Below are 118,277 nucleotides of genomic sequence, written 5' to 3'. Positions count from 1 at the left end.
TTACGGGGGGTAGGATGAAGCTGGTTTCCACAAAAAGTATCTACTCCTTTAGGATTATAGATCCATGTGTACACGTTTATATATGCATGTGGGACTATAGATCCATGCATGCACATTTATATACGCATGTGGAATTACAGATCCATACATACACGTTTATATATGCATGTATATATTCTTATATGCACTCGTACACACATGAGTACAGTCAATAGGAAGCAGTTTCTGAAACGGCCCATTTTTACTGCTCCTCCACGTTGCATTTCTTAACCCTCACCTTAATTGGCCCGTTCACAAAATTGGTTTTATTCCACGTGTCAGTTTGTGCGAAGGACAAGGCAGGATTGCCCACGCCTGTCGGAAGCCTTCGGGGGGGTGGGAGAGGTGCCGTTGTGGTGGTGCTCTTTGATGTCCTACCCACTGAGTCTGCCCGAAACGCGAGGGGCGGGTGGGCAGGTAACCTGGTGTTCACCCTGCTCTGTGCTTGGCCTCGCTGCTGCTATTGCTGGTCAGGTCAGCGGGGAATTTTTGGAGAATGAGGAGCTGGACAAAGTCCACAGAACTGGAAGGTCGTCTTCACAGGCAAGGTGAAGGTCCCAATAAACGAGGGGAAGAGAGGGGATGCGCTCAGGTTTGTGGAGAACACCACGTTGAGGGAAGCAGACGAGCTTGAGGACAGGGTCACCATTTACAGGGAGATGGACCTTGGGAAAGGACAAATGCAAGATCCTACACCTGGAAGGAGCCAAGGTGGTGCCCACTGATGCGCTTGGCAGTGTCTGGCTGCAGAGCGGCTCTGCAGTCAGCCCTCGAGGAGAGGAAGCTAAGCCTGGCTTAATGCAGCGAGGAGGGCTGCTGTACCAGGCTGTGCTAGCAGAACCGTAGCCGGTGGGTAAGGGAAGTGACCCTTCCCTTCTCTCGGCACTTGTTAGATCACATCTGGAATGTTATCACCTGGTTTCCACCACCACCCCCCACACACAAGAAAGGTGTTGATAACGTAGAGGGGACACAATAGAGGGCTACCAAGATGGCCAGGGGCTGGGAACACGTGGCCAAAGAGGAGAGATGGAGGGAGATGGGTTTCGTCACCCTTTCAGGTACTGGAGAAGATGGAGCCAGGCTCTTACGGAGGTGGGTGCTGGGAGAAGGGGACACCACTAGAATAAACGGAAAGAGGAGGTTCTGGCTGGGTAGATAAAAAATTCTTCCTGGGGACAGCTGGGCACTGGGCCAGGTCTCAGAGAGGTGGTGGGATCTCCCTCTTTGGAGATTTTCAAGAATCGGCTGGACAAAGCACTGTACAACATGGTCTGAATTTGGTATTTACCCTGCTGTGAGCAGGAGGTTGGACTGAAGACCTCCTGAGGTCCATCCCAGCCCGAATGACCCTGTGCTTTGTCTCCTGCTGCCAAATTTGGTTTTCCCATGAGAAGGTTTATCAAAGCTTGCTCTTACCTATTTTGTCATTCCCCATATCTAACCTAACAATTCCTTGAAGTACTTCTCCCAGCAGCACCCCTTGGCTTTGCTCTGCCGGGGGAGCCGGCGCAGCCACTGGGCTGCTGGGCTCAGAAAGCCCTGTCCCACCTCTGCCCAAAGCAGGTTGCTCAAGGCCATGTCTGCTCTCATTTTGGGTATCTCCAAGGATGGAGACTCCTCAACCTCACTGGGTAACCTGCTCCTGTGGTGAACCACCCTTGCAGTAAAAAAGCGTTTTCTTATGCTTAAGTGGACTTTCTCTTCTTTTTTACTTCAATTTGTGCCTCTCATCCTGCCCCTGGGCTGAGAAGAGTCCGGCTCCGTCTTCTGTACTCCCCCATCAGGTATCTGCACACATGGATGGGATCTCCCTGAGCCTTCTCCTCCAGGCTGAGCAGTCCCAGCTCCCAGCCTCTCCTCATCTGTCAGATGCTCCAAGCCCTTAACCATCTTGGAGGCATCTCTCTGCCTCTCAGTTACAAGGTGGGCGATGAGAACGTGTCAGGTTGTTGTGTATGTGCTTGGAGAAACAGCTGATGCTGTAGAGATCGGCTGAGGTGGGACTCGTCTTTCTCAGGGCAATCAGCATCTGCTTTAGCCCTTGCAATCATCTACTGAGTTTTAGGGTCTGGTAACGGGGAGGGAAAAAAAATCCCCCCAAATGACTCAGCCTGTCCCATCCCCTCCCCTCTGCACCCTTGTCTTCAAAGGGGACTTCTTCCTATTGACGTGCCTCTGATAGTTACAGCATTGACTTCCAAAAGCGTATTTTAAAACCCAAAGCTTTTTGCAAACAGGTTTACTTGCAGGCTTTAGAGGAATACACATCAAATAGAGTTTAAATATAATTTTTTTTATTTCTTGTGGTTTTTCTTTATATTAGATTTTTTTTCAGTCAAAAGACAGCATTACAACCTAACAACCAAACCCAGGTTACATACACACAGGCACACTACATAACGTATTCCAGGCAGTCGTGTCCTTCAGTCTGTTGACGCACGGCAAATGTTTAAACAATGTCCTACGAGAAGTAGACACCCTTTCTCTACTAACCTTGCTTACACTGATTTAACAAGTAACACAGAAAAAGGACGTATTTCGTTAGCTTCGCATTTCAGACGAGGTTTCAGTCCTACAGCATAGGTGATGTAGAAAAACGTGGGGCTTTTTTTTTTTCCTCTTCTCAAAATCCCGGTGTGGAAATTGTCCCACTGTTGTAAGGCATTCAGCAGAGTACGGCTGACAGAGAACTGCTGCGTGGGCATCTGCTTGATGGCGTGGGTCCTCTGCAACACCTCAACAAGGTCAACCGCGGGGCTGCTCTGCCCCGGGGCGGTGGCGGGCGCAGGGCTGGCGGCCGGGGACGATAACATTCTCCAAAGCATTTTAGGGAAGGCTTAAGGCAACCTTTTCTGACCCAATAGCACTTTCTTCTCCTTTCTCTTGAAAGGAAAGGACGGCTATTGAACACACCATCTGTCCTGGCGAAGCGCTGGTGCTCGTTCTGCCGTTACTGCTCGCTCTCCACACATAAACTGGTGGGGAACTGGGGTTGAGGCTGAGCTTTTCAAAGCTGCCTAAGAGATTTAGCATCCAAAATGCTAAATGCTTTTTAGCTGAAAAAAAAAGCGCTAAATGCTTTTTAGGGCATTAACTCTATCAGGCTTCTCTGAAAATCCCAGCATCTACTTTTAAAACAACATAGAAACACGGAAATATCGAAAACTGACTCCCCAGTCATCTCTTGCATAGGACTTTTAACTATAGTTCACTGATTTATTCAAGTTCTGCAGTTGTGTTAAAAAAGATGACAAACCATGAAAAAGGGTGAAAGGCACGTGTAGTCAGTCCAGCATGGAGATGGATAATGCGCGTGGGTGAGTTTTACAAGCAGAATACCTAGGGTTGATACATACAAATAAAATATTGCAGTGCTCACTGGCTCTGTATGGATATATTTATGATACAAGAGAAAATATTACTATTTTACTGTTATGCCTTGTGCTGTTTCCTCATCCCTAGATTTCCTGAAGCATAATTGTGTCGATACAAAGCTGAGGATAAGATTTCGGTGAGACTTGAGCGCAGCTGCTCCGGCTTCCCTGACGTGGATACGCAAGGTGAACGTGAAAGAGTGGAGAAACTTTGGGCTCCCCCGTGCAACCCATTTTTAAGCTACACTTACAATTTACTGTGCTGATTTCCCCCTCCATTGGCAAGGAATAAAATCTTCCCCCCCACCCGGGTGATAGAATACGATCAGAGTGGAAAGTAGAGGGATTTCCGTGGTTAGCTGTAACAGAGCCAAAGCTTCACGGTAGTGTTTTCATGCCCCGGGGCATGCGGTAGCATCCCTCTAACAGAGCTTTGCACTTGCTCTGGGTACGGGGCTGGAAAAGCACCCCCTAACCGGCCCAGGAGGCATTAGCTCACCCGTGTGTCACCTCTCTGTAAAAAAGAATTTTACAGCCATCTTTGTTATTAAATGGAGCTGCTCATCTTTGTCACCCCCGTCCTTTCAAGACTCGTGGGTTTAGTTAACGACACAGATCTCTTTTAAGAAGCAAAAAGGAAGGCTGTTTGATGATGCATCGACGAACGCCATGAAACGGGAGGCTGTGAGGAGACCTCCTGCCCAAGCTGTGCCTGGTTGTCCAGAGCCTGTGGCTGACAAGTGCTCCCACCTGGCATCCTGGAGTCGAGCGGAGGAGAAGGCGGCATCTCCGACGGGTTGGAGGACACCTCTTGCCGAAAGAGGAACTTGCCAACCATGCAGAGCCTCTCCCACCACTTCATCCAGCTTCTGCAGCCATGTTCATGCGACCCGTCATGTTAACGGGATGAGGACGGAGCCCTTGAGCACGCCGGGAAATTATTCATGACTTTGACATCGTATTGAGCAGATCTGAGAGAAATGAGTGGAGATGGAAATCTCCACCTTGAAGAAGACAAGCCCTGAGGCGATCAACCCCATTTAAGGCCCTGTAATGTCCCCGGCTGGTCTGACAGCGGGAGTCCCTGGGGATGGAGAGGCTGCGAGGGTGTCTGTCCTCGGGCTCTGGTCCCTGCAAGCAGCTGTGCTGAGGAGGTCACCAGACACAGTCCTGTGGTGGAGAAGGACTTGTGGGGAAGCTCTGAGGACTAGGGGGGGATGCTGGGGTGCTGGAGCGTCCCGCCCACCAGCAGCAGCTATTTCTGAGTGCAGACAGCAAAGAAGGTGCAGCAAACTGGAGGCACATCTGTGCCACCTGTGGAAATGGTGGCTGTTGACAATTCCCGGTGGCTAGAGAGTCACCGTGGCACCAGCTGGACATGGGTGGCCTCTTGTTTTAAACCCGGACACTCAGGGAAGACTTGGGGACTGCCATCACCCCATCCCCAGCACAGGGGAGTGAGGCTCGACGCTGCCTTCTCTCAAATGCTGAGAACAATTTTTCTTGACTTGAGATGTCCTACCGTTTTTTACTGGCTGTTTTCTAATTATTATATGTTTTAATCTTTGGGGACTCCCTTGTCTTTCAAAAAAATTCACCTGAAATTTAATTTCCACTTTATGCAGGGCACTGGAACTGATATTTATCCTCCACAGGAGCGATTGCAAAGCTGTGTGATTCAAAGTCTAGAACCTCACCGGAGTATTTTTTAATCTTTTTTTTTGTTCTGACTGGTATGACAAGACATCTAGTGGGTTTTTTTCTCCCCAGTGGGGCTGGATGAAAGAGGAAAAGGTATCAGTAAGATGTAAATGTAAAATTACCTATTGATTAGAAACATGCCTAAAGGAAGAGTGAAGATTCCCACAGCGGTGATCCTTGGGATGAGCCATGCGTTTACGTTATCCATGATGAAAAAGAAACGCTGACTCCCATGGAAAGGGTCATTTTCCTTCCAGATCAAGCTTTTACAGCAGGGTTTTTTGGAAAGCGCATTTCTGAGTGCAGATTTCAGAGCATCGGGTGACCGGACTTTTGCCTCACCTCCCCTGGCAGCTCCCCCCAGCCTTGCAGTGCAGGCGAGAGCCAAAATTCGGTGAAAGGACTTTGTTGTGGCTGCCGTGGCTGCCGGCGACGTGTCCTGCGTGTGCCATGTCCGCGAGCCTGCCTGTGCACGGCGCGGCAAGCAGAGCCACGCGGGGAGCTGCCCTGGGAGGTGGGTCGCACCGGGGTACGCGGGTTTAGAGGTGTCCTGGCGTGATCTGGCTTTCATCTCGAGAGGTGGCACTTCTCCAGGAGGGCTGCCTCTCCCGGTCTTGTCCTGATGGCTGGGGGAGCCTCGCCACTCGCTTCGGGGAGTTCATCCATCGCACTGCTGTGGAGACGGGCTGCCCTGCCCCGTACCGAAAGAAGGCAACTGAGATGCAAATCTCTCGTGCCTTGCTCGGAGAAGATCCCCTACACCACAGGGACTTGAGTTGTGGAAAGTATCTTTCCACCATAGGCGTCTGCTGCCTCCACAGCTCCAGACAGTGCTGCCAGCCTGCCCGCAGTGTCCCGATGCCCCCAAGCCTGCCCGTCCCTGCCTGCTCCTTGCTGCAATACCAGCGCGGGGCTGGGAAGCTGCTGCCGGGGCGAGAGCCAGCTCACCCATCCGAGCCCCAGCAGCCATGGCTGCGGCACTGCCACGCTGCCCAGGCAAAGCTGGCATTTACTGGACAGAGATTTTCCCAGGTCTCTCCACCCGGGAATTTTTCCCTTTTTTTTATGCTTTCCTTGCAAGAAATACAAAAATTTCCTCCCACAAATCTGCCTGTCACCTGCATCAGCATTTCTCCACGTGATTGCTCCGATGGCTTCCTAATCCCAGGGACGCGGTGGGAGCCAGGCCAGCTGCAGCTGACACAGAAAGCACAGTTCCACTTCACTTCCCAAATCCTCAGGGGCTCATTGCTTAAAATCCATGCCTGGTTGCTCACAAACAAGCCCAAGGAGGGACCAGCCCCATTCTAGCAGCTGTAAGGTGAATTTCTGGGACCTGGGTAAACGAAGAGGGGCTGCTGCTCAGGGGTGGTTTCACCAGAAGTGGCCACAGCCCCTGTTCCGTGCAGGCGTATGTCAGAACATCAAACCCTGCAGCTCTTCCAGTGCGCAGCAGCCTCTCACCAATATGCGCTGCCAAAAGCTTCAGCCACATCCCTGCAGCATCCTTCAGGACCGCGCAACCAAAGGCCTCACAGACAGAAACAAACGCCACATCTGAACAGAGGAGCCCAGAAAAAACACATTTTTAAAGACCCCAGCATATTTGTTTATCCCTGAGTCCATGCTGTAGTTTCCCCCTACACAAGCAAAGAAAAGAAAGCAAGACTCATCCTAGCCGTTCAAGCAGGACACCGGCCCCAGGGCCTCCCTGCCAGCCAGCGCCGTGTTTGCTTCACCTTCCCATCGGGAGCATCGCACAGCTAGTCACAAATTGAAAATACTGGGTGCAAAAAAAAACCCCAACAAACCCCTAAAAAACTAAAACCTGCACCCCGAAACAACCTACCGAACACCCACGCCATGTTGTGAAATATCTACACATGCACACATGTGCACACACAGGAAAAGTTCTCAGTTTTTAAGCACCTTTCTTTTAAGATTCGAGGAGACTTGTAACCTCAGTGTAAAGGGGGGTTCTTGCTCTGGCAACACTGGGCAGGAGATTTGGTATCAGGCCAGGTCTTGTGCTCACCGTTGGGCAGGAGAGGAGCATTGCAGGGCTTCTGCAAAGCGCAGCTGGAACACACCTTTGCCGCAGCATAGGAAGGGTTGGTCACACCAGTGGATCGACAGTCGCTTTGCAGGGGGTTAAAAGGTGATTATTAGATGCTAACACACGAGCAAGTGTGCAAACAACAGAGGGGGGGATCGCAGGAGCCCGTATATGCTGTGGTAAGCGCGCTCTGTTGACCTGCAGGATGCTAGAACTCTCGATTAACCTCTTCATGAAAACATTATTAATAATTTATTAATCCTTTATAAACATACTCTTGATATAAAGTGTGATAATAGTTCTGCTTCATGTCCTGTGCTGGCTGGGCACAGCGTGATGAAAGATCTCAGACTGGCACGGAAAGAAGAAAGGAAAAGAAAACAGTTTGCATTTGCTTCCGAAAACCAGGACGGAATAACAGCATCAGCCGTTTGAAATGGGTGCTGGGAGCCAGCGGTGGGCAGCCACGACTGCGCTGAGCCCCCCAGGAGCACAGCCAAGGGCTTCTGCCTCGTGACGGATGAGCAGGACACAGAGGAGGCTTTTGATGAGGGGTTTCTCCTACTGGGGTACCGTTTGCAACCAGACTGGTGGGGACGGGAAGGCCTGGTAGGTGAGACGTGGCAGGATCCGCCCCGGGGACGCCGTTCCCAGCCAGCCTTGCTGCCCTCCAGCCCGTTCTCCCCTGGGAGCTGCAGAGGGGGTGACGGTGTCGCAGCCAGCCTCTGATTTCAGGAGCGCTCCAGAGGGACTGGCGGCATCTCGGACGCGCAGGAGAATTTGCAAGGAGAACGGGCTGGGAGGCAGGACATTGCTTGGCTTGTCCACTTCTTGATGTATATTTGGGCTAGAGAGAAAATGCTTCCTCTAACGCTGTTGCCCGGTGGCCACAGAGCACCTCCTCCAGCGACACGGGAAAGAGCAGCACGGGGAAGGCAGCACCTCATCGGACATCCACTGGACACCCGAGAGCTCGGGCTTGTCTTCGCAAGCACCTGCGCCAGCGGCCCCACAAATGCCATGCTCTCGGTTCACACCAGGCATCACTTCAGGGGGAAAAGAAAGGCATTTAATGTGAAGCCCAGGAAGCCGAAGGATGTAAACGTTCCGCTCGAGTCAAGGAGCTGTCAGTCTCTCCACCGAGAAGACACCAGAGATGAAACAGGGCGGTCTCCGGCGTGGTCTTAGGTTCGGCGGCAAGGGACGGTGATTGCGGCGAGGCCCAAGGAGCGGTGGGCGATGCTGAGGGCTGGGCGGGTAACGCCGGGTTCCCCAGCCCGCTCTTTCTCTGCTGATAAAGCACCGGCTGCGAAAAATCAGCTCCGGTGCTGCCGCGCTTACCAGAAAGGCTGAAAAAGCAGCGGACCAAACCGGTGTGGCGGGTGCAGAATATGGCCCGGCGTCTCCGCCGGCACAGCAGCCAGCACCGCGCTCACCCCGGCGGGCACCGGCTGCTGCAGCCGGAGGAGCAGGAGGCGTCACACCACTCGTGTGATAAGGGCGCCGGGTCTCGGGGGAACTTGAAACAAGAAACTGGCCTGGAAGAATTGAAGGGGAAAGGCTGAAAAGAGATATTTGAAATCGGTTTTTCGTTCTTTCTATGCTTTTGGGAACTCCGTGTCATTGGAGCAAAAGATAAACGCTGCAGGTGAGCATCGTCAGCCAGCTCCCCTGCGGTCCAGGCTCCCAGGCACAGAGCTGGGGGCTGGTACTCGTTAGAGAGTTCATTTTGTTTTTAATCTCATTTAAAAAATTAATAAATATCAGCTGTCTGAGGTTGGGCTTATCACAATTCCTTCAACCCAGGTCCCAAGCTGATATTAAGCGATGTAACATGGTGAATGGAAGAAACTCTAGTGATATCAGCATTTTTGGGGGGATGGGGTGCGGGTATTTCTTGTCTCAGAGGGTGGGAATCCAAGCGGTGAGCTGGCCACGAGCAGAACACGATGGCCAGACCTTCCCCGGAGCACAGGGTGCAAAACCAGTCCCTAAAGGGAAGGAGCTGGGGGGGGATCAGCAAATTTCTGCTGGGTTTGCAGCCATCTCAGCTGGTGCTGGAGCTGGAGAAGCGTCTGGACCATGTCCTTCAAAAAGCAGAACGAGTCCATCATGGGGAGGGGAGGGATTTGCATTAAAAACCAGCATTGCCCGGGACAGAATTTGGGGGAAAGGATGCAATTTTTAGTGGGGGAAGGCAGCGTTCCCGTTACGGCTCCACTTTAGCAACCCTCTCGCCTGGCCCTGCTGCCCAGGCCTGCCCCATCCTGTCCCTTTGCAGCCACTCCCAGGTCCATCTTTGCCGTTACTTCAGCCTCTTCCCTCTGGCCTCCTCTTCGGCATCTCTTCACCACCAGCTTCAACGTGCTTTTGCCAACGCAGGGAAGCTGCGCAGGTCCCTGCCTCTGCTCCCCTCCCAGGGGTTAACGCCGGGCAGCCGACATTCCTTGACTTAAAACGGTGCCTCTTCCAAGTATATGGGTATATAGAGGCATACATACACACACGTATATATGTATATATGTATGCACATAGGTGCAGCTTGGGCAGATGAGTGGCTCTAGGAGGAGGGGGCCCGGACGAGGCAGCCAGCAGCTCGGCGGGGTTTAGCCACTGTGTGGGACATGGTGATGCGACCGCAGCCCCGGGCTGGACACCCCCTCCCGGCACGGCCAAGGGCTCCGGCGAGGCGCTGGGACAGTGCTTTGTTTCCTGAGATTGCTTTTAAGGTCGTCTTTTAAAAAACGCCAGGAGGCACCACGAGCCGCCCGACTGACCCTGCCACGAAGGTTTCCACCAGCTCTTCCCCACGACAAGCCCTTTCGGCATCAGCAGCGGGGGTTTTGTCTTATCACGGTAAAAATGTAATTAAGAAATCAAGGCGGGAGGGGGGTATTTGCTGGTCTTGGGGGGAGGAAGCATTATTTAGTGTCATCGATGAGATTTTCCTAAAAATCCCAAATCTTGTTGCTTTGTTGCTCTTTTCACTTCCGCTTGGTGTCTCTGCTTGTGACATCCCAGTCTGGCTATATGTAAAGTCATGACATCATGAAGAAAGGCACTGATGTCACAGGCTCGTCAGGACAAACAGGCTTTGCCGTGGTTTTCGGAAACGGGTGATTTCACCGGGAATACCGATTTCCCGTGTGAAGGCTGGCGTGGCTGCGAGGGTGCAGGGGGGTGGCACGGCCCTCCATGCCAGCAGCTCCGGGGGCTGCTGGCCCGGCTGGCATTGGGGGCGAAGGGCGAGGGGAGCAGCGGAGGGTGGGGGGAGGAAGACGAGGAGCGGGGGGCCAGGCGTGCAGGTGTGTGGGGGGTTGTGGAGTGAAACCGCAGCCCGGCGTCACCGGTGTTTGTCGGGGCCGGCGCTCCCCGGGGCGGCTGGTGTCGGGGCGGGGGGTGAAGTCTCCCTCCGCCGGGGGAGGCGGCGGGGGGAGCGGCGGCGCGGGCGTCCCGGCGAGGTCAGTAGTTGCAGTGGCGCTGGCAGGGCTGGTGGACGAAGGTCCCAGCGTGCTGCTTGGCCCGGTGCAGCGGGCGCTGGCGGGCCCGGTTCTGCCGCTGCAGCGCTTTCTGGCTGAGCCGGTGCTTCTCCGCCAGCTGCTTGGCCCGCTGCACCCGCCGCGCCTGCCCGACCTTCTCCAAGATGGCGGCCTTCACTGAGAGGGACCTGCTGTGATGCGGCACGTGCCGCTCCAGCCGGGGCTCCGGCACCTCCCTGCAGAGAAAGGGGCCGTCAGCGGCCTCTGGCACCCGGCCCTCACCCACCCCGGCAAGAAGGGACTGGGGTCTCCAACCCTGCCTCAGGCCGTGCCCCCAGGATGGACCCGGCCCCTCCCGCCCCAGCAGCCTGCCGAGGGCTGGGGAGGCTCCAGCACAGGCGGGCTCTAGGACGTCCGGATAAGTCCAGACACCTCCAGGAACGGGGCCATGCCCACAGTCCCCCACAGTGGCTAAGTCCCTTGAGCCCAGTGGAGGGAGGCCAAGTCCTGCCCCATTTCCATCCCACTTGTGACCCATTTGGTCTCCTGGCCTGTTCCCAACTCCCTTCAGCCCCCTTCCTGCACCCTCCAGCGTTGAGGTTCCTCTGAAGCTCTTGAGATCAAGCTGTGGCCCTCAGGGAGACTTTGCAAAGAGAGAAGTCCTGGAGGAACGGTGTCCCCTAGCCCGGGTGGAGGTTCACCCCGAATTCCTGTGCCGCGGGTAAATAACCACGCTGCGGCGTGGGGCAGGCGCTTCCTCCTCCCCTGCCCTGGTGCGGGGATCCCAGGGGAGATGCTGGAAGGCTGGGACTGGGGGCCAGCAGGGGCCCTGCGGCACAGTGGGAGCCGGGGCTCGGCCGGCAGCAGCAGGGCTGAGCGTGCGCATGGTCAGGGCTCTGCCGGTGCCGCAGGGCAGCGGAGGGCAGGCACGGGGAGAGGGCAGCGCTCCCCGGGGGCTGCAGCGAGGCTGTGGCCTGGGGGAGGAGGTGGGGGGGACTCCAGCCCACAGCTGCGGGGGAGGAGAGGGCGGTGGGGCCATTTGGGACATTTCTGTTTAACCTTCCCCCACCGCTGAGCCGGACTTTGGGGCAGGGACAAACGTCTGCATCCATGGCTGGTGGCATCCCACTCCCCTGCGGCTGTGGGACACCCCTGTGCTGGGCTAGTACGGAGCCAGGAGAGGGACTGGGGGGGCTGCAGCACCCTCCTGCCTGGGGGAGCTGGGGGTCTTGGGGGGACCACTGTGCCCAAAGGCCACCTTGTCGCATTGGGCTTGCTTTGCTTGTGCCATACCTGTGCAAAACCCGATGTTTAAGCCCAGCCTGGCAACCCCCCCCTGGACGGGCAGCAGGGTGACAGGTGGCACTGGCATGGGTGGCCGCGCCAGGAGACTCTGCTCGGGGCAGGGGAGGGGGACACAGCTCTCCTGCCACAGCCGAGGCAAGCTCACGGTCCTGCACCCGTGGCCGTCTCAACACGGAGTTGAGATCCCCTTAGCAGAGTATTTCAGGCCACAGAGCTGCCATCCTTGCACAGCACCAGCTGAGGTGGGACGTGGGGACACTGAGCTCCCACGCTGTCCATGGGCAGCGTGGGCAAAATACTCCCAGGTGTACGCGGTGATTTGGGATGCCGGGACTGACCATCCACCCTGGTCCCCCAGTGGGTGCTGGGGCCGGCAGCCCCAGGTGAGCACTCCCAAGCCACACTCACCCGGCAGCATCGTCCTCGGGGCCCTCCCCATCCACCTCGAGGGTGCTGGTGACGTAGACAGACATGCTGGGGTGCTCGATGAGCAGGTCCTCCATGGGGCTGCTCCCCACGCCGCCGGGGCTGGGCCCCTCTGCAGTAAAACAGGGGGGAGGGGTGACAAACCAACTCTCGTCCATCAAGCAGGGACCGGCCGGAGCCGGGGAAGCGGCCGGCAGCGGCAGCGGGCTGGGGGGTGCCGGGCGGGATCGCACCAAGCGCCCGGTACCGCCAGCACCCACTCGCCGGGCTGCGCCGGGGCGGGCACGGCTGCCTGGGGGTTGCGGGGGTGCAGAGCCATGCGGGGCGCAGCGGGGGGACACACACATACCATGTACAGTGGGGAGGGGAGGGGGAGAGAAAGGAGCATCGTTAGTGCAAGAGACACTCCACCACCATCACCACTGCTAGAGATGGGCACGGCATCACCAGGACCTCGTGGGGAGGGACCGTGCCCCGCAGTGCCCCGCGCCGCACCCCAACCAGCACCCTCCGCACCAGGGCGGCTGCAAGCAATGGAAATGGTTCTGGTTAGGCAGTTTAACCAAAAAGTGGGGGAAAACAGCAGGGTTTACCACAGCAATTTTTTTTTCCTTCTCAAAACGAAGGAAGAAATTCAGCCGGCAAGAAACGCTGCTTTTGCCTGTTCTTACGGCACCTGAGCCGTGCCGTGCCAGCCCGGAGGAACGCCGGCCCGCCTGTGCTTGCAAACACCGCCCGGCAGTTTGCAAACATTGAAACCAAGCACACACACAGGAAAAAAACAGTTCACACCTTTTTTCTGGAAGAAGCCAGGGGAATAAAATCTTCAGCAAATGTTTTCGCTGCGCCTTCAGCTTCAGTCCATTAGAGGCCGAGTTTTGGGTGGTTGAGCCAGGAGCTGCCGCCCCACCCCTCCGACAGCCCAGCCTTCCTCGCCTTCCCTTCCTCACCTCCGCCTGGCAAAACCACTTGGGCTGGTGCTTTTTCTGCCTGTGCTCGGAATTACTGGTTATGTTATGGGAAGGGAGCCTGCGCCTAATGTTGGGCTCATCGGGATACCCAGACCCGTTCCCCAGCCTCATCAGGGGGATTTGAGGGAACTGGTCTCAGGGGGATGCGGTGCAGTATCTACATGGACACGGGTGACCCTGTGGCTGGGTGAGGACGCGGGAGAAATCAGAGGTGAACGTGTGGAGAAATACAGCGCATGAAGCATGGGGCCGGCGTTCGCCACCCGGCATGTCCCCGGCTCCTCCCGCAGACAATGCCCCAGCCTGGGGCTTAGGGCAGGCCACAATTAGCCTTGTGAACACGAAAGCATCTTTCTTCAGGTCAGTGGATATCGAGCTATTAATAGTTGTTGACATGCCGGGCTGGAGATTATTTGTCAGCCTGGAGACAGCCATCGAGCCCGACTGGAGCGTTCCCGGTCCGGCAGCGCTCCCGCAACAGGGGGGCTGTGGGTGCGGGGAGCAGGGGACCCAGCGTGGCCGAACCCTGCCCCAGCCGTCCATGGCTCCCTGTCTCCATCCTTTGCCAAGGTGGGTTTTAATGTCACAAGGAATATTTCGGGGTCCCCAAATCCCTGGGTGACTTGCAGCTGTATCACTAAGCACCAGGACACGTTCTTTGCTGCCTCCCTGGGTGCTGAGCAGAGCCAGGCTGGGCGATGGGGCGAGAGGGGCATCTGAAACGCTCCTGGGAAATCTGCTTAATTCGTATGCATTTGACAACACATGGGTCAAAGACCTGGCTGAGAGGGAACGAATTCGGAGGCTGCTTAGGCTGCCCCGCTGCTGGGAGGGAGCCAGGCTGTGAGATGCTTGCCGGCCGCCGTGGCTCGAAGGTGAAGGATGGGGGCTGGAGCCAGCGGGTTTAGTGTTTAAAGTGCTTTGCATAACTCCAGCCTCAGAAATAGGCTGAAATAAATCGGTCCCTCACTGGCTGGGGAATGCTACGGGAAAAGGCAGCAGCGGTGCCGGTGGGGATCAGCAGTGGGGTGGCGGGTCCCAGGCAGACACACTGCTGAGAGCCAGCTCTGCACTGAGAGCCTGGCTGCTTGATTGGAAAAAAAAAAATGGGAGCCTTTTGTACCGAAGTCATCCCTGGGTCCCTGCTGAGCTGGCGGCAGTCTCGGACCCAGGGGATCAGGGCACAGCCCAGCATTTCTCCGTCTGCGGAAACTCCTGGCTCCTTCTGGCATGCTTTGGGCATGCTGCAGCCATTGCCAGCTGGCCCTGACACGTGGCAGCTGCATGCCCATTGCTCCGGGGACCTCCTTGCAACCGGCCCCCTCCCGTGTCACTGCTGTGACCCTCCTGGGACAGTCACCAGAGAGCCCAGAGGACAGGGAATCCTCCATGGCTGCCCATGCCCACACCACCCATCCACCTCCACCAGCTCTCCACAGTCCTCCCACCAGGCACGGGGCTGGCCCTGTCCCCCATCCCAGGTTTGTCCCCTCTCCAGCACACTGCATGGGAGAAAAACCCTAACGAACGACTCGCATCACAAAAACGAGCTCTGCTCAGTGCACGGGGGACAGGCAGGGAGCATCTGCTCAGAGAACAGATGCCTGCAAGAGGGAGGATGAAACCCTCCTCTTGAACCTGCAGGATACATTTGTGATCCCCTGGGCTGGGGCACCACAACTAACCAGAGGCTGCAAAAGCAGACCATGACCACTAAGGAGCTCCTGCACAGGCAGGCTTGTTTGTCTAAGCTCGCTGCTCGATTTGCAAGCAAAAGGTCATAAAATTATCATTGCAATTGGTTGAGTCATCAACCCTACAATAGCAACGCCAAGGTCTTTATGGAGCTGGAGAAGCTCTCGGCACACAAGGAATTTGACCCGCCTGGTTGGTGTCAAACGGGGCTCCGGATGGCTGTCACCATCCCTGGGAACAGGGAACTCTCGAGGGGTGGGTACATACAGGGACCTTGCACCAAACATCCCTCCTCTGCGTGCTGTTGGCATGGGCACTGGGAATGATTTGGGAAGATAAGCCCTTTGGAGTTGAGATTTGCTCCCCCGATGGACTCAAATGACCCAAACATGGCCAGATCGCTGGCAACACGTCCCCAGCCGGGACAGGCAGGCACCGCCACTGCCTGCCCCCCACCAGCGCCCAGGGACTGGGGTTTCCCCCAGGGGAACAGGCTCCTGGTTTGCTTTCGGCAGGGGCATTGTGGGCGCAGCCGAGCCCAGCTGCCCCGGGCAAAGTGCTGCCCGTAGCACAGCTTAGCTGAGACCACCGCACAGCCACAGCTCGCAGGCAGGCAGCCCACGTGGGCTGGCGTCCCCCGCCAAGCCCCTGGCAGGATCACACCAAAACCCTGGGTGACCTCCCTGGGCTGGTGCTGTGCCAGGGTCCCATCCTGGCGCGGAGGCACCCGGAGGCTCCAGGGCAGCAGCAGCCCCGGCCAGCTCCCACGCTGCTCCCACGCTGGTGGAAAGTCGGGAACCACCATTGGGAGAGGAAAGGGAAAAAGGAGGAGGAGGTCGGGGGCTGCTGCGGTGACCACAGGGCTGGGCGCCACAGGCAGGGAGGGGGGACCAGGAGAGGAGGGATGAAGGGCAGAGCTGACCACGCATGGTGGAAGCTCATCTGCTGTCATCTCAAGGGGTTTGCCCAGCTCCAGAGAGACAAAGTGCAGCAGAGGCTGTGGGAAACCAGTCTCCCCTGTTTTTCTCACCTGCAAGATCAATTATGAGCCAGCCATCCTCCTCCTCCTCCTCCTCGACAAAGGGTTTCGGCTCCTCCAGGCCTTCTGGCATGTTGCTGTCGCTGAAGAAGAGGTTGGTGAGACGCTGAAACATGGTGGGGAGTGGTCCAGCGGGATGGGTGGTGGGTTAGAGCTACTGCTGAGCACCAGCTTCCAGGAGCGGAGATGGGAGCAATGGGCAGGGAGGGGAAAAAACCAGCACTTGAGGTCTCGGTGGTGGTGGAAATGCTTTGCTGCTAGCGAAATCGTAGCTGAGTTAAATGGTGTGTAGTGCAATTCTGAGGTTCTTCACTTGGCTTCAGTGCAAAGGCCTGCAAAAGGCAAAGAAAAAGGAATAATGCATTTGGACTGGTTGGCAGCGTGGCCCTCCTGCATCCTGGGGGCTCAGATGGGCCGGAGGGGTGGTGAAAAGATGGCTCTGTGCACTGATCTGTGCTGTGGGCTGTCCCAGCTGCTGGCATCTCCAAGGGCATCACGCACCATGTCTGAAAGCAGCAGTGAAGAGCTGGGTGCCCACAGCCTGCACCGAGCCCCACATCATGTCCCCTTCCTCACGGGCGGTGTGTCCCGGGGGACCCATCCGCCAGAGCTGGCAGGGGCAGAGCCGAACACTGAGCCAAAGTCAGGCCACTGAGCGTGGCCGGTGGCACTAAGCTTTGCTGGAAGGGCAGGGCAAAGGGTGTGATGCTGCTGTCCTATCTGAGGACCGATGGCACCAGCCACCCCTAAAACCCACCACCAACCCACTGACAGCGTGGCCACCCTCCCCTCCTCAGGCTGAGTCCCAGGAAGCCCTTGCTCAAGCCCTGCCTGTGACGATACCTGCCCGAGGTTGCTTTAATTTTGAAAGTCGTTACTGTTCTTGTCGCTGTGAGTGTGTGCATCCGCAGGGATGCTCTTCTGATGCAGTTGGGTTCCACTGCCACCCTCCAGCCCCAAAAGATGACACTGTCACATGTGTCATCGCTGCTCCTTTACAAGGACTTTACAAGGACCTTACAAGGAGCCACGGGACAAAGCGCTTGGCTATGGGTTGTGTCTCGGCCCCGCGCGCACAGGCATCGGCGTGCAGGAGCGAGCGGCAGCGAGGTGCCACCCCCCTCGCAGCGGGGCAGGGCGAGGACAGCGTTATCCCAGCCCTGGGTGAGTCTCTGCTCCATCTGCGCTCATCACTGTTTTACCCCTGGGGAAACACATTCCCCATAGCTCAGGGCGAGGTTAGGACTCACTAATTTTATTAATGACTGCAAAGCTCTCAGAGAGGCGCAGAGAGATGGCAGCCACAAGGTGCAGAGTGATATTTGTGCGGAGAAAATGCTTTTTGGTCCAGAGACATGAAAGGGCATTAAAATGCCATCAAGAGCTAAGATGCAGGGAGAGGGGACAGCTGTGTGCTGCCTTGCTTGGCACATTGCCGTGGGTGCATTTAGAGGGCAAACCCCCAGTTCATGGCTCTGTCAACCAAGGTGGCATAGAGCCCGCAAGTGGTCCTGGACCTTGATGAAGCCCCATCTGCTCTGGGCAACATGGAATGGGAAGGGAAGCACGACGTGTCTGAGCCTTGGTCCATACACATGCCAGTTCTCCACCAGCTCAAGTTCTAGCTCGGACCACCCGCTAACGAAGTGGCCTCTCCAGCCTCAACGCTGCTGGGAGGGGCGGCTGGCCTGGGCGCTTGCTGTGGTTCTGGGGCTCAGGCACGCTTGTGTTTATCCATTGCAGGATCGCTGTGGTTTTTGCCTTCTCTTAGGTGCCTCGGGAGGTACAAAGTCTGCTCCACGAGGCAGAAAATGAAAAATCAAGGGGAGCCTTTCCCCATGGGTGGGATCCCCTGGGCTTCGGGGGCTCATCCTGCATCTCCGCCGCCCCGGGATGCAGAAGGGAATGCTGGAGCATGAAGCAGTCCCACAACACCCAGCTCTCCCTCCTTGGCACGGCCGGGGCAGCAGCGTGACGCTACTTGTCCCCTTGAGCAGGTCTCAAGTCCCAGGTGACTTTAATTGCCCCAGAGGTGCAGGGCAGACCATGCGGCTACAACCCGGTGCGCAGGGGTCCAGCCCTCCACAGCGCCGCGCGCTTCCCACTGCCTCCGGGACGGCAGCCCCCCACCGCCATGGTTCACCCCTTCCCCTTGCACCCTGCGCCCAGATCCATCCGGGGGGAGCGGCTGCAGCTGAACGAGCTGGGTCCCGGCTGGACGGCGCGTTCAAAACGGACTTGGCGGAGACTCAAGTAGCCTCTCGCCATGATGAATCGGAGGTCGGCGAGGATTCCCCGCTCTGTGTCCTAAGAGGGTTCCTGGCTTCCCCTGGAAGCACCGAGCCGAGGATTTTGGGGCACCGAGACGTGACAGAGTCGTTTCCTCCGACTGCAGTGAGAGCTGCAGGCTCAGCTAAGACAGCTCTCACCTCCCAGCCCCCATCACCGCCACAACCATAGCAAAGCCACGGCCCTTCTGTTATCCTCCAGCGCGCCCACGATTAAATTATCCAGACACCCCCCTTTCCTGGAACATTAGAGCATAATAATACAAGTTAGGGAAACAACATGAAGAGGGGCTGATATCCAGCTGGGCAATGAATGGAAACTGGCCCAGCGGGCTCTCTCGTGTGCTCCGTGCTGAGCACGGTGGGGCTTTCCCTCCCGTGGGACCCACACGCGCATCCGTCCTCCCCCGGGCCAGGCCAGCAAAGGGCACCCAGGACAGCCCTGAAGGCTGCGGTACACAGCCATGGCTTCGTCACACGCCATTTCTCCCTGCCTGCAATCTGAAATCTGGCAGCTGCCTGGAGCACTTGCCTATTTACTAAATATCTTTTAATGTTATAGTAATATTATTAATATTATTTATTTAATAAATTTACTAAATATCTAATTGCGGCAGAAACCCCGTTGCTCCCAGGCACCTGCTGGTGATGTCTCAGGGCTTCCCACTGGTTGCTCTTCCCCAGGTCCCCAGGCAGGAGGGAGAGGGGCAGGAAGCACCCAGCAGCCCATGGCAGGCATGGGGGGCTCTGATCCCCCTCTGATCCTGGCCCAGTGCAAGGCCAGGAGCGGGTTCTTGTGCTTTTTGAGCTGAGGCAGCTCCGCCTGCAGCATTCCCAGTCCGGCAGAAGTGCTGAGCCAAGGCTGACCCCAGCGTCGCCGAGCAGCTTCTCAGGGTGACACAGCAGGGCTGGGGGGGGCTGGGGACAGCAGGGCCCCCTGTGCTGCACCCCGAGCCTGCCTCGCTGGGGAGGGCCCTGGACATGCTCTTTGTGCAGATTGCAGTCCTTTTGCTTCCCCCTAGGCGTGCACGCCACACATCAGCAGAGAGCCGGGGACAAGAGCTGGCACACAGGGCACAGGAGGAGGCCGGTGGCCCCAGCCCAAGGGGAAGGTCACCCAGTAAAGCACCCAAGCAGCTACTGCAGGCCAAGGTCTGAGCCAGGCAGAGGTTCTCCCCATTGCCTCAGCAAAGCCAGCCTAGAACGCACTTGCTGCTGGTCTGCGGGCTGGCCCTGCCGAGGCTCTTGCCCGGATGGCAGCGGAGCGCTCCCCTCCGCTCTGCAGGCTTGGCTTGGAGAGCCCCCAGCAAGGAGTTCATCCTCCAGCGAGTTCAAAGCCAAATGATAAATTACACAGTCAAAACAGAGAACAGAAAACCCTCTCATTTTTATTTTGTTAAAACTTGACAGCAGCTTTCGCTGGACAGTAGCAAAGCCAGTCTCCCCCTCCGCGCCCCCCAGGAGCAGCACTCCTTCCCCTGGCACCCGCCTGCTTACAGACTAGTCCCCAAAAAATGACAGGGTGCATCAATGGGAAAGTCAGGAGCTGAAGTGCCTGGACTCCACAGGTGCCCTCCCTAACCCAAAGATAACTTTTCTTTCCTGAAGACACAAGACACAGCAGATACCATTAATTTCAATTGCCCCCTCTCCCAAATCATTTTCCTTAACTCTATAATTAAAGGCCCTGGGATAACCACACTCCCATCACGCACAGCCAACCCCGTGATAACGGGCTGTCAGGGGCTGTCCTGCTCCAGAGCAAACCCACGGCACACCAGGAATGTGTGCAAGGGGCAAGGGGGGCTCGCAGGCAGGGCAAGGGGGCTAGCTGGCAGCAATAGCTCCGGGGGCAGCAGGAAAGAGTTAAAAGCCCCCCTAAGAGCAAAAGTTGAGATGGATCATTTTAAAGGATCATTCCCCAGAGAATTTAAATAAGTCACCAGCTACCCTGCTCTCCGTGCCAGGGAGCGTGGGGTGCCCCTGAACCACCCGCTGGTGCGAGCGGGTCCATGCTGTACCGTGGTGCATGGGTGGGCTACGCGGGCAGGGCAGAGCTTGCAGGATCAGCCCCTTGGATAAAGCAAGCCTGCCTCGCCCCACAAGCTCCCGCTGCCTGGGGACACCACAATCCGAAACAGGACCTTGGGGAGGTCGGTTCTCTGGTAAAACCTGCGAGAGCAGCCACAGGTTGGTGGCAGCGCGGAGGGAGCCGGCAACGCCAGGGTGCTGCGCCGTGCCATGATCCTCGCACGGCTGCCCGGGGCTGCTTGGCCAGGCTCTGCCTTGGCTGCCTGTCCTGGCCGGCGCAGGAGCTGGGCGGAGGGACAGACAGCGCGGTCAGACGGGCCTCGTGGGAAGAGAGCAAAGGCTTCCCGAGAGCGGAGCAGCCCTGCCAGGGCCGGCCCCGGCAGCGCTCAGGGGAGCTCCTGCCAGCACAGCTGGCAAAGCCTTCGGGATCAAACCTGCGGGGTGGAGGCAGGAGCTAGATCCTGGCAAGCACGGACCAAAATGAGCTTTAATCCTCACCCTCGCTTTATCCTGTCTGCTCTGAAATCCTCAGCAGCACTGTGTTAAAGAGGCAGGATCAGGCTCTTTATCTCCAAGATGCACCCTCAGCCAGTTTGTGGGTGACACCAAGCTGAGGGGTGCAGCTGATTCGCCAGAGGGACGGGATGCCACCCAGAGGGACGGGATGCCACCCAGAGGGACCTTGGCAGGCTGGAGGAGTGGGCCCATGTGAACCTCGTGAAGTTCAACCCGGCCAAGTGCAGGGTCCTGCACCTGGGTTGGGACAATCCCCAGTACCAGGGGGATGGATGGGTCGAGAGCAGCCCTGCGGAGAAGGACTTGGGGACACTGGTGGGTGACAAAGTGGATGTGAGCCGGCAATGCGCGCTCGCAGCCCAGAAAGCCAGCCGTATCCTGGGCAGCATCGCAGGCAGCGTGGCCAGCAGGTCGAGGGAGGGGATTCTCCCGCTCTGCTCCACCCTCGTGAGACCCCCTGGAGCACTGCGTCCAGCTCTGGAGCCCTCAGCACCAGACAGACATGGACCTGCTGGAGCGGGTCCGGAGGAGGAAACGGTCCAAGGGCTGGAACACCTCTGCTATGGAGAGAGGCTGAGAGAGCTGGGGTTGTTCAGCCTGGAGAAGAGAAGGCTCCACGGGACCTTCTTGTGGTCTTTCACTATGGAGAGGGGGCTTATAAGAAAGAGAGAGAGACTTTTTACCAGGACCTGTAGTGGCAGGAGAAGAGGCAACGGCTTTAAATGAAAGAGGGTGGGGTTAGACTGGACATAAGGAAGAAATGTTTTACGATGAGGGTGCTGAGGCAGTGGACCAGGTTACCCAGAGAAGCTGTGGAAGCCCCATCATTGGGAGTGTTCGAGGTCAGGTTGGACGGGGCTTTGAGCAACGTGTTCTAGTGAAAGATGTCGCTGCCCACAGCAGGGGGGGTGGACTAGATGGTCTTTGAAGGTCCCTTCCAACCCAAACCATTCTGTGAGTGTATGATTTCCCATACACCCTAGAAGGGAGCAGCTCCTGGCCAATGTGATCAGCGCATCATCCTTGAGTCACTCCAGACCCTCCTCGCCACCGAGAACATCATCTCCTCAGTGTCACCATCATGGAGGGTTGGGGGTGACTCTCTTGGCCCTTCACATGACAAAAGGCTCCTTGGCTGGCTGCTACCAACAGCACCCAGATGGTGAGATGGCCACACTCCACCTCAGTCCCTGCAGTTTCCACCAAGCCCTTCTCTGGCTGGGACCACCCACAGCCATCGGCAGATCAAGCTCCAAAGTTTCTCCAGGTTTTTGGACAGCCTCCGCTTTCCCTGCAGCAAACGTTTGCCCCATTTACACCGGGGGAACTGGGGCTGGCAACCTCACAGGAACTGCAGCATGGGAGGGACCCGAATGTGTCCCTGCGAGGGGATTTAAGTCACTGCTGCCCAAGCAGTGCCTTGTCACCAGGCAGGGACCACAGAAGCAGTTTGGACCAGGAGGTGGCTTTTCTGCCCCTCCGGTGGCCGGGGCTGGTCAGAGCTCTGGTGCCTTCTTTCAGCCCACCCGTACCTGCCAGACGTCCCGCACCCGTGGAGGGGGCATGGCCAGCGCTGGGGCACAGGAGACTGCTGCCACCCTTCCCAGGCTTCCACAAGCCCCCTTACTCAGCATGTCAACCCCATCCCAGGCTACTGCCAGCACAAGGGGACAGCCCACGGGTCACACTCACCTGGGGACAGATGAGTTTCTTAATGACTGAAGTTTATCAGAATCCTTCCAGAAAGTCCTTTTAAAACTAGCCAGAGCGTATTAAATATTAAAAGTTAAAGTAGGATTAAGGAAACCATAATGCATCGAGTTATTTTTTTCCCCCCTTCAGAAACCTCGACACAATAATTAGTTTTCTGAGTCACCGTCACTGCAAATAACGTTGAGAGCTAAGAATAGCCAAAAGGATCGGCAGCAAAGCCCTGGGATGCGCCAGGAGCTTGCCGGGGTGGGAGCCGCAGCTTCGCAGGGCTGGCAGCTCCCAAAAGTCACAGGCTGCACGAACAACAGCAGCTCCGCTTGGAAATGGCAACAGGCTCCCTGAAACTTTCCATAAATACTGGGCGGCAGGAGCGATGCTGCTGACAAGTGGCAGAAGCGGTCCTTCCTCGGCAGAGCTAAGAATACCCCGCGCAGTCATCACGGCAGGCGTTGGAGGTATAAATCAGGTGCCTTCCTCCAACCCACTTGGGAAATGTTATTTTCAACTCATTTTACCTAAATTAGACAAGTGTTTCACAGGCTGCTCTCGCCGTGCTGTTATGTACCAAAATCCTAAATCTAGCACAGAAACACAAAGTGAAAGAGAAAGGGGTTCAGCAGTTGGGCAGCTCGGGGGGGCCCTGCTCATCACCCCCAAAATGACCAGTGAAGCATCCCTGCACTGTCCTCTATCCCTCCCCATCGAGGCAGGGACCAGAGCTGGCAGGGGCTTGCCCGGGACAGTTTGACAGGGCTGGATTAACGCATGTGGTCACTCAACAACTGCACTACAGCTCCTGATGACCCCTTTGCTTCGCCAGCAGCCTTGTTTATGGGGTTCCCCCGGGGAGCGCTGGCTGCACTGGCAGAGCTGGACCCCGAGGCTGCCGCCGGCACGGACAGACGGACTCCAGCAAACCAGAGGCTGATTCACATCCAGAGCCTCTTCCACTGCAGAGCAGGGACGTGGAGGGGGGGAAGGCAGAGAGTACTTAGAAAAATTCCCAAAAAACCTCTTTGTCATGAGACTCTTATTATTAATGGCAGACCAAGCCAGCACCTGGAAGCGCTTTCCTCAGCCAGCCCAGGAGCTCAGCACGGACTGGGGTCCCCACATGCTCCTCCAGATCCCACCTGAAGGAGGGGGACTTGGGGTCGCAGAAAGGAGGGTGTTTTTCCTGGAGCTGGTGTCTCCATCCGCACCGGCTCTCTTGTGTAACTGCTGCAGGAAAGGTCCTTGCCCCAAGGACAAACACGACCTTCTGCTATTTGATGTCATCGCACAGAGTCCTGGAAAATCTGTCAGTGGCCGGCAGGATCTGAGCAAGCAGGAAATTTTCAGATTTGCCATGAGCTGTCCTATGAAATTTTGGAAGTTTCCTCTCTGGGATGCACTAGGTGAAACACCTCTGGAGTGTGCGCATCAAGAGGGGAGCGTTACATCCCCCGTAAATCGCAGAAGGCTGAATGCTAACTGGCATGTTGGACTTTAGATACCGCAGGAGCCCCGAGCCCCCCACCAGCTCCGTCCTGAGCCCTCCCGGGGCCATGTGTGCGCAGGGGTGAGACTTGCCTGCGCAGGGCTCGCTGGGCAATTAGCACTAAAAAGCTCTTAGATAAGAGTTCACATCTCAGGTTTTTCCAGTCTTGCTACGAGCAGGTGGTATCGGTTTATTCTCGAGGGGAAAAAACTTCCATTATGTTTTTCCTTTTGTGTTCAGCCAGATAAGCACCAATTTGATGCAATGGGTTCCTAATGGTGACAGTGAGCTACAGCAAAAAGCTTTTGTCTTTTTTTGGCAGGGGGGAAATATAAGAGGAGAGGAAAGATTTATTTTAGAGCAAAAAAAAATGTTCTTGGCACTTTGTAGACTAAGCCCGGTGGGAAAGAAGGTACAGCACAGTCCTGTACCAGAGCCCAGCACCTGTTTCTGGGATGGTTTCCTACCCCAGCAAAGCCTCGGACAAATTAGCGACGGCACTTGGCACCCACCCAGCTCAGCCCTCGCTGGTGCCGCTGTCAGCGGCGGGTGTTGCTGGTCCCAAGGGCGGCACTTTAAGCCAGTAGCTTGGGACCTCAGGGTGCCAGTGCCTTTGCTCAGGCTCTCTAAGCAGGGCTGTAGCTCCCCTGCACACACAAGACATAAATGTATAGATAGATCTATAAAATTACAAAAGCAATAAGGCCCTTTTTAACGTTTCTACAGTTACACTCCACAGAGTCCAAGTTTTTCAGCTGCTGAGCCCCTCAGATAGGAGCAGGTTTAGTGCTTGGGGCCTCCCAGGCTCAGCCGAGCTGCTGAGGTCCCGAGGCGAGAAGCATGGAATCCATAAGAAAGTTGACCTTTTAGGACTTATGACATTTCTGAGCTGTCCCAAAGCAGGTGCACTTAAAGCAGTAATAACGAAAGTAGCCACTACCTGTGGTACCCGACGTACTCGTGGGCTCAGCATCCTAGCACATGATGCTGCCGCACCGGTGGCACCGCGGGATGCCACGGCATGCACCTCAGCCTGGCGCTGCCAGCATCCTTCACCCGCTACGCGTGGCCCCACGGCTCCTCCTGGGCATCACGGTTACACTCCATACAAATATCTAAGCATACGCCCAAATCTCATTAAAACCTCTGGGATTTACAAAGTAAATGGAGGTCTAAAGATGGAGGTATTCAAAAGCATCAAGTATTTGCTGGAAAGCAGTTAGTTAAACAGAAAATATAGATGTAGCTATTTCTACATGACATATTTCCACATGACATATTTCCACATGACATATTTACATTCCCTTTTCAAAAAGCCACGTTTTTCACCCAGACAGCCTCTCATAAAAACTGGGAGACGCGTCCACGTTTGCAACTTGCCTGGGGAAAGCCACAGAGACTCGCGGGGCGATAGCGGCCGAACAGCTGCAGGGACACGGGAGGGACGCCCACGCGTCTCTGCCCACGCGTTACCACTATCGTTAACCCCCACGTACCACCAAAAACCTCCCCGGGCATCGCAGCCCGGATGCCGGGTCACGGCAGGACAGCGCGCCCGGAACGCGGCGGGGGGGGGCAGCCTTATGACGTCTCAATGTCATATGCAAATGAGGCATACGTCACTCTAGCGGAGCCAATGGGAGCGGAGACCAACCTCGAATCTTAATCCGGTGATGAAGAAACAAACAACAGGCGCGGGGGGGGGGGAGCACCCCCTTCGGGCCCCCCCCGCCGCCGGCCCCCCCCGCCCCCCCCACGGGAGGACACCGGGCGGTGAGAGCCCGCTCAGCCCCAGCCCCGCCCGCCGCCCCCCGCCGCCCCGACCCCCGCGGGTCCCGGGAGACTCACCTCGCCCGTAAGGCCGGCGCGAAGGGGAGCGGCGGGGAGGCGCTGAGGTAGTGCCGGTGCCGGTGCCGGTGCCGGTGCCGATCGCGCGGTTCTGCCGAGCGCCCGCCGCTCCCCCGCACAAATCGGGACCTTCCGACAGCTGATCGTGACGTCACAAAGCGGCCCGCCCGCCGACGGGTAAGCGGCCAATAGGAGGCGGCGCCGGGAGGGCGGGGTCGGTGGGAAGGGAGGGCACCGCCCACGTGAGCGCGGGGTCCCGAGTGGGGGTGCTCCGCGGTGGGGACGGCGGGTCCCGGGGGAGCTCAGCCCGCGCCGCCGCCCCGCTGCCCCGCTCAGCCCCGGAGCCGCGGCACCGGGCACCGGGCACGCAGGGGCGGGCGGCCGAGCGGCTCGGTGTGGGGGGGTCCGCCCGGTGTGACCCGGCGGGGACACCAGTGCCCGAGGCCGGGTCAGCCCGGGCTCCCTCCTTGCCCCGAGGCCCCACGCGGGGAAGGGCCGGGCTGCGGCAGAGGGAGGGCGGCGGGAGGCTGGGGAGCCCCGGGGAGCTGGGGCAAAGGCGAGCTGCGGAGCCGGGGCGCAACGGGAGCGGAGGGAGGGAGGAGAGGCATGGAAAAGAAAAGAAGAGCTGAAGCGGTGGGGCCGCTCCCGGGGCTCCCAGCGCCCCGAGGAAGGGGGGAGGCAGGAAGGGTGCGGGGGGGAGATGCGCTGGACCGCCAGCCAGAGGAAAGGGATGGGCAGCGGGTGGGGAGGGAGAGGGGCCTGAGGCTCCCCGGGGAGCGGCCCCCGGCCTCAGCCGGACACCCGTTTCCTTCTCCCCGTGGCGCTGACAAGGCCTCATTCAAAGAGAAACTTTGATGGGACACAAATAAGGGGGTTGAAGGTAAGTGAGCGGCTGAATGCCCCCGGCCATGGCACCCAGCCTTTCCCCCACCTTCAAAACAAGCCGGGGCTCAGAGGGACGGCTGGTACCTGCAGGCTGTAACCGGGAACATCCCGTGAGTGTTGCAGCCCCCAAGATGCTCGGCAGCACCAGGTTCGCCTTCGTCCTCAGCACGGGCTGACCATGGGACCAAGGTTTGGTTTGACATCATGCCAAGCTTGTCACACGGCAGGAAATTGTCCGTATAAAGATAGAACATTTATTAAAACCGTCATTAGTAGAGCAGTTTAAGTGTCTGAGTCATGCATGGTACAGTTAGGACTCATCTGGCATCACAGGTGAGAATTCTCCATCGCAAATTCACAAGAGGCAGAATTTAATTGAGTCTTATTCAACCCGCAGTCACAAATTAAATAACATTTAGTCTTCTGTAATTGAAGGATCTTGCAGAAGGGTGTAAACCATCTCAGGAGGAGAGCTGCCATCTGGCAGAGCTCTTACCCTGCTTTGCAGGGAGGGGAGCAGAAGCCCGTGATGCTTGAAACATTTCTAAGCAGAAAATCCACTCATTTGGGACGTCCCATGCAGGGCATTTCCAGCTGGCAACAGCAGTTTCAATTAATGCCACAAAGCTGGAGATGCTCAGCACCGCTGGGCATAGCGGTGGAGGCATCTGCAGGAGATACCCGAAATTATGGCATAACTCAAGCCTGACCCCCGATCTGCTCCCTGCTTGAAGACAACAGTTCACGCTGCCGGTGGGGTTTCATTTTGCTGCTTTTATTAGTACTTGTTTCGCACAGAGTGATTACAACGTGGCTCTTACGGGCTGCAGCAGAGGTGCAGAAATTAACCTTTAATCCCACTGCCATACAGGAGTGGATATAAATAAATGCATCAGAACAAGGGTTAGGGTTAAACTTATCCCAGGGTAAATTGTCCCATTTGCACTGGCATGTCCCCAGAAGGGCTGATTTAATGGGATGACCCTCTCTCCCCGTTGGGATGGGAAATGTTTCGATCTCTGCTGCTCTTTCACTGCGAAGAAAGGGAGGCAGCCCCCCTCCTAGGGCAGTTATAGCCACAGTGGTTTATTGCTGGGGAGAAGCTGCTGCAAACGCGATAAAGCAGAGGAGTGAGCTTTGCACCAGCCTGGAGCAGTCACCAGAGGTTCCTGGTAGCTGCTGGGCCTGGCCCTGGGAGCTGCGGCTGGTGGGCTCAAGCGATGGTTGACAGCCGTGCCAACGCGGCAGCGGGAAATGGTGACTTTAATCTTGCCAGCGCAGGGAACAGCGGTCAGGAAGCTGTGGTCGCCCAGCCCTTGCGTGCCTACGAGCCTGTGGTGACCGAGCTGCCACCTGAGCTGGGGGTCCACGTCATTCTGCCTTCTGGCGGTGCTACAGGGCTAGCAGGGAGAGCCTGCGGGTGTTGGAGCGGCCCTCTCTGCAGTCCCCGGGACAGCAGTGTCTGGTGACACCGAATAAGGGAAAGAAAACCAGAGTGACTTCTCTGTGGCATCCTGGGTGGGATGCAGGGACACCCACCTAGCAAAGGGGATGACCTGACTTGGGCTCCAGGCCGGCTCTGGCCATCAGGTCGCTGAGTGTATTGGGTTTGCGTGGCAACATTTTGGTAGCGGGGGGGCTACAGCGGCTTCTGTGAGAAACTGCTAGAAGCTTCCCCCATGTCCAACAGAGCCAACGCCAGCCGGCTCCAAGACGGACCTGCCGCTGGCCAAGGCCGAGCCCATCAGCGACGGTGGTAGCGCCTCGGGGATAACATATTTAAGAAGGGGGAAAAGTTGCTGCGCAACAGCAACTGTAGCCGGAGGGAGGAGTGAGAATGTGTGAGAGAAACTATGGAGACACCAAGGTCGGTGGAGAAGGAGGGGGAGGAGGTGCTCCAGGCGCTGGAGCAGAGATTCCCCTGCAGCCCCTGGTGAAGTCCACGGTGAGGCAGCTGTGCCCCTGCAGCCTGTGGAGGTCCACGGTGGAGCAGATATCCACCTGCAGCCCATGGAGGTCCACGGTGGAGCAGATATCCACCTGCAGCCCATGGAGGTCCACGGTGGAGCAGATATCCACCTGCAGCCCATGGGGGTCCACGGTGGAGCAGATATCCACCTGCAGCCCATGGAGGTCCACGGTGGAGCAGATATCCACCTGCAGCCTGTGGAGGACCCCACGCCGGAGCTGGGGGATGCCCAAAGGAGGTCGTGACCCCGTGGGAAGCCCGTGCTGGGGCAGGCTCCTGGCAGGACCTGTGGCCCCGTGGAGAGAGGAGCCCAGGCTGGAGCAGGTTTGCTGGCAGGACTTGTGACCCCGCGGGGGACCCACGCTGGAGCAGTCCGTTCCTGAAGGACTGCACCCCGTGGAAGGGACCCACGCTGGAGCAGTTGGTGAAGAACTGCAGCCCATGGGAAGGACTCACGCTGGAGAAGTTCGTGGAGCACTGTCTCCCGCGGGAGGGACCCCACGCTGGAGCAGGGGAAGAGTGTGAGGAGTCCTCCCCCTGAGGAGGAAGGAGCAGCAGAGACAACGCGTGATGAACTGACCACAACCCCCATTCCCCATCCCCTGGCACCGCCGGGGGGAAGGTAGAGAATTCGGGAGTGAAGTTAAGGCCGGGAAGAAGGGAGGGGTGGAGGGAAGGTGTTTTAAGATTTGGGTTTATTTCTCATTATCCTACTCTGATTTGATTGGTAATAAATCAAATTAATTTTTCCCCAAGCCAAGTCTGTTTTGCCCATGATGGTAATCGCTGAGTGATCTCCCTGTCCTTATCTTGACCCACGAGCCTTTCGTTATATTTTCTCTCCCCTGTCCAGCTGAGGAGGGGAGGGATAGAGCGGCTTTGGTGGGCACCTGGCACCCAGGCAGGGTCAACCCGCCACGCTGAGGAAAGTCACGCTGCAAGGAGTTGACCTGCAAGTCTCGAGATGGCTGTGCCTGGAGAGGAGGAGCAGGCAGCTGACTGCACATCACCTGCCCGCGGGTAATGGAGTTAGCCGTAGCCTCGGTACGTCACAGCATGAGTCTGCACCCGCAGGTGCCCTGGGCTCTGCTGCTCAGGTGCGTAACCAGCGGCACTCTGTCTATTTGGATGACTGTTGAAAATAGGATGGTGATCACGTTGGCTTCTGCTTCACCCAAGAGGTTTTGGGAAGCAGCGCTGATAGCTCCTGGCAAGGTGCAGGGCCGGCATGCAACGCACGTGCTTCGTTTCACCCTACAAATGGCATGCAAATCAGTCAGGGCTTTCATCATTTACCTGTCCTTTATTAAAAAAAAAAAGGATGCTGGGTCCAGCTACCCAAAACTTCTAAAAAAAAATAAGAGATCAAGAAATAATAGTATGACTGGATCTTCGCAAGAACATGTCTCCAGCATTTGGGGTGGACTGAGCAAGGGTGTCCCTCCAGCCCCAGCTGTCTGCTCCAGTTTCCCTGCAGGTCCCTGGGGTCACCTCACTGCATCCCGAGCAGATGCTGGTCCTGGCATCCCTGGCATGAGTTTTTCCCCAAGCCCGGGGAGCACTGCCCCAGTCATTGCTCCTGGTGATGCGAGGGTCACACAGGTAACTGCTGAGCACCATGAAGAAGCATTCCACAGCCGTGGCCCTGTATGTCCTGGGGGTGTGGGTCAACAGCAGGCTGAAGTCCTCGCAGCTCCCAGGTGCCTGCAGGCCATAATCCGTTTGAGCCATGCGGCTTGCTGCCATTTTGTGAGTTGTGTGCTCGTCAGTTGGGGCTGGGAAGAGCAGCTAATGAAGAGGTACGTGTGCAGTGTACAGAGACAGCCCTTAAACACACACTCTGCGAGAAACAACAGAGAACAGGAAAACAAAATGAGCAGTAGCTGCTCTTTCTCCTTCCCCAGAGGGACAGCCTGTCCTGGCCACCCCCATTCCACTGCCAGCCCTCGGGGCACCCGGGATGCGCCCAGAAACCCTGACACCCATCCAGCCCCAGCGAGGCGGGCTGGGAGATGCCACCAATAACCCACATCTCTGGTGTCCGGGTGTCTGCCATGCTTCAGCTCCTCAGGCTGCTGTTTTCATGCTGCCTGTCCCTTGGGATGGATTTGCCTGGGAGCTCCTGCATGAAGTTGGTTTTCTGTGTCCTAGATCAAGAAAAGGCAACATAAGCTGTTTTACATCACTAAAAATCCTCATTGCTCTCCTTGTGAGCAGCTCTGGCTCCTTGAGCGGTGGCACCGGGGACAGGAGGTGTGCCTGTGGATGTCAGCTCTGCCTCTACTCACTCTTTTCAAAATCCACTTAAAATGGGCAAAACCACCAGGCCCTGAGAAGTCTGAGTAGAGTCTTGCTGGGGGTTAGTGGCCAGAGGAAGATCCATCGGTAACGGGCCCAGCACGGTCTCTCCCACTGCCCTGCTTCCCCAGAGATACCCAAGACCTGGCTGCCCGAGGTGGGCTCCGTCCCAGGTCCGCAGGGCTCCACAGCAGTGTCTCCTCCCTTCTCCTCTCCGCTGGCATTGAAGGGCCGCTGGCAGGGAAACCCAGCTGTGCTTGGCCAGACGCGCACACACGAAGGGAGTCCTGCAGGAGCCAGGACTGTGTGAACATGGTGTGGCTCAGATGCTCGTTAAATTGGAGTGGTTACGACCTTTGGTCACTTGCTGCCTGGTGGCTGGGACCCCACTGCTCCCAGCATGGGGCTTTGCAGCCTCATCCTGCCCTTGCTCCGCTGCTGGCATCAGCTCCCAGCCCCCGGTGGGTGTGGAGATCTCTGCCCACCCGCCCAGCCCACGCTGGAGAAGAGCTGTGAGGCTCTTCAGGCTCTGCGAGGAGCCAGGCACTCAGGGAACCTGTGATTATTTCAAGGCTGGGGACAGGTCCTCCCTTGGGGACACCTCGTATGCCCGTGGGACAGGGACGGCGATGTGCTCTGCAGTGGGCAGGAGCTGCTCTGTGCTGCAAGAGACGCCAGCCTGAGCGAGGTGCAGAGGGCATGGATGCGGATCATGCCTACGGGGCAACCACAGCCCTCCAGCCCCAAGAAACCTCCTTGTGCCACCAATAGATACCCACAGCCCGCATGGCACCCAAGGGTGCGGGGGAGAGATGGGGGTCTGGCTTTGCCAGCCTTTCCCAGCTGCTCTGCCCAAGGAGTGGGCAGCAGGCAGGCTTCACACCGCACTTTCGTCCTGGAGGAACTGCCCACCACCTGAGATGGGGATGGTCCATCACATGAGGAGCTGCAGCCCCAGGCCTGGGATTTGCCAGAGGCTCTGAGCGTGGCTTTCCAGCAGTGAAAGAGCATGGAGGAGTTTACCTAGAGCAAATAACCGTGAGAGCACTCTGAAAATGACCATAGCCAGGAGATGACCTCACTTGAAAGAAATCTGGGTGTTATATTTACACTTCTCTGACAAAAAGACCCGTTTCCCGAAGATGAACATGGTAGGGATGTTTTGCATTCGTTACAAAAAAATGGACTTGCTTCTATATTTGGAATTTGGGTCACCAGCAGCTTTCTGCCAGGAGACACCAAAACATCTTTTGAAACCAGGGTTGCAAACTGGCTTTCAGCCAGGCAGCGGTGTCCCGTTGGGAAGGCTGCCCAGGGAGTCAGATACTTTGGGGGAGTCATCAGGGAAGAAGTTGGCCACCTTCCGCAGCAGCACCCGGCCAGGGTGGGGTGTCCCTCCCAGCTGGGGACGCTGCAGAGAGTCCATTGCCATGAGCAGCCCCGCGTGACCCGAGCCCAGGAGCTCTCTGACTCAGTGTGCCTTTTGACTGACACGTTCTTGTTTTCTACAAGCTTCTCGCTTGGCTTTGGGACAGAAGGAAATAGCAGCTGGTGAGATGAGCCCAGTAATTTGACCCAGGGCGATTTTGGGGTGTGTGTCTCAGCGTGGAGTAACCTTGCCGGCCTGGGTGCAGGCAGTCAGGGTCACTGCCGTGCAGCAAGGGGCTGGCACGGGACGGGGCACGGCAGCGCCCCGTCACCCCCTGCCACTGCCACCTCCCCAGCAGCCTCAGCACCTCTGCCTCCGGCGGAGGGAGCAGGCAGCTTTCACGGGCAAGGAGAGCAGGCAAGGGTTTGCCCTCTCCCTGCCTGCGCTGCAGAAAAAGGGAGGGGGCAACCCAGCTGCCGCCCCATTGACAGCCACTGGCCACGGGTCATCTCATCCTTAGCAGTATCTCGGTGATGGGTCCCCTCAAACGTGGCTGATACCCAGCTTCCACCTTCACCACGGTACCGAGAGAAGGAGCCTGCCCACCCTGCTGCCCCGCGCCCCTCCGCTGCCAGGGGGTGGCCGGTCCTTCCTCCTCCCTGATCAGTTCAGTCTTTGCATCCCGCCGGGGCTCGCCCTTCCCCGCGTGGGCTCCACGTGTGGTTTCCAGCAGCAGCAGCTACCTCCCAGGCCCCCCACCCTCACCCCCAAAAGGGCCCGTGCCACGAGCCATAGCGGGTGGGGTGTTCTCCGTAGGGGTGGGGCGTGCTCCATAGGGGGTGGTGTGTTCTCCATAGGGGTGGGATGTGCTCCGTAGGGGTGGTATGTTCTCCATAGGGGGTGGTGTGTTCTCCATAGCAGGTGGGATGTGCTCCATAGAGGTGGGGTGTGCTCCATAGGGGTGCGCTCCACAGGGGGTGGTGTGTTCTCCATGGCGGGGGGGTGTTCTCCATAAGGGGTGGGTGTTCTCCATAGAGGAGTGAGTGTGCACCAGGGGCCGGTGCCCCAGAGGGCACATCGTGGTGTGGAGGTGAGGAATGTTCAAAGCTTGTTCTTCCTATGGTCCTACTGACTCCAACCAGTCTGGACAAGGACCCTGGACGCCCTTGGATGCCTCGGGACTATAAAGTCCCCCCAGACCTCTGATGTCCCCTGAGTGGCTTGAGCAATGACAGGGCTTGCAGCTCTTATAAATCAGGGCAGTTTGATTTTCCAGGAATTGGATCACGCATGTCTCTGGCTCTTCTGCCTGCTCCCAAGTTGGAATTGACCTCCTCCAGGTAGGTGTCATGAGGTGGCCAGTGCTCTGCCCAGTGATGCTTTACTCAAGGGTGCTCCCGGGTTGCCCTGAAGTCCTTGAGCTCAGCGTGTGTCCCAAAAGGAGGATGAGCATTTGAACCACATTCAAGGCCTCTTTAAGGTCAGGGATAAATCCTGCCTAAGCTGACCCTGGGCCAGTGGAAGCTCAAGCCTGGCCATGCCTTGGTCACCAGAGGTGCTGCAGCCTGCTGGGTCAGGGCAGGTCATGCCGGGATGCTGCTGGGACCCTGTGCTTGTCCAGGCTGGGTGAATCTAGCAACCTGCAAGCTGTCAGCTCTCGCACAAGAGGGTTTCTGGCTCTTTTGACTGCTGCCACATATTTGTCTTGTGCAAGATGACGTCTTGGCTGTCAGTCCTGCTGACCTCCTGCCGACCAGTCCTCACTGAGAACAGCATTGAGCCCTGGGGATCCATCCAGGCAGGGGAGGCTCAGCCTTCCCCTGGCAATGGTGAAAAATGATGCTGGGCTGCAGCTGAATAAAAGAGCAACCCCTCGATCGCCCGGCCAGGCTGCCCCATGGTTCAGCATGGATTTGCTTATTACTTGCCTGTTGGAGCTGGAGCCCTGGGAGTACACACTTAAATGTGAACCCCAGCTGGGCTGAGGCACACAGCAGTGGTGATCATGGAGGACGTAGCGTGGCAGCAGCACCCTCGCATGCTTACAGCCCATGGTGGGCACCGGCAGCATGCTGGCCTTTACAGATCAGCTTCATCTGCTCATGGTCCCATTTTTGTACCCATTTATTTTAAATCACTCCCTAGGACAAGAGGCAGGAACTTACTACACTCAAATTCAAGCCAGGACAATTATGAGCAAATAAAATGAAGCCTGGGTCTTCCACTTCAGGGGATGGGAAAATTATAGGGGAGAAGATCACTCTTCCGTGGGTGCCCAGCCTTGCTTGCTCAGCTAAGGTTTTTTGGAGAGTGGTCAGAGCGGTATGTCCCAGGCAGACCGGTTCTCCTGCACTTTGCTGGTGCCATCCAGACATGCCCTTCCCTTTGGTCCCTGTACCTCACGATACAGGGTCACACCACACCTTCCCCAGCAGTTGGTGTCCGCAGGGGACACTGCTGCTGGCCACCACCATGGTGACATAGTGACATGGTGACATGGTGACATGGTCCGGTTCTGACGTGGAAACAAAGCTGCTCCCTTAGGCTTTCCTCTGGACGCCCATGCTCCCATCCAAACTGCACCATCAAAGCCTCATCATGGGCATCCTCATCCCAGAAGGCCTGAGTAAAGTGGGGAAAAGTGAACCCATCACCTCCTCCACAGGAGTTTTCTGTCCTGCAGTTTGGTTTCGTCCTGATGTGGATAGAAAGGGCTCCCCAGAGCACCCCGGGAAGGGGCCGGGGGCAGCGGCTGGCGGGAGCAGCTTCAGGACGGCCACGCTGCACTCAGCTCCCTGGCCAGGTCACCAGCACCAACTCTGCTCTACTTTCTCTTTCCTCATGTGAGTTTTCTGCAATATAAGGAGTTGGTGCTGGAGTAGGATCCCTGGGACAAGGGCGGGTTTATCCAGCACTCAGTGTGACCCTCAGCCTTAAATAACAGTCTTGGAGGATCTGTTCCAGGCAGTGTCCCAGCTGTGTTATGGCTGTCCTTGCGGTGAGTCACCTCGACTCTTTTTATGGTGTCTTCAGACTACGATGTGCCGGCCAGGAGGGAGGGCAGCTCCCACCACGGTGTCTCAGCCCCCCACTCCTTGTCCCCAGGGGTTAGAGGGAGGGAGGAACCTGCTCTCTGCAGCTGCCCCGGGGCGAGAAGGGACCTTGCTGCTGCTGCAGCCCCGAGCCCTGGCCTGGCTCGCCCTGGGGGACAGGGAATGGCTGCCTGCAGTTTTTCCCAAGTGCTGCCCGTGAGCTGGTCCATGATGCTGGGAGGGTTCCTGCCCCCCTGGGATCCCCCTGCCCATTTGGCACTTTGGCTCAGAGTCTCTCCCTGGAGAGTCCCTTGCTCTCGGGACCCTGTTGAGCAGCTCTTTATCTCCTTATGGAAGCAGGATTGTAAAGCCAGGTGTGAAAAATGGAGAGGAGGGACTCAGGGAGCTGATGGAGAGCCTGGAGCAAGTTCACTGATTTGCACGTGGCTTCTCTCCAAAGGAGGGACTTTCCTCCTTGTCAAGTTCCTGTGGCTGCAGTAAAGACTATGGTAGCACTGAGCAAAGTCTTTGGAGTCTTACGGCACAGATACCAACAGAAGTAGCATGATACCAGGCCAAGAGATCTCCCTGCTGCTCACAGAGAAACGGGGTGGCTCCAAGGAGCACGAGATGGGTGCTGCAGGTGCCCAGCACCACAGCTACACCCCCCAGTTCGCACAACGCCGGCTCCAGACTGCAGGGACCCCGGGGGCTGTGCAGCGTGTGCAGGGCAGGAAGACTCTGCAACCTCCTACAGCAGCACCAGAGCACGCTCCCAGGTGTCACTCAGGAGTGAAACCCAAGAGAGCCCCCGATAAGGGAGGGCAGCTATAAATGTCCTGCCCTGCGCAAGTTTCGCTATATTGAGGGGAGGAAGGGAACACTAAAGTCTTCTCTTAATCCGCAGTCTGGTTTTGTGCTGAGACGATAGGAACAGATCCCCTGTTATCATACCCAGGGTGCCTCCCCCGAGTTTTAATGTCTGTGCAGATGCCCGAGTGCGCACATCCCTGCACACACCATGCCCCTAGCACGCCGCCGCCCTGTCCTCCCCACCACCCACCCCAATGACCTGAAAAATAGAACACCGCCGAGGTTAAAATTAGCTTCGGGCTATTTTCAGCCAGGCCAGCAACACTGCTTGGTGGCAACGCCAGCGGCATGGCTGGCTGAGCCACGGCCGAGGCCCCAGCCGGAGAAGGAGCACAGCTCCCACATGGGAGCGGTGTGAAATTTGGGGTCATGGCTCCAGAGAGCCGGGCATGGGAAGGGCATCTGGAGAGAGGGGCTGCAAACCCGGCTGTGAACGTCCGTGCTCCATTTTCTGTGCTCCTGGGGACGCTCAGAGTTTCTAGTTAGTCCCCTGGGCTGAGCTACGGCCACGTGCACGGGAACATGGGCTACAGCCACGTGCACGGGAACATGGGCTATGGCCACGTGCACGGGAACATGGGCTACGACCACGTGCACGGGAACATGGGCTACAACCACGTGCACAAGAACATGGGCTACAGCCACGTGCACGGGAACATGGGCTACGGCCACGTGCACGAGAACATGGGCTACGACCACGTGCACGGGAACATGGGCTACGACCACGTGCACAGGAACATGGGCTACGGCCACGTGCACGAGAACATGGGCTACAGCCACATGCACGGGAACATGGGCTATGGCCACGTGCACGAGAACATGGGCTACGAGAACATGGGCTACGACCACGTGCACGGGAACATGGGCTACGGCCACGTGCACGAGAACATGGGCTACAGCCACGTGCACGGGAACATGGGCTACGGCCACATGCACGAGAACATGGGCTACGGCCACGTGCACGGGAACATGGGCTACGGCCACGTGCACGAGAACATGGGCTACGACCACGTGCACGGGAACATGGGCTACGACCACGTGCACAGGAACATGGGCTACGGCCACGTGCACGAGAACATGGGCTACAGCCACATGCACGGGAACATGGGCTATGGCCACGTGCACGAGAACATGGGCTACGAGAACATGGGCTACGACCACGTGCACGGGAACATGGGCTACAGCCACGTGCACGGGAACATGGGCTACGGCCACATGCACGAGAACATGGGCTACGGCCACGTGCACGGGAACATGGGCTACGGCCACGTGCATGGGACTGGGGGAGGCAGCACCACGGTGCACAGCCACATTAGAGCCATCGCAGAGAAACTTCCTACCCACCGCTGTGCATCTTGTGCCTGACATGAGATGAGTTGATAGGCATTGGGCTGCGACGCCTATAGGTCCCAGATGAATTGGGACAAGTGAAGGACGTTCAGAGCCAGCAGAAGGGCTGAGTCCTGGTCTCATCCTGGCTCTGGTCGTGGCTCTGGTTCTCCTCTTGCTGCACCTCTCACACAGTCGGGCTGTGCCCAGGCACCAAACCACCACGGCCTCACAGCCGTGCTGCCTTCTGCGTGGCCAGGAGCGAGCCCCTCCGCACGGGGCTGTGCTTCGTGAGCAGCAGACTCCTAAAAGCCTGCGGACAAGCCACTTCCACTGGCCTGCAGTCATGGATGGGCAGCGTTAATGGCCACGTTTGCTCCAGGTGCTGCCAAGCATCTGGTCATGCTGGCAGGGCACCCTACGGCAGCCCAGCACAAGGGCCAGGAGGGGGGTCCTGCCGCGGCTGGGTGCTGGGTGAGCTGGGCTCTGCCAGTGCTAGCTGGGTGCTGCAGGCTGGGACCGAGGTCACCCCAAACCGGGCGAGAGACAGCGGCTCTGCCCTTCCATGAGCCCTGGGCTGACCCCGGCTGTGCGGAGCCGGTCTCACCGCGCGCAGGCTGGGGTGGCGATAAACACCGCAGAGCTTGGTGACAGAGTACTGAAAGCCCTCAAGGACTCTGTGGCATTTCGAAAATCCTCCCCCAGACGACTGATGCAAGGCAGAGTCTCGCCGTGTGTACCTTGGCACCTTGCTGAAAGACTGGGAGAGGAGGTGGGATCACAGTGACATTGGAGATGGGACTCCAAATTTGAGGAGAGGGGAGGACAAGGGGAAAGTTTTTCCTTTGCTCTTTGGGCACCATCCCAAGACCTTTGACACACGCAGGAGTTTTAAAACACACACAATCCCTGGTCGCCCTATGCCTCTGGGTCGCACCGTCTGGGTCCTGGCTGCAGATCAAGCGCAGAGCGTGGTGGGGGACACAGCGATACACGGCTCTGCAGCGTTCGCCCTTCCTGGATCGGGCACGGTGGTGGGACTGCTCTGCTTTGACTTGCAGGAGCGCTGCACTGTGCCCGACCCCACCTCAAAGCGTGGTGGCTGTGCTCCCCGTGACCTCAGGAGCCGTAGCTGCTTTTTGAAACCTTAGAGAGCTCTGACATAACGGGGAGAGACAGCGAGCTCTCGAGGGGGTAAAGCTCCCCCAGCACTCGGGTCGACAGGCTGCTCTGGCCCATCACGGGAGCAGGCAAGGGGGCCCGTCGCACCGGCACGGGGCTGCTGGGGACACGTGTGCCTGTCAGTTTGCTGCTCGAACGGTGGCCTGCCCAAGCACAGCACTTTCCAAGGAGCTGACCTTAAAAAGAGCAAAACACAGGCTGCTTTGAAGGTTTCTGCTCTCAGGCACTTCCATTGGGTCTTGGCAGGCACCCTGGTCCTGCCGGCCAAGCTCTCCCACCGGGAGGGTGGCTCTCACCGAGCCCAGCCACAGCAGCCTTATAAGGACCCATCGCTGAAACCGCTCTCGGACCCCTCTGCTCTCTCCGTGATGCCCATGGAGATGAAACCTTCAAAACCCACCCAAGGCAGAAGACGCCCTCGGCACCTTCTCCCCTTCTCTCACACGTGAAGCCCAGGTTTCTGTTCCTCTGAAGGTCTCATTGGAAGGAGGGAGAGGTGTCAAAGGCCTTTCACAGTTTCCAGAATTAGCTGCTCCATCAAAATGCTTTAAAAAATAATTTTCTCATCTTTTTTGGAATATTAATAAAGAAGCCAAAAAGTCTATTTGCCTGCCTTGTCCTCAAACCCCTTCCGAACATTTGAGTATGTGAGGATCCTGAAAACGGAAAGGCTTTGAACCTGTGATGCAGCTGAGCACAAGAGCAAAAAGGGGCCCTAAGTCAGCACATGGCCCAAAAATAGAACGAGAGGGTTATCTGAAAAATGCACTAAATATAGACAAAAAAGTTTTGGCCCCCAGCTGCAGCGCTGGCCAGCCCGGCGCATAGCTAAGTGTCACTTGCAGACAGACAGGCTTTTTAAAGGTCCACGTCCGTCCCAGCTGATGTGCTCAGGGGGGGTTCATGTCACTCCTCGGTTGAATACAACCCCACGTCGCTCTGCCGTGGCTGTCAGGGCACTCAGAAAGTGGGTGACCAAGACTATCATCCCTGCAGATGCTCCCAGGGTGAGCATCCCGCCTGCGGAGGCAGGAACACGTCCCCTGCGCAAGAGATTTCCAGAGCGGATCTGCACGGGCTTTGTGAAGGCATAGGCGCTAGGTCATTTATCATAGAACGATTTGGATTGCAAGGGACCTTTAAAGGTCCTCTAGTCCAGCCGCCCTGCAGTGAGCAGGGACATCTTCAACCAGATCAGGTCGCTCAGAGCCCCGTCCAACCTGACCTTGAACGTTTCCAGGGATGGGGCATCCACCACCTCTCTGGGCAAACTGTGCCAGTGTCTCATCACCCTCATTGGAAAAAATGTCTTCCTTATATCTAGTCTGAATCTCCCCTCTTTTAGTTTAAAACCATTCCCCCTCGTCCTGTCGCAACAGGCCCTGCTAAAATGTTTGTCCCCATCTTTCTTATGAGCCCCCTTTAAGTACTGGAAGGCTGCAATAAGGTCTCCCTGAAGCCTTCTCTTCTCCAGTTCATAACCAGCAGTGATCCTGCTGGGAGTGGTATCAGCTGGGTTCCGCTGCTGCCACCGCAGTGTGACAGCAGTTTGCACAAGAATCATCTCCCCTGGCCACCAGATTTCCCAGATCAACCTGAACTTCAGAAATGGCTTTGCTGTTGGTTTAACCCAGAGGGGAAGGTGCGGGCAGGGGCTCCTTTCATCTGAGGCAGGTCACCCAGCTCCGTTTACAGCACAGAGTGGGAAACCTTCCAGTTTTCCGGCACTTTACAGCCCTGTCCTCTGCCCTGCACGGCGTGACACGGCAACCTGCTGCAAAAGCTTTCGGGGCGGGGGGTCCAGGCAGCCCTGAGCCCAGCAGCGTCCGTCCGCCGAGCAGGCACTGCTGCCTTCGGCACTTTGCAGTCGAGATGTCCCCAGTGGGTCTCTGCTTGCCCAGGTTGGGGCTTTAAAGCCAGGTCCGGGGGGAGCTTTTTCCTCGTGCAGCTGCCAGACTCCCGCCGACATCCTGGCCTGACAAATGCGCCGCTTCCCATCTCCCGGCCCATTGAGGTGCAGGAGCGACCGAGCCATTCGGGCACATGGGTTGCCGAGGAGGACAAGCACGGCCAGGGGGAGCACAGGTGAACGCCGGTGGGCAGAAGGAGGGCAGGAAGGGGATTTCGCCCATGCAGGCAGTCCCCAGACACCGGAGGACTGCTCTCCCAGGAGAAGATCTCCAGAGCTCTGGGCGGGCACCAAAGCGGATCCAGCAGCTCTGCGTGTTTCTGAGATTCAGTGATTTTTGGTCACCAGCTCCTGGGATTAAAAAAACCCTCCCCTGAGCATAAGGACTGAGACAAAGGCAGAAGGAAGCTCATAAAATGTGTCTGATAGGGCCAAGCCTTGCTACCTTTTTGAAATGAGATAGGAAACTCTCCTTGAAAAAGGTCCAAGATCCTTTGAAGTCCTTACAGCCCATTAACTGCCGCCTGAGCGAGCCCTGGCAGCCTGGCACCTTCCTCTGCCAGTGCCGGCGGCAGAGCCAAGCTGCCAAGAAACAGCCTCACCTGCAGCAGGGGGGTCTCTTTTGGGAACAAAGTCACGCCTGGAGCACAAGGCTGGCTTCATCAGCTGACGCTTGCAGGTGCACTTTATTCATGGATTTTTAGGTAAATACACACTTTGCCAGGCACGTCTGACGCAGCCGGCTCAGCGCATGGGGCACGGGAAGAGGCGCCGCTCCCCACGGCGTTGCCCTCAGGAGCGAAGGTGCTTCCCCGGCATTTCTGCTCCCAACTCACGTCAGCCCTTCCTGACCTCCAGCTGCAGCAGCCTGGTTTCGGCCACCGAGGGAGCCGGTTTTGCAACATCAGAAACACAAACACGCCTCCAAGATCTGTGACCAGACCTTCCCCGATGCCCCAGACCTTCTTAATCACTTCTTTCATAAAAACTGTGTCATGGTATGGTACAGATAAGCTCTCACAAACAGTGTCAGGCGTTCCCATCCTCACCTGTCCTTCACGGGACCATGACACCCCATCATTATAGTTGAAACCAGGAAGGGGCTGGAGAGGCGAGGTCAGCGCAGGGAATCGCCCTGCGGGTGTGCGGGGCAGGTTTCTGGCTGGTGGCTAAGGAGAACCCATGACATGGAGGAGGAATGGGATGGGGAACCGCTGCAGTCACGCGAGTTGGTAACCTCGGGGGCTCCTGGCCCCTGCGAGCCTTCTCCATTCCGCCCCCAAGAGCGGGGTCACCCGCTGCTGGAAGTGCAGTTGGAGGTGGACCAAGGAGAAACAGCACTTGGTGGGACTCAGGGGCAGAGCTGGCAGTGTTTCAGTGGGCACGGACGGCGCTGCCCACGCTGCCTGCTAGCTGTGACCTGGGCAGGCAGAGGGTCCAGGGACCAGAGCCCAGAGCTCTGCCTCCTCCTCCTCGAGCCACCCACTTCTCAAAGTTATGGGGCTTGATTCTGCCTTACTGAGGGCACCATGACCCTCATCCAGCAAAGCACATGCACGGCTGGTGTTCGGAGCCAGCTGGGTTGAAGCCAGGCAGCACTGGGAATAACTCCCCCCGACACCGCTTCTCTCCTGCACTGCCACCCAGGCAGCAGCACTAGTGTGGGATCGTGCCCGTGTGCCCAGGGGGAGGTTAACCTTAGGCAAACTCTCCCCTGAGCCAGGACAGACACCAGTGAGGTCGTTAGGGGCTGATCCACAACGAGGGGGACCGAAGCATGGGTCCAGTGGGAAAAATCACCCCCATATCCTTCACCCCAGCTCCTGTCCCTGCATCAACAACCCCAAGCCCGTGCAACACCCCCCTAGGCAGATCTGCAGCATCCCTTCCCAGGCAGGCCATAGACTGGAATTTTATTTCAGTAAGTTCTTTCCTGGTCTCATCCAAATGAAAGCAATGACACCAGGGCAGCAGCAGACAGAGCACATTTAGGAGCGCTACTGCTTTTCTGGCTACAAACCTCTTCACCTCTGAACCATCACACTTAGATAAAAGGCTCCTGCAGAATTGCTTCTTCTGAAAATGCCATTTTGCCCCAGTTGGATAATTTGTGTGTTTGTATAACTCCGGTTGTTAAAAAAAAACTTTTTTACTTCCTGCTTTTCTGCAACTGAAGGCCGCTGGCGAGGTGATGCAAGAGCCGGCTGCGATTGCAGCCAAGGTAGGCACAGGCACGGGTGCCAGCTCCGCTCTCCTGCCCCAGGTACACAGGGTGTTGTGCAAGGGGCATTTACTGAACTGCTGCGAAGGTAAAGCTGGAGGCAGAGCCAACTGCCAGGCCTGACCGCCCCTGCTGCGGGGGCAGGATGTGGAAACGCAATGGGGAGGACAGAAACCACGCTTTTGGTTGTGATAAAGTATTTTAATGTGCCTGCACATTAAAACGCTGCAATTGGGATGGAGCCAGAATATCGTAATTCCACCATTGGGGCTGGCATCAGCGGGGCCGGTTCACGAGGTTGCCATCATAGAGGAGCACTCAGGGACGTGCTCCTCTTTAGGAAGGTACTTCCAAAGTCAGTGGGACTCTACCTGCTCCTGTGCCACCCGACCACCGGGAAGCTAAAGCTGGTGTTTTCATCGCTGGCCCTTTCCATCAGCGATCTGAAGAAATAAAGCTGGAGTGGAACGAAGATGAATTAATTTGACCAACACCCCAAGAAGGGCGGTGCACCCCCTGCCCTGCTTCCCTGAGGTCTCACAGCGGCAGAGGTGAGCAAGCAGGTCAGCACCGAGCCAGGATCCCCCCCGCGCCCACCCACTGCGGGCATGGCGGGGTGGCACCGGCTCGGCACGGCTGGGGCTGTGCGGGCGCCAGGCGGCAGTGAGGACCATGTCCAGCAGACCTTACCGCCGCCTCCTGCCACCATGAGTGCAGGCAGCTGGCCCGGGCAGGGGCCAGCCAAAACACCGGGGATCACCCTGGGGACAAAAGCTGGGGAGAGCCAGCCTGAGCAATCCGGCTGGGCGAGTAGAGCCGGGGGTGGCGAGGAGCCGGAGAGACAGGTTTGGGAGAGGGACAGTACCTCCTCAGAGCTTCCTCCAAACACCCTGCGCAGCCTGGGCCGGTCCCTCTGCAGCCACATCGCCTGGACGTGCATCCCCGCCGTGGCCATCGAACCCACCCGTGCCCTGCGGCTGCTCGGGGGGAACAGCAAAGCAAGAGGTGCAGTGGGGGGGAGCGGAGCGGGGGACCCCAGGATCTGTCCATCTGTCCATCTGTCCTCCTTGCCATGTCGCCCAGCGCAGCCCCGACCTGCTCTTTGCAGCAGGTGGGAAGAGTCAGTCGGGGCGCGGGCGGGAGGACAGACGGATGCCGGGCTGGTGGGGGCAGGGCCCAGCTTGCACTCGCCCTCCCTTGGCCCCCCACAAACCCCCGTGGTTACTGTGGCAGACGTGCCAGTGGTCTCTGGAGCACGGCACAGCGTGGCTGGCACGCAGGTAGCTGGGGTGGCACCGACACAGTCTGCAAACCGCCCCCCACCCGGCGAGGGCTGCTCCCCCCTGCACCCTGGGGTCCCTCCCCTGAGGACAGGAATAGCCATTACAGGTAGAGGCAGGCAGTGGGTGCACCCCGATGGGACAGGGTGCACCCCAGTGGGACAGGGTCCATCCCAGGGGGAACACGGTGCACCCCAGCAGTACAGGGTGCACCCCAGTGGGACAGGGTCCATCCCAGGGGGAACACGGTGCACCCCAGCAGTACAGGGTGCACCCCAGTGGGACAGGGTCCATCCCAGGGGGAACACGGTGCACCCCAGCAGTACAGGGTGCACCCCAGTGGGACAGGGTCCATCCCAGGGGGAACACGGTGCACCCCAGCAGTACAGGGTGCACCCCAGTGGGACAGGGTCCATCCCAGGGGGAACACGGTGCACCCCAGCAGTACAGGGTGCACCCCAGTGGGACAGGGTCCATCCCAGGGGGAACACGGTGCACCCCAGCAGTACAGGGTGCACCCCAGTGGGACAGGGTCCATCCCAGGGGGAACACGGTGCACCCCAGCAGTACAGGGTGCACCCCAGTGGGACAGGGTCCATCCCAGGGGGAACACGGTGCACCCCAGCAGTACAGGGTGCACCCCAGTGGGACAGGGTCCATCCCAGGGGGAACACGGTGCACCCCAGCAGTACAGGGTGCACCCCAGTGGGACAGGGTCCATCCCAGGGGGAACACGGTGCACCCCAGCAGTACAGGGTGCACCCCAGTGGGACAGGACGCACCCCGGTGCTCTCATCCTTCACCAGGCAGGACACAGGGTGGGGGGTTTCACTGGGGCAGGGCAGAGGTGCAGGGCAGGGCTGGGGCACGGCAGCTCTGGGTGCAGGGATGCTCCGGCGTGGCGGCGATGGGGAGGACACAGTTTTCCAAATGTTGGCCAGAAACACCCCATTGCTTCCCCAGAGCTCACAGCTCAGGGGCGGGGAGCCCCCGATGTGGCCAGAGACCCCCAACGCTCCCTTTGCCCAGCGTGCAATGGCAGGGGCTTGCCCTCAGGGTCATCAGCCGCCTCTTGGAGAGGCAGCAGCAAAACCTTCTGCCTTGCTGAGCACCCCAGGCCCTGCACCCGCCGCCCGGCCACAGGGAGGGGAGAGCATGGGGCTGCAGTCAGCAGCTCAGGCAACGTGTGACGGGCACGAGGGAAGGGTCCCCGGGGCGGCCGGCAGCCGAGTCACGCACCACAGGACAGGCTGGGTGTGGACTTCAAAGAGCCAGGTCCCACAGGACAAAACAGCTGGGGGGTGACTCCTCTCGGAGAGGCGGTCACAAGGCTGAGCACCCAGCAGCCATGTCACCGGAGCGGTGACAGAGTCACGGCCAGGCAAGTTACGCATCACGAAGGCTTCATGCATGACCACGAATGGCCCCAGGTTCAGGCCTGGGGAGGCAGGAGGACCAGAGGTCACCGGCTGAGTCACCGGCAGGTCTGAGCACCACGCTACTCAGCACCAGCCACCAGCTCCCCTCCAGCCCTGCTCCCCAAAGCATTGCCCAGTGCCTTCTGCCAGCACCGACCCACCTTGACCAACTTCGGCCCTCTCCCTGGGAATGCCTGTCCCCCTCCTTTTCATGCTGACACCCCCCACCTGTGACAGGAGGCTCCATCCCCACCATGCTGGTGCCACAGGGAGACCTCCAGGAGTGCTCAGGGTTGGGGTGTCCTGTGCCCGGGCAGGAGCACCCTCAGCCCGCAAGGAGCCAGCCCTCAGTGCTCGCCTGGCACCAGGAGAGGGAGCTGGGAGTCCTCTGCTCGGACAGCCCACCTCACCCACGCTGCTGTCTCCCTGTCCCAGCCCACCCGGGTCCCAGCAGGCACGCAGCCGTGGCAGAGCTGGCATGAGACACGGTGGTGCCGGCACCTCCCGCCCCGGCTCAGCCAGCGGTACAGGCTATGCTGGGCAAAGCAATCCCAGGTGGTTCCCTGGACGGGTGTGCTCGTGGCCACCACCTCGTACCGGGGCTGGAGGACGGCAGAGATCTTTTTTTTAATCCTAAAAGCCTGGGAGCATCTGGACAAGGCCTTGGGATGAGGCAGGAACATCCTGAGCTGCATCTGCTGCCGGGGAAGAAAACATGAGCATGTGGCTCTGGCCCTGCCCACAGGGTCCGGTGGGGTTTGTCACGCGAGATGGATGTTTGCCATCCCGGAGGTTGTGCCGTCACCCAGGGAAGCCCGGCCGATGCAACCCACGCCAGCGGGAAGGGAGCTCCTCGCAGCCCAGGAGCACTGCACAGACCGTGGTCCCAACGCCCTGGGATCACCCATTACCTGGAAGAGCTGGGGCCACGGGGGGCTCTGGCATGTCAGGGTGACGTGGGCGGACGGAGGGACCGTCCCAGCTGTACCCTGATGTGCAAACCTTTCTAATTAAAAAATACTGCATATTTTCAAGCCCAGGGCCGCCCATTCTCCAGGAGGGAGGAAGCAGCGTGGGCTAGGGAAAAGTCTCCGGTGAAGGACCGTTTATGTGGGAACGTGGTTTTGGGGAGACTCCTTTGCTCCTCATCCCGAGAGGACAGAAACAGGGCAGAGGGTCAGGGTAGCTGCAGCTGTGGGCAGCAGCGCTTTCATGCAGGTTTGTGGCAGGATGGCCATGCCTGGGGGAGTCTCAAAGAGCCGGAGAAGCTCAGGGGTCCGTGTGTCCACGCGGTGCCCCAGCCGATGGTCCCAGTAAGATGTTGGACACCCTGCACCCACCTGGGGTCACAGCAGAGTGCCCACGCTGTGGGCAGGCTGCTGCACCCCCACCACAGAGGAAGCTTTCAGCCCCCGCTTGACTCCCTGCAAACTCCAGCTTTAGCATCAAGGGGAATGAATGAATTCAAATGTAAAGCAAACGTTCAGTTTGCAGCCTGGCAGAGGCAAAGCAGCACCCACAAGAAGGCGTCACCGTTGGGGAGCGAGCTCCGGCCCCAGCCAGGTGGGGGATGAGCCTGTCCCCATCCCCTCCTCAGCATCCTCGGCAGTTGATGGTTGATGTTTTGTGGAGGAGGTTGTAACTCACCTGACTTTAAATCGTTCGTGTCGTCATTTAGCCCGTTCCCTCCTGTCCCTTCTGAGGATTAGCTGGAAAAATACTGAGCCAGACTCTCACCTGGTTTCAGCTTAGCATTGGCTTTCCAAGTGAAGGCTGCTCCCTGCTCTAAGGACAGCACTGCTGTCTTCTGTTACGCAGCAGGGACGGACAGAAAACTTGTCACAGGATGAATCTGCAATTCCATGACTTCAAACCAAGAAATATATTCACTGTAACTAAAACTGCACGCAGCAAAGTGGATTCTTTATTCCTGCTACCTTTATTTCCAAGGAATACAGAATCTAAATTCACACTTCAGTGGTTTAAAACAAGATTGAGCTTCTGCAAAAAGATTGGCAAGATTTGACACGCGAGTGCCCGCAGGCTCTGCCACTTTACTTCCCACGGCCCTGCAGCCACCCCCACCGTCTGCAGTAGCCCACGTAGCAGGAAACCTCTGTGGCACCTATAGTGTGTAGCGCTATACACCACCACGTACCTTTTTTCCACATTCCTGGGGAAAGATAAGGGGAAAGACAGGACAAACCTCAGACACCTCCACTGCGGTGCCCCGGGGCCGGATCAGGCGTGAGAGGCTGATGCCGGGAGAGGACAGGTCTGTGGGTGGACCTGATGCCCCAGGAAAGCTCGGCAGCTGGGAAGGGCCGCTCGGGTGCTCTATCGGACCAACACACATCCCTCTGCACTAAACCCTCCTGAGGCCAAGGTCCCAGTTGGCTGGGGGGTGTCACAGGTTGTTTTTTCACCCCTACACTTCGGTGTGCAAGCTGGTCCCTGAGCCTGGAGGCAGTGTAGTCCAGTGCACGAGTGGTGAAGGGGGTGCAGGGTGGGGATTCGTCGCTCAGGGATGGAGTGGAAATGGGTTCCCAGTGCCTGGATCAGACCAGGGCTGCTCATAGAGCTTCTCTGCATCTGTTTTTTGCCTGAAAACACACACTTGCCTTGAAAACAAATAAATCTAATGAAATGCCTGAGAAAAACACACTCTGCTCTAGCAGTCCCCGCAGCACACAAAGGCATGGTACAGTTCAGCAGCTGCCAGCCAAAACTCAGCTTTGTTTTCTTAAAATACACTAAGACTCCTGTGTAACCACACAAGGAGAGGGAGCATCCGTCATACAAACCGACTGCTTTATCACACTGGCAGCAAAGGCTGAAACAAAAGGAACGAGCCACGTGTGTCAAAACAACAGTGTGTGCTACCACCGTAGCTGCCGGTCAGCAAGAATTGTGCAAGGAGAGGGGTGTGGGAGATGCCCGGGGAAGGCACGGTGCCGAGCAGCAGCATCTCCTGCACCCAGTCCTGCTCCCAAAGGCAGTGGGTGACCGGCAGTTCCTGGGTGGCTGGAAGGAGCCCACCCGAGGAAGGGTGTGCTTTGTCCTTCTCTGCTTTCCTCGTCCTGCTCTCACCAGCAGCTCCTCCTCGGCCGGGGCAGTGCTGAGCTGGGTAACGTACCCCCTCACGGCTCTTTGCAAAGGCGGGGGAGGCAGACCCAAGCTGAACTCACAGACCTGTTTTCCTTCGAGACGGTGTTGTCCCACTGGCCTCCCATAGAGGAAAACATGGACAATAAAAGAGAGAGTGATACACAGAGCTGCTTTTCATAACCCACTTTGCCTTTCCAGTCTCTCCTTGCTCCAGCTGTTACAGACCTGCCTGGTTTTCTTTGCTTGAAAAGGAGGAAGGAAACGGGGCTGCCGGCTGTGAATGCTTGGCCTGTGTCCTCGGGATCCTGGATCTGACCCAACCTTTTGGTATAAAGGACTCGAAAGCCAATATTCTACTTGATCAGAACAAACCCCATGCGTTTGTTATAAATGAGTGAATCTAGAAGATCCACAAGTATATTCCGTTGCAAATCTTGTCTAGAATACTGCAGATCTGGCTGTAAATTTGCTGCCACATTAAAATTGCTTTTAGGCTCTTTGATGTATTAAAATCACAGAGATATGCAGAAGTCAAAGTGCTGAATGCACTTAGCACAGCAAAGACAAAGTGATTGCCCTCAGCAAGGAGAAGGGAGGGAATCAATAGCAATGTTTCGTTACTGTTTTGTTAGCCAGGTTCATCTGCCATCAGGACGCAACCGATGTCATGTCCACATGTGTGATCCCATTGTCCAGGAAAGCATTAACAGCTCCAGGGCTTATCTAACTATGACAATTAGAGCAGCAACCTAAAAAAAGTTAATCAAGAAATTTGTGAGAGCTCTTGACAGGTCGCTTTCTAGTCAAGATTGGCTCAGTCACTGCAGCACTTCTGGCTACAAGAGCAGGGGACCTCTGGTGACGGCAAAAGGGCAGGGATTGCACTGACCCCTCTGCTTTGCTGAAAAGCTTTTCCAACAGCCTCATTGCTGGCTTCCATAGTCACCTACATCCAGAGCAGTCATACTCCTTTTATTCCTTTTTAAGTCTTTGTTTTTCTTCTTTTTTTTTAAACTACAAGAAGATGTTGTGTACCTTCAGGCAGCTCAGCTCCTCGCTCCTCTCTGAATGGGCAGTTCTGGCCAGACTTTGTCTTAAATCTTGAAAGAAAGGGTTTGAGCTGTCCTTGGCGAGATTCTCTCTGCACCTGGGGCTCCTGACGACATGCAGCGGTTGTGTTTGGACTAATCCCTCCACACTGAGTGCTTCAGTTCGTCTCAGCTCCAGGTTGTTATTACGGCAATGACATATTAACCAAGCCTTGTCCCAAATGCAGCTTCGTTGAGACTGGATCACTAAATCTAAGTTGCTTTTATTTTTGGCTGCAGTCTGAGAATTTGGGAGCCTGAGCCTCTTCAGTTTGGTTTCTGTCAACAGTGAGTCTCTGAAGGAGTAATCAGTGAAGATGGTTGTGTGGTTCTGATCTGTTGACCAGTGAGTAGATGACCTGGACTTACGTCAGTAACTGGTGCGCAGCTGGAGGTGGAAAAGCTTTGTACCATCTTTTCTGACTTCTTAGTCAGTGCCTCCATGCAAAGAAGGGGAGACAGAAATAATTCCATTTCAGTGGAAATGGAAACAGATGGGTTTCTCACTGCTAACCATACTCCCCCAGCCTGGACAGTGTGAATGTCTTGGTACTGTGACAGCTTGGCCCACTGAAATTCCCCACAAAAAAAAGTATCCCTTTTTTTCCCTGAACCGCAAGGTTCAATGGTGAATGCTCAATATCCCCATTGCTGTTTTAGGAGCCCTGGTCTGCCCCTGTTACCTTCACCTAAACTTCAAGATTGAGGCAGAGGTTAAATGAAGGATTTGAGAGGTGCTATGTAAAATGGGCCTCTGCACAGCAAAATCTTTGCTAGCTAGGAAGACAAAAGAGGTGAGGTTTGTGGGCTCAGCACTTTTACAGTGGTTGTTTAAAAGAAAAAGTTTAATTCCTGGGATTTCTGTGCAAATGTAATTATCTGAATGCCTCCACTTCACAGTCACACGACCTCTGGAGCAGCAGTCATGTAGACTGTATCTAGACCCGTGCAGACCAGCGTATTACCTATTGCTCAAGGCCTTGGATGGCTCTGCAGAGAACAGAGGATGTGACACTGCTCCAGGCACGCAGCCGGGGAGCAGAGCGCCAGCTGCTCTGGACTCACTCCAACGCATTGCTTTCTGTAATGGCTCGCATGTTGTCCCCTGCCTCTGTGACAGGCCACTGCTGAAGTACACGGTTCTCGGGCAGCTTTCCAGGAAAACACCTCTCTAGGAAGGCAGAGCTCCACTGTCCCTGGCAAGAGCTGCCAGCTTCACCGGTTGATGTTGCAGACGACCCATTGCAGTGAACAGCCAAATTTTAAACACTTGCATTCTCTTTCCCAACACTTAACGATTTCCTTCTGGCTGGACTGTTCCCAAAGCTGAAAAGGAGACAGAACAACTACAAATAATTCATCCAAACCTTGCTGACAGCAGCAAACACCCTACCTGTGATTCCCCGTTGCAGTGGGGATGTTTGTGCTCCACCATATTACTGCAGTTGGAAAAGGTGAACTAGGTACCACGGCACAGGTCTGGTAGGGGAAAAGACACTGCTCCTGCAACTAGCAACGCAGCCTGGAAATGATCAAGTGAGAACAGAAGAGAAATACAGAGGAGGGCGGGTGGGCAGCGACCTGGGCAAGGGCTGGTTTGCAAAGAGTCTTGGTAATGCACAGATAGATCCCTTTTCACTTCTTTCCCACCTGATCGTATGGCAGATCCCAGATGGAAGTAAACAAGTTGGGTTAGGTCTAACTGGGAAAAGCTGACAAGCTTCCAGGTGCACAGCACGTTCTCCAAGTTCCCTCATCTGCCCGTTCCCATTCCTCAAGCCGAGTGAACAAGGCAAAGGAAAAAGAACATGTAGTTTTAACAATTGCTTTTCCATCCATCACACCCTGTTGGCTTCAATTCTTTCACCGAGTTCCTCAGAAATGAAGGAAATCCATGTTGATTTGGAAACCTGTATTGTCAACTTGGCAGTGCACACATCCCACGTGCTCCCTCCTCTCCTCCTTTCTGCTTCTCCTTTTCTTTAGCCCAGCTGGTGGACGCACCACCACGACAGTGGGGGTCTCTGCACAGGGGTCGGTGGCCGCGGTAAGCACAGTACGTGTAACAGATCATAACACGGATTGTTACAAACTGTACGTAGCCCCAGCTGCTCTGCCAGTGGGTGTTGCAGACCGTTCTCAAACCCTCTGAATGAGTAATACTGTGGAAAAGTAAAGCACTGCTGCAGTGCTGGTACAGAAGTACTCTGAACTGGTAAACCAGTGACCTATGAACTCATCACACCTGAAGCGCTTCTCATCGTACTAAAAAAGACCTAAAACACCCACTGGTCCGTAAGACCATATTAACCTCTGGTCTTTCCTCAGACTCGCCACGAAAGGTGCAAAGCAGATTACCCTGTCAGGCAGCTACTAAGATGAGAAGTGAAACCAACAACCAAATCCATAAACCTTCACAAGTCTCATATGAACAACCACCACTGCAACCCAGCAAGGGATTTTAACCAGGGACCTTCCCAGAAGAAGGGTGCCAGGACCATCACAATGCTATTACTGGGAGCTGATCACACTCCCAGGTGGTGCACCCCGAGTACGCTGAGTGGAATGACGGCAAAGTCAACACCAGCTGATGAGACAGCCCATTTTTTAAGATGCTACTGTCAAGGTGAGTAGTTTGTAATGCTCTGTTTAGACAAAGCCCAAAAGCTGAACAGTGCTGTTTATCAGACTCTTTAGGTTCATCTTGTCTAACTTCAGCTGTCCAGAGTTTTGGCGTTCAGTTCATGTAATCAGGTTGGCCCTTCCCCACCTAGGAGAGATGTCTGAAGCAAGATTTTAGCTCTCTAGACAAGCCCATCTCTCCCTCGTGTAGATGACGAGCTTCCACTAGATGATTAGTTGGCTTAAGTTAGCTGGCAGGGTTTACAGCTTTCCTCTTTGGGTATTTTTATTTTTTTAACGTTGCCATCTAAAACTCACTCTGGAAAATGTTCAATGTGGCACCAGAAATATAGTCTTTCTGGGGGCTGACAAAAGCCGATTTCCTTTCGTACAAAGAGATCTGTCTTTCATGTAAAGGAAGCTCCTGGCATATGAAGCCACCCAGAGAAATCTGAAGTGCAATTCATTCACTCCTCTCTCTGAAGCCAAAGAAGAAGAGCTGATCACTCAGAGTCCATTTTTTATACAGACCGCTGCTAACCTCCATAAAAGACCATAAAGCACATGCTGTCTTCTGCCAATCAGTAGCAGAAAGACTGGAAGATACCTACAGTACTGCTATTCCAGCCTGCTAGGAAAACCTGTTGTTTTCCACCCTAGTAAATAAAAGGCAAGCACGTTTCTCCCAGCGATTTATAAAAACAACAATACCCACTTCAATTTAACAGCAGTTTTTACCCAAGAATCCCGAAGAAAAGTAATGAGAACTCATGTAGCCCACACAAATTAAATGCATATGAACTGGGAGGTGGGTATTTTTTCATTGGCAAAACCAAAAGCTGGCAGGTGTTCTAGCCAATAAATTCCAACAGGAGACAACTTGGAAAAGAAGAGGCAAAAGCAACTGAAGTGTTTTATCAATAAAGGGTCCTGGTATGTAAGATAGAGTATGTAAAAGTGGACTTCACAGGAAAACCAAAACCACTGAGGAAGAGTAATGACTACATTGCAACCATTGCTGTGTAAGGTCTGTGGTAGAAAAGGCAGCAGAAGAGAACACGGTGTAGCACTGAAGTGGTTGACTGTAAGGAAATAAAACATGACAGCTTGGCCAAAATAAATGGTGGGTGAAAATTATCCCTCTGGGACATGGGGATGGGGTGGAATAGATCCCACAGGAGGAGGAAGCATCTCCAAACTATGAACACAATTGCACAAGGCCTGATGAGACCTCGGTTAGAATAATACATATAGCTGTGGTCTCCCAAGTGCAAAAAGATTGAATTAGATTGGAAGAGCTGCCAGGAAGGGCTGTAGGGTGCCTAAGGAATCAGAACACCTATTTTATACAGTGAAGCTCGAAAAGGAGTGGCTTGTTTACCAAGAAAAATGTCACCATTGCGTAATTCCAACAGGGCACACAAAAAGTGCCCAAACCAGCATCTGTTTGCAGGAACAAAGATGAATCATCCCTGAATTGGCTCAGTCTTAAACTGTTTTATGAAAGTTCTGTGATGCAACATCACCAGGTTGTATTCATCTAAATTATCAGCGTGGGTGCCCCATGTAGGCAATGCAATCAATGAAGTGAAGAAGCTTCCAACACAGCTCTCATTTGCCTTTTTGGCTCCATCTAGATCTGCACTTTTTTGTTAGGCAACAAAAGGTGGAGGCTTCAGAGAAGGCAGTGAGAGTAAGTCCCCTTCAGAGCTGCATTTGCCCCTACCTGTGCAGACCAACAATCACTTCACCGTCCCACTGTAGTACTACCGGTACTACTACTGCAGAATCTCCACAGTAGAGGATACTCAAACTTCAGATGGTTAAACTGCTCCCATGCTTCAGTATACCAAGCCCTCTGTGCATGTTAGTACCAGTTCACTTGCATAGCAAGGAATTTCAGGAAGAAAGGATAGCACGTACAACCCCCTATGCTGCAAAAACTACCATCAGTTTGGGGTAAACACCAGGACATAGATCAGGTTTATGCCTTTGCTGAAAAAAAACCCAAATTGTTGCATGAACCAAGCAAGCCCTTATTTCTCAGAGTTTTCTGTTTGTATCCTTACAGCTCTTTGCTTCAAGTCTCAGTTCAACTCTCTGTATCAATCTCTGACAGCCCCCGAGCCCTCTTCTCCATTGCTTCTGCTGTTGTCCCTCCCTGCCTCTTCACTGCTGCCTGGGAAAGCGGCCGTCCATGCTGCGCTGGCTTTGAGCTACACAACCCTGCTTGGCTGCACAGTCCACGCTGCCAGGTGATCTCAGACTATTGCCTTTCCCAAACCCACACTTGGGTCTCTTTAACCTCTTTCTGATTTTCACAAAGCATGTAGGAACCCCAAGGTTTTTAGAGGTCTGCTCCTGTGTCTCTTTTGGCTGAAAGTGGGTTTAAAAGTTACTGCCAGGCAAAAGGCAGCGCCACCCAGTGTGTGTGTGCTTATCGCAACTCCTTAAAGACCCGGGTCTAACACCCCAAATTAGTGTCAGTCTGTAGACAGATACCAAGACTCCAGCACTTAACCCACTCGTATCTGCCTTATATATTTGATACTTTGAGGGGGCTGAACATGTGATCTTAGCTTATAAACTTGACTCCGTTGCTAGCCCCAGGATCTCCTACTGGAGAAATACCTGAGCAAACCTATGCTCCAGAAATAACTGCTGCATTTGTCATGAATTATTCTTTTGACCTTTCTTTTTAATTGGCTTTTGCACATCAATTAAACACAGAACAACTGTAGTGGCATGATTTCACACCTGATTCCTGGGGCCCTCAGAGGTTATCTGAATTTCTCCAGGGCTTCCATCTCCCTGTGCTGCATCAGATGGTGCTGGAAAGCACATGGCACAGATCAGGCTAGCAAAACCAGCATCCCGGAGCAGTGCAGCTTTAACCACACAACTGTATCCCAATTATGCCGCAAAGAGGCACTCTCAGGCAACTGCTGTCAATTACGCTGGATCTGTCACTTGGAGAGCAATCACTGCTGGGAAAAAAAACATTTCTGATCAGAAAACTCAAGAGAGCATTGTTAACAGCTGCAAAGAAGAATCAGCATTTCTGGCTTCATATTTACAGATGTCAAGTTAATAAATTAACTTGAACAAATCCACTCTGATTAATCAGAGGATGTGCCAAGCCCAGTCAGTCCTGGGGCCATCAAGTCCCACGGCCAGCTAGTGCCCATGCTGAAGGAAATCAGTCTTACCACTGCAACCAGTGCCTTCACGCCAGCAGCCTGAGAGCAGAAGAGTTGCCACATGATGTACTGAACGCTGAACCTCCCCTTATTGCTTCAGGACTAGCTGTATTGTCCTGTGGCAGTGGATAGGACCACATATGAGTAAACCCCTGCAAAGGCAGCAGCTGAAGAGGTATGCTGCCTCACCCTGGCAAGGGAGCGGGCAGGAAACACTCCTTGGAGCATCTGAAGCTTGTTTTGGAGCATGGAAGGATTAATGCTGTTGGAAGTAGCTATGGCCTTGGTCCAGAAAGTGCACATGATTCACCAGCTAAATCCACCAGTCTCTCCAGTCCTAGGGAGTGTATACGCTGTGCCATCTGGGCCTTTAGGGACCGTGTCCCAGAGGCGTTCAACCTTTCTCCATTCCTGCAGGGGGGTGCAAGTCTACACTACAGCTCTGAAGCTGCATAAATCCCATGTAAATGTTGGGACTTGGACGTTATCCAGCTCTTGTAAATGGCAACCCCAGTACTATCAGCAAATCCTATGGATTTGTTACACGAAAATAAGCATTGTCTTCACATACCATGATATGAAGTGTGTGTTTTCATTCTGTCCCTCAATTTTTAAGAGGCTACCAGGTGTTCCTTCCATTTATCTCCACACCAGAGGAAGTGTTGTAAAGGCCACTTTTGTGAGAGTTTGTGTGAATGGGCTGTATAGGTACCTACGGATGTGGATGGAGGAACAGTTAGCGGAAAACAGCAGGAAGGCACGTGCTGGGAAGGTAGTGTGTGAAAGTCTTCCAAGAACTCGTAAGCTCTGGAGACTGATGGTCCTGTTGAAACCACACGGACTGACAATCTCAGTTTGCCAAGAGCCTGTCAAACCGTACAAGGCCACCAGCACCCACTGCCGCCAACAACAGCTGTGTAACTCTGACCATAGCCAAAAGGGTGGTGGCAGCTACAAGCAGGCAAAGACTACAGGCGTATACATACCTGACGGAATAAAGAACAGTCTGATGGACTTTCCAAACACCTGCCCAGAAGCCACTGATCCTCCACTTCTGAGCGTACGGCTGGGCTCAGCCTGCCAGCCTCTGCTCCAGCTGGGCAACCTAGTGAGTGAGGAAGCGAATGCGATGGGCGAGTGGCTCATGCTCGGGGTAGCGCTGCGATCCAGAGGCACCTCCACAGCCTGGAGAAGCGGCCCCAGAGGAGCCTGACGAAACTCAAGAAGGACACACGCAGTGTCCTGCAGCTGAGGAGGGGGAACCCCTCCTAGCAGCCCTGCCCGACTTCAGCGCAGGGCCGCCACGACGCTCAGGTGCTGGAGCTCCGAGGCACCGGGGCCTCCTCCGTGCAGGACACGAGTCGGCTTCGTGGGGCACCACGGCCGCCCGCGGGAAGGCCGGCGAGGAGACGGAGCCAGGCGCTCCACAGAGGCGGGAGGACGAGAGGCGATGCGCAGAAGCGGAGGGCCCCGACCAGACCCAGGCAGAGGCCTGGCCCCGCGGGGTGCTGGGTCCGGCCCCGCGCCCAGGCTCCGCCGCGCGGGCAGCACCGGCCGGCGAGGGAGAGCAAAGCTGACGGGAAGGGGGCAGCTCGGCGGGTGAAAAGCGGGACACCCGCCCCGGGCCCGGCCGCCCCGCAGCGCCGGCAAAGCGGGTGGCCCCAGCCCCGCCAGCCGGGCCCGGCCTCTCCGGCCCGGCCGCTCCCGCCCTCGCCATGCGGGCCAGGGAAAGCAGCCCAACGCCTCCGCGCTGCGGCTAAGTTCGCCCCACCGCGCTCGCCGTAGCTCTCAAGCGGTGTCGGGAAGCGGTGGGGCGGCGCGCCGCGCGGGCTCCTGGGATGTGTGGTCCTCCCGGCCGGGCCGGGGCATTGGCGACGCGTTCTCCGGCGCCGCCCGGGAACTACAGGCGGCGGCAGCCGGTGTCCGCCCGCGAGGATGGCGGCTCCCTTGGTGCTGGTGGTCCTGGTGGCCGTGACGGTCCGGGCCGTGCTCTACCGCTCCAGCCTCGCCGCTTTCATCTCCGAGCGGGTCGAGGTGGCGTCCCCGTTAAACGCCTGGAAGCGAGGTGAGGCCCGGCGAGCCCGGGCTGAATGGGCCGAGGCCCACGGGGGTGGCGGTGAGGGGGCCGGGGGCGGCGGCCGCCCGGGGCTGGGGACCCCCAGGGGCCGGGAGCGCAGCTGCAGGCGGGCAGGGGCCTGTCCCCGGCCCGGCGCCAGGCTGGGGCACGGCCCCGCGGGGAGAGCGCCGGGCTGCAGTCCCCGGGCTGGGGACGGGCCCCTCCTCTCCTGGGCCCGACCGAAAGCCGCATGAAATAGTCTGTGGCGGTTGCCCCGAGGGAAGAGCGAGTGTTCGGCAACTGCAAGGGGACGGGAGGGACACGGGACCGAAGGCTTTAGGCAGGAGGACGGGGCTTTAGCCGTTGTGTGCAGCTGGCTGGGTTGCACTTGTACAAATGGATTGCGTCACAGAGGCGTGTAAAATGGAAGAATGACAAAATCTGGTACTGAATGTGTAGTTTCAGCAGCCTTGATTGAGTGGCTTTCATTACTCTCTAACTGCCCAAGCACTGTCTCGTGGTGTGAACGCGACTGCCTGGTTCCCAGCTCGTGCAGAGCTATTCACCATTTCATTTTCCTTGTTCAGTTCGTGGCCCCACAGGTTGTTACCAATACGATTCAAATTCTCTTCTGAAAACTGAAGTACAGTTTAATCGAGGCTTTTTGGTGGCATTCATCTCTATAGCATGTGAGCCTGTTAGGAACCTTAATTTATTTTGAAGTCAGCCCTTTGGGAAAATAATAGCCAGTTATTATGCAGGTAAAATTATTCGCAGTTTTGGGATGGAAAACAGTGGCACAGAGTAATAAAGGTCAAAAGTATGAATGCATTTGATGACCTAAGGCCTCTGCTCCACAGTGTGTAGCACTTCACACTTCATAGTTTCAAAATACAGCTCCCAAAAATTCCCTTTCAGCAATGGATACTTTCTAAATCTTATCTTAGAGCGTCAAGGTAGGCATCTAGAGAGTAAGGAGCACAATTAGGATCACCTTGAAAAGCCTGGGCAGTCATCATACGGGAACTTTGTGGCAGAGACAGAATCTACTTCTCCAGCATATGGCTGAACGGAGAACCTCTTGTTGCTTCCTGCAGTCTCCTGCCTCATTTCCCCCTGAACAAATGGCCCTATTTCCCATAGCTTCTTTCACTGCATACGCTGCTCAATCCCCAGGGAACCATTGTGCTCAGTAAGGTGGAGATCCTATGGAAAAACGTGCATGCATTGCAGTGCAAGCTGTAATTACATGATTGCAAAGGATCTGAATTAAGGCTGCAAAATGTCAGGAGGTTTCAACAACGGATAAAGCTTTAAGCTTTGCCTGGTAATATGTATTCATTTCTGCTCTTTTATTGTGGTTTTGGACGTTTCAGGTCTCTCTACATCTAATTAGGCAAAACAGTTCAAATTGTGTATTATGTTGTGATTTGTCCTCTTAGAATTAAGTATTTCTCCAGCACAGGTACTATGTATCGCATAATAGGTGATTTAAAATCAGTAAATATCATACATGTGATTTATATATAGTTAAATGCAAAACATTTCAGCTATAACATTTTTAGGTGACACAAAAAAATAGTTTATAACTGACCATTCAGTTACTAAAGAAATTTGCACGGCAGAAGTAAGAAAACAATCAATGCTAGCTGGTTGTTGGCTTTGTGAGATTTTATGTCACCCATTCAGATGGTCATTCAATGTGAGATTCTTATCAGCATGGGTGTTTTAAAAACTATAGTTTTACCATCATGAGATTTTTCTCTTCCCACATTACAGGATTCTAATGCAGGTGTTTTGTGTGTTTCAGTGGTCGAAGGATTAGCTCTGCTGGATTTAGGGGTCTCACCATATTCTGGAGCTATTTTTCATGAGGTTGGTATGCATGCTTCATTTTAAACGTGATATTCAAGTGGCACCTTCCTTAGTCTTACTGCTTACGGATTGGCAAAGGCTGGGGACCTGCCTTGTCCCAAAGACTTCAGAGAACTTGGAGTCGTGTCGTTGTCTCTGCAATAGTTGTTTATGTAGTGACTACCACAATGAGGAAATGCAGTTCGTCACGGAACAGCTCGTTGCTGTGCATATGATAGACGTCGTAGTATTTATCACTGCATAAGGACAGTCTGAAATAGGGGAAATCTGTAATAAGTAAAATACTCTGTTCACATCCAGATGTTTTTGTCAGTAGAGGCTGGAGCAGGGAGAGACAGTGTCATTGTGAGTCTGAACACAGTTTTACTGGATAGCAGCATCTTGAGTTTCTGCATTTGCAGTAATATTAACATCAGCACAAGCATGCAGTACATTTATTCCTCATCTTGGAAACACCTTGTTCCTCCAATCACTTAAGCACCTGTGGAGTTTTTGTGCCCTTGAGAGGTCTTACTGATAGGAAGGTATACTCACACATAGCGTCACCTAGGGGTGAGGCAGATACTTTGTATACCTCTGAAAACTTGTTTCTCTCCAATGAATTCTCCTTCTTTAAACACAATTTTCTCCCAGACTATGAAATATTTTCCCATGCTGATTTATACCATCACATTATTTTAAAAGTATTTCAAAATAAATATATTTTCTCACAGTGAAGACTGAGTTTACACCATGTAAATATAGTACTTCCAGATTAAAATTTTCTGTCAAAGGAATAATTCAGAAACATGCTCTTCCTCTTACCCTAGAAGGGAAAAGCTGTGGGAGTAAGAGGATGATAGGACTGTAGTCTTACTGCTTTATGTTTTTAACATGCTTTCTTCTTTTTGCTTTATAAAAGACTCATCTAAACAACAGGCTGAACAATGAAACCAGCTATGTAGGAAATACTTTCAAAAGTACCTGCGAACAACCTGAAAAAATAGATTCTCTAGAAAAAAATATTTTCTAAAGCTGTTCTTTATATGCTTTCTATTGTAACTCTACCACTGTACTAGTAGAATTGAGAAGTTGGAATAGAGGATAATTTTCAAAGTCGATGGTGTCTTTTATAAAGTGCATTGAGAACTTTGCAAGGAAAAGACCAGTAAGTGTGCTTTGTTTAATCACATTGCTCTGAATTAACAGAGTTGTAGAAGAGGCTAAGGAAAATTGCCTTTTGCAGTCTGTCATAGTACTACTCCATTTTTCTCATCAAATCGTCAGTTGTTTTATCTGGACAGTATTTGACATGGGTTTCCCTTCTGCTCTCTTTTAGACCCCGCTGATAATATATCTCTTCCACTTCCTGATTGAATACGCTGAATTGGTGTTCATGGTAAGTGCTGCTGGAAAGCTCCTCTTGAAAGGTCCCATTTTGTGACATGCTGAGTATGACTTTCCTTTCCTGCAAGAATCGGGGACCTTCAGCCTCCCTGTAGTTCAGATTCCTGCTGAGCTCACAGTTTAATTAGAAAGGCAGCTTTGCCTGTACAAACCCACGTTCGGGCTTTTCCCTTCTTGTACATATTCCTTCTTTTTTGTCAGTTCTTGGTGAGATAAGTATCCACGCAGAGGGATAGAAAGTTGGCGTTTGGTTTCAAATTTCAAAGGTTACCTCTTAAAGGTCAGAATATTTTGTCCCCCAGCCTAATCCCTACACTGCGGTGTTTTTCACGAAAACCCACTGCCAAACCCCAGGCCTGCAAAGAGAGCACAAACGCGTTAGTCCTCCAAACGTCTCTTGTAAACGAGTTCTGCATAATTCAGAAGGACAGAAATCATATAGCTGGCTGCACATGCCACCTGGTGGAGCGTCTCTCCCCAGATCCCTGCTGGGCAGGTCTCATGCAGAGCTATCGGCCATCTGCGTTGTGCTTGTGCCGATTGTTCAGGTGACTGTACTGCTGTCTGTACGTTTGGGACAGCTCAAGCACTGTCATGCTGGATTAATGGACAGGTGGGTTTAGCCGGCTGGGCACTGCCCCGGTGTTGCCTGTGCTCTAATTAGACCAGCGATTCTATTATCCTCGCATTCTTCTTTCCCCGTAATTCCCCATTCTCTTGTTTTGCAAATATTAATACCTTTGATACAGCTCATGGCTTCAAGGTTAAGCAGTGGTGTGTAAGCACAGTGTACAAATTGGCAATCTAGTGTTTTTAAAGCTTGTTTTTTCTTCTCATGAGCTGAATCAGATCAAAGTATTCAGCATTGCAGTACTGTCCAATATCTTTTTCTCCATTTGTTTATTTTGATAACAGTCAGTCTGTCTATGCCTTCCTTTTTTAGATAACTGATGTGCTAACTGCTGTTGCCCTTTACTTGGCCATTCAGGACTTCAACAAAGTTGTGGTAAGCTGACTTGCCAGTGTTGCTGATCCTCTTCTCCCAGCAAGTATAAATGTCTTGTACCAAAGAAAACACATGCCAGAGGATGCAGTATCAACCAGTCCTTGTTGCAGTAAATCTGATCATACCTGGATGATCAGTAAACATGGGGAGTGAATGTGGTAAACAGGAGAGGTATTTTAAGGTTTATTGTGGCAGTATTACCGTATGAAACAAATTCGTGTGTGTAGCTATCACACTGCACTTAAATGATGATCACAGCAGTGTAGATTCTTTAATCCAAAAGGAGTATAAAGAATTTGAGAAATTTGTGAGAATTCAATAGCCAATGAAATTCAGACAAGTCTAGGGTCATGGTACACAAGATGGGATGTGAGATTTTAGAACGTGTACTGAAAACCCACCTTCAGTTGTTGTGGTAGTTTGCAGTATGCAGAATTTAATTACTGGACTATGGATTTGGCAAGACTTTTGGCAAGACTTTTCTCACCTCTGCTTCTGCTACAATCTTCTGTACATTTTGTAGCTAGAGCCTGGAATGTTTACCCTGAACATGGTTTGTGTTTGCACACAGCATGAGTTAATACACTGACTGGAAATGTGTAAAGGAAGGAATAAACCTTCCCAGGATGCTGAGGTGACATAAATCATTCTACTGAGCAAGGTGAAAGTCTGACACCAAATATTACTTGTTCCCTTCAGATTATAAGTACATGTATTTCGAGGTGAGTGATTCCTCCCAGCTCTCTCTCAGAAGTAGCTCAAAGAACATTTTGTGTAAGCAGTGCTGTGCTCTCTGCGATCCGAGAGGGGCAGTGATTCAGTATCAACATGAACAGAGAGGCTGCATTTTCTACAGCATCTGTGTGGTCTCCCATCCAGCTGCATACTTGCTCCTTGTCCTCTGACTTTGAGGCTGAAGAAATAACTCATGATAGAACTGCAGCTGTGTAAAAATCCTGCATGTGAGTTACTTTGCTCGTTGAGAATTTATTGCCAGCATCTCTCTCCTTCTGTCTCACCATGACATAGTTCAGTAGGTTCATAATTCAGATTTCTCTTTTGTCTCCATAGAGAGCATCATAGAACAAGATAGATTAAAGAGAGAGATCTTGGGTCCCTAAAGGAGATTTGGCATAGAGGGATCCATCTTCAAAGTAACAAAGACCGCATACTTCTGTGACTTGGTTTCTTAGGGGCTTGTGTGTTGAACAGTGAATTTATAAAGTCAACTTTTCATTGGAAATCCAGAAAAGCTTTAGAAAGATTGAAAGTATTAAACTCCAGTGTGGTGAATTCACTGTCAGCTGTGTCAAGAGTTAGACACAGGTAATTAAGGAAGTTCAAATAAGTAGAGATTATCTGCTTTCTGATGACTTCCACTTCAGTTGTTAAGTATTTGGGAAAAGAGAGGGTTTTTTGTTCTATTTGTACAACACCTCACATAACATGAGTTTCGGCTCACGCCTGGAGCTCATATGTACTGTTCCACACTAATGGAAATCCTCAGTAATAAGAAATAATGACTTTCCTTATCTGACAGTCTTTGGTCGTTCTCCCTTGTTCAGTTCAAAAAGCAAAAGCTCCTAATAGAACTGGATAAGTATGCACCAGATGTGGCTGAACTCATCCGGACACCCATGGAAATGCACTACATCCCCCTCAAGGTAGCACTGTTGTAAGTATTGCTTCTTGTCGGCTGCTTTGGTTCCTCAGCTCCCTTTGGGTTTTATTTGTCTGATTTGGGGCTTCAACATCTGTTGAAGATTTCCCCCCTCCCCCAGGAATTCTGAATTTCCTATTATACATAAAAATCCCCTCAGCTCTGAATACTCGGTTTGAAAGTGAAAAGCAGATGCTTTTCCAAATGTTTGTTGCCAACAAGTAAATTCACTCAGGCCCTCTAAGACAGGCTCAACAGCCCAAGGTCATTAATTTGGTAGTAAGAATGTTGTGTCTGCACAGATCACATTCCCATTTATTTTGCCTGTATGCTAATGTCATCAAAACTGATCTTATGCCTCCCAAAAGTCTCATGTGTCTTTTCAGAAAAGTTAGGAGAATTTTTGAGCAGTCGAACAAAATGTTTGCTGAATATCACAACTTGAATATCCCAGAATTGCTTGTAATAATTCAAAGATATTTTTAGGTTGTCATCTTAATAATGTCATGTCTTGGTGTTCCTCTGTATACTAAACATTTTTTTTTACTTCAGAAAGCTTCAACTAAAAAATAAAATTTACAAGCAAGGTACTTAATGTCAAAGAATTATTTTTCTACTGGGGTTTTGACATGAATAAATTATTATATTAATTACTCTGTGTTAGAGAGAGTTTTCAATTAGATAAGTTATTTTCTTATTTTCATATGAATCTTGTAAAATGGTAAATTCCCCAGTGTGAGAAAGGTAGAGTCTGTAAGTTGCAGACTGTTTTGTATTTAACATTGTTTCACATTACCACAGCAAAGTTGGCATTAAGTTGTACCTACCCTGCTGTAGGCTGTCTCTCTGGAAACACGGAAAAAAGGAAAACTGTGACTCAGAGAAGTAGGAAAAATGTTTATGTAAAGAGATAATTAGGAAATCATCAGCTCTGTCACTCACTCTGATGGTTGATTTAGTTATTAGCAAGGCTGATCGATACATTATCTTGCTTATTGTATTGGTAATCCTTCCAAACATTTTTCTGTGCTTTTGAGGTTATTGTAATGCTAATTTCCAAAAGGAGCTGCTATCCTTACTAACTAAAGTGTGGCTGCATTCTGGAAGATAAAGGTGTTCTGAGTTTCTGTCTTTCTGTAATTCCAATTAAAATATGCCAGATTTTCATGGCTTAGGTTTTGTGCTCAGATCATGTTGTGGTGAACATAAATTATTGCTCTGCCCTAGCAGGAGTGTGCAGGTGCAATTGGGTTGGGGGAAACTCTGCTAATGTCTCAGGATTTGTTTCCATCTTGCTATCTTCTTATTTTTATTACTTTCTCAGAGTCAGTAGATGTGAACAGCAGAAAGAGTTTATTTTGGACCCAGTGTTCCGAGGTCTGACTGAATAAATGCACAATGTTTGTGCAAAGCAAGGAACATTTTTGGTAGTCATTTTCTAGGACATAACTTGCATTTTAGACATCTTCCCAACCGTTTCCTTTTCTTCGCTGTGCTCCCTGTGGCCACTGTGTCCAAGGCTACAATCCAAGGATCTGTTTTCTAGACTAAAGAACCTGTTCAGCTGAATTAATTTGATGATGAGAGAATCTCATCAAATGTAAATAAACAAAAAGAAATGGCAAATCGCATCTGTTTTTCCTTTAATTAGATGGTATCTCCTTTGAATGGCATGAATGTAACTCGAGCTTTGCTCTTTTTCAGCTATCTGTTAAACCCCTACACCGTGATGTCTTGTGTGGCAAAGTCCACCTGTGCCATCAACAATACTGTCATTGCATTCTTCATTTTAGCTACAATAAAAGGTAACGCAATGAAGAAAAAATGGTTCATTGTGTCTTTCTATAAAGATTAGAACATTAGCAGAAATTAAATCCAAGGTGGAACTTTACAAATATGATTACTACAAAGATCTCAGTGAAACACATCAGAAACGGGGACTAGAGCAAGGTCAAAGTTCTGCCTGAAATCACAAGAGATCAAGAGACTTTATAGTCAAGTCAAAACTTGTACCTAGGAGTTTAATCTCTAAAAACTTACTCCTTTTCCTGGATGACTTTGAATAGTTTTCTGTTTATGAAGAAATGCGTGTCTGTGTGTAGGAGGGCATAATGCTCTGCTGCTCTTCCTTTTGTACATGAATATGCACTTAAAGTGTTGTATACAATTTATTTTCCAAGTATATCTTTGAACTTTTTTTCAAAAGCAAGCAGTTGCCTGCAGCTATTATTTGGCTTTCACTCACAGTTGTAACCTTGGTTTGAAATTAGCTAATTGAGCTTTGGGGAAGCAGAAACAGTAACCAAAGACCCATACTGGCACAGTTGAATAGATTGTGACAGAATAGCTGTTTCATTCATTTTGTGCATAATGCCAGGTTTCTGTTTCTTTTTATGACTCCCCAGTGCTAAAGTCTTTTAGCATATGTAATTTGTACTAGTCACGTAAGTTTTAGGAGTTCTATGCTGGATCTAGTCCGATCTCTTGTCTCCAGCAGTGCCCAGATCCAGGCATTGCAAAGAAAGCTGATATAGATTGTTTTTGTTAGTGTTTCCAAAAGAAAGTTTTCCTCCAATTATTGACTAATTGAGGCAGGAGGGGTTTTGATTTAAAATCATTTGCAAAAGCAAACAAGTGGGGTCTGTTTAGTTAAACTGATTTTTAACTGTTCACTGATACCATAAGACGAGTAGTTCAGTCATAGACAAAACTGTAGTGGCTGTCCCCTGTGTTTTTTCCCTGATTTCCCTGTGGCAGCCTCTAGGTTTTAAAGTGGGCAAAGAGAGGATATCAGATTATGACTATGATTTCTGGGTACCAATTCTTTAGATCTGTGCAGAATTGAACACTCAATAAAATAGAGCGTAGGAAGGTTTCTGTCTAGAAGAGTGTAGTTGAAGAATGGAGAAGGCTCATCACCAGGTAACCCTATATTTTCTCTTTCAAAAGATGGAAGCAGGGAGAAGCTTACCAAGTGTTTGATGTCAGTAGGCTGACAATTAATCCAATGCACTGAGTCAGGATTCTTGCTGTCTAAGCTGTATTTTTACACATTACTTCGATCAAGTCACGTAAGACTGAAAGCTATAACCAGGCTACTGCACTGGGTGCTTGTATTTTGATTGTTTAACCTTTTGGGCTTGATTTCTGATGTTGGTAGTTGGGCAATGTGAGTACTCAGCATTTAGCTCAACCTGAGACACCAAATAAAGCGTCCTCAATAAAGGCATTCATGTTTTTAAGACCACTTGGAAAAGCTGTGCTAACCCTTTCTGTGCTTCAGTTCTGGTATCTGTAAAGTAGGGCTAATGCCCTTCATTCCTTCAGCTGCAGACTCTTGCTTGCTCTCTTTCACAGAGCTTTGCTGAGCACCCTGACACGTTCTGGTGATGAGGTTATCCAGCATGCCCAGCATGAGTATAACAGCCGCTTCATGCGGATGTGACTTCAGTGAATGCATTCCCATGCATGAACAGCAGCCAGCATGGTCTATATATAGACTGAATTACATGAGTCTCTTTCTGTATATGAATGATAGGAGATACAAACCAGTCAGCAGTGCTTTCTTGTGGGAGAATCACCTTGGTATGAATCATTCTCCGTTCAAAATGTAGTTAAGAAAAGGACACTCTCCAGGATACATTCTGCTAAAAACGCCTTTAAGTGGTGTTCTGATATTTGTAAAGCCCCTGCGGAGAGTTATGCATTTCTTCCCATTTGGACTTCCTGTCTGTAAGGCTGTTTATATTAAATGTTCCTTACAAATGAACATTTTTTTTTCTTTGCAGGTAGTGCCTTCCTCAGTGCTGTGTTCCTGGCCTTAGCAACATACCAGTCACTCTACCCTCTCACGTTGTTTGCTCCAGCACTCCTTTACCTTCTACAGGTAGATGATTTCTGACTGTTGGTACCTGCCGTCTTCTTGTAGCTGTGCATGGACAGTCCTTAGCTATTGAGAGGGTAGTCGGGCAAGTCCTGAATTTCAGAAAAAGTGACTCTCCTCAAGCCATGGGAAGTTTGAAGCCTTAATGGGGATGCTTGTGCATAGAGAGAAGGGAACAGAAAGTCATCTACAGAACTGGCTGGTGTTTAGCTTGCCCCATATAAGTCCTGTTCTTCGGGTCGTGTGAGTAGCAATGAGGATTTTAGACCTGGAGAGGAGGAATGAGGAGCTGTTTGCTTGAGTCGCTCAAACTCGGAAATGCTGATTTGGAGTTTAATGGCAAAAGGCATGTGCTTGTGAAAGTGGCTGGTTGCCCTTGTCCTTTCTCCCTTCCCAGTAACAGGACCTGAATTCCGGCAGGGCTGACCTTGATCACTCATGGGTGCACGGTGCCTCAGCAGGCAGACCCTGCTCCAGGCAAAACTAGCCCCGCAGTAGGCTGGTAGGCACCTCTGCAGGCAGGGGTAGGGTTTAAAGCTGGGGCAGCTCTTTGCTAGTGAGTGGATTCATCACCGGGTTGCTTGCACGCTTCCAGCTGGTCTCTCTCTTAGCTCTTGTGCTGATACTGTAAACAATGACTTAAACGAGAGTCCAAATTATAATGCACTTAATGAAAACTGATCAGTTGCTAGTCTTATTCTGATATGGGAGCAAGGTGAGGCTGTGACCACTAGCAGAGGACTCTGATCCCAATTCACAGATCGCTTGGTGATAATTTTTATTATTTTTGCCATTCTGAAAGTCCTGCTGTTGAGTTTCACCAGTCTTTCTTGGTTGCTTCTGTCCTGTCTCCCTCATGATTTTTACAGCTAATCTTAATTACAGGTTCATTACAGCCTATTGTCAAGTCTCTGAGCTTCAAAAGAGAATGGAGAGTCAGTTCTAGTCCATTTTCTTTCCCTGACTATCTGACATGAATGTCTCTTACTTTTTTTCAGAAATTTTATTATTATTACTCTTTGCAAGACAAGAACTTCTGCAGAGTCAGTGTTGCTTTTTCAGTTTGATAATTTTTAGGAGCATTTACTTTATATATTTTATATTTTGGTCTCATTTGTTCTCTTTTAACTTTAGTCAAAGTAAAGTGGCAGTAAAGTACAGGCATTGTGTTCACAAGCAACAACAAATGCTTTGATATGTGAATGCCTAATTTGTAACTTTTAAAGGGGGTCATGCTAGTGTGTGTTCTTTTATCAGATTTGTAAATGAACCTTCCTGCATTCTTTGTACAGAATTAAATTGCTTTTCTCCAGCACTTTCCAATCTGTCCTGCCAAAAATCCTTGGTCAACTTGCTTACACTGTTCCAGCAAGTGGCATTAAACACACTATGACTGAGAAAACAGAGCATGCTTTACACAGAGCCCACATCAGTTAGAGCTGGCTCTCTGTACACCTCCTGCCAGTGTAAACCCTAGTACCAAACGGAAAAGCTACATCACTGACTTGGAGCTGCAGAACTCTGAGCAGTTCCCAAAGGTGTTGGCCCCTGTGTGTATGTTCGCCTTTACAAATGCAGTCGGGACCTCTTGGAGTGAGATACCCATATGTGATGTTGTCTGACAGGGCTTGTGGCTGACCTGTCAGGACACGTGGTAGTGGCAGGACTGCAGCAGTTGTCTTTGTCTGAGGAGGCAACCTTTTAGAGGGGCTCCTTTGTGCTTAGGAGCCCACTGGATGTCCTCTTGCCCCGATTTCAGCAGAGCATGAGTGCCAGTCCATGTGGTGGAGACCTGGCATCAGAGGGTGGTGGAGCAGGGCTCTCTGTCACCCAGCTGATGTGGGTTCATGCAGTAGAAGGCAGGCAGCAGTACAGTGTTGCAAACACCTAAGATACACCTGTGGCTGTGAGGAGGTGTGTGTAAATCTTGCATTGAGTGCATGAGACTTGACTTGCTGCAAGCAGGAATGACCAGCGTAGCTACAGTATTTTCAAGCACCGTTCTGGAAATATGTGCAATGCGTATGACTGAATTGGCCAGAGTGAAGAACGTCAAGCAAATTGTGCTTGAGAGCTGCTCCTTCTGGTGCCATAGTGCCAGTGTCTAATGTTTTCTTTCATCGATTTAAAATGATGTTCTGAACACTCAGGCTTTCTTGTGGCTTTCCACTTGATGAGGGATATCTGCCTGCTTGTATTTCATTTTCAGCGTCAGTTCATACCAATAAAACTGAAAAGTAAAAGCTTCTGGCTCTACACCATGCAGTATGCAGCCCTGTACCTGTGCAGCCTGGTGGTGATCATCTGCCTCTCCTTCTTCCTCCTCAACTCCTGGGATTTTATCCCATCTGTTTACGGGTTTATGTAAGTATAAGGATTCTTACTGGGTTTTTCTGTCTAGCCCCCCTATGTTGTTTCTTGTGCATCACTCCCTGTCCTAAGGAATATGTGATCTGTAATTTTACTGGCAATGCAAGAAAAGAAAGAGTGTGGGGAGGAGAGCAGGCATTAGCCAACCTCTCTTAATTAAGTAACAGCATTAATTAAGTACTTAATTAAGTAACATTCTCTTAATTAAGAATTAGAGAAGACGGGAGATGTTTTCCACTGAGTTGATTGGAAATGGATTTGATCGTTGAGCTCCCATGGCTGTGAAATTTTCATCTCTGGAGAAATGTCTGCTTGGGAAGGGTTAGGGTTTAAATCCTGCTGGGGCATAGGGAAGGATTAGTCCCTTTTCTCTCCAGGTTTTCGCCCCTTTGGTTTCTCTTCCACAGATTCAAAATATAGGTCCTCCATCCAGTAGCACACAATGATTAATTAATGTAACAGAAGCAGGACAGTGAAAAACAACCTTTTAAAAATGTTACCTTGACTTTTCTTTTCAAATTTCAGCCTTTCCGTTCCAGATCTGACACCCAATATTGGCCTTTTCTGGTACTTCTTTGCAGAGATGTTTGAACACTTTAGCCTTTTCTTCGTATGCGTGTTTCAAATCAATGTCTTCTTCTACACCATTCCCTTGGCAATAAAACTAAAGTAAGTATGTTTCTCTGCTAGTTTTTTTACTCTCAGTTGTCCAGTGGAAGATGTCTGGATCTACCTATCTGAAAAAGATAGGGTTTTTTAACAGGGCCTATCCTCCTCATTTCCCAAAGTTTCAATCTTTATTCCTCTTAAATAGAGTGAGTTGGGCTTTGCTATGCAACAGACGTGTTACAGGCATCAAAAGAGAGAGCAGACATTTAGGCTATAGAGGTGCCTGCTCCCTGCCAGCATAAGCCAGTGTAGTCAGAAAGCAAGAACTCTTGGCTGGAACTTAAAGTAATTTATTGTCAGAAAAAAAAATGAAAACTTGGGGACATTCCTAGGGGACTGCGCTGACAACGTTACCCTTCTTTCTGATAAAAATACACATTAACACGCCTGGATTCTCAGTGAGCTTATCCTGTTCACTTGGAATGACGTACCAGCGGGATAACTATGGGCTTCTCCAAATAACTTTTAGAGAGGAGGTGCTAATTGCTTTTCAGTGAATAAGACAGAGCTGGGGAAAAGCAGCCCAGATGACCAACTGTGTAAATGTATGTTGAGTTGAGGCATGAAGTTTCTGTGTGAGGGCAGTGAGCAGATGTGCATCCCCTTATTCTCTGCAGAGCAGCTCAGTCTACCCCACCAAGCACTCAGAGGCTTGTTTGGGCAGAACAGGGGTACAAGAGCCTCTTTGAGTCTATCCCACAGTACATTTGTGGTCTTGCTGATATTTATTTCCAGTTTCCAGATGCTCTACTGCATCCTCTTATCCTTTGTGTCTTATCCCTTCTAGGGAACACCCAGTGTTCTTCATGTTTGTCCAGATCGCAATCATTTCTATCTTCAAGTCCTATCCCACTGTGGGAGACATTGCACTGTACATGGCCTTCCTTCCAGTCTGGAGCCACCTTTACAGATGTAAGTTCTTTGTGTTTGATTGTTCCTTATCTGGGATGGGAAAGGGCCTGTCCAATAATTGTCACCACTAAACCAAACCAGGCCCATGTCTGCAGGCTCTTGTGGCCTCCTTGGGGTGTCTGGAAGGAGGCTTGATTTTTCTGGTGATAAAGTCTCTAACATGTTGAAATTGGGTTGAAATTCATCGAGGAGGGAATTTTCACTTGTACCTCATCTCCCTCCTCTCTCCAAGTTGTTCTGAAGATTAACTTTTTTGTAAGAACCTTTTACAGTCCTGCACAAGGGATGTGGCTTATTTAAAGTACATCCATCATTCAAATGCTTCACTCCCATTTAAGGCTGTGTAATTTGAACACTGCTCCTGCAATTGGCAAGTCCCCCAGCCTTAAAATCCTGCACCTTGCAGTGGTTCTTTGTTTTGCATCTGCTTGTTTGCTTAGAGTGAAAGGAACTGAATTACTCCAAGCAATTGTCCAGTTTTTCTTAAATGCTTCACAAAGAACCCCTTTAGCTCTTTAAATCACGTCATTTTCAAACTCAGTCTCTAGAACCTGCTACACTGGGGAGATTTGGAAGTGCTGAGTTTTTCCTGGTGTTTCTTACTTAACCAGCTGCTTTGACCAACCCTGCCAGTTGTCCGGGCCTTTTACTGCAGTCTTCTCTAACCCAGGCCAAGTGTGTTTATGGACGGCTAGCCTGCCTGATGCCAGGAGACATAATCAAGAGTCAAGAGACTTGGAGACCATCTGCTCTATTAGTTTCAGCCTAAGGAAAGCTAAGGCCAAAGCAGCTGTGATAAAACAGGGCAGGAAGCCCCAGGCTAGCCCTGAGCATGGTGATGTACTTCTGAGAAATCCCGATTCAGCGTAGTTCAGTTGCGCGTTCCAAGCATGCAGATAAGGGGACTATGACCAGTGAGAGGGACAGCCATCTGTCACATGCTCCCACCCCATGTGAGTGGATAGACCTACTGAACAAGAAGTTTAAAAAGATAGGTGTGAACAGGTTTGGATGTGACAATGGTCTTAAAATGTCAGATAGCTCCCTTCAGCTGCAGAATGATCGGGATTCTTTCAGTTATCTTCAGGGACATTGCCTGAGCTATAGCCAAGCACAGCAACACAAGTTCGGGGATGAATTATAATACTGCTGCCGAAGGACAGGCATATATAGTTCACGGAAAACAAAATCTCTTCTGGCCTCGTAGTTCCTACCTTTTTTAGACAAAGTTGTGCTTGATTTTTGTTCATCTGACACATATTCATGCAGACTAAGGGATTCTGGCCACACTTGCACCTCCCGAAGTCATGTGTTTGTCAACACATTTGGCCTATGTGAGTTTCCTCCTTTTATGGTGCTTTCATTTCCTTACCACCTCCCAAGGAAGTATCTCTTTTCCTATGGCCCACAGGTTCATTTTTTTCCTTTGTCGCCAGCTTGACGAGGCTAGGGAATGGCGTACTTTGCTCTCTGAGTCATGATGCTGGTGGAAAGGCCCGTCTCAAAACTGCTAGTTATTGTAGTGTAGACAACAAAAAGCCAAAGTCCTCCGAGGAAGAGCGTTTGGAAGCAGGACCTAGAAGGAAAGAGCTACAAATGAGGATTTCACACTCAAGCAAAGGCAGAAGTATTTATTTTAAAGGGAAAGGGCGCCAAAAGGGATTTCTTATAAAAGCTAGCCAGGCAATTATTAAAGCAAACTGTGAAAGATTGTTGGAGAGAAGTATGTGTTGGCAAGTGCCTCTCCCCCACTGCACATACCCTAAATACCATCCTGGTTGCTTGAGCATGGCCGTTCAATAATGCATCATTCTAACAGCTTGGTTTTCTTTTGCAGTCCTCCGGAACATCTTCATCCTGTCATGTGTGCTCATTGTCTGCTCCCTCCTGTTCCCCGTTCTATGGCATCTATGGATTTATGCAGGAAGTGCCAACTCCAATTTTTATTATGCCATCACGTTGACTTTCAACATAGGGCAGGTTAGTAGAGCAAGGCAAAGAAGGCTGCGCTTTGGGTAGGTGACTGGATCGGGTGTCCTGCCAGGATGTGTCTGGCTCTTTGCATCCTGCGTAGTCCTGCAGAGCAGGTTCCTGCCTCTCCTTGCTCTAGCTGAAATCTGCCTAGTCCTCACCTTCTGGCACACTAATGGCAAAGAGTTCTTGTAGTATTTGAGCTATAGCTTAACAATCCAACTGGACTGTACTGCAGGTTACATGGTCTGTTGCTTGATAGCAGGGGAAGAGCATCTGGGTGTGGCAGGACTAAGAGCACTTGTGAATGGAGAAGGTGAGCTAAGAGGGAAAATGGGAAAAACATGGGGCAGCAGCAGCAGGGCCAGACAACAGGCAAATGAGAACTGCCCATACATGGGGACGTGGCACCAATTTTTCTGAGCATCGTACCTCACAGAAACACAGGGTTATGGGCACTTGCAGGCTCCCAGTCATGCCAGGGCTTGCTCTCCCTGCTTCTCTCAAGGCCATTCTAGATGATACGTTCACTAGCCTTAGGGAAAATGGAGCTTGGCACCCCTGGAGGGTGGGATTCAATGTACACAGCTGCTACAACCTTTTCCAAGTCCTTCCTCTTCTCTGTGCTATTTCTTATGTCCCTAAGCCCTGGGACAGTTTCACATGTGGGTGAGCAGAATGTTCATTTCATGTTAAAGTTGCCTTTATTTTGGATGTGCCTCAGCCATTTATGTTTGTCTGCTTCTCCCAACTAGAGGAGCAGTTTTGCCAGGGACTGAAAATCACCTGCTTGTCCATCCCCCACCCCCTTGATAAATGGGGACAAACACCCGTTCTGTAAAAGCAAAAAGAGACTCCATGCAGTGAGTGGGGTGAGAGGGAGTACGGTAATACTATCAAGAAGGGCTTATAGGAAATTGGGAGTGGTTCATTAGCTCTCTAACTACATGTTTTGCTATGAAATAAAAGTAATAGTAAAAGTTTAATTAGAGATGGCAGATGTTGATATTCTAAGAGGATTTTATTTCCTACCTGAGAAGGTCCTAGCAGATCCTGCAAGGTCTTGTGCAGACAGAGCAAAAATCTGCTTTCTGATTTCCTTGTGAGAAAGAACTAGCCGTCATCCCCACTAACCTCAGCTCTTTCTTTTCCCGTTAAGACATCTGCAGAAAAGTTTAGTTAAAAATAAAATCGACCGTATTGATATAGCATGTCAGTAGTCAGCCATGGTGTTCAGCAAAACAAGCGGACAGAACAAGCGTGACTGTTTTTACTCTCCCTGGGCACTTCTACCCTTCTCCATCTGTTCTCCTTCGCACTTTCTCCTCTGACCTCAGCAGTCTGCAGCCCTGTTTCTCTTTCCCTCAGTCTCCACCCGGTCCTCCATATCCTCCCGTCCTGCCACTGAGCCTTCTCCGCAGCAGCTGTATGTAAGAGTAACCCAAGCAGGCTCTGGCTGACAGCCTGACTCTGCCTCCCTCCGTCCCCTTAGCACTGCAGCGTACTTCAGGTGAGGCTCTCCCTGGGGTGAATTCCCCAGAGAAATGGATGAACGCATTGTGCCAAAGCGATGCATTAAGTGGCATCTGGACATAAGGACAGTAACTGCGAGCTCGGTCTGGTCCTGAAAAGGTTTTGCACTCTAGTTATGTGATGCTGTTTCCAGATGGAGGAGGTCAGCATTCCTGGGGAGGGGTTGCACTACAAGGGGCTAAATGACAAACGGCGCTACTGAGCCAGCAGGTCGCTGCCTGCGCTTACAGCAGCCCAGCCTGCCCCTGCAGAAGCAGCTTGCTTTAGAAAAACCACGGAGACCTAGTCTCGCGTTCTCAGTGCTTTTAGGCAAGGGAGCAGCCACACTGTGGTGCCTCAGTACAACCGGAGTGGGGCTGAGGAGGGGAGGGACCTTGTGATTTCCAGACGTGTTCACTGCGGTTCTCTGCAAGGCACTTCAGTTGTGATTTCACACCGCAACGCGGCTGGTGGCCATACCAGCCCAAGGTACGTCCACCTCCCGGGCAACGCGGGACACTGCCAACATCCGTGTGTGGCAGCACGCTCTGCCCTGGCGCAGCGGAGAACCTGGGGGATCGCCAGCTCTGTTCACCACTTAAAGGGAGACAGTGTGCAGACCTACACACAGGGTTGGCTGCTCCACAGAGAGGGCAAGACAGCAAGGGGCAGGAAGGAGGTGCAGAAGTGATGGGGGTGGAATAAGTGCTTTTATCTGGTCTTCCTCCTGGACGTTGTACTGTGAAGCCACAGCCTTGACATTTCATCTCTTCACCCCTTAGCCTGGTAAGTATTACTTTGTTAAACTGCTAAAGCTTCTGTTTGCTAAGGCTGACGTGGGGAGCTGGTGTTCCTTCTGCTGCCTGCAAGCTTCTTACCCTTTCTGAGCAGAAATGGCAGTTGAAAAAGAATCACAATTGAAAAGTGCTTAATAGCAATCAGCAGCAGGAGACTTTTCAGCAGTTGGGTTGAACTGCATGACAGTGCTTGCATGGAAGGACCCAGAGGACGAGGCTTAGATGGTCTGTAAAGCTGTGGCACAGGTGAATCTGCCGTTATCATATATTTTGGCCAGTTTATGGAGCTACTGTCACAGAGATGTCTGTGAGAACACACTGGTAGCGCAACAAATAATAATAGATTAGTTTAAGTCTCCCTTAACTTAATACTGCAAGGCAGTGGACAAGGAGGTTCACAGGATCACAGTGTCTTCTCTCGAAAAGCATGATGAACAGCCTAAGAACTTCTTAAATGCCTTCAAAGTCCATCATAAATACATGTCCCTTTTTATTCCTTGTTCTGAAGCATCACTGATGTGTCTGAACATCTCACTTCTGCAGATCCTGCTTGTCTCGGATTATTTCTATGCCTTCCTCCGGCGGGAGTACTACCTCACTCACGGACTCCATTTGACAAGGCAAGATGGGACAGAGGCCATGCTTGTTTTGAAATAAGGGTTGTGCCCACCATTCCCTGGGACATGGACCACTCTAAGGAACATGCAAAGCTTGGGGTATGTGGGGTGGGTGGGGAAGGTTCCCTGAATGAGTTCTGACTTTGGGAATGATACCTACTGAAAGAAAGGGCTGAGGTTCTTCTGGGAGTACGCGCCTGAGCTGTGGGCTCAGTGCAGAAACTGTAAGAGCTACGAGTAGGAGCTGCAGTGCCTCCGTTGGAGCATCTCCCTTCTTCCCTCGGCTGTGTTTTTCACTGCGACCTCAGCCATCAACTGGGCAGTCCAGCAGGAACTGGAGAAGGTGTCTGAACTAAAACCAGGGCTGAATCTCTGGCCCCGAAAGAGCTCAGACCATAAACTGTTTACTTTACTATCACTGCTTCTTGGAGGTGTTTGCTTCTCCTGGAAATTTCCCCTTCACTGCTTTGACCAGTCATGCTCCTGCTTGGCACAAGGCAATCTCTGGGTCCCTGGTGCCTAAGCCCTGGCTGCAGATGCCATTTCTTGGCTCTCCTACTGTTGTGGGATCTGGAAAAATCACTTGTGCTCAGGCACAGTGGGTGCTTGTGAAACAAATGGGTGACCAAGGATGAATGACCTGTTGGAAGGAGGAGAGCTGAAGCTGCTGCCACAGGTAATAATTAGCACTCAAACACTAGTAAGAACTAGAACTGGGGTGAAAGCAGGAGCAGGGCGGGTACCGGGTAACTGCCGTATCCCATTGAAGCAACAGACACTTTCATGTCAGGAGCTGCACAGAGGCGTTACAGGGTCTCGGGAGAAGGAACACGACTGTGGGGATAGACTCCCACTGCTCCTTGTTTCTGTAGGGTAGCAAAGCTCGGCAGTGCAGGGCTCCCACTGCACCGTTGTGATCGCTTGGGGCAGCAGCCCGGACGTGGAACGAGCAAGCTGCCTGCCTGGACTAGGGACCAGGAGGTGTCAAAATCTCCCCTTTAAGGCCTCAGACCAAGAGGCTCCAGAAGGAGCCTCAGCCACCGCTGTTGTGGGGTTGTTGAGCTCCAGGTGTTCCACAGCCCCTTAACACTACGGGGTATGCACTTCCCCGTGTTACCCTCTCGCAAGTACAGTGGTGGTGTCTTGTGGCTGTGCGCGGAGGACTCTGAAAGCACTACCCCTTGGTTCCCCCGTGGCTGCCCTCTGTCTCTGCTCAGACCTCTTCACTTTAGAGCTGCTGCTGCTGGCCCCGTGAATCTGACCCACCAGGGTAAATCCACCAGGCTGGCTTCTTGCTCTGCTGGTTGCGTGGTGGCCCTGAGAAGCAGCCTTCTCACTGGTGTCGGGGCAGCAGGCAGCCAGCTTCCCCACCGATCCCAAGAAAAATCCGAAGGGCTGGGAATGTGACAACATCGAAACCAAACTGCACCTGGTACAGAGCAACTGAGACCGACGTGCCCAGGCAGTTGTGTAAACGGTTCTTCTTTCTTTCTGGACAATTAAAACTTTTGCCTTACTGCACTGCTATTAGCGCTTTGGTGGGGGGTGGTTAACGCGAGCCCAGCCAGCCCCCTCGCTCGCCCGCTGCGGCCGGGGCAGGCCCTGCAGCAGCCCTGCGCCTCCGGCCGCGGCGGGGGCAGCGCAGGCAGGGCTGCTCTGGGCTGCCAGCTGTGGGGCACGTCAAGGAGCATAATAAACCGTGCAAGTTTTAAACACCTCGTGTGCTCTGTGTTTGGGAGGGGGAGCGGGGGGGGGGGGACACTAGAGGGTGAGTGGGGGCTCTGGGTGGCACCAAGAGGCACATGGAGGGGTCATGAGGGGACGTGAAAGCAAACACAGGAGTCAGGAGGGAAAACAAGTGGCCCTGGGGCACACCGAAAAGCAAACGGATGTCTCTGGGGCACGCTGAAACCACCCCGGTTTTAGGAAATGCCAGCTATGTACAGTTCAACAGCGTAAAACTGTGTACAGTGTAAGAGGAAACTGAGTAAGAGGGTGAGGAGCGGGGGCTATCTGGGGTTATCCATTTTACAGCGCCCTCTTCCCACAAAGTAGACGGAGGTGATGCTGATGGGAGGTGGCAGGGCTGAGCCGAGGGGCTGGGGGCAGCAGCTCCGTCCTCTGCCTCCAGCAGCTGAATTTGTTCCTGTGACTGCGCCCAGGGCCCCACTCCCGGCTGGCTTCACCTGGGTCTCCCAGGGGAGCAGGTCCCAAAGTCGGACTCAAAAGTGGTCCTGAGAAGAGGTAATGGTGTGAGCACTGGGGGCAGAGGAAGAGCAAGGGACAGGGGCATGGGCGCTGGCATGGACAGGAACGGGGACAAGGACAGTGCAGGGGAAGGGGCAATGGGCAGGAGCAAGGGCAGGAAAAGGGCAAGTGCATGGGCAGGGACAAGGAAAGGGCAGGGACAGGGCAGCGAAGGGATAAAGAAAGGAACAGGGCAGGGTCAAGGGCAGGGGCAATGCAGGGACAGTGAAGTGGCAGGGGCAGCGTCAAGGGCAGGGACAGGCAATGGACAGGGACAGAATTGGGGGCAGGGGTACGGAAAGGGCGGGGCAGGAGCAGGGTCAAGGGCGGGGCAGGAGCAGTGGCAGGGACAGAGGCTGAGTAAAGGACAGGGACAGAAGCACTGGCACGGGTAGGGGTATGGAAAGGGCAGGGGCAGGGACAGATGTTGAGGCATGGGCAGGGGCAGGGATGGGGAAGAAGCAAGTGCAGGGGCAGGGACAGGGTCAAGGACAGGGACAGGGGCAAGGGCAGGGACAGGAACTGGGCAGGGGCAGGGTAGAAGCAGGGATAGGGAGAGGGACAGGGGCAGTGGCAGGGATGGCTGCCCTACGGCAGCTCAGGCAGGGACTGGGTGCCCCATTCTGGCTCCTGAGCAGGGGATGGGTCCCCTTCAGGGGAGGCTTTTGGGGCCACCAGGACGTCCTGGCCCACCCAGGGCTCTGCCAGCGGCCAGCCGTGCCAGGAACCAGGAACCCCCAACCTTCTGCTGCCATCCCAGGCCACTGCTGCCTTCAAAGCCTGGTGGGGACAGTGGAGCTGGGACCCACCCACCAGGGCAGCCAGGACCGATGGGGCTGCAACAGGCCCTGCCATGGATGGAGGAGCAACCCAAGAATGCCTGCAGTGGGGCCAGGGCCTGGGACAGGCCACTGTGGCCATCGTGCCACCGTGCAGGGCATGCAGAAACTGTATTGGCATAAATGGGACATTGTTACAGTTGGGCCCACAGGTTCGTGGCCATGCTGGCTGTGTTGGGGGGGGCATCATTGAGAAGGGGGCACACCGGGGCACCACAGCCCCTCCCTGGTTTGCAGGAGCTTCTCCAGCGGCGCCTGAGGCAGGGGGAAGCCTCGGCCAGGGTTCACTCCTGCAGCTTCCCCAGGGGCCCCGGCTCCCCGGCTGCAGGACGTCACCAGGCTGTCTCTCCCAGAGGGAGGGGCACGTGCCACCTCGTCCGCCGAGCGGGTGTTGGCGGTTGCTACCACCATCGCAACGGTCGTGTTGCAAAGAGCAACACAGGCACGACCTGCCCATTAACCCCAAAACAAGGGCTCCCCCGCGGCCCCGGCGCTCCCCGCTTGGTAACCCAGAGCCTGGCCCAGGCGGCAGCCGGGGTGTGAAGGAGGTGACGGCCACCGGCCACCCAGCGCCTGGCTGGAGGGGGATGCCTGCCCACCCATCCCAGGACCACGCAGGACCGGGCTCTGCAGGGGGACACATCTTGGACTTCCCATGAGCCAGGGCAGGCTGCCGGCATCCCCACCCACCCGTGTCACGCGCCGGGTGGCCAGGGAGGGGCCAGTGCGAGTGAACATTAACCCGGGGCGGTGTCGAGGGCTCCCCGGCAGCGCGGCTCCCAGCACCCCAGCAGCACCTGCACGCCCGCGATGAGGGGGCTCCGTGCCCGCTACCACCTCCTGGTAGGTCCCGTGCACAGGGTCCCACGTGGCAGCGTGGGTGCTGGGAATGAGCTCCGGTGCGGCGCCAGGAGTCACCGGCCGGGCTGGACACATGGCCGGCCAGAGAGATGGGGGCTGCCCTGGGGCCAGCGAGGGGCTGGGGAGGTGCGGATGGGGATGGGCACGCTCAGGACCTGCCCCTTTAGCCCCACTGCCCCCCGCCCCGAGGATCCAAGCACCCTGGGGCAGGAGATACCCTGCCGCATGGGGCTGCCCTCGCTCACCCCTCTTGTGCCCTCAGGGTGTTTTCTGCCCGTCCCCCACCAGCAGCAGGGAACCGCTGCCCACCCGCGCTCGGGCAGAGGCTGCACCCACAGCCGCCCTGACCACGTGGCCAGCTGAGACACTTGTCACCGGCTGCCCCCAGGACCAAGGGACATCCCTGACCCCACGCACGCTGCAGGGCCAGCCCGGCCATGGGCAAGCAGGGGAGCAGCCAGGCCTCACCCCTTCTGCTGGGGCTGAGGTTGGGTTAAAGTTGTGGAAGCCTCCCCTGCCTCCTCTTCTTCTTCCTCCTCCTCCTCCTCCTTGGGCAACCCCACACCCTTGAACTTCCGTGTGCAGAGGTGCCAGAGCATGGCATGGCGCAGCAGAGCACAGCAGGGCTATCGGGAGCAGCGGGCAGCCAGGAGCGGGGCTGGCGGCTCAGCCAAGTGCCCATCCCTGCGGCCTTTGGGCCCCTACGCCCAGCCCCTGGACACAGGACGGGAGACACCCCATGCAGGCGGGTTCGGGGATGCTGGTCCCTCGGGGCCCACAGGGATGCTCACCTCCACCCGCCCCCAGACCGACCAGGAGGAGGAGCAGCCTGTGGGATGCGGGGAGCCAGCTGGAGAGGGGCAGCCGGGCTGGGAGGGAGCCCCAGCAGCGGCCCCGGCCCTGGACGAGCCGTGCAGGCTGGTGCTGAGCACGCCGAGCAGCATCCTGCGGGACAGGGAGATGCAGGAGGTAAGGACCCCACCCTCACGCTCACCCCTCCCCCACCACGCAGCCATGGCCACTGTCCTGCCAGGAACTGGTCCGGCGTGAGGCCAGGTGGGTGACATCCCCCTGTCCCCAGGGACAGTCACCTCTGGGGGTGTGGGGGGAGGATGCTCGGGCAGGCATCTCAGAAGGGTTCTCAGGGTGAGGATGCTTGGGGGAAGCATCCTGGGAGGCTGCTGGGTGGGCCGGGAGCTTGAGGAGACCCCTTGGGTGCATGCTTAGGGGGAGGATGCTTGGAGACACCTTTTGGGAGGATGCTTAGGTGGGAGGAGATCTCCTGAGAGGATGTTTGGGAGCGTTGGTGCTTGGGGAGACGTCTCGGGAGGATGCTTGGGGGGAGGATGTTTGGGAAGACATCTTGGGAGGGTGCTGGGGTGGGTGGGAAGGATGCTTGGGGAGGCCTCTCGGGGGGATGCTCGGGGTGGAGGGCAGGGTGCTCAGAAGCAAGCTGCCAGCCGCGGCTGAGCCCGCCCTGCCCCAGCTGGGCCCCCACCTGCCCCCCCGGCTGACGCAGCAGCCCTGGCGCCTGCTGTACGGCACCAGGCGGGATGGCTTCAGCCTGCGGACCCTGTACCGGTGCGGGGGCCAGCCGGGCTGCCCGGCCCTGCTGCTCATCAGGGACACGGAGGGTCAGGTATGGCCGGGCCCTCCCCAGCCCAGCTGCCCCGTGGCGCTGGGGGCAGCGAACCCGGCGTCGCCCAGGGCCTTGCTGCCAGCAGGATGGGGGATGCATTCCAGCGCTGGGGAGCCCCAGAGCACCGCGGCATGGGGGTCCCCCTCTCTGGTCTCCCCTAGGCCTTCGGTGCCTTCTCTGCCAGCACCATTCGCTGCAGCAATGGCTTCTACGGGACGGGGGAGACCTTCCTCTTCTCCTTCTCCCCGGAGCTGAAGGTGGGGGCTGCAGGCTGCCAGCCATGGGGCACCCCGGGGGGTGGGGGGCTGGCGACGCCCCGGGACCTGGCCACGCCGGGGGGTCCCCAAGGTGCTGCGGAGGGGGCCTGGTGTGACATGACGCCATTTGGCCGGATGCGGGTGAAGCAGCCGGGGCCCTGCCGGCTGCAGTCCCCCGGTTCACCCAGGGCTGGGGGGAGAAGGCAAATCCCAGGCAGCCACGCAGGGAGGGGGGCTCTGGGAGGGGGAGCAGCCCGGTGTCGGCAGGACATGGAGGCAGTTCAGCCGTGTCTGCCTGTGCCAGCAGGGGTCTGTATGTGTGACGGGGCCGGTGGCATCAGTGGGCGATGCTGCTGGTGGCATCAGTGGGTGGCAGCCGTCCCCCCGTGGGGGCCCCCAGGGCTGCTGGCAGGGATAGCCTAGGCCGAGACGGTGCCCACAAGCTCTGCCACGTCTTCCTCTGGAGGAGCAGGACACAGCAGGGATGGGCAGAGCCAGCTTTGCTCAGCAGCCCCCAGCTGTCCCTCGCAGGACAGGGACAGGGATGGGGATGGGGACGCTGCGCCCCAGCCCATGGTCCCGGCCGACTGCTGTCCCCACACAGGTGTTCAGGTGGACGGGCAGGAACAACTTCTTCATGAAAGGGGATGTGGACCTGCTGATGGTTGGTGGGGGCAGGTAGGAGCCGTGCTGGCAACCTCGGCAGCCCACGGGGTCCCCAGCCCCAATGGCTGTCAGGGCCACGATCTGAGCCCAGGCTGGCCTGCAGAGCCAGGTCAAGGCACGTGCTGGTGGTTTAAACCCAAAAACACTGGTGGAGGTTGTCCAGCAGCAATGGCCATTTCACCCCCCTGACCCTGCTGCCCTGCGGGCAGGGTGGCAGCCCCAGGGAGGCTGCTTGTCCTGTCTCGTCCCCGTTTTGCCCGTCCCTTGTGCCTGGCGTCCTCAGCAGATGGGCAGCTGGGAGTGGGACAGGGAGGTGGTCGGTCTCCCAGGAGCTGGCTGGGGAGGTCTCCAGGCACGGAGGAGGCAGGAGAGGAGACCCTCAGCCGACCATGCTATTGGCACCTTCCCAGTGGTAGATTTGGGCTGTGGCTGGACGGAGACCTGCACCACGGGGGCAGCCACCCCTGCGAGACCTTTGACAACGAGACCCTCTCGCCCCAGGAGGAGTTCTGTGTCCAGGATCTGGAAGTGTGGGGCCTGGCCTGACCCCATCACGCACACCTGGGGACAAAGGTGGCATCAGGGGAATGCTTTGGGACCAATGTCTCATGCACAGCTGTTTCCTGCCAGCACCCGCTGAGCCTGCCGGGATGGTGCACAGCCTTGCCCCTGCCTCCCTCCACCCCGTCCCCACCAACGTCCCCATTTCATGTGCCAACAGCCCGTGGGGGCAGCGTGATGGGGACAGGCTGCAGTGGGATCTCAGCCCCCTGCAGTGCTGCTGCCACCATGCCGGGGTCCCCAGGGTGGCTGCAGGACTGGCTCCCACCACAGCACTGAGCACCCTGCCTGGCCGGGACGATGCAGAGCTGCCCTGGGAGGAGAGTGCATGGCAGGGCCAAGCGCCGCAGGGTCCCCAGGTGGAGGAGCAAGCTTTGAGAGCAGCACGATGCCGGCAGGACCGAGCAAGCCCAGGCAGGCTCTGCCCCACCGGCTGTAGCCCCTGGGGATGGTGCTGCCAGGGCTGGCAGGCGATGTGGTGACCACTCATCAATAAACAGGCAGAGCTGTGCTCCCAGCCTTGTTCTTGCCGTGGAAGCAATGAATGTCGCCGTGAAGTTGTGCCAAGCAAGCGGCGGCGAGCGGGCCGGGAGCCGTGAGAGCGCCGGCCGTGCCCTGCCCCAGCCCGGGGCTGTGTGCCCGCAGCAAGGCCAGGGGGTCGGCTGCGGGGACCCGTCCCCCCTCTGGCAGAGTCCACACTCTCTGTCCGCCTCCTGAGGACCAGGGCTTCCTCCTCGGGGGTGTCCAGGCCATGCTGGGCATCTCGCCCCGACCTCCCAATGGGGAGGGGACGACAAGAGCCCTCTCCAGGCCCCTTCCCACCCGCAGCTGCCTCCTGCCTGGCTGAGGCAGCCTAGCCTCTCGTTCCTGGATACCGGGCCAGCTCTCCTCCTCCTCCACCATCCCGCCATCCCTGTCCGAGCAGCAGGACCAGCCTCACAGCTGGGATTCAAGGCAGGGGTGGCCCAAGGGTTTCCACGGGAGGACAAGGGCCTGCCTGGTTTGGCCACATTTGATTTATTTATTTTGGGAGTGTGGCTGGGCACTGAGCTGAAGCATCATCCCGTGACCTCACCCGTTGTCAGCTCCTACCCTAAACCTGCAGTTTTCTGAAGCCAGGATCCCATCCAGCCCCAGGCTGCATTACTTTACACATCCCCACTCCACCCTGTGTCTACCTGCCTTGAACCTCACCAGCCATTTCCCTGCTGATTCCATCTCCCACGGCCCTTTGGAGATGCTCCATGGCCGGCTTCTCTCTCCTCGTGCTATTTGACTACTCGTCCCCTTTCCAAAGTCATTTACCGAGCTGGTGAGCAGCCCCCGAGACGGCCCTCCGTTGCAAGAGCTGGCCCTGTGCTCCCACTCCCTCACCCTCCCCCCAGAAGATGCTCCCTCCTGCCCAAGCCTCCCTGCCTGCTGCCCTCTCCAAGGCAGCAATTGCCCCGGCCACAGCACCCAGCACAGCACCGCTCAGGGGAGCGCCTGATGGGTGCTGAAGGATGTCAGGACCTGCTGCCTCCTCCAGCCGCTCCAGCCCAGGACCCTCCTGCCCGGCCGCTGGAGCCCGGCATCTACCCAAGGGACACGGCTGCCTCAGCCTGCCTGGCCCCTCCCGCGCCCAGCACAGCCCCACACACACCAGATGGTCCAGCTTAGTTTGCCTACGAATGACAGACACCTCCCCCACGGACACCCGGTTCGGGGACGATACAGCCCCTCGCCCCCCCGCAGCTGGCACTGGGACTCGCACCCGCTCAGTGGCTGACACCGCAGGCCAGGGGTGCCTACGGCCCCGGTCTGGCTCCCGTCGCTGGCCCCAAACCCACCCACATCGGTCTCTCCAGCAGCTGGCACCCAGTCCTGGCAGCACACGTCCACACAGGCTATGTGAGGTTAATGGAGAAATAGTTAAGGGATTTAAGGAGACGGCAGGACAGACAGAAGATAAGACAGATCAGATGCAGGGCTCAGGCAGACAACGCACTTCCCAGCCCCGTTTTGCATGCGACGCTTTTATACCCCTTTTCTGCCTACCCCCTCTTCGTTCCTCCCCCTCCTCCGCTTGCAGAGTCCCACCAGCCCCCTCCAATGTCCCAGACCCGCAGGGTTACACCCGACCAGCTGCAAAGTCCCAGTTGCCTGTAGCTTCTTGAGAGCCCACCAGTTAGTGGGACTGAGGAGGTTTGTCTCCCTCCCTTTCTGTATCCTCCCAGCTGAAAAAATGAACGTTCTCCTGCTCCCCATGCGCTTCCCAAGGACCGCCACCTTGGGTCTGTCCTCCTCACCTCCCTCACCCCGTGACCGTGAGGGCTGGCTCGCTGTGCTGTTGTTTGTGGCTCCCCTGAGCAGGTGCCCTTAGGGGAGCAGACCCCTCCATCCCCGTTCCCTCCCGCGGGGCTCCTGGACGCTCCCAGCAGCGCGCGCCAGGAGCCCCCCACGGCCGTTCAGGGCGCCCGACCTCCTGTGCACCGGTGCCATCCAACAGTCCCCGCTGAAACCGGCTGCACAGCACCATCCCCCTGGGGACCTCGACGCACCATGCGGTGCCCACGGGCCCTCCTCACCGAGGCCGCTTGCTGATGCCTGCTGCTGCCAACACAGCCTGCAAGCACAGCCGGGGGCAGGCAGCAGAGCCACCGAATTAACAAGAGCCCCACACCCCGGGGCTGGCAGCCTGCGGCCCCCACCTTCAGCTCGGGGAGGAGGAACATCTTCCCGCCCCATAGAAGCTGTTGCTGCAGCAAATGGTGGCGGCAGCAGAGAAGACACCGCCGGTGCAAGCCATCACCAAACAGACTGGGGAAAGGCTCCAGGAAAGCTTGCCCACCCAGGAAGCCACCGGGAACCATTCCTCTTCGCAGGCCGCTCAGCACTGCCTCACCCCTCACGTCCCGTGACTTCAGGCCCTTTTCACATTTCTGCCAGCAGCGCTGGCGTAGGATCACAGAATGGTTGAGGTTGGCAGGGACCTCTGGTGATCATCCCTGCTCCATCAGGGCCACCCAGAGCCAGCTGCCCAGGACCATGTCCAGGCAGCTTTTGAGTATCCCCATGGATGGAGACTCCACCACCTCCCTGGGCAACCTGTGCCAGTGCTCAGTCACCCTCACAGTGAAAAAGTGTTTCCTGATGTTCAGAGGGACCCTCCTGTGTGCCAGTTTGTGCCCACGGCCTCTGGCCCTGACCTGGGCACCGCTGAGCAGAGCCTGGCTCCGTCCTCTCTGCACCCTCCCCCCAGGTCTTTACACACTGAGGAGATCCCCCTGAGCCTGCTCTGCTCCAGCTGAACAGTCCCAGCTCTCTCGGCCTCTCCTCATAGCAGAGAGGCTCCAGTCCCTTCACCACCTTCATGGCCCTTCGCTGGACTCTCTCCAGTGTGTCCCTGTCTCTCTCGTACTGGGGAGCCCAGCACTGGACCCACGGGCACCCCACTCCAGGGGTGGCCTCACCAGTGCCGAGCAGAGGGGAAGGACCCTCCACCTGCTGGCAATACTTTGCCTAGGGCAGCCCAGGACGCCATCGGCACACTTGGCTGCAAGAGCACATTGTTGGCTCGTGTCCACCAGGACCCCCAGATCCCTTTCTGCCAAGCTGCTTTCCAGGTGGGTGGCCCCCAGCACACACTGGTGAACGAGGCTGACCCTCCCCAGGGACAGGACTTTGCACTTCTTGTTGAACTTCGTGAGGCTCCTGTTGGCCAGTTTCTCCAGCTCCTGTTGGCCAGTTTCTCCAGCCTGCCGAGGTCCCTCGGATGGCCCAATGCTCTGGTGCACCAGCCACTCCTCCCCGGCTGGCGTCATCTGGAAACTTGCTGAGCGTGGACCCTGTCCCATGAAGACTACTGGGACTGGACCCAGTATTGACCCCTGGGGTACACCACTAGCTACTGGCTTCTAACTAGGTTTTGTGCCATTGATCAACCACCCTCTGGGCCCAGCCCTCCAGCCAGTTTTCAGTCCACCCCACTGTCTGCTTACCCAGACCATACTTCAACAGCTTGTGGAGGCAGACATATCCACTGCTCTCCCCTCAGCTAGAGGCCAGTCATTTCACTGTAGAAGGTGGTCAGGCTGGTCAAGCACGACTTCACTCTTCCTTTTTCCCCTGCACAACAGTTGGAGCAGTGCCTAAAGCCGACCTGGCCACTGTAAGGATGCTGAAGTCGACGGCCTGCCTGCTCTGCCCAGGCGTGCCAACGGCTGGGCGCTGCAGCCTTCATCGCAAGGCACGAGGAGAGGCTGGGTCCTCCGTCCTGGCACAACCTCCCCACCCCTGGCCCCTTACAGCTGCGCTGGCTCCACTGCGGTGCCCATTCACACTGCACCCGAGTAGACTGAGCTAAGAAACCGACTCCTCAAGCTGGAAGATCTGCACTTCCACAGCGCAGCGTTTGTCCTTTAGAAATACATTTGGCTGCTCATAACTGTGCAGTAAGACCATTTTTAATAAAGTTCACACACTGCAATTCCTTAAAAGAATAGTAAAATCATTGTTTATAAATTTATTCTTAACCCAGAGAGGCTCAGATTAACATGTTTGAGAAAAAGAAATGCTCTATCTCAGAACTTAACGTTAAGTACAAATTTTTGCTTAAGCATAAGCAAAAGGTATTTCTCAAGTATAAAGTGCACCTTTTATAACAGATTCAAAACAAACCCAAGCAACTGTAACAAAATTACATTTTTCTGAACAATACTTGATTTTATGCAGAGAAAAATGCCTTCACTCTATGATGTTGTTTCTTGAAGTATAATAAGAAGTTCTTTAAAAGCTTTTGAGGAGGTCACAACCCCTTCTAATAGTTATCTGCTACATCTGCAGATCTGAAAGGCTGTTAAAGATACGAACAACAGAGGTTGCACCGCATCACCTTTAGACACATGAGCACAGGTACAGAAGAAAGCAGCAGAGCGTGAAACGACTTCTGGTTATTTGAACAAATGAAATCTGAGTAAGTACATGAATACTCATTCTCCTTCCCTCTGCCTAACAGCTATCAGTTCCCGTGATAAAAAGGGCAAAGGAAACGTAATCAGATATGAAGAGCATTCTGCAGTTCTCTCTCAGTGGCTCCCCATTGTGTTAGTTTTCAGAAACTAACCTAGTTACCCACGCTTGGCTGTCAAAACGGAATGCTGAACTCTTCTTTCCCCATTTCAGATATAAAAATCCAAAGCTCGTTCCAATTTCTGAGCATTACTGAACCTTTTGCTTTGCATTTTTAGTTTTGAGGGCAGGCTTTTTCAAGCCTTTAGGTTTTATTTAATGAAAGCAGCCTTCCTCTTAGACCTGAGTAAAAGATGAGAGGAAAAAGGTCTTCCTCGTTCACTTTTTCAACTGGACAGACATTTAGCAACACTCACATTAGTGCTGCCAGTAAGGGAAAAATGTAAGAACTCTTACAGTTCTATATAGGGAGAGGACCAGCAATCAGAGATCCAGGAGAAACAGGGAAGGGACACGAGAATGGAAGAGTTCCTGAAGAGTCCGTCTAGCTAGTACAGTGTAATGCAGAAACAAGGTGCACGCGGTGCAAGGAGGAGCAGAGCCAGTGCAGCATCCTGCCGGGACTCACTAACCGTGCCAAGAACTGTGCGCACGTCCACCTGCCTTGACAAACATTTGGGTAGCTCTGCTTTCCCACAAGCACTCAAACGATGGACGTTTTGAGCAATTTTTGCAGTTCAGTGTAACTGTAAAAATATAACATTCAATGTATCAAAAATACACTATAAAACAATAAAAGGCTGCATGTCACTGCAATGCATTGTTACTTCAATAAAAATGGCGGTCACACTTATAGCAAGAGGCCTGCATCTCCATCAGCTTTTTGAATACCAGAAAAGTAATCTTTGGTTATTAAAAAGATTCCCCTCTCCCCTCCTTTTATTTTTTTAAATGAAACTCGTTTTGCTATTCTTGAAGATGCCATCTATGGTTATTTCAAAGTTCTATTACCTCACTACATTTTCAGAAGCACACTTACTCCTCTCTTCCTCAGGTACTGGCGGGGAGGGGAAACCAAACCAAACACCTGAGCTGCAGGTTCTTCTGCTAGCCCATGCAATATCACAATCATCTTAAGGGATCAGGACTAGAAGGAAGAATAAGTGTCTTCAACACTTCTTGTAATAATGATCAATTGCAATTTTTAAAGTTACTCTTGCTACACAGTGCCAATACATTCAAAAATAAATGAGAATTGAGTTTGCTATGATGTCATAAGTTGTTAATTTTTTAAAAGTCCATTTGGAATATACACATTGTTTAAGTACCTACATTAAAACACACTGTATTGTAAAATGCATTTCTGCATTGTTCCATAAATTCTTACAGTCCATCCAACTCGCTTTTAAAAGAGTTGCTACTCAGGTTTACTCATCTTCTGAAGAAGCAGACTGAATAGCGCCAACGGGAAAAGTGTTACTTATCAAAAGGAAGCCTTTGTTTACAACTGGGTTCTGAAGCTGTCCTGTGTTCATCATCTCTTGTGTTATTCCAGCTTCTCTTCATCGGCGTTAGATGAGGGGCAACCACATCACCATCCTATTATTAAAAGTCAGGAAACATTAATGATAGTACATTCACTTTTGCTTTCTATCCTAAGGCAGGGGAAAAGAAGCTCAGTGTCAGACTTCAGAGAAAAAATAAATCCAAGGTCCTAGAAGCATTGTAAATCAACAAACATTGAAGACTACACATCCCAGAGATGGAAACTGCTGTAGTCAGTGGTAGCATCTGGTGGGGAGAAAAAAAATCCCCCGCATATCTGAGAAGCCTTCACCATTGGCAGTTCACCTCTTCCAAATCTAGGAAGATCAGCAGGCTTGCATTTTGGGATTGGTATATGAGCCGGAAACATTATTAGGAATGTTTCCTCTGAATTCGCCACAGTATCTCATTTAAAACTGTTGCAATCTACAGCTGTAGGTGCTTGGATGTGCCTTTCACTGTTTTAAAGTATATAATGTTGGTACAGTAGCTGGTACGGTCTAAGGCAGTGGTGCTCATCCCTGTCAGACATATATGTTAGTCTAGCGCTCGGGCACCGCAAACACACGCAAGAGAGCAATAAGCTCTCTAAGATTAGAAATAAGCTGGTGAGACGCATGTTGCAATGTTCCGCAACATGCCAGGGCCTGCAAGATGGATATGCCTGAACTAAAAGAATATGCTTATAGGATACAACCATACCTACAAGCTACAAGCAGAGAAAGCTTGTTGCTTGATGCATTTGTAAAAAGCCCTTCTGAAATTAACTGCTCTCAAAAGACGGATGCCAGAAGTATGACATAAGAAGGAGCCTTAAAACAAGTTGTCTCTGCCTATAGCTGTAGCTCCAGCACATAAGAACACTCATCAATTTGGTGGTCTTTCATTTCAGAGAATGTAGCATTTTCTCCGAATGAGACTTGCAGGTGTCTCTAGCAAACAAGATGCAAAGTCAGGGATATTAACCTACTTGATGAAGAGGAAAAAAATACATGGTTCACAGAACAAACTGTTCACGCTGCATTTCTTAAGCAACTTGGAGATTCTAATATAAGCATTTATTTTACTTTGAGGCTTACTCCCAGATAGTGGGAAATACCTGAAAAAGCGCATGGAACTGAAGAAAACTATTCCTTTCACTGGTATGACTATCAGACAAAAGTGAAAGCCAACCATTAGGGGAGAAATGTAACAGCAGATTGCCCGCACATCTATCAAACCTACTCATGCTTCCAGCCTAGAAACTTCACAGCTCATGCACGTAGCGGAGTGGCTCCATTAGCATTTTCTGAGAAAAACTTACTTGGATACAACCATAACTGCTTCCATACAACAGCGGATATGCTGGAAGTATCAGCACATAGTAATTTTTTTAGATGAAGGCGCCCACCTTCCTGCAAGGGGGGATGTGATGGGGATGCTGTATCACACATCACCAGCTTACAGCCAGGACTGTTACAGGCTTCTCCACCACCTCTGGCAGGAGGAGTGCAAAGCAAGATCTATAGACTCAGGGTCTGCTTTAGAGTCTCCATCTTACTTGCCAGGGCAGCTCCGACGCGGTTCCCAACACAAAACAAAACGTCAGGTGAGCTGTAACGTACCCTCTTCCTTCCTCGCAGCTGGAAACTTGTATGTTCTGAGAGTTGACAGAAAAGGGAAACCCAGAGAACAGATACGGCCTTGCAGGCAGCTCAGACTACAGACTAGTCGCTCAGAGAGTAGAGGTCTGCAATCTTGTTCCCGCAGGCGTTTTCCACTCTAGCTCAGAGCAAATGGACTGACTGTGAATATCCTGGGGAGGAGTGAGTTTAACAGCTGGTGATTAAGGAAGGAAAAGAGGGAAAGCAATAGAAGAACCCATCTGAACTCTTCCCTAGATCTTTTCATCTCTCAGTGCTGTTTTAAGCCTTTGTATGAGGAAACCTGCATCCATGAACTAGTGAGTGTCTGTGTGGATACTTCGTTATAAAAACATGACTTTCAAATCACGTAAGTTAAATCAATGCAAACCCATCACTATTTCAGTGAAACCAAAGCACGCCCAGATGTGAGCCACAATAAAACCAGAAGCTAGGTTAGTAAGGAGTGGCTCTGCCAAAGACAAGGCCGGAATGCCAAGTTTTTTAATGAAAGAGCATTTTTAATGAAAGAGCAAGCTTATGAACAAAGGTGAAGAGCTCTAAGAACAAGAAAAATAACACGTGAATTTGTTACCTGTGGTTTGGTGAAATCCTTCTCTATACACCACTGAATAAAATACTGTTTTGCAGCTGAAACAATGTCTGGATCCTGGCTTTTGCAATAAACGCGGATAACCTGCTCTGCAAACCTCATGGGTAAAAGCTTTGAAACCTTTGAAATAAAAAAGAAATAAGCTTTAGTATTTTTTGGAATTTAGAGTCCACGGAACTTCAATTTTTTCACCTGAATACAAATGGAAAGCAGTAAAAAACATCCCACTACAATCCATGAGCTTTATCCAAATCAGCTGTATTTTTCTAAGACTCCCAGTGTATTCCAGTTAACTACTGTTCACATGCAAAGGCTGTCAGGATTCCAGACGGCCGCAGTACAACACACACCAAAGACCTGCAAGGACATGGATTCCACAACCTCTCCACAACTCCTGCAGGAATTACCACGAAGGACTGTAATCACTTCCACTGCAAGCTGAAGAAGATGCCCTCCAGAAGCCAGTTGAGGAAAATAAAAGACTACCTGTTCTTTACTGATCTTGACTGCCTTGGAAGGATCAGCCTTGCAATAGAAGAGAACATTATCAATGGGATTCTGTTCCTTCATTCCATAATCCATATTGATAACCTTGCATGTAAAACAAAGAAAATGGCATTTGTTAATGTTTGTCTTTAGTTTTCTCACAATAAATACAAAAAGATACACACTGTATTTCTGTAAATTACACTAACCAAAAAGAAGAGTAATTAACAAATGATTACTTAATAAAACAACTGGTATTTGCATTTTATATCTTTTCTTCCACCACCTTTCGCTCTGAAGCTGCCAGGTGGACATTCACATTCACACCAACCAGCTGCTAGTCGCGCTCTGAAGCGCTCCAGTTCCACACAGTGGAAGCATGCTCGTCCCTTGCCAGCCTGTGCCTCCCCGAAACACACAACCTATGGAGGCAGCAGTAGAGCTTACAATTTTAAACATGAGGTTTAGACAACATTATTTACATCTGCTTGGTACACCAACAGTTTTATGGTCAGCAGGGAGGCGCCCACGTCCCGTGACTTCAATTTGTGGGACAAGGAAAGCACACTCAACTGCTTTAAAGTTGAGTAAACTGCTACAACTTTACCCAGCCTGAAGTGAATCTTCAACACAAGGGATCTTTAAAAGCGATTTATGATGCACTCTAGGGAAAGCCATTTGTTAGCTCTTCCCAGAATTAAGCGAGAACAGGGATTAACCTATTTGATACCTGTAGACTGCTCAAGCTCTCTCCTGACTCAGACTCTCTCCTTCCCACCAGCGATGGCCGGAGACTGAGCTGTGGCAGCAAGATGCTTTATGCAGAAGACAAAACCCAGGAGTGACCGCCATGCACCAGGCGTGCGACACCAGACACCTGGAAGTCACTGGGCCCGTTATCCTCCCACTGGGGCCCGCAGTTTACTTGCCTTCATAACCCGCAGCAGTGGTTCCTAGACTGCTGACTTCAACACCCACATGCTAAAACCTCAAGGTTTCCCTACTGCTCCTTTTCAGAGTGAGGACAGTCATGGGAGAACACATTCGTCACCGGGAGCAGAAGTGCCCAAACGACAGCCCAGCGAAGCTGCCTGAAGTCTCTGCCCCCAGGCCCTCCCAACCACAGCAAACCTCCCAAGGGGGAAGCTCGTTGCTCTCAGAGCCTTGAACCGAACATCTAGGGCAGCATTTATAAGGCAACCCTGTGGTTTTGTTTTTTCATTTTGCAAATGTGTTGAAACGTATCTCTGATTTTCACTATGGTATAGAAGGCCCCCTGTGATTGAGAAGTTTTTACTCTGAACCCACTCTGAGAGATATTTACATCAATTATGAAATCTTCAGCCTTTAGCTCCACATCTGGAGGATCCTTTTCTGGCTTGGAATTAGCAATGCTTTCTGCCAGGCTATTATTCTGAAAAAAGACAGTAACTCAGATTACATTTATGCACTATCAGGTCTAGACCAAGGCAACAAAATGCATGACAGAACATGTCACTAAACTAAAGCTTTCATTTCTTCATAGCTTGAGAGACTCTTCTTGCAGCAGCAATATGGTTGTTTGAATCCTTGTATACCTTAGCCATAAGTTTTCTACCAATTTTTAGAAAAAAAACAAGCTTATATAATTGAGAAGACCCAAGTACTGCCAGCCTGTGGAGGAAGAGTTTTACACCTGATCGCAGAGAGGGGCAGAGAGGGGCAGAGAGGGGCAGAGAGGGGCAGAGAGGGGCAGAGAGGGGCAGAGAGGGGCAGAGAGGGGCAGAGAGCCCATCCAGGATGTTGAAGTCTCCACAAAGCAGAAAATAAGTACCTTCAAGCAACTGTTTTACTAATACAAATGTTTTGCAATTAAGTTCTCCAAAGCTGAATACTAAATGTTTTTACTGAACTTTTTTTTTTAATGAAGGGCTGCAGGATCTCACCCTCTAATAAAGCTTTTACACCTGTACATTGAAACATGCAAAGAAGCCCCAAGAGACAGACAAGATCAGTAACGTCATTGATCACTATAAAAAAAAAAAAACAAACCACACCAGACACAGAAGCAGCAAGCTCCTAGGCAAACTTTGGAGGGGATGGTGACCTACTTCAAAAGCTGAAACCCACAAGGGGGTTTTGTCTGGTTTTGGACCTGAGAGAATATTCCCTGCTGACAGCTAGGCTAAAGCCAAGGAGGAGCACGATGTGATGGAGAGCAGTTGTTCACAGAAACGTGTAAGTTCTCATTAAGAGGCTGTAGCTGGGCAGGAGAGAGAAGGTTGCCTGTTTACCTTTGTCCAGGGCTGCTGTGTTCTGGGGAAGATGCAAGATTTGACAAAGCAATATTTCCTGGGAGCAACTGAGACTCATGGGAGAAAAGCTTTGAGTGCAGCACAGAGCATCCAGGAGACAGGTCCAGAAGGGAAGGAATTCAACTAGCAGCATTTTTTTTGCTGCTGATTTGTCCATTGCAAAGATGGGGAGACTGCTAAGAAGAGCAGGGAATCACACATGTGCCAAGCTGAGGCATATGTGCGGTTTGCTGTGACTCAAGAAGCCAAGGAAAGGTTTAGACTGAGAGCAAACCTAAAGGAAAGAACTGGCAGGAGGCAGCCTGTTTATAAACTGTTGTTTCTATTGTGTCAGAATGTATGTATGCTAACTTTCTCCTTTTCTTTGTTGTTGTTTGCTTGCTTTTTTTTTTTTTTAAAGTTACCTCTTCCAGTTTGCATTAACTGGAAATTTAGCCTGTGTTCCCCTGGCTCTGGCCAGCTTGAGGATCACAAAACTGGACAGGGCTTTGAGCAACCTGATCTAGTTGAAGATGTCCCTGCTCATTGCAGGGGGGTTGGACTAGATGACCTTTAAAGGTCCTTTCCAATCCAAACCATTCTATGATTCTAAACATAACGGCACTGCGGTCTCAAGCAGCAGAACAGACACAGCAATGTCTTGACTAGCCACTGCTCACCTCCAGCATTCCAGAGGAAGCTGAGCCTCCAACACTCCTGCAACAGGCAACTCCTGGGCCACAGGAGGAAAAATTCTCCCCCGACCCCTCAGTTGAGCATCAGAGGCTGCAAAGCATCGGCTGGATATAATTATGGCACCAACGGTGATCCAGTCTCCCTTCAAAAGAACACACTGGATATCCCAAGACTCAACGCCACTGGCTGGATTCTCAAAGTGAGAGTTTTTCTTTTCATTAACCAAGCCTATGAAAGGAACTGTTTAAAGGTGGAACTCATGCAATCCACTCTCCTGCCCATCTCCTTATTTGTTAGGCAATCTATCCTGAACTCCTCCTCAGAAGGGCAGAAACTACGTACAACCATTTCATGTTTTCCTTCCTCCTATTTCCTCCTACACTTTTAATACAGAATCTCTTTAACACTACTTTTTCTTAGACAAAGAACACAAGCAACCCTCTCTTCAAACAAAAAGATGAACAGAGCAGTAAGACATCTAGTAGTCCTTCTCTAACCTTACTCCTTAAAAGAGCTGAATTATTTTTATTAAGGCTTACCGTTAGCCACTTCTGGAAATTTGGCATGGAAAATTTTAAGCATCGTGGTTGAAGTTTAGAGATAATTAACTGATAATTTGATAACATGGTATAGCACATAACAAGAAAAGCTGAGCCATCTGAAGTAACGTCAGCTCTAATATAACATTGTTTTGAAACAAGACAACAGCCGTTAAACCGATGTCTAATGAGTGCTTTGAAAAGCACACACATGCATGCTCATGCTAAGTATAGAATTTAATACCAAGAAATTTGGAAGTTGTTACTCAGTTTGATGTTTGCTCTCAAAATAAAGCACACAAATTACGATTCAAAGCAATTGTGTTCCTTATTATTTTGAAATTTTAATGAACACAAGATGATAGTAATAACCTTCTCAATCACTGGACTATAACAACTTCTTATGCAATTTTGTATTTTTCAGAAAACAGGTTTTTTTCTGAAAATATTTCGGCAATAATCAACTTGTGAATTTCCACTTCTTGCCATTCTTCTGGCTGTTTGTAGATAAAACTCTTCCCAGTTTCCTATAATATGCTTCATGGCTCAGATACATAAAGACAGGAGGAGAACTTTTGACTCTATTTTTGGAATAGCAGTTAAGCAAAAAAACCCAAGACAAACAAAAACCACATGGAGATAGAGAAAAAAAGATGGTCAGCAACTTAGAGAACATGTTTTACAGGGACAGAATTCATAATCTTCCACCAATGGACATTACCTTTACAATTTCCCTCATTGTTTCAGGTTGAGTCTCTCCTAAAAACTTGTATAATTCACGTCGTTCTATTTTTTGCAAAATTTCTCGTGCCTCCTTCAGTTCTGGACAACTTGAGTGCAGAATTTCCAGGTAGATATTATCTGCCAAAGTTGCATTAGTTTTTGTTAAGTATGTCACAATCCAGCGTCACAGCAAAATGCATGTACAGGGACAAAGGTTAAAGCAACAAGAAAAACTGCTGGTTCAGGAAAGACACTCACTTTCAGAGAACGACAGAACATACCAAGTCGGACAACTGAGAAGTCACTTATAATACCATCTTATAGAATCACAGAATGGTTTGGGTTGGAAGGGACCTTTAAAGGTCCTCTAGTCCAACCCCCCTGCAGTGAGCAGGGACATCTTCAACCAGATCAGGTCGCTCAGAGCCCCATCCAACCTGACCTTGAACGTTTCCAGGGATGGGGCATCCACAATCTCTCTGGGCAACCTGTGCCAGTGTTTCACCACTCTCATCATAAAAAATGTCTTCCTTAGATCTAGTCTAAATCTACACTTTTTTAGTTCAAAACAATTACCCCTTATCCTGTCGCAACAGGCCCTGCTAAAAAGTTTGCTGCCATCTTTCTTATAAGCCCCCTTTACGTTCTGAAAGGCCGCAATAAGGTCTCCCCGAAGCCTTCTCTTCTCCAGGCTGAATAACCCCAACTCTCTCAGCTTTTCCTCATATGGGAGGTGCTCCAGCCCTCTGATCATCTTCGTGGCCTCCTCTGGACTTGCTCGAGCAGGTCCATGTCCTTCCTATGCTGGGGGCCCCAGAGCTGGATGCAGCACTGCAGGTGGGGTCTCACCAGAGCGGAGCAGAGGGGCAGAATCCCCTCCCTCGACCTGCCGGCCACGCTGCCTGCGATGCCACCCAGGATACGGTTGGCTTCTGGGCTGCGAGCGCACGTTGCCAGCTCACGTCCAGCTTTTCTTCCACAGGTACCCCCAAGTCCTTCTCGGCAGGGCTGCTCTCAATCCCTTCATCCCCCAGCCTGTGTTGATACCGGGGGTTGCCCCGACCCAGGTGCAGGACCCTGTACTTGGCCTTGTTGAACCTCATGAGGTTCACACGGGCCCACTTCTCGAGCTTGTCCAGGTCCCTCTGGATGGCATCCCGTCCCTCAGGCGTGTCAGCCACACCACTCAGCTTGGTGTCATCTGCAAACGTGCTGAGGGTGCACTTGATCCCTCTATGTCGTTGATGAAGATATTAAACAGTACTGGTCCCAATATGGATCCCTGCGGGACACCACTTGTCACTGATCTCCATCTGGACATTGAGCCGTTGACCACTACCCTCTGGATGCAACCACAGAAGACGTTACCTATAGAAGCTTTTCTTGTTGCTCTTGATGTCCCTGGCCAGATGTAATTCCATCAGGGCTTTAGCTTTCCTAACCTGATCCCTGGCTGCTTGGACAATTTCTCTGTATTCCTCCCAGGCTACCTGTCCTTGCTTCCACCCTCTGTAGGCTTCCTTTTTGTGTTTGAGTTTGTCCAGGGGCTCCTTGTTCATCCATATGCAGGCCTCGTGGCGTTTTTGCCTGACTTGCTCTTTGTTGGGATGCATTGCTCCTGAGCTTGGAGGTGATCCTTGAATATTAACCAGCTTTCTTGGGCCCCTCTTCCCTCCAGGGCTTTATCCCGTGCCACTCTACCAAGCAGATCCCTGAAGAGGCCAAAGTCTGCTCTCCTGAAGTTCAGGGTAGTGAGCTTGCTGTGCACCCTCCTCGCTGTCCTAAGGATCTTGAGCTCCATCATTTCATGGTCACTGCAGCCAAGGCTGCCCTTGAGCTTCACATTCCCCACCAGCCCCTCCTTGTTGGTGAGAACAAGGTCCAGCATAGCACCTCTCCTCGTTGGCTCCTCTACCACTTGGAGAAGGAAGTTATCATTGATGCATTCCAGGAACCTCTCAGATTGCTTATGCCCTGCCATGTTGTCCCTCCAACAGATATTGGGGTGGCTGAAGTCCCCCATGAGGACCAGGGCATATGAACGTGAAGCTGGTCCTATCTGTCTATAGAGGGCCTCATCTGCTCGGTCTTCCTGGTCAGGTAGCCTGTAGCAGACCCCCACCATAATGTGGGGGTTGATTACCATCAGATTCGTAGCAGCTGTTGATGGAAAAACTAGCTAATTTTCACCCTTGAAACAAGTTTTATTATTTCACTGGAAGTTGCTTCCTCTTCTTATTTAGCCAGTCTTGTTCAGCAGAATATCCTAAACCCCAGCACTAATTGGCTCCGGGACAAGGGTGCTCTATCTTGTAAAAGAATAAAGTACTTCCGTTAAACCTTCAGAATTTCTCAGACTTTGGATGCTAGCATCAAAGTCCCCCCTCGTGTCTCCACATGACAGTGAAGTACGCAGCGTGTTTCCCACCATCAATAGGAGCAGCAAGACACAGGTTTCTTTTGATGTGGCTTCAGAGTAGAAAGGTTATTTCTGGCTGTCCTAAAGAGACTGCTGCTGTCAGGATGCTGTTCGCCTGCCACAACCAACACAGTACTCCATGTCTGTTCCATTCCCTGGCCAGAAATACCCAGGCAGCTTTGACACGTGCTGCAAGCATAGCTCTGCAACACCCCGCCCAGGACCACAACTGGCTTAAGAAGCTCCCAACACACTCCAGAAGCAAGCTATGAGCCATATACCAAAACACCTTTATCTGAGGGTTGTTTTTAGAGACAAGGTTGATCAAAGTCAGGAACTTTTCCATGAGGAACAACAGACTAGGTCTCTTCAGATTGGGAGAAGAGATAATGCAGGGGAAATAAGAGCCCATGAACACATCCATCGTGCAAAAGCAGTGGTGACAAGGAACGGTTTGCTGTCTCATCTTTTACTAAAACTAGGGTTTGCTGTCAAATCAGGAGGCAACAAATTAAAAACTAACGGTGGTTCTTCACCCATCATGGAAGAAAGCTAGGGAACTTTCTGCTGCAGAACCTCATAGATGTTTATCATTTGCAAAGATCCAAGAGGCAATTGGACAGTTTCACAGAAGCATCACTCATCAGGGACTATTGAAAACAGCCTACTGTCCTCTCAGAAGCCTCCAGGTTGCAACCACTGGAGGCAGGGAAGGAAGTGCCTTAGTTTAAGAGGAGGAGAACACACTCATCCTTCGTGGTCCACTGTTACATCCGATGTTGGCATATTCCTCGCATCACTCTCCTTGCTGTTCAAGTCTCCTTGTTGAAGAGGACAGCCCCAGCAAGCAGCTCCTTGCTGCAGCAGTCTGTAAGAGGCAGGGGACAGTCCTGGTCTCCTTGCCCTGAGCTGTGCTCCCCACCAGGTACCACAGGTCAGCAGGCAGTTACAACAGGAGTCTGGTACTAACTCGCCAGCACAGCTGATCTTACAGACCAGACAGCCCCCAGGGAACAACTCCTAGCCCATTAAGAACTTAATCTCAGTTCTTGCCTTTCTGCCCAGCCTTCCACAGCCCAACACTACAATTCATGCTCTCCAGTAGCTACTGCCCCTCAAAGCCAGCCCCTTCTCCTCCCCTGGGGCAGAGGCACGCAACGTCAGAGGGGCCAGGCAGCTCCTCATCTCAGCACTCTGTGGAGCCCCTTCACCCGCTCCATGCGGCAGGTCTACGGTCAGGCTGAATGTGGCTGTGGCAGATGAAGGATTGCCAGGAGGCATTTAGCATGACACAGGTTAAGGCACACAGGATCTTCTGCAATAGTGCCCTCAGCCTCTTGTCACCTTGTCCATGGACCAAAGATTTGGACCAAGTTCTTGAGCCTCTCTGTTGGCCAGCCAAGGCTTGGTGACAGAAACTCAGGAAAGTTGCCTTGCCACTCAGGAAAGATGCCTAGGGAGTCCTCGCGAGCTGTAGCTCACAGGTGCTGCAAGAGCTGCCAGCACTTGTGAGCACTCTTCAGCAGGGTCTGCAGCATCCTCTGCCCTGCAGAAACCCAACCACAAACCCCTCAGTGCAGCAGGGTCTGCTTCGCCCACCCTGGCCTCCATCCCCCATACTGCACGAAGCTGGTAAGGGCATGCCACAGCACTGGTCACCAACCAGAGGAATGCTGGTGTGCCTCACAGCGAAGACCAGGAGGGCAGACAAAACCAAGACACCACGGTGGTGGGAAGCTGTGGAACTACATATCAGAGGACACAACACAACTTAAGCCAGTTTCACTGAGTTCAGTTTTCTGTTTCCTCTTCACAGCACTGAGCCAGACCTTGAGAAATGGGAAAACATCACAAGTCTCAGCTCTTGCTTGCTCCCCTCCGTAATCACACTGGAGTTCCCCCACATGTCTTCAAGCAGGTTGCTGCTCCGTGTACTTACCCTATGAGAACCATTCTCACAAGCTCTTATTCGAGCAACCACAAACTTTCAGCAATAAACTAAGTCGTTCATATATTCTGTTTTCTTGTTATATTTGCAAGCAGGGTAGCAATGTCTCAAGCAAATCAAATCAGACCCCATCAGTGCCCTCTGAAACCTGCCTTGGGGTTAGTTTCACACTACAACACATATACAGCACTTCTCTACCTGATGTAGCTAGATGTAGTATCGCTCAGAGCTGACTTACATCCCACTTGTGACAAGTGCAAGAAACTCGGGACACAGGCAGGACCTCCTGACAGCACTCCTTGCAATAATCTGAATTTGAATGTGTGCAGAAGATAAGAAGTTGGTGCTTTTCTCTCTCTCTCTAAACATAAAAGTAATTTAAACTAGAAGGTTGTCCTCTCACAGCAAGATATGAGAGCACAGAGATTGGACGGTCCAGGTCTGCCCCACCATCTGTGCACAAAAGCAGTACTTGAGAGTCCTAGTCATGGGCAAGGGCCCACTGTGCCAACAGCTGTAAAACCAGCATTTTAAGAGGTACTCATGTTCTTTCACTTTAAAAAAAATTCTGAGAGCTCATACCAGTTAGCTTAGTGTAGGCTTCCATGTCCTCCATTGCTGTAGAAATCTGGTACAGTTTTCCTCTTGAGCCTTCTATTTTAAAAAATTTGTCTGCTTTTTGAAAGGCTTCCGTAATCCTAGTTTGAGACAAAATTAAGACTTAAGGATAGTATCATTCTGAAACACCTTATTGCTCAAGAGTCAAAAAAGAAATGCATTAGTATGTTATAAATAGAAGTCAATAGATGAAACTGCATCCCAAGCACACAGCAGACCCTGATCGCACTGCAATATGTCCTATCTCCATGCTGTCATTGCACATTTCAACAGCCTTTCCATTTACTGAAAACAGGTTCAGATCAGACCTTAGCCTTCATTCAATGAATGAGCAAGTCCACTTTGTTCTGCTTCAGACTACGAGTTTAACATTGCTTAGACGATTGCAGAACCCTGCAAGACAGTGACATGGTCACTCGGCTGCAACGAGGCTGCCTCACAGATGACCATATCCTTTTACAGACTCATTGCTCCAGGATTTTATTGAGAAAATACAAAGCATTGTAAACGTAGAGCATCATGAACGTGTGATGTTTTCAGGTGGGAAAAACTGACGTTCTAAAGATCAAGTTCTTCCAGAGTTCCCTGTACCTCGTTGTCATTTCCAGCTCGTACGCTCATTTGGATAGGCTGCTATAACTACGGTAGGCCAAGACCTAAATTTCTTGGCTGTTTTAGTCCTCACACATTAGGTACTGTCAAACCTTAGCATTTTTAGTCTGAGTTTTAGAGGATGACTAAACCAGGAGCTGAAGTTTATGAAATGAAAGCAGTCACTGTGTAATCCTCTGTGTTCCTTTTTTCCAAACTCAGCAGATGGTTACTCAGCAGCCAAGATCCTAATGAAAAAATATTTGGGGGTAATAGTATTTCTGCTTTTCAAGAAAAGTAAACAGAATAATGCTACAGGGAAACTTCTACAGACATCAAGAGAGGTACAAATGCAGGTAGCCAGCTGAGTTGGTCCTGAACAATTCCTGCTGTGGCATTATGTAAACACAAAGTCGGGCCTCAGCTGAGCTACAGTAAGCTTCCTCGTTATTTTACTCTGTTAGTAACCTTGCTCTATTAACCAGCCAGTTTGAGGTAAGTGGTCTCTAACTTGTAGATAAAGATTTCACTTCAGCTGTCAGCAGTTAAAACAGCATAAGCACACCTTGGTCCTATGCTTCTTCAGGGCTTTAGTAATTTTCCTCTAATTGAATTTCACACAGAAGGATGTTTTGTCCTCCTCTTTTTTTCTTTTTCTTTGTTAATCACAGCCTCTGTGATACTCTAAGCACTGAGCCTTGCCACAAGAATTGGGTTATACAGCCCAGTGGCTTTTATTCTATGTCACACCTTATTGATTACCTGAATATTCCAAACGGATATACAGTTTCAAGAATTTAAAAATAAATGGAATGCAAGAAAAGGAAAGTATAATACTTGCATTATTTCAATGATGTTGCCAATCTTATGCTGATATGCTCGCCGGTGCAGGCAATTCCGTGTGTGGAACATATCATACAAATTTCCAACTTCCTAAATAAAAAAAACCCAAATCATCTCTTACTTTTGACATTGTCTTAATTGGAAAACTAAAACAATCAAGGAATCAAATTAGTTGTCTCCTTCCATTTGCAGCATAGAGCAGAACAGTTATTTTTCACAATTTACAAATTTTGAAACAGACTCAGGCCTGTGGAGAGAGCAGAGACCTGAAATGACCCCAGGCAGCCTGGGCAAAGAAGAGGACCTCTTGCTCCTTTAGCAGCCCCTCACCAAAGCCACATTCACCTCTTGCTCAGAAGACTTGGAGCAGGATCACGCGCAGCTGATGGTTTTGTAGAGTCTCCCCTGGAAGGATCCGCCACAGGCCCTTTCAAACAGAGGCTTGCTCTATCCCTTAGCAACTTAAACCAGTTGCTTCTGAGGACAGCTTTCAGAGCAGCAACCACTTCTTCCTCTCTTGGCTAAAAAAGCATTCACAGGCAACCCCAGCATCCCCCTGCAATCCAGAGTGCAGCTGTACTGCGCTTCCCGAGGCAGGCGTTGCCGTGCCCCACGCCCCGTCTCAGTGTGCTGCTATACCTCGCACGCATTTTGCTGCGGAGCGTTCCCTCCGTTCACACACACTGCTTACCTTGTCACGGGTACAGATACGCTTCTGGTTTTTTACTTCACAGACCCGAGTGAATTTAAGTAATCGCTTATAATCAAAATTATTCTGGATTCCTAGGTGATGGCAATCCCTAAAAATGTTCCACAGAGAGTGTTTAACAATGAGATCATACTTGTACATATAGTAGCACTGTTTCAGTAGGAATTCGTAATATAAACCAAAACCCATAAGATTTGTACCTTGCAAAATAATCCCATTTGTCCACGTCAATGCCATTTTTTTTGTTAGCTACTATCTCATAGAGGAAACTTTTCTCCTTTTGTCGACCACGGTAGGGCCACTAACAACAGGGGAGCCGAGAAGAAAAAAAATCAGAAACAATAAGAAATTAAAGTGTGCAAACAATGTCAGAATAATTTTTTAAAGACAGTGGGAATACACTTTGATTTTGCCTGTAATAAACATCCAACACTGAGGTAGCAAAGAACACAAATACAATAAAAGATATTTCAGAAGCTGTCAGGCATTAGAAATCCAGAACTAGGGCTTAAGCAGCTGACTTCCCAGAACATCAGGAAGAATAAAAACCATATACACAAGTATTTCATTTCCCATTCTACTAAAGCAAAGCCTGCAGCTTTGAAATGCCAAAAAAAAAATGCATAGCAACAAAGAGGGGAAAAGGTTGGAATCATTTAATCTTCAGGGAATTAGTTAAACCCACAAACATGTCACTGTCTTGCAGTCTTCTGCAATCAACCATACAACTTCATAGAACAGAGTTTTAAAACAATTATTTAGATGTTTTAAACAAAAACTGTATAAACAGCCAGCTACTTAAAATCCTAACCCATAAGGCATAATTCAGCCATGAGGCAAACAGGAAATCAACGCCAAAATAGTAAGATACAAGTTGCACATAAACACTATTTGCTTGAAAATTTAATGATTCTTCAGCTAAACAAAAAATGCCATAAAGTGGCCTTGAAATCTGAAGGCAGAAAACATTGTATATAAACAGATAAATGGCTTTCATGCTATCTGCATTACAGAAATATTAAAATTGATATGAGTAAGAACGGAAATGTGTGTAAGCAGCAGGAGGAGAGCACATCAGAGATAAAAATATTCTGTGCTGATCACAAAGAGCTCTGCTACCGGGACCACATTCAGGACACCGTTTACATTCAATGCGTAAACAACCCGTGGTTCATGTCAGGACCAGAAGGCCTGCAACGAGATAGCATCACAGCACAGATGCCTCATCAGCAGAGGAGCCTGTACTCGGGTAAGACCACCGCAGTACAAATGACTGCCAGTGGAAGATCCTGCAGCCTAACACCAGGAGGGTGGCAAGAAGGTTGCCACGTATCATGAACGACACTCCTTTTCCTGTTATCCTGCTGGAAAACAGGCATATAATCCAAACAAGGAAAAACAGACAATGGGTAAAAACCTGGCACAAGATCAATGGCAGCAGCAGGCAGCAAGATTTGTGAGCAAATGAGTGCAAGTGGGTAAAAATCAATCTGTAGACTTTGTAAATGAATATCCCCTTCCTATAAGATCTGAAACTGAATTTTATTATGCTAAGTTCCCTATGTTTGTCATCAGAGTGCTGGAGTACACATGGCAGCACTAGACATTACTACAGCAGAAAATAATGGGTAAGTGCTAACATTTGTGGGTGATTTGTTTGGGACAACATACAAATTCTGATTAGAACCAGATTGTCATGACAGATCTCCCACTGACGGGTTCTTAATTCTGGTAGCAACTGAACATGTGTCCTTGAAGAGATGACAAGAGCTATAAAGTGCAAAGTGAGGAGAGAGGACTTAATTCTTTCATAGAGTTGCAAGGATTAATAATCACAATCTATTCTTCCTTGCCTCCTGAGGCAACACATTTCTTCAAGTCTTATCCCTGCCTCTGTGTTTGTAACTGCAATAAATCCAAACATTTTACTACTGTCATCAAAGCTGATGTGGCTCTGGCACTTGGGCTTTGCATTGCTCATTGCCTCATCTCTGCCAGTTCTCAGTTTTGTTATCCATTATCAGCTTGTTACGCTAAACTATCTCCACGTTTTCTTCATACAGGCACCTGAAAACACGACCTGCCATCACCGCCGCCTTCAGGCATCCAGTACACAGGCTGTTACCCTAACCTGCTCATTTAGGTTTTCCATTAAAATTTCAGTTCTACCAGTCTAGTTACAGTGAATTAAGTTCACTAAATACAAATAACATTCTTAAACTTTCCTCTAATCTGAAGACTTCGAGGTAAGAGCTGCTCAGGAAGATGTAAGCGCATAACATAGTGAAGCTACCACCTCCTGCCAGCACTGTAAGAAATAAACACTACACTTCTCTAGCGTCTCTTGTGCCAGGATTCTCAGAATTTCATGGGGCTAAAAATAAGTAATAAAACATAGCAGAAGCAAAAATTATCTAGTCTTTCAGTAAAATTAAAGACATTTATTGGGGTAACCACAGGAGCAGTACACTGACTCACCGATTTCTCACAAGCGGTTTCATCTATAGGCCCTCCTATTTGTTCCTTGATGAAGTTCATATCTTCTTCCGGGACGAGACCATATGACTTCATGACTTCTTCTAGTTTATTGGAAGTGATCAGATGCTCAAACATTTCAACAGAAGCAGTTTCATGCTGTGAAAAAAACCCACCTCAATGTTGCATTACAAAGTTTAAGCATCTTTCCTGCAGTGTCACAGGTTTCTCCTAACCCAGCAGCACTGCCTGGCAGGGCACCTGGGCATGGGTAGTGTGAGAGTGCAGCACTTGGGTGATTTTCTACTCATTTTGTATCTAACCAAACAGGAAATCACCCGGCCTACAGAGTCCGGAAACACACTCTTCAGCAGAGAGCTGTTAATTTTGTATTTTAACAAACAGCAGTAAGACAGATACAATGCTAAAAGAGAAAATAACCAATTCTGCTGTGCAGAAGGTTAACAAGTTTACTCAGCTGATTTTGCTTAGTAACTACAAGCAGAGAGAGGCCCGAAAGGACTGCATTACATTTCATTCACAGCAAACAACCGTTGAAACTCTGTTCAACGTTTCTAAAAGTTTGAATTCTAAACACTGTATTAAATATCCTGGCTTTGAACTAAAATCTTAAACTGGAAAGGAAGCTCCCAGTTGTGATTTTGCATCTGTAAAATACTCTGAAGAAAGTTCGCACTATGCATTTTAAGGCGCAATGCTGACTTAAAATGATTAGTGCAGTCCTAACAAATTCTGCCTCTTCAGAGTCACACTATAGGCATTGACAAGACCGAGACATTTCATTTCTCCTCTGTGTCGCCCAGCGTGACATCTGCAGGAAGAGGACATGCATACACAAACAGACCTCATGAAAGTACACAGGAGTTCGAGAGCATTTGCACTTTCAAGGAAGAGATGCTGGTGACAAACATCTGCCCTCACTTACTTCTCCCCACACCTCTTTCTGCTTTGCTAGTAAGGCTGCATCTGCTCACGGCCGCGCTGAGAGGGCTGATGTTCCCCAAACAAACAGTTAAAGAGAACAACAAGGAAATCATCACAAGATTAGCAGACAACATTCTCATTTTTAATTATGCCATCAAAATAATGCAGTAAGAATAGGCTAGATGATCACTATATTCTCACAAGCACTGGCAGTCTTTAAAGATGAATTATTCTCCCTTTAAAAATTTCAGTTTTCTATTTTTACTTTAACAGTGAAAAGCCTACCTTCCACTTCAAATCTGGACGAGTGAGTGGAATAAATCTTCCATCAAACATGTGTGAAAATGGCCCATGACCTTAAAAATAAAGATTACACAGGTTTAATCTGAGACATGGTTGACAGTAAAGATATTTTGAGCAAGCTAAGGATCTGGATTCTCTTGTATTTGACTTCGTCCTGACATCATCTATGAGGAAGATTCAACTATAGCGAGTACACTTTCCTAAGACACCTTAAGTACTACTGCACTTAACATAGCCAGTTCCATTACCTACACCACAGGCAAATACTGCAGTAACACTAAGAACATTAATTACTCTGTGCCAGTTCTGAGGAAAATAAGTAGTTATAAAATAATCATAACAATTTTTGAAAGGGCCACTAATTTTCATTCTGAAATGTTTTAAGAGACCTGAGGACATCACAGAAGGAAGCAGACGCTTCAGCCACTGAGGGCAGAAATCTAAACACCATATGGAAACAAGACAAAAAACTGGCTAAGAGTGGATTCACCAAGTGGAGCTGCCTCCAGACCAAACAGGAACAGATAAATCCTGTCTCGGAATATGGCCACGCACTAAGCAGACCAAAACAGCTCTCACGTTCTGATCTTGCAGCCAGCTTTTCATCCAGGTTAGCTTTCAAAGAGCAACAAACCATCTCAAGCGTTGCTTACCCAAATCATGACAAAGCCCAGCAATTTCTACACAGAGGATGTCTCGCTGGGTTATATCCAGTTCTGGTTGTCTCTCCTTCAGTGCACGAACCAGACATCCTGCTAGGTAGCCCACCCTGTTGCCACAAAAAAAAAAAAAAGTGGAAAAAAAAAAAAAGAAAGTGAATACAGTAGTTTTTAAGCTGAACAGAAAAAAGAGCAGTTCACCTATTCTATCTTGCTCCATAAGTCACAGCCTTTGTCTGAGAGGTAGCACACAACAGATACTCAAACCCTGACCTGCAAGAGAAACTATTTCCTGTAGCAGAGTTTTAGTCATCAGTAACATATTTGAAAGCAAAAAAGCATGAGATACCATGCCCGAAACATGGAGACAATAGCATTCTGCAGTATTTCATAATGCACAACCACAAAGTAACTGTGTAAGCGAACAGCAGTACATTATTGACAGTGTGCATCTTGAAGCACCACAGCTTACACATCATCCTTTGACTTCAGTCAGTGCAACTGCAAAGGTCCACAACAGTCACCAAAGGATTTTGTTCTTCTTTCAGATTGCTATTTTAACAATAGCTTATGACAATTATTTCTCTTCCTTTCATTCATTTTAGATTTGACATTTAGTTTCACTGAATGGGACCCTATGTTCTCATGATAAGAAAACAGCAGGAACAAACATACAGCACATACTCTTATAACTGTTTACAGGCTCTGCACCAACTTCCTTTTCTACTTGCCTCAATAGTCCCCCCCTTGCAGAGCATCTTACGGCAAGACAAGGCTTTATATGACAATGTAGTATCTTTTATTAGACCAAATTTTACTGTTTGGTGTTTTTTTACTAGACCAATAGGCACACAAAGCTCACTTCTATTTTAACACTGTAGAAATCTTCAAAATGATACACAAGTTGAGAACAACTGTCCTAAGTTTAACTATATAGGTTAATTGAACTGTTGAAAAGAAAAGGTTGTTGATACCACTGGAGTTTTCAGACTCCTATTGGGAAAGCTTTGTTTATATCCTTCACATTGGTGTCTTTTCAGGTTTACCAGATGCAATCAATTCCAGCTTGCCTCACTGATTTGACCCTTTTGCAATAGCCATTTGCACCTTGTTAGTGTCACAGAGTGGGGGCAAAAGCCAGACTTACTCCACAATATTTCAGCACTAACAAAAGCAACTTTAGGCTGGCCTGATCACCTGAATAAAAACTGTTGACTAGTTTAATTTCTCTGCACCTTGGAATATACCTTTAAAACAAGATTAAATTTGCCATTAATCAGCTTCTCTGTGGAGTGTGAATGACCCAGCAACGCCCTGGGAATCCTCATGTCCCGTGTCCCTCACGTTCCTGTTTAACTTATATTACAGCTAACAGCCTGACAATCTGCCATAGACTGCATAAAGCACACATAACTACAAATGCAAACATTACAGATAAAATGTGTTTTAGCTGTGCTGGACAATATAAGGGGATTACAACTGTCTGGCAAACCATTTATAGCAGCCCCAGTCCCTTCCCAAGTTTATGCTTTAAAACTCAAATTTTGACCAGGGACAACATAAAGCGCTCACAGTTTTTAATTAACATTATTCTTAGAAGAAGAAGGGGCGGGGGAGGAAATCTAACATTGATCCATCTTGTAGGTTTCTTTATATGTCTTTATTAAATGAAGTTCAAGGGAACAGCTCATAATCACACAGGATGTCCAGGAATATTTGCGAGACCAAAATGCCACCACAGCAGTTTTCACCAATGCTCAAAGACAGCGATGCCCCTTGGCTGGCACTCCACGTCAGTGGAGCCAAACTCGGGGAAATCCCGAGAGCAAGAGATGTGCATGCAAGACAACATCACCTTACCCTATAGAGTGTTCAAAGCGGTTGTGAGAGGCTCCTGGAAAAACAAAGTAAGTGCCACCCAGCTGCTTAATGTATCTGAGGCGCTGAAACTGAGGTGTGTCGATGATACGAACAAGAAGGGGATGTATTTCAATGTGCCCGTGAATTGGATCATTAAAAACCTACAAAAGCCAAACAATAGTTTAATTAACACTTAAAATTCGACTTTGAAAAGAAACAGGCACCAAGGTAAAGGATATCTAGAACGGTCAGGTATTTGGTGGGAACGGGCGATTGTTTTTTTTTTTCACCTGTAAAACAGCCATATCCTGTCTACCCTATATCAAGATTTATCCTGGAGAGCTACTTAAGCATGACATCAAAAAAGACAAAGCTGCGTATTTCAGAGGGCAAGGGAATTAAAGTCAAAATCTCTAAAAATGTTATCTGCACCTGTGTAATTCCAAAACTTAACATTGAGAAAACCCCTGTCTTTATTAATCTGCTATTCCAGTTAAAGCAGGATACTGCAATACATGTCTGAGATAACCAATAAGAAGCGTTTGGTTTGACATTGTTCATGTTCTTTAAAATCAAGTGAAATTTTGCAGAGTACAAATTATGATTCTTACCTTTTTCATAAAACAAAATGTAAAACCCAAGATAACCGAAATATGAAAGAAGTACTCCCCGATCATCCCTAAGCACGCATTTTAAGAGACATCTGAGTAACTACAGTGACTTACTAGAGAAGATAAACACACACATTTAATCCTTGCCTCAAAACAGCAGATAAAACCATTTCATCACAGACATATCTTGGTAAAATACTGAGGCTAATAAGGTTTTCCTGTGTTCTCTCTACTCTCGGTCACTGAGCGGGCCGGGCTCCAGCAGATGTGCAGACTACGAAGGAACGCATGCAGCCCTGGCCCGAGTTAAACCAACACACGCCACTGTGAGAAACCGTTGGATACGGCAAAACAGTGGAAGCGAGAAGGAGTCTGTTAACCCAGACCTGGGGCTAAACTAATACAAAAAACCAAGGGGAGGCTCTACACAAAGAGAGATGTGAAAGGGGAGCTTCTCAACACATTTCAAACAGCTCATCTGCTCATTCAATCTCTCACAACCGCCAGGTGCCCACATCAAGCTCTTAGCTGATGATTTTAACACTTCTTCTGGTTAACTTGGTTTTTCAAAGACCACCCACTATCAAGGAGAAGGGCTCAGAGTTTTCTGCTCTGCAAAGGAAGGCACCACCGCAGCACCAGCTGGCACCACCGAGCCAAAAGGAGGGGAGGCAGAGAGACAGGGAGAGAGACAGCGCTGCGAAGCACCAGCGAGGCCCTGGAAGCAGCATCGTCCCCACGCGGCGCTGGGGCTACCTTCATTACGTCCACGTGCTGCTGTCTCAGCTTGTTCAGGCAGGCCAGAACTTTCAGTCTCTCAGCTGGGAGGCTAGAAAGGAAAAAAAGACATTGAGAGCAAAATTTGCAATGCATTTCCCTTTACAGTTTGCAGCACATATGGAATTACTTGACACTCTTAGGGAAATACGTATTTTTGCAGCTTTTTCAGAAAAATATTGAAAGCATTTATCCTTCTAAAGTCAAGTAGAGAAGGAAGAGAACTAATAGCTACAGAAGTTGTCAGTAAAGCAACGTAAGTGCTTCTGCCTCTGATACAGGACCAAGAAATAGAAACACCAGGTAATACACAATTCTTTCATCAATTTCTTTTAGGGAAAGTCACATTTGGAGATAAATCCTCTAAATTTATGGGAAAGACAACATGCAGTGCCTGAATAACTGACATCTTTTTTTAAGATTGAAAAATTCCTTAAACTAAAATGTCAAAGTCCCAATAAAAGATTTTTATAAAAATTTCTTTCACTTAGTCAACTCTGTATTAAAAGAAGTTTAATTTTACCAAATTAACTTGAACAAGCAGTGGAACCACCGGAATTTAAAAGATGCTCTAATTTTGTTGAGAGCTGATTCTTCTATTTCATAAAGATATTTTGCTCTCATTTTTAATAAATCATTAAAGGTCTCCTTCACAACACACACATAAACTTTCAGTGCAGGTACTCTGCTGTAGCCACAGTAGTCTAAGAGCACAGGCAGGACAAGTCTGGAGGGAGAGATAATATACTGTGTTACACCCACTTTTATTAACTCTCTCTGCAAGCTTTGTCCTTGAGCAAAATGGTTTCAGCCTCAGTATGACAGCAAACACTTTATCAAGAGAAAGTACAATTTGCTGCCTTTTACACTCTTCAGCAGACAACCATCCTGGGATCAGTTTTACATCAGTCTTTCAATTTAAACTTCAACAGAAAGCAATACTATACAATGTCGACTATTAGCAAAAGATGGTTCTTGATGCACTACATATTTTTATTGAAATCATTTAATAATTCACAATCCATAAAATATTAAACGCATATGACGTCTGAGCTGCTGGTGAGCAGTTTTTGTCTTAACCAGTTAGTATCCCTGTCCCTAACAGGGAGCTCTCGGGCTGCAGCCTCTGCTGCTCACAGACTGTCACAAGTCTTTAGCTGCCCCCACTTGCCAGCAAGATGAAAAGCGGTGATGCTCAGACCAGCGTGTTACTTCACATCCCAAGCAGCTCGGTCCGTAGGAACAGTCACAAACTCCAGATAATTAGAAGGGAGTTCCTGAAAGAGCCCACTATTTACAGGGCAACAGAAAGCAGCTAACGCTGAGGACAAGAAGAGGACCACCTGCATCTACCCATCCTTCTTGCTCTCTGCTAAGAAAAGAAGAACAACTTTGGTGTGGTGGAAGAGCCGAGGAACCCTTTTGCAGCCAGGAAATCAGAAGCTTATACACACCTATCCTTACACTCCCAGGAAAAGCAACTGCAACTGCTCTTTGAGGTCTGTCCTGAAAATGGGACCAAGAATATTCAACTGCTGCTTATAAGCAACGTGTAACCTTTCCAACCACAGGTATGGCTAACTCAGCCAGGACTAGTGCTTGGGCTGGTAATCAAGCACCTCCATCACAACCCTCAAAAACAGTTCAGGGACAGCAAAGTCAGAAGCGATCTACTTCCAGCCATCTACATTCATTTTACTTCTGTGCAGAAGTTCTGTCTCAAGGCACTTACCTCACATGAACCACACCTGGACTAGAGCATCTTTGCTCCAGCAGACTTGAAAAATTAACACCCAAACATGTTGTACAGAGATGACCCCCACATTCTTAATTACAGCTGAGGTCTTCAGTGGATATCACTTCAAAGCATGCTTATAATGGAGATCAAACATCACAAGCATGTTTTTGAACAAGCTGTAATGCTGCAAGAGGTACAGTAGCACCACCATATAGTCATGCAATAGACCTCGGGTAACAATCACCCAAAAAGATACTCTGGGCCACACAAAGTACACAAGGTAGGACTTCATGACATTTTTGAGACGGTGAGGCGGTGCAAAGCAGCACCCAGCGTTAAGCAAGAGACAGCACTGCTGAGTACAGGGCACAGCCTGTTGGTTTGAAGCACTTGATTATACTTTTAAATGCCGCAAAAATTCAGGAGTGAGGAGAAAATTAACTGGAAAATAGCCAGGTTAGTAAGAAGGAAGGCGTGTGGGCACCTACCATCTTGAGAAACTACCGACGACTGCAACTACAGGAACAGCAGAGAAAGGACAGGTCTGTAGTACTGACAGTACCGTTTATTATACAACTTCCTATGCAAACATCGTCCACAAAGAGCATAGCCTAATGTGCTGCTTTGCTCCAGAAACTCACCTCCACCATGGCTGAATTAAACTGTGCTAACGCAGCTCTCTGTGCTGTATGGTACATCTGCTGGAGTCACCGCCGGGATGGATCGGTGTTGCACACGCGTGAAAGAGCAGCAAAAGGAATAGGCTCGACCAGGGAGGCTGAGAAGTCCCCGCCTGACCTACCACGTCAGTGGCCTGCGCCTCTTGTCATCTTGCCCTGCCTCCAGGAACACCAACCCTTGTTTAGGGTTTGGCCTCCGGATGACAAAGCATGCTGTCAATACAGCCCTGGCGTGACTGGTCACCTGAATGTCACACCACAGAAACCTCTCTATCCTTCTTCAGGTAGAAAACAACAGCAGGCGATTTTTCACCTAGTACCTACATGGTAAGACCGCCTCAACCAAGAGATTACGCACAAATCATGTGTTAGTACTGTGGTTTTCCAGGGCTCTGCAGGCATAGCTCCTCCAACAGCCAAAGCAGCAATACTGCTGGCTATCTCTGAAAGGGTGAGAACTGACACTTCCCCACCCATTCCCCTCCACCCCTCCCTGCTTTGCCCACACCCTCCCTCATGCCACAGGTGACAAGGGTGAGAAAACCCCTTTCCTGCACCCATTAGGAACTTAACTACCCCAGAGAGGTCAGCCAGACGGCCCTCCTCATCATCCGTATTTAACATGCAGCACGCCACACAAAACATCCACTTCCAGGAACATGAGAATGCATGGTGGGAAACCCATAGCACTGCCTCCAGGTCCCTGCTGTCCCAAGCTCTCCCCAGTGAACATCCAGGAATGGCAGGGAACTAAATATGCACATTCATTACCGGCCTGTCACAGAGAAAGGATGAATGTTACTGTAGGACCCAGCATGCAAAGGGATCATTCTTTAGTGCAACACTGAAATGTTTTAAAAAAGCAGAAGGCTCTAGCAATTTCTCATCCAGCTCACATCATTTTCAGCTTAACAGAAACAAGATGTCAGATCTCACGGAAGGAAACCCCTTATAAAAGAAAACCCATAAGCGTGTCATTCCATACCCCCAGCACCATCCACTCTCCATACCAACTGAGAGCTCTTCGCAGCCGTTTGACTCCACCGCCTGTACCACAGGCTTAGAGGGACTTCCTCGCTGCCCGTCCTGCCTGCCGACACTCAGCACCAACAGAGCCTGATGACCCGCAGAGCAGCCTGCAGACGTCTGGTGCATCCGAGCGTCCGTATGGGCACTTGATGCTCAGACAGCCAGCGAGGTACTAAAAGCAACCAGCCTCCTGGTAGTCTCTAACAGAAACTATACATACGCTTGTTATTTCAACTAGACAACCACCTTATACGTCAGAAACAAATAAAGCCTTTAGCTGCCTTCTACATGATACTACACCATTTCTATCTGCACACTTCAAACAGCTGCAGTGTCCTGGTTTCGGCTGGGATAAGAGTTAATTTTCTTCCTACTGACTGGTATAGTGCTGCGTTTTGGATTTAGCGTGAGAATAGTGTGATAACACACTGATGTTTTAGTTGTTGCTAAGCAGTGTTTATACTGGGTCAAGGACTTTTCAGCTTCTCATGCGCTGCCAGCAAGGAGGTGCACAAGAAGCTGGGAGGGAGCATAGCCAGGACAGCTAACCCAAATTGGCCAAAGGGACATTCCATACCATATGATGTCATGCTCAGTATATAAACCGGGGGGAGTTGGCCGGGGGGCAGTGATCGCTGCTCGGGGACTGGCTGGGTGCCGGTCAACGGGTGGTGAGTGGTTGCATCACTTGTTTTTTTCCTGGGTTTTGTTCCTCCCTCTCTCTCTTGTTGTTTTACTTTTCATTACAATTTATTATTATTATTATTTTTATTTTATTTTATTTCAAGTATTAAACTGTTCTTATCTCAACCCACAAGTTTTCTTACTTTTGCTCTTCCGGTTCTCTCCCCCATCCCACTGCGGGTGGGGAGTGAGCGACCAGCTGTGTGGTGCTTAGTTGCCGACTGGAGCTAAACCACAACAGGACATCAGTTAAAGCCCTTCTTCCAAGAAAAACAAAAATACCTTAATGACTCCTGTTAACATCTTACCTCCTCCAAAACACAACCCTTCTGCCTTGTCACCTTGAGTCACATCAGCTCTTCTTTCTCTACCGATGGCCACGCCTAGACATCCGCTCTTTCAACTCACCCTTGCAAGCTGTGAGTGCAGCCAGGATGCCTCAATATAATAGAGATGGGGCCCTTCACCCTCAGCACGGTGTTAGCTCTGACAAGTTTTCAGCCAAGGAGCCAACCTGCACACCAAAGTACTCAAAACTCCCAGCAGACAAGCACAGCTCTGCACTTGTGTATGCCTGCCAGATAATCACACTCCAAACTGCCTTAGGTGCACTAACCACAACATTAGCAAAATAACTTGTGCGGAACAGTTAGGTTTTGAGAGAAATTTGGAGGAAACAGCATAAACAAGGTTAACAAAGGAGTAAAGAAAAGACAATCAAAGATGGAAAAGCGCCAGGAAGTATGTGGTGAGCACGCAGGCTCACGTCCCAGGAGAGGTGAGCAAAACCGACCGCAGTGGGGCAGAGAAAGGGCTACGGGGACCCTTCAGACACGTAAGACGACAGGACACATTTATACTCTCTTCTGTTTCAGAAGAGCAAGAAAGTATATTCACCACCAAAAAAATTACAAGGTTTTTGGGACCAGTCGTTTCCTTCACTGCTGGGAACAATCCTTCATGTGCTTTAAGACAGCATTCGGTTTTCCTGTGCGTGTGACAGGTGACTGCTACCACGCTGGGAGTAAGACTTTGCCAGACTGGCGCTCCCCACAGCCAAGTGCTGTGGCAGCTCACGGTGGCCGCTGAATTCCGCCACTCGCCCACAGGCCTGTATGCTGTGAGCACACACAACCAAATCTCCTTTTCCCTAACAGTCCACCCTATTGTAGCAGGCGCAACAAAGAGCAAAGTCCCAGCAACTGTTGCAAGATTAAAATCTGTAGGCCCTGGACAGCGCTGGCTGTGCCGGGATCAGCAGGGGAACCTGTGAACTGTTCTGGAGGATCCGAGATCAGCCACGCAGAGCCCATCACGAACACCCACTCCGTCCCACGTCCAAGCTCTGGGCACGTGGGGTGGAAATGGGACAAAGCCATCCCGTTAGGTCAGGAAATGTCTTTCCACGGAGTTCGCTGTTGCGGACGGGGCCTGGCGAGGCAGGGACCCGCCTGCAGCAGCTCCCGTGACCCACACAGCCTGCAGGGGCCCCCCGCGGTGCACCCCCAAGCTAAACGTCCAGTTTTAAGGGAGAAACTGCTCCCGAGGGCGGTAGGGACGCCCCCAAGAGCCGGTCACACCGGCCAGAGCCCGGCCAGCACCGGAGGATCCGGGGGCTCACCCAGACAGGGGCCGAGAGCCGGGGCTGCCTTCCATCCCCCTTCCGCCCCGCAGCCTCCCGCGGCCCGGGCCCGCGGGGGCGGCTCTCACCAGACGCGGGTGACCTCGAGGGCGCAGGCGGGCAGGTCCAGCAGCATGCTCCCGGTGACTCCGCTCTCTGCAGGGGCAAGCACAGCGTCAGCGGCGGGGCCCGGCCGCCCCGAGGGGCGGAGCGGGGCTGCCCGGCCCCGGCCCCGGCCCCGGCCCCGGCCCGCCGTTACCTCGGAAGCGGTGCAGCAGGCTGGGCTCGCCCACGCCGCAGCGCGAAAGGTGCTGGCAGAGCCGCTCCGTGTCCCACAGCCGCGGGTCGCAGGGGTCGCAGCGGTCGCTCTCCGCCGCGGGGCCGCGCGGCCCCTCAGGGGAGCCCTCGCGCCGCGCCCGCTTGGCGGGAGCCGCGCCCCAGCCCGCCGCCGCCGCCGGGCTCCCCATCCCGCCGCCGCGCAGGCGCAGCGCCCGCTCCGCTCGGCGGGGGGACCGGCGCCGCGGTGACGTCAGCGCCCAGCGCTGCCCCCCGCCCTGCGCCGGCGGGCGGGGCCCGCCCCGTGGGGCGGCCGCGGCCCGGCCCCTCGCGGCCCCCCGCAGCCGGCAGCCGCCCCGCAGCGCCGCAGAGCAGCCGGCCCGCCCCCGCAAGCCCTCGGCGCCCGCCTTGCCCCTCGCGCGGAGGGGCTGGAGGTGGGCTTCGGGGCCCGGTGGGGTGTTTGCCGTTGACGCCGGGCTGCGCCCCGGGGGCGGAGGCGGCGGTGCCGCCTCG

At 52.1% G+C, this 118,277-nt stretch overlaps 4 protein-coding genes and 1 long non-coding RNA gene across 13 annotated transcripts; 2 read left to right on the top strand and 3 right to left on the bottom strand.

The window, feature by feature from the left end:
• Nucleotides 1–7,408: 7,408 nt before the first annotated feature.
• On the bottom strand, nucleotides 7,409–26,180 carry TP53INP2 (tumor protein p53 inducible nuclear protein 2). Of its 2 annotated transcripts, none has more exons than XM_075166215.1 (4): nucleotides 25,965–26,180; nucleotides 16,080–16,420; nucleotides 12,366–12,675; nucleotides 7,409–10,888 (listed from the first exon to the last, which is right to left on the bottom strand). In XM_075166215.1, exons 2-4 carry the CDS (start codon nucleotides 16,201–16,203, stop codon nucleotides 10,636–10,638), a joined length of 687 nt encoding a protein of 228 aa, XP_075022316.1. In that variant the 5' UTR covers nucleotides 16,204–16,420; nucleotides 25,965–26,180; the 3' UTR covers nucleotides 7,409–10,635. The 2 variants fall into 2 exon arrangements, with proteins under 2 accessions (XP_075022316.1, XP_075022317.1); XM_075166216.1 differs by having other exon boundaries at nucleotides 12,366–12,495.
• Nucleotides 26,181–47,269: 21,089 nt separating this feature from the next.
• LOC142089577 (uncharacterized) lies at nucleotides 47,270–56,718 on the bottom strand. The gene is made up of 3 exons (XR_012676233.1): nucleotides 56,319–56,718; nucleotides 55,305–55,531; nucleotides 47,270–51,251 (listed from the first exon to the last, which is right to left on the bottom strand). It is a non-coding gene; the product is annotated as an uncharacterized LOC142089577 (long non-coding RNA).
• A 585-nt stretch (nucleotides 56,719–57,303) lies between these two features.
• PIGU (phosphatidylinositol glycan anchor biosynthesis class U) lies at nucleotides 57,304–78,168 on the top strand. 5 transcript variants are annotated; one of them, XR_012676231.1, is made up of 12 exons: nucleotides 57,306–57,812; nucleotides 59,614–59,678; nucleotides 60,997–61,056; nucleotides 62,008–62,070; nucleotides 63,636–63,745; nucleotides 65,435–65,535; nucleotides 67,519–67,616; nucleotides 69,823–69,977; nucleotides 70,509–70,652; nucleotides 71,440–71,564; nucleotides 73,402–75,833; nucleotides 76,388–76,469. XR_012676231.1 is itself a non-coding variant. In XM_075166211.1 (12 exons), exons 1-12 carry the CDS (start codon nucleotides 57,683–57,685, stop codon nucleotides 76,499–76,501), a joined length of 1,308 nt encoding a protein of 435 aa, XP_075022312.1. In that variant the 5' UTR covers nucleotides 57,306–57,682; the 3' UTR covers nucleotides 76,502–78,168. The 5 variants fall into 5 exon arrangements, 3 of the variants coding, with proteins under 3 accessions (XP_075022313.1, XP_075022314.1, XP_075022312.1); XM_075166211.1 differs by having other exon boundaries at nucleotides 73,402–73,544; nucleotides 76,388–78,168; XR_012676232.1 differs by lacking the exon at nucleotides 71,440–71,564 and having other exon boundaries at nucleotides 57,304–57,812.
• A 1,370-nt stretch (nucleotides 78,169–79,538) lies between these two features.
• On the top strand, nucleotides 79,539–83,516 carry TLDC2 (TBC/LysM-associated domain containing 2). Its single transcript, XM_075167055.1, is given in 9 exon segments — nucleotides 79,539–79,593; nucleotides 80,217–80,227; nucleotides 80,230–80,337; nucleotides 80,340–80,390; nucleotides 81,216–81,377; nucleotides 81,895–82,047; nucleotides 82,209–82,304; nucleotides 82,909–82,982; nucleotides 83,381–83,516. Coding segments are annotated over 9 exon segments (846 nt in total).
• Nucleotides 83,517–87,999: 4,483 nt separating this feature from the next.
• Nucleotides 88,000–117,955, bottom strand: SAMHD1 (SAM and HD domain containing deoxynucleoside triphosphate triphosphohydrolase 1). Of its 4 annotated transcripts, none has more exons than XM_075166209.1 (17): nucleotides 117,578–117,646; nucleotides 116,765–116,985; nucleotides 111,716–111,788; nucleotides 110,349–110,509; nucleotides 108,483–108,598; nucleotides 107,812–107,882; nucleotides 106,585–106,740; nucleotides 104,307–104,407; nucleotides 104,089–104,197; nucleotides 103,396–103,487; nucleotides 101,928–102,043; nucleotides 96,977–97,116; nucleotides 94,072–94,161; nucleotides 92,748–92,852; nucleotides 92,244–92,381; nucleotides 91,567–91,665; nucleotides 88,000–90,080 (listed from the first exon to the last, which is right to left on the bottom strand). In XM_075166209.1, exons 3-17 carry the CDS (start codon nucleotides 111,719–111,721, stop codon nucleotides 89,958–89,960), a joined length of 1,623 nt encoding a protein of 540 aa, XP_075022310.1. In that variant the 5' UTR covers nucleotides 111,722–111,788; nucleotides 116,765–116,985; nucleotides 117,578–117,646; the 3' UTR covers nucleotides 88,000–89,957. The 4 variants fall into 4 exon arrangements, with proteins under 4 accessions (XP_075022310.1, XP_075022311.1, XP_075022308.1 ...); XM_075166210.1 differs by lacking the exon at nucleotides 116,765–116,985 and adding an exon at nucleotides 114,116–114,172 and having other exon boundaries at nucleotides 117,578–117,622; XM_075166207.1 differs by lacking the exons at nucleotides 91,567–91,665; nucleotides 116,765–116,985 and adding an exon at nucleotides 117,748–117,955 and having other exon boundaries at nucleotides 117,578–117,644.
• Nucleotides 117,956–118,277: the final 322 nt, after the last annotated feature.

The sequence above is a fragment of the Calonectris borealis genome, chromosome 17 (genome assembly GCF_964195595.1).
Source record: "Calonectris borealis chromosome 17, bCalBor7.hap1.2, whole genome shotgun sequence".
Classification (NCBI taxonomy): Eukaryota; Metazoa; Chordata; class Aves; order Procellariiformes; family Procellariidae; genus Calonectris; species Calonectris borealis.
Note: the sequence above shows the minus strand (reverse complement) of the source record. Positions and strands in the feature narration are given on the sequence as shown.

Excerpts from the sequence above, each read along its gene's own strand:
- SAMHD1 (XM_075166207.1), bottom strand. The coding sequence starts at position 117,955 with ATGGGGAGCCCGGCGGCGGCGGCGGGCTGGGGCGCGGCTCCCGCCAAG. Across the intron at positions 106,741-107,811 it reads GTCCAGATTTGAAGTGGAAG|CATGAAACTGCTTCTGTTGA; the intron begins GTAGGCTTTTCA and ends TTTTTTTCACAG. Across the intron at positions 104,198-104,306 it reads AAATGGGATTATTTTGCAAG|GGATTGCCATCACCTAGGAA; the intron begins GTACAAATCTTA and ends GAACATTTTTAG.
- PIGU (XM_075166211.1), top strand. The coding sequence starts at position 57,683 with ATGGCGGCTCCCTTGGTGCTGGTGGTCCTGGTGGCCGTGACGGTCCGG. Across the intron at positions 61,057-62,007 it reads ACGCTGAATTGGTGTTCATG|ATAACTGATGTGCTAACTGC; the intron begins GTAAGTGCTGCT and ends TTCCTTTTTTAG. Across the intron at positions 69,978-70,508 it reads CCATCTGTTTACGGGTTTAT|CCTTTCCGTTCCAGATCTGA; the intron begins GTAAGTATAAGG and ends TTCAAATTTCAG.
- TP53INP2 (XM_075166215.1), bottom strand. The coding sequence starts at position 16,203 with ATGTTTCAGCGTCTCACCAACCTCTTCTTCAGCGACAGCAACATGCCA. Across the intron at positions 12,676-16,079 it reads GCTCATAATTGATCTTGCAG|GCAGCCGTGCCCGCCCCGGC; the intron begins GTGAGAAAAACA and ends CGCAACCCCCAG. Across the intron at positions 10,889-12,365 it reads CCCGAGGACGATGCTGCCGG|GGAGGTGCCGGAGCCCCGGC; the intron begins GTGAGTGTGGCT and ends CTTTCTCTGCAG.